The 121,896-nt window shown below is 40.7% G+C and overlaps 4 protein-coding genes across 5 annotated transcripts; 2 read left to right on the top strand and 2 right to left on the bottom strand.

Annotated features, from left to right (window-relative positions):
• The first annotated feature begins 20,306 nt into the window (after positions 1-20,306).
• Positions 20,307-25,441, top strand: LOC125899039 (protein ripply1-like). Its single transcript, XM_049593193.1, has 4 exons — positions 20,307-20,579; positions 22,031-22,109; positions 23,477-23,550; positions 24,444-25,441. Exons 1-4 carry the CDS (start codon positions 20,482-20,484, stop codon positions 24,643-24,645), a joined length of 453 nt encoding a protein of 150 aa, XP_049449150.1. The 5' UTR covers positions 20,307-20,481; the 3' UTR covers positions 24,646-25,441.
• Positions 25,442-43,962: 18,521 nt separating this feature from the next.
• On the bottom strand, positions 43,963-63,004 carry kif4 (kinesin family member 4). Of its 2 annotated transcripts, none has more exons than XM_049593133.1 (31): positions 62,947-63,004; positions 60,139-60,283; positions 59,896-60,010; positions 59,508-59,698; positions 59,273-59,362; positions 58,941-59,107; positions 58,356-58,450; positions 58,073-58,192; positions 57,569-57,744; positions 57,334-57,395; positions 57,082-57,214; positions 56,764-56,822; positions 55,405-55,510; positions 55,207-55,314; positions 54,847-55,029; positions 51,664-51,767; positions 51,430-51,574; positions 51,063-51,173; positions 50,834-50,917; positions 50,552-50,665; positions 49,407-49,562; positions 49,185-49,282; positions 48,885-49,014; positions 48,605-48,775; positions 48,378-48,497; positions 48,188-48,265; positions 47,972-48,073; positions 47,562-47,738; positions 47,332-47,457; positions 46,539-46,655; positions 43,963-46,161 (listed from the first exon to the last, which is right to left on the bottom strand). In XM_049593133.1, the coding sequence occupies exons 2-31, from the start codon at positions 60,259-60,261 to the stop codon at positions 45,955-45,957; spliced, it is 3,768 nt and encodes a 1,255-aa protein (XP_049449090.1). In that variant the 5' UTR covers positions 60,262-60,283; positions 62,947-63,004; the 3' UTR covers positions 43,963-45,954. The 2 variants fall into 2 exon arrangements, with proteins under 2 accessions (XP_049449090.1, XP_049449089.1); XM_049593132.1 differs by having other exon boundaries at positions 62,775-62,979.
• A 7,289-nt stretch (positions 63,005-70,293) lies between these two features.
• On the top strand, positions 70,294-88,981 carry ammecr1 (AMMECR nuclear protein 1). Its single transcript, XM_049593179.1, has 6 exons — positions 70,294-72,113; positions 78,248-78,358; positions 80,206-80,320; positions 82,164-82,254; positions 82,370-82,466; positions 83,916-88,981. The coding sequence occupies exons 1-6, from the start codon at positions 71,638-71,640 to the stop codon at positions 84,028-84,030; spliced, it is 1,005 nt and encodes a 334-aa protein (XP_049449136.1). The 5' UTR covers positions 70,294-71,637; the 3' UTR covers positions 84,031-88,981.
• A 6,573-nt stretch (positions 88,982-95,554) lies between these two features.
• On the bottom strand, positions 95,555-121,630 carry LOC125899032 (transmembrane protein 164). The gene is made up of 6 exons (XM_049593182.1): positions 120,773-121,630; positions 108,428-108,477; positions 103,248-103,314; positions 101,122-101,200; positions 100,142-100,242; positions 95,555-97,048 (listed from the first exon to the last, which is right to left on the bottom strand). The coding sequence occupies exons 1-6, from the start codon at positions 121,208-121,210 to the stop codon at positions 96,842-96,844; spliced, it is 942 nt and encodes a 313-aa protein (XP_049449139.1). The 5' UTR covers positions 121,211-121,630; the 3' UTR covers positions 95,555-96,841.
• Between the last annotated feature and the right edge of the window lie 266 nt (positions 121,631-121,896).

Below are 121,896 nucleotides of genomic sequence, written 5' to 3' on the forward strand. Positions count from 1 at the left end.
TTTCCATTTCACCCACACAGGCTTGAGTTTATATAGATTTTTCTACCATTTTCCCAGTGTTCCCTCTCCCACTGTATACATCAGGCCATGTAGACATTAGCTGATTTAATTTACAAAAGTATAAGTACACTCTAAATGCATTCCACATGTAAGTATTTCTTTACCCTGAGTCGTCCGTAGTATAATGTTTTGTCTGATGTACTTAACTTACTTAACAGGTGGCTGTTTTTACACCTAAACAGTGCACTAAAATATGTTCTAAAATTTTGAGGTGGTAATTAGATAATGCAGTAACACAGGCTGACCAAACGTCCTCTTTCGCCCGGACATGTCCACTTTTCATGTCCCATCTGGGCATCCGGGGTTGTTTTTTTATAAACTGATGATAATGTCCGGTTTTCCATGTGTTTGTGTGTGTGTGTGTTAGAGTGCGGCACGGGCCGCATATTTCTGTCCGAACCCGAACCGAGCCCGACATTATTTAATGACCAAAGCACTGAGTTTGTGTCACACAGTGGTTACAGTTATAGGCTATTTAACAGGCCGTGGGTGCTCAGCATAGAGGGAGACCTCCGTGTTTGAGACAGGAGCGGGAGGCGGAAGGTCCGACGCTTCCAGCGAGGGGAGAGGGAGACATAAAACAATATAAGATAAAGTAGGAAAAACCTGTCTCCCTCTTTTATTTTATTTTCAGCGTTTAATCAAGGTGGAGGCGGGTGGCTGGAGGTCCGAGACTTCCAGAGAGGGGAGCGGTAGAAACAAACAGCCAATGTGTGTCTACGTGTGTTATATTCAGGTGTTGTCACGTAAATAACAGTGCCCAAGTAATAAACAGGACAGACAATAGGATTTTATTTATTTTTACACTACATTTTCACTGAAAGCTGACCGAATCCAACCCGAGCCCGAATACAATTTATAGCTACATTTTTGACCAAACCCGGCCCGACCTGTTGGGTACCGTCGGGCTCGGATCGCCACACTCTAGTGTGTGTATGTGTCCCCTATTGGGGCCTATCTGAATTTTTTCCCAAAATAGTTTGTTAAAGATTGTCTGGTGATATTCTATAGGTTATTTGTTTTACAATAACACCAGCTGTATTCCTTAAAACTTTTCAAACATTTATCTCAGACTGTGCTGTGGACAGTAACAGAATCTTGATTCATATTTGAATTTCAAACAATTGACAGCTTTGTTTCACACAATTTATACAGTGATGACATGACTGACAGCTGTGTTAGAGAGTCCTCGGCTCCAACTGGTTGTTTTTGTTCAGGTGCGATGGATTTTTGCACCTCCTGATGAAGCACTAAAGGACAGATGGATGCTGCGTTTCCAGTGAAGATTGTGCTACCAAAACTGTGTATTTTAAGCCAAACATGATCCTTTCCAGCAAAGGTATTCCTGTAAAGGTTACAAGAATAACGATCTTAACAATAGATCTCAGAGTATAAGAGTGAGATTCTATGGATGTTATTGCTTACATATCCACTACATAATGTTTGTTAAGATTGTCTGGTACATATTCTATAACTTCAATTAATAACACCAGCTATTATTTGCTTAAATCACTGAAACAACATCCCAGACTGTGCTGTGGACATCTGAAATTTAGCAAATTTTAATTTCAAACAACTGTTGTTTCACAAAAGATGGGAAATACAATGACATTTTTATTTAGTGATGCAGTCCGGAATATTACATGTATGAATTTTAGGCTGGTAATATCCATAAATTCCTCCACCTCATTATGATCTAGCGAGAGACATATTACAGCACTCGAAGATTGTGCTGGCACCTGGCATTTTAAGCCAAACATGATTATTTCCTAAAACCAAGTAATTTGATTCTTTTGATCTAACCACATTAATAACTTAGCACTGTTAATAAAGAAACATAAAGCTTCAACATATCCACTACATAATGTACAAATGTTACTACCCTTAGCAACCAGAGTAAAAGTAGCTATTATTTGCTAAATCACTAAATGGTGTTTAATCTGGGACTAGGCCTTTACCTATAGTTTTACAGTATGTTGCTCAAAAAGATGGGAAATGTACAATGGTGGCATTTTTATTTAAAGCAGTATGTGTTTACCTGATGAATTTTAGGCTTCAGGTAATATAGCTAATTTAACTGTGTATACATTCATTTGATCTAATAGACTAACAAGCACTAGGATTATGGCACAAAGCATAAATGAAACACACGGTACTATAGTGTGTGGAGTATAGTCCTTGAGCTGAGATCTGAAACCCTTGAATAACACTGGAAGAAATGGACACAACCATTTGATATCATCCAAGAATCTTCTGCTAGATGATTTTTGGGAAACAGAGTAAAATGCAGAGCTACACGCTGGGAATATAAGAATGAGTGTTTAATTAGGACTATTATTTACTCTATAGTTTTACAGAAAAATGTGGTTTGCATAAAGAAATTGTACAATGGTGGATCCACATTCTTACATTGACCTGCTTGTGTTTGAGACTCCTGACCAGCGGTTTTCTTGGTAATAAGCTAATTTAACTGTGTATACACCATGTAATAGACTAACAACATAAAGCACAAAGCATAAATGAAACACACGGTACTATAGTGTGTGGTTTAGCTCACTGTCCATTTGAATTACACACCAACACTGGAAGAAACTGCAAGAGATCATTCAAATTGCATTTTACAGTGTGGGCTGTTGATCCACATTGCGCCAGGCTTCAAAGTGCAACAAAAGAAATGGGGTGAAAAATCATATACAAAGAAAGCTGTTCAGAAATTTCCCTGCACCGTCCCTTTTCTCATGCAAAGAAGCCTCCTCCTAACATGGATGATATCCTTGCAGAGACAGCACTCTCTGATACTGCACCCAGAAAGGCGTGTTAATCATTTTCATTTCAAACATAGATATTACCCATTCAGACTGATAAGCGATGCTACATCTTTTGGAGGAGTGACAGGTCAAGTTGTTCCATTTCAATCACTTAATTTTAGAGGATGTTTGTTAATGAAAAGCTTTTCTGCAGCTTTTTGTGTGTTTTCAATTTAGGGTGGCGTTTCTGACTTTGAAATCCAGTGATAAAGGTTATTTCTGACATCCAGTTGTACCAAAATGTCTTGCTCAACCACAAGAGCTGTTGGGTTGCTGAAGTTTTTCGCAAAGAGCTTTTATTTCAATGGTGTGGCAATCTAGTAAGCAATACAAAGGGATTTTTTTAAGTGGATAATTTTGAAAAACAGACTTGCAGGAAATAAAGAAATGAGCTCAATCTGTGGCATTCAGGGTTGACTGCCTTAAAGCTGGGGCAGGCAGTTTTATTTTGGTGTCACTGGGCAAAAATCCCATTATAACCTTTAAGAATATTGTAATTCAAGTGGACTGAAAGAACACTAGACTTCTGTAAGTCTCTCAGCTTGGCTCTGTTTTCAGGCTTCAGAAAATCTAGCCTGCGACAGGCGACTTTGGCCAATCACACATCATTTCAGAGGGAGGGTGTTCCTATTGCTACAAATGCGAATGCATGTCCCTTCAGATGGTGAAACAACCCGGTCTCACTCCAAAATCATTGAAATCCAGTGCTTAGTCGGTGACTTCCAGTGTCAGACACTGACAAAAAAAGCCTTCCTTTCATGTCAGCATTATATGCAGCTGGTCGCCATTATTTTTTAACGGTGCCCAGCGGCATTAGAGGCAAACACGGCGAGACAACAAATAAAGTTAAGGTGACAGGTCCAACTAGGGCAGGTGGGAGGGGTGGTGGATGGGTTCAACAACCACCTTGTTGCCTAAACCCAACCACGTGCATGTGCTTGCAAGACTTAACCATGTGCATTTGTTGTTGAAGGAAAGAAAACATCAATTTGTGGTGTAGTGCAAAGTAGTGCATTTATTGTGATAGGGACTATATGCCAACTGTACATTTCCTGTGAAAATAGGAGTGTATTTTGAAAACAGACAATGCATGTAACTGGCAGAACTTGACACGGCATCCCAGAATGACCACTCAGTGCACCCAAGGTACCTTGCATGTCGTATCTCGACGTGGGAAGTCCATGATCAAATGTCGATATGTGATGAGGTCAGAGTGAGAATTCAGTGGCGAGAATCCTACAGGGAAAGTTGCTGTTCCAGCATTGGCAACAACTGTCTACACAGCAAATCAACCCAAAAAAGGAAGACGAAGATGAAAAAGAGAGTCTAAAAAAGACTGAAAAACGTGTCAATTTTAGCGTTACAATGATAGAGAAAATATGTTGCTAATAGTTTAGCCTTCTGCTAACTGCAGCTAAAGGGTCACGGCTGCAGATTTAAGTCATGTTTATTTAGCTGACGTTAGCTAGAACCTCGGATCACGTTGTGTCCTCACTCTCCTCAGCTTCAGACCACCTCACCACGAGGAGAACAGACAGCAGCTCCAAAGATGGACCCTAGCAACCCAAACCCCTTGTCGGGGAACCTGACAGCCCCGACTCCCCACCGGTTCAGCAAACTTTCTGTTGCTGCCATTACACAGGTTAGCCATGGCGCTGGCGCTGGCCACCAGTCAGTTGTGACACTCGACGATGAGGAGTTGTCAGAGCAATTTGGGCTAGCTAATTCTTGTCTCACGTAAGGAATGATAAACATAGAGAGAGAAAAAGCAAGGCAAGGAGGGGCTTAGCAAAAAATGCTCTCCATGCAAAGTAAGATTAAATAAATCAGTGTTTGAGAGACACTGGATTACTGTATGAAAGAAGTGCATTTGCCCTTGCTCGTCTGGTGGAAGGGGCTTAGGACAGAGAGAGGAGAGCTGCAGGAGGAGGGCGTATTTTCATATTACCTACCCCAGCTTTAAAAATTCATTTAGCAGTCATTTCATGGATGTGGGATTTGGGAAAATGATCACTGATGCCTACTGGCTAATGATTAATGAAGGGATTAGTTTGGTTATGAATGTGATGAGTTACAAACAGAATTTTTAACTTTATTGTCACTCTGGAGTTCTTTCCTTCTTTAAATTCTCACAAACATACACTCTCTCAAAGTGTTCAGAGGTTTGTTCACTTTTGGTTTTGCACCCAAAGCATGAAAAAATGGCAGTCCAGCAGGTGGGCAAGCAGACGGACCGAGCTGAGAAGTGGTGTCTGATTGTTGTGGGTATAAAGGTAAGAAGAGTGAATATTGTCAGTCTGTTTCTCTACATAGATCTGAGGTAGTTGAGAGGGATTGTTTTCTGTGGTGTTAGTCAAATTCTGCTTGTTGTTCAGTTCACAATTAGAAATGTGTGTGTGTGGCTTTGTGCGCTGGAAAATGTTCTGTGTGTAGAAGTAAATCATCTCTCGGCAATTATGCATATAACATGATTAAAAATTGATCAAGAGTTCTGATGTGATTTTTTTGTTATTGTTGTGGGCTGCTTTTCAATTCTGTTGTATTATCTAGATGTTTGTATTTATCCATTATTCTTGCCCTACATAGCAGCTGTTGTCAGATGTCAAACCAAGCGGCAAACTCCGGGGCTGAAAAATGGAGCCAACACAGTGTCAAAAACTGCAGTTCCTCTAATGGCCACTTGAGGCTGGCTCCAAGAGGGTGTCAATCCCGTTATACCTTCATGTTTAAATGCTCAACTTTACCGCAGATATAAACATGTTTATAGTCTGGTACAAAAAAAAAGTTTTGGTCTCTGTAGCTAATTTCCCTGAACATGACAACTGTACGGGGGTTGAATTTTTGTATAACTCATCTGTTTACATTTTATTAAGGCTTAAAGTTATGCATAACACAGAGCCACTTTGAGTGACAGGCTGTCTGCAGACGGTGCCCTCCAGCTCTTAGTCATATCCACCCCATGCTCCTTGACAGCTCCAACCTTTCAACCAAATATGGTCACTTCTAGAGTCCACAAACCAATGGTGGGTGTCACGTTGGCTGCGTCCATTTTTTTTATACAGTCTATGCTTTCAAACATATCTAAAGTTTTTTTTAACTCTGTCTTACTCTGAAATTGTCAAAATCCAGTGCTTGGGCAGTGACTTCCAGTGTCAGACATTGATGAAAAAAATGTCCTTTCACATTGGCACGATATGCGGTCAGCACCTTTATAGTTTAACAGCACCCGGCTACGTCAGGGGGAGACAAGGCGGGACGAGAACGAAAGTTAGGGCGGTGAAAGTCCAAGTAGGGTGAGTGGGAGAGGTGGTGGATGCATCCAACAGACACCGACTTTCCTAAACCCAGCCACATGCTATTGTTGCCTAAACCCAACCATGTGTGTGTGTTGGCAAAACATAACCACATGCATTTGTTGTTGAAGGAAACAAGACATCAACTTGTGGTGTGGTACCCAGGTAGTGCGTTTATTTTGAAAAAAAGACAATGCATGTAACAAGCAGAACTTGACACACCATCCCAGAACGTCAACATCCAACGCACCCAGGGTACCTTACACATCGTATCTGGACGTGGAAACTCCATGACCAAACATCGATATGTGACGAGGTTGGAGTGAGAATGTGTCTGGTTTTTTTCTTTTTACCAATATAATAATAATATATAGAATCGGACAGAAGGGTCTACAATATGCTTTCGAATGATATATCCAAAATGTCAAACTCACTTAGCAGCAAAAACAGTTTAAAAACATAAAGATAGAAGCTAGCATTATTGCTAAAGCCTGCAGATCACAGTGTAAACGTGAACTACCACATCACCTGGCAATGGAGACAGAAAATTGTCAAATTAAAGGGAAACATTGCCAATTTTAAAACAGCTCTGTGTCATGGCAGTGAGCGCAGATGAACAGCATTTGGCTTCCCCTTTGGCTCCGCCAGTGGATGGACAGGGTGGCCAAACGCTATTTATGTGCACACACCGCTTTGACACACAGAGCTGGTATAAAATTGCCCCGTTTCCCTGCACTGTTCCTATAAAGTAGGGTAGGTCTCTGTCCACTGTTAGAATCATTAAAAAGCAAAAGTACCATGTGCATTTACATTCAGTATACCTTCAGAGGCTAGCTAGCTAACCCTACACATTTCAGGGTTTGATATTAATAGTGATTAATAGTGATACTTGACTAGCTTGAAATCATCAATAGCAGCCTGAAAATGAAGAAAATCTGAAATGATTGCATGAGAGCCAAATAGTTGTCGGACCCTGGAGTTATGTGCCTAAATCTATTTGTTGAGGAGAAAAATCATGGACCTACATCCAGCTGGATTCAGATCCCTTCTGGTCGTCTTGGTATAACAGTGCAGATGCCTGTATTGTCTTTGTTGACACATTACTTTTTGAAATTCCTAAAGTGTGTCATCCAGGCCTCATTCAGAAATGTGTGTGACATTTAAGTGCCATCCAGTTAGTTCATAATAACACTCACTGTTGTTTCTTCAAATGTCGGCAGCTACAAGGACCAGTGTAGCCACTGAAATGAAAATGAGTGAGCTTCACGGTGAAGAGGCTTTTCCTCCCAAGAATCCAATTACTCCCAATTAGACTGGAGTACCTGTAATTCCTCCCGGGTGGCGATGAGCCAGAGATGCCTCTGAGAGAGTTGTTAACTGTGATATACTCTCATTTAGTTGATTGGGGCACCACGGGGACTGGTGCAGACGAGGAGAGAAGACAGCAGTGGGAAGAATAAATAGAAGCTAGGTAAAGTAGAAAAAGGGGAGGGTGAGAGGCGAATGTGTGAGGAAGCGTGATAGCACTATAGATTTGTAGTTCAGCTCTGGAGGGCTGGCAGTTCTATCCCGACTGGTCTAATCTCATCCATATTAATGTGTTTAGTAGTTTTGCTATAAGCGGGGCAGGAAGGCAGCAGTGGCAGCAGTGAAGACACCGCTTACTGACATCTCATCTTTCTGGGGAAGCCAGCTGGGCTTTGTTTCTCATCTGCTTATACAGGTGTGGGTGTACATGGCCGTGAATGTGCACAAGTTGTCCTCATTCAATATTCAAGTGTTCCAGCTTGTAAAGAATGAGGAACAATGGGTTCAATTAAAAGTAAAGCTCCAAACCAGTTCATAAATTCAGCAATGTGGAAGAAGTTGGTTTTATGTCATTTTAAAAACCGGAGGATTAGCAATAATGTATGCAAACACAAATTGGCTATTTATACACATCTGTTCATGGAGTGCATTAAACACAGCCGAGACTGAAGGAGTACTGCAAAAAAAATTACTGCAGTTAGATTTTACTCAAGTCAAAGTAAGTTGAGGTTCGGAAAAAGTTACTTTTTTGAATTTTTTATGAGATTTTTTTTTCCCCCTGTTTTTTTAACACAAATCATAAATATTTAGTGCATGTTTCAAAAATGTCCCTCGAGAAATTCAGTGGTTAGACATCTTGGCACAGTCCTCTCACATTTCGGGATGTTTCTGTCTGGTTCATATCAGCAGTTCTGCAACAACTCAGACCTGGAGGGTTTAACTGTGTATCAGAGAAGTTGTCTGCACATCAACACTCTCACATTCCCAAAAAATGAAACACAAGTAAAAGGAATAAAATCTTTAAAGATCATCCAAGCGGACAGATGTGTGCAGATAACTCATAAAATAACTGTGTTCAAAGGACAATAACTAATATCCTTCCCCCGACAGCTGGCCCAAAATTTGTCTCATGGTGGGCAAATGATGATATTATATTTCCTAATTATTCAACATCGAAAAAACCTCCACTTAGTTGCAGCCCACATGGCATTTCTCACTTTAGGTGAACACTGAGTTTACTTCATTTTATCTCAGGTCTGTTTCAAGCACTGACCCTCACCATATGCAGGCTGAACATGACTCACGTCTAATATGTAAAGTAGCTTTTGACAGGTGTCAGTCAAATCTGGTTTTGATCATAAGCCATCCTCTTTAATGTATGGGCAGGACATTTCCGCCTGTCCATTCCCATTTCGGCTGCGGGGCTTCTCAACTTTGACGATGCTGAATATCAAAAATAGAGAAGTCATTCAAATATGTCACATCTATTCAGTTATAGGGAGCACTTATAGATATTTAAGACAAAGCTGAAAATACAACACATATTTAAATTGAAAAATAATTAATATAATGGATAAATATGCAATAAGGAATATTGCACAGGGCTCAAAAGGCTGTAAAACCTGACTGTGCAGCGTCTTTTCACTGAGTAATAGTGTACAATACAAACTTTTTTTATTACATTGTTTATCATGCATTAGTACAGGTAATGTTTCAATATGAAAATTAATGAAAAGCTAATGAAATATCTTGTCAGAGGACATTTTGCTCATACATTCAGTGTCATCATTTTCCACCTTTCCAGAAACGTTTATTAACAAGGTTTCCTCATTATATTGATTTAAAAATAATAATAATCTGGGAGCATTCATTCAATACATATTTGCTTTTGCAATTTAGCGGTATAAATGTCATTTCTTGGAGATAAATTTGTATACAAAAACGAACAAGTCTAGGAAGACAAATACAACCTTCACATCATATTTGAAAACACATTAATATGCGTACTAAAGGCCAGGGAATGAGCTACAGGTTGGAGTATCACCTAAATATGTTTTATTTATATCCTATTATAATACTGAGGCTGTCGCCTGCTTTATTCCCTAGATTCACTCCTTATGTGTCATGTCTGGTTTTATATCCTGTCTTTGTGTTTTCTCGCCTTACTCTTTGTCAGCCCCGCCCTGATTAGTTTTTCTCACCTGTTCTTACTCCCCCAATTAGTGCCTTTCCTTCATTTACACACACCTGCCCTGTGTTAGCCTCATTAGCTCCCTGCTTGTACTTCTGCCTCATCACTTTATTCCCCTCACCTGAGCTTCTCCTCCTTTCTTCTCCACCTGCATGTCATCCCCTCGTCAGATTAGTTCCTATGGTAACCTTGATTTGGTTGTGTGATGTTCTGTTGCTGTTTCCTGGAATAAGGAGTGATCTTTTTGAGCTCCTGTGTTTGGGTCCACCTTCTCTACGCCACATAATAACAACATTATATTGCACTTTATGATATCCAGTATATATTAAAAAAAAAAAATGAAAGTTACTCCATTGTATTGTTTTTGTTTTGTTGCTGTTGTTGTTGTTTTTTTTAAAAAAAATGAGCTCCAAAGTTAAAATATCATCGTAAAATCATCTCTGACCCTTCCTTCATAGGGCAACTAAAAAATGGCCCTGACTATGACTGTACAGTTTTTGAGGAATATAAATGGAAAGGCACTTTAATTAAGATTATAATATATTTATTATTCAAAGGATTCCTGTTCAGAGTGACCCTAACATGTACATGTCAAATTTAAAGTGGTTTTACTGAACTGTATTTGGGATATTTAAAGGGAAAATGACATCATAACGCATTCATAACCTCCTCATATTTATTTATCATAGCCCAAGCTGACAACATGACGACAGTAAGATGCGGTTTGTTGTAAGATTCTATGTTACGAAACTGTGCTTATAAAAATGAAATTCAAAAACCATTTCTACACAACGAACTAAATACTTCACTCTCTAATGTCTGGATTTTACAGATGTGCAGGAAATTAAAACACATTCCTTCCAGCTCTTGCATGAGTCCACGTCAGATGAGACTAAAGTGAAAAACACAGATGGATCTGTGAAGGAATAACAGGAAGGATACTCAACAACATTACTTTAGTTTAGACTTTATTATCCCCAAAGGGAAGATCCATTTCCTCAGCACTGTTCACATCAGGCAGCAGTACACACAGCCGAGACTGAACATGAGTGTGGTCAGGGTGACATCTAGTGGATTAAATATGTAACAGCAGCAGAGAACAAAGGAATCACACAAAGAGTCATTGAGATGTTGATTCATTGTGTGAGGCAAATAATATCATTAGTTATTTTGTGCTTCTTATTTCAAACCACAAGCAGAATGATGAGTCATTAAAATATGTATATAACTCTGGTCTTGGACTTTCTAACTCTTTCTAACTAAGAAAGATGAGTCTGCATACAGACAAAGGTTAAACAACCACGGCCAGTCACACAAAACACTTAAAGCATAATATCTCCTCACGCCGAGGGACTTACACAGTTGCACAGAATCCCTTCGAAGGTTTTCTTTCTTAAGGAAAGACTTATCTATTGCGCTGAAAGAGATCTTATAGCGGTACAAGTGTCCATGGAGATTGTTGCTTTGCTTTGATTCACACTTGTGGTGCCTGTTATCATCTCACAAAGTTGGTCTCTTGAGGAATACAATCATAGAAAGCACATACTACAAAGTAAATGTGTTCCTCTAATTCTGGAAAACAGAAAACGATTAAAGGAAGAAACTGCAACGAAAATTAATTCAGTCAAATCTATAGTGTAAAAACAACAGTGAGCACTCTCCTTGGTTTGGTTGTTAAGGTCTTTCGTGCAGTGGTCTAGGGATTCCTTAAGTATAAGACCAAGACAAGGAGAAAACCTTAAATACTTAAGTGAGCATTTTACGGAAACCTCAAGGAGAAGACTTAAGGGTGTTTGTGCAACTGATTTTATTATGAGGAAACCTTAACTAAGACTTTAAGGAAAATCTTAATTTATGGTGTTTTGTGTAACCGGCCCCTGGCCCTTAGGTGTGTCATAACAACCTGAAGCTGATATGCTCAAAACTGTGGGGATGACAATGGACTTCAGGAAAATCCCCAACGCTAGATAGATAGATAGATAGATAGATAGATTGATAGATAGATAGATAGATAGATAGATAGATATTGCTCTTGTTTTTAGCTGTATGTCTATTTCTGTCGAAATAAAGGCAACGGCAAAATGGAGTCAAATTGCTTGTAAGAACACTTGGCCAAAAGCTGATTCTGATTGTGTGGGAACAGAAAGTGTGTCGCTGTGAGCGCCAGTGTGTTTCTCCTCGGGGTGAGACTCCTGGCACTAACAAGGTGCTGGTAGGCAGCGAGGAGTGTGCTGGAGCCTGAAGTGTGCTAAGAAGGTGCGATGATGAGGGGGAGCAGTTCGCCAACACCTCCCCAAATGATGGCAGAGGTGTGAAGAACAGGCAGGAGTCGGAGTGCAACAGAGGGTCACTGTGAGGTCAGACCTTTAACAGAGGACACAAATATGTAGCTACATGTAAAGTTTTAGTCTTTACTAAAACGCCAAAACGACAAACCTGTATGTATTTCTGCCACCATCTGGTGAGAGTGGAGCATAGATGTATGACTATTCAACAAACTCTGCTGGATCAATATGTTGTATTCAAAGTCAACAGAAACAAAATGAAACTCTCAAATACCATCTTGGGTCATCTTTCCACCGTTCCAACAATAACCAAGTCTGGTTTGGTTGAAATAAACCCAGTATTTACCCCATTAGATGTTAAATTTGCTGGCTTTACACATGCTCAAATTGCTGTTTATTTAAATGGAGTCGGTATATTGACTCATTTTTTCTTGTTACGTCATGCATTACAACTTTTTTTTATTGAGATACAGAGTCTTTTTGCTTCTGTTAGTTGACGACTGCATGGATATGAACAGCGATCTAAGTGTAGTGTGTCACTCCAGTCCCACCGTTTAGTGCTGGGTGTGTATGTGTGTATGCTGAGATTGTGGAGTGTGAGTCCCAACACCTCCACACATGAGACCAGTGCTGTGAGAGTGTGTGTGCAGCACTGAATAACAAGTGACCCTCACCTAAAAGGTCATCTTAATGTGCTGTTTGCTGTGAATAATAAACTGACACACATTTCTCCAGTTTCACATGAGGTCACTAACAGGCTGCAGAAAACTATGAGGACCTGAAGGGTGCTCAGTGCTCTTTAAGGAACAGATCCAGATTGATAACAAAAGAACTCACAGGTTGCGTCAAGTTTTATTCGTATGATTTTATACAAAGACATGATCATTTCTACCATTTTTTCCCATTAAAGGGTTTTTTGAGGGGAGTTTTTCCTTGTCTGCTGTGAGGGTCCAAGGACAGAGGGAAGTCGTATGCTGTAAAGCCCTCTGAGGCAAACTGATTCGTAATATTGGGCTTTATAAATAAAATTGAATTGAATTGATGTGAATCAACAACAAGGTTAAAAACAGCCCTTTGTCAGGAAGAAGAGCAATAGTGAAAACAGGATGAATACAGGACAGTTAACTGTGTCATAGTAACTTCCATTTAGACATCAGAGCTCTTGTTGCCTGAAAGCATTACTGAAAGGATGTCACAATAAACTTTTCAGTTAACTCTCTGTTCAGGGTCATTGAGGACACTGAGATCGTTTCCTTTGTGTTGTTTCTGAGAATTTAGGGATTTTTTATGTGACAACACTGTGGTTAGTGTTGAAAATGACTTGATTAGGGTTCGGAAAACATCGTCTTTTGGCTTAAAATGCCCAGTTTGGTTGCTTCAAACATGGCTAGCCCAAGCGAAGTTCAAAAGTTCGAAAAATAGCAGTTCCTTGAATGGCCAGGTATAGCCACTTTGAGTGACAGGCTGTCTGGGGGGCGTTACCACAGACTATTGCCTGGTTTCCACCAAGCAGTCCACTTCAGTTCAGCTCATCACACATAACAACGGCTGTTGTTGCCTTTCCATTGCCAAAAGTTGTCACCTGGTAACAACAGAACCATCCCATTCCTTCCCATTTTTCATCACCCCTCTGTTGAGGTACCTATCAGACTGATCTAATACTAAAAGATGGAACTAGAAACAGCACCTCCAAATCTGAGGACATGGTACTCTGCCAGAAACCCATGGATTGCCCTCTCCAGGTCGGGGGAGAGTTACTGCCTCAAGTGAGGGAGTCCAAGTATCTCGGGGTCTTGTTCACGAGTGAGGGTAGAATGGAGCGTGAGATGGACTGGCGGTTTGGTATGGCTTCTGCAGTGATGCAGGCACTGCGCCAGTCTGTCATGGTGAAGAGAGAGCTGAGCTGGAAGGCAAAGCTTTCGATTTTCTGGTCCATCTACGTCCCAACCCTCACCTTTGGTCACGAGCTCTGGGTAGTGACCGAAAGAATGAGATCGCAGATACAACCGGCAGAAATGAGTTTCCTCCGTGAGGTTGCTGGACTCAGTCTTAGAGATTTTAGGGTAAGGAGCTAGGACATACGGAGGGAGCTCGGAGTAGAGCCGTTGCTCCTTCACATCGAAAGGGGTCAGCTGAGGTGGTTCGGGCATCTGATCAGGATGCCTCCTGGGCGCCTCCCATTAGAGGTGTTCAGGGCACTTCCCTCAACTCCAGAAGGACACAAAGCGCAAACCACAAACCCACTAGAGACTCTAAGCACTCCACACTGTTCTTTTTGCTCTGAAAATATGAGCACGGACAATCAGCGAGGTGCAGACATTCCTCTGTGTCATTGGTGAAAAGGAAACACAGCAATTACTGGTAACATCAGGTCAAGGCCCATAAGGGTACTGTATCTATATCATATCTTATGAGTCAGATCTACCCCTCGCTTCTTTCATCCAGATATGGTCACCTCTGGATCCAAAAAAAACCAAGATGGTGTCGTGCAAAATGCCAAACTCAGGGCTTTAAAACTGTTCACAAACCAGTGGGTGGCTTCCTGTAGCTACATCATTTATTTACATGGTCTGTGTCCCAACTTGTCTTTGAAAAACACCCACTTCTGTTGGCGTCAGTTTGTAGTGGTCTTCAGCTTGGCTGTTGTCTCACACCATCCACAATCCCTGCTTCCTCATGATGAGAAATTCAGCTCATATACCTGTAATATGACCTATGCCATACGAATGAAAAGTGCAAATGTAATGTTCAATGGTTTGCAGAAATGCCACCATTCTATTCAGGCAGCTGGGCTGGTTCTAGGCTAAAGAAAAATGAAATAAGACAAACAGATTTACTATGTCTCTACCAGAACAACTGTCACATTGGGATATTTTCAGATATATTTAATCGACTGAATGAATGAATGAATGAATCAAATAATGCGGAAAGCTTCTTTAGTCCCTCACTAGTCCTTAAATCCTGACTGTCTCAGTTTCATGTTACAGGTTCAACCACATGAAAAGAAACCATCAGCATGTTATGGGATCACAAAATCCTCTGATTTAGGCTTTGTTTGGACTCAAGTAAAGAACTCTGCTTCAGATAATCCAGAGCAACAACGACCAAATACAACTTCATTTGTCTAAAAGTCAATTGCCCTCGAAAAACATGATTTATGGTTGTTTCCAAATGTCCCTGAAGTCAGGCTCAAATACTGCATCAATGTTGTAATGAGAAGTGTCGTCTATGATTTTAACTCTGAGGATGAACTGAGATATCAAATTACCCTCGCTAAACACAGAGTATGTACACAAGACAAAAGAGCAGTTGGTCACTAATTAGCAGCATTCCTCGCTCCGGGGGAGAGCAGAGGGGAGGAGGCCCTGTCTGTGCTGTCAGCAAATGTGAAAACAGTGGGGGTATACACACACACACACACACACACACACACACACACATACACAGAGATGAGGAGGGGTAAACAAGTGTGCCATTCCTTGTTTTTCCAGGGCTTCACTATGGAGAGCATTTGGATGAATGGACAAAACTTTTGTGCAAAGAGCTGCTGCTGGTGTCCAATTTGGTGCAGAGTCAAAGAGCGGTCACGACCCTGGACAGGACAGAAGGGCGAGAAGATGGAGAGTACAGAAGCCCAACGATAGGTTTGGAGTGATTAGAAATCTGGAGATCTGAGGACTTCCAAAGCCTGTGGTCCCACTGAGTATTTTTAGCTATGAATAAAAATATCTGTGTTTTTAATGAAATTGTTTTTATATATTTATTAAGATCTGTTGTCTTTTTACAACAGTCAGCTACTCTTGCTGCACACTTGTAGTATGATGCACATATTTGTAGCCTATATTTTAACATTTCTTTCTTATATTTTTGTATTTTTCTTAAATTTTCTTAGATATTTGTATGTATATATTGTAGCATAATGTACTTTTTTTTCTTGCATACTTCTCATTTCTGTTTCCATGTTCTTATCATTTCTCTATGCATATATACAGTATAAGAGCAGCTGTAATGTCTCCCAGTTTCACCCTGGGATCAATAAAGTATTATAAATCTGAATTCTGAAAGTAAAGGGATGGATTATTCAAATTAGCTTTCATCACGTAGAATCACGTGTCAGAACTCCCCAATGTTTATGTGCTTTATAGATGCCTCTCAGGCTTTCAACTGCATTAATTGTGAGAAAGTATTCCATAAATTGCATCGTAGAGGGATCCCTTAATGGATAATGAGAATTCTTGTTTAATGTGTTTACTACTCAGTATAGGAACCAGTTCATGTTACTAACAGAGTTCTACAGGGGCAGAATTTGTCTTCTTTTCTTTTTAATGTATACATGGATGACTTGTCCCAACAGTTGAATGCATGTAACACAGCGTGTATGGCTGGCAATGTTTGAATAAATTATCTTATGTATGCAGATGATTCAGTAGTTTTCTGCCCATATAGTGCTGGCCTACAACAGCTGCTGAAGATTTTCTCTAACTGTGGTGCTGATTTTGAAAATCAAATGTAACACCAGTAAGAGCAACATCATGATTGCTGGAAGTAAAGAAGACAGAAAATTAGTATTTCCTGAATTCTTTTTTGTCTGGTGTTGCTCTGAAAGTGTAATAAGACTAAATATCTCAGCCATTATATTATATTATACACGTGTTCAGTTAAGTCTAGTTCACATAACACGATTTTCATGGAGACTATCGTAATCTTTTGAGTGTTCATACCTGGCGACGTGTGTTTCTGTCATCGGAAGTCTCGTCAACTGCGTTATGACCTGTGTGTGCACACCACAAGATTTCTCCACCGAGCCCTTGCCCGACAGAGCCCCAGATAACGTGGTGACATCACCAAACTCACCAATCACACAATGGCTGCCCGTGATCCTGTGGACGCCGCCATTGTTGCTGTTGCTTGCCGGCTTGTCAATGTTTCAAAAAAGGAAAACTTGTAATGTAATGTGACTTGTGATTACAAGTCTGAGGAAGAGCCTGCGTTGCTCGAAACGTCACTTGACTGAAAATTAAATGGATTGATGGGAGCTCGATCGGTGTGCGGTTCATTTTTTCCTTTTTTGATACATGTCAGAAGTTTATGATCCTGCACCCTTTCAATATTTACTCGGGATGTGCGTGTTATTATCTTTTTTCTGAGATCGGCTTGTCAATGTTGCCAGATCTTGGGAGAGAAACAAGCAACCAGGGCTATGGAAACAAGCCCAAAAGAAGCGACTGCAGTCCGAGTCATGTGTTTAAATAACTCATTAGACGGATATAGAGGAAGGCGACATTTGGAGAGCAAGCCCAAATAAGTAACTCCACTTTAGAAACAAGCCCAAAAAAACAAAACGTGCGACTACCAATATTTGTAAGCGACTTTATAAAAAAAAAAGTTGCAGCTAATAAGCGGACCTGGCAATCCTGCGGCGTGTCCTCCTCACATTTCTTCTGTTGTGGGACATATCCCACCTCTCATTGGCTAATGGTCTTTGTCAGTCATGTCACACTTCTCCAGTTTTCCAGCATGCCAGATATCCAGTCCCAGTCACAGACGAGGGGGCGACTTGCTCGTAGGCTTGTTCACACATGAGGACTCGTCGTGGCAGACTATCTGCTGACTCACCTCCGACCCAAGGTGGCTCTCAAGATCCTCTGCGATGTCAAAATCGCAGTGAAAATCACGTAGGCCAACGTGAACTAGGCTTTAATGTGAAGATACCTCTTTTAGAGCATTTTGTGTTTCGCTGCATCTGCCCACTTGTGGCGCTCCTACAGGAAGAGCAACATGCAAAGACTTAATGTGGCCTATAATGACAGCATGAGACTGCTTCTTGAACTTGCACAATGGTGCAGTGCCAGCCAAATGTTTGTAAATGTTGATGTGCCTACCTGCCCTGCCTTAATAAGAAATCTTACATATGCATTTATGTGCAGGCTCTCTGTCTCAGAGGCCAGACCTTGGCTCAGTCAGGTTTTCATCGAGACTGTGGGGACACTGGCTTTCCAGCCTGTTTGTGGGTGTGGTTTATTGAATTTTGTCTTTATTATATGAACTTGCATAATGTAGTGTTGGATATATATATGTACATATACACATATGTATTTATTGTGATGTGTTTTTGTACATAGACAATTGTCTGTTTTTATGTGGTATGCTATGGACCTTTCAAGAAAAACAAGAATTTAGAGGAATTTCAAAAAAACACAAATGTTGAATTAGTGCCAATCTGAGCCTAAAATGAGCCCCTATTTAAGTATTTAATTTCTGGTGGACCCAGTAGGCTATGTGTTGTTGGGTGTTGGGTTTTACATTGTCTTTGGTAAAGTCTATGTAAATTCCATATTAAATCTATATAGCATTAGTGTCTGCCTCCTCAGAATGAAATCTTGTGTTCACACAGGGATGTTAGTGCAGATACAGACCTCTTCATTAGCAGATGATTGGACTAAAGGAGCGTGTATGTTTTTGCGCCCTGTTATCTCTGTTATATCAGTCCTGCTTGGCCCATCATCATCATCATCAGGCCCATTTGTGCCTTTTGCGCCAGTTTGCTCCTCTCTGGCTCTCAGCGGGGCTCCTGCTGGCCCCTGACAGCTTTGTTTATCCCAAACGAAAGAGCCATTAGGGCACATTAGGGGCCGATGAGGTTCCTCACACCCGCTGTAATGGGCTGCACACGCCATCAGTGCTGCACTAAAGACTAAAGACTCTGAGAAATAAAACAGGCGCAAAAGGGTCAAATCGAGATCTATAAGACTGTTGAGAAGTTGAGTGTTATTGCAAAATAACTTTTGCATCAGTTGCTGATAAGATAAGGAGCGCGTGTTTTTTATTTTCTGTCAAAATCAATACCCTAAATCTCGCGCATCCTGAATTGGATCAGAGCCACGCTGATAAACTTTAATGGGAACACCGCGTGCGTAATATCTGCTGTATGTAGGTTATTTGGATGTTTGCTGCCCTGTAATGATCCGTCACCCCCGCTGCTCGCTGCTGCTCACACTGATGAGCAGTTTGGTGTGAAGCCTCCTCTGTGCGCGGCGCTGCGGGGCGGTGAGAAATCTCAAGCCGCCAGGTTGTCTGTAACAACAACGAGGAGAAAAGTTAGACACCATCTGTGAGAAAGGCAGCGGGGAGCAACAGTAAACTAATTAACAAGAGAAAATTAGATTGAGATTAGAACAACAACACCACCCATCCCTCAAGATCTACAGCACAAGCCCCATTATTATAGTGAGTGTCATACATCATGAATATTACAGGAAGTGCGAAGTTAGATTCACAATGCAGGCCTATAATGATCGCTATTATATTAATGTGACAGGGTCGTGGATGAACTCATACATAAATTTAAATGTACAAATATTACAGTGGATGTTAATAATATTCACATAGTTGTTCAATAAAATCCATACTTTATGTTTAATATTTTATGTCATATGTCCTATATTTATTCACTTAAATTATCTATGCAAACCGCTTTCATTTTTCTTTTTTATCCTCTGCTCATTATTATTATTATTATTATTATTATTAATTGTTGTTTCTTGGGGGGGTTTTTTGGTACTTTTTTGCATGCCTAGTTTTTTAAGTCTTTAAATTTTGAAATCTTGAATCTGACTATTTCCCCTTGACTGCTGTAACACTAGAATTTCTCAGTTGTGGGATCAGTAAAGGTGTATCTTATCTTATCTTATCTTAATCATTGCCTATGAACAGCCTTTTATGCACATTTTTGTGCTCTTTTCATATGTTTAGATTTTGCATAAAAATAGATTTTGTACCCCTAAATAGTTTTTGATTCTTAGTCACTGATTAATTTTTGTGGCAGACCTGTAACTTTTCTTTGTGGTATTAATATCAAAAAGACCTGGTTACACATAAAACAACAATATTTCTTTGAACATTTCTAATCCATAATTTATTAAGGTTTAGTTTTTGTGCATCCTCTCTGTAGGCTATATAAGGATTAGTATTAGTTCATTTATTTGTGTGTGTTTTTTTGCCTCTTTTATTTTTGGATCTGTGTCTTTGTCCTTTTACATTTACTTTCTCTTTTTTAAAATAATACTTTGCAAAAATGGAAATATTTTTTGGAACTGCTCCTGCACTGTAATTTGAGCATCTGTTAATAAAAACAAATCTTCAAACAAAGTATATTTCTTTGTTTCATCACACTCATATTCAGTGTTTCATTGTGTAATCACTGATGAAGATAGTCAACGATGAGTCCATTTGCAGTTGGGTAACATTTGTCGCTCAGCAGGGACTGTGCCCTCCCTCCTAGCTGCAGCACACACACACACACACACACACACACACACACACACACACACTCCTCCTCCTCCTCCTCCAGGCTCCAGTGCTTTATAAACCCCCTGACATCCTCTTGCTCTTTCTCAGTACCACTAGTCTTTCGCCTGCAGATACCGTCGCTCCATCCGCTGCAGTCCGGTCCTGCATATTAAGGGAACACACCTGCAGTCCTCCGACAATAGAGAAATCATTCGGTGTAATATCTACAGGAGAAGAAGCCGATAAAGATGAGTTCCGCGTGCCTGGTCCTCCAGCAGCCGTCCTTCAGCGCAGCACCGTGGTCGCGCCCGCTGCCAGTGAGCAGCAGCTCGGACACAAACGGCAGGTAGGCACCGCTCAGTGACTGCAATTCAATTTCAATGAACAGGGTACTAATGGAGGAGCTGTTAGCTAATGCTATACTCAACACACTGGCTGGGAATTAGCTGCTGTAGCTTAATGGTAGTTTCAATCACTGTAGCGTTACGTTTCACAGCAGCTGCTGTTAGTGACAGATGGCGTTATGTGACGCACATTAAAACACACCTTTATTTAATTTGCAGCATTTTGATAACACACAGCTGGGCTACATTTTGTGTCGAAGAAGTGTTTGCTGGTTGAAGCGAATAACACGGTAGCTAAGCTAACTGTAGGTAGCTAAACCAGAGTAGGAGTGGTTGCTAGGCGACAGGAGCAGAGATCCATAGTTAGCTTAAAAGGCTAACTAGATGAAGCTAAGGGACTGTTCGTTAACGTTAACTTGCTTATCAGAGAAGGCTGGTGGCTGGGGTGTGACTTACTATGTGTATTGTGTGATTTATTAGAATTATAAAATGTACCCTTTGATGTTTGTAAGTTAAAAATTGGAAAGGAAATCCTGGAGTAGAAAAAAAAATGAATTTCTGCTTTTGTCGTGCATGCTAGTTAGTTTGTGCCAAATTGTTTTGAGACATAGAATAAGTGATTTGACGAAATAATACTATTTTAAACTTAATTGTGTGGTTTTTATTTATTAATGTGCTTTGGTTGGAAGCGTTCATTGCACGTGATGTGCCCAAGGACCATCGGAAATTTGAAAATCCAACAATTATTTCTGTTTATACAGTTGCTAGCGATGATAAAGATGTAATTTTGGTGATTTTTTTTAAAGAAAACCTGCCTTCCAAACCTGTGCAGGGTTTTTGTAAAAAAAAAATAAAAAATAAAAAAAGAAAGTAAAATAAATTTTAAAAAATACTAATATTTAAATTTGTATGCCTCTCCCAAAGCCCGATAAGTCCCTCCACAGTGCTTTAAAAAATTATTTGACATGCCTTCACCCTTTACCCAAACCCGTCGTCCCACATAAATAACAAACAGTCCCTAAATAAACTGTTCTCCTAAACAGAAACTCTGTTTATTAAAATTGAAAGTCACAACCAGGTGTTTTAGCACAGGTAATGGTCACCAGAAGAAAACTGCTTTTCCTAATTTACTTGAACAAGGGGATTTTTGTTGTTGTTTTCACCAGTCTTGCTATCTTATGGATCTATCTGATAGTTTTATTTAAAAAATATTTCCAACTCTTTGATTAACCAGATGCACAGGTAATATCACAGATGTATGTAACTCTCTGTTATGTGTTCACTCCCATCTGTAAATGGTTATTATCCACAAGGTGCTACTAAACAAAACTTCTCCCAGCAGTGTCTGTCGAGCTGTTTTTACAGTAGCTTAGGATCAGTTTGACTTCAAATTATGACTCCTATTATAGTAGTTTTAGGATGTAATGAACCTTATGTTTCCCCCTCCTTGCAGCCAGACGACACTCTGGAGACCATGGTTATCCAGCGACAAAGATGGACCAGACCGATGCCCACGGAGCAAGCTGTCCTGTGTAAGTTAGTTTATTATCTTAGACTTTATATTTGCACTCTTCCTACTTTGTCTTGCAGCTGCTGTACAGCAGTTTCCCTCAGGATGAATAGAGTTTTATCTAATCTTATCTTAGGTATGTTGAGAGACAAAATCTTTGACGAGGCAAACAAAACAAAATGTCTCATGATGCGTGTCTGTTCGGGGCTTTCCTGTGCGTGTTAAGGCAATTGAGGACGTCAGTCATGTGGGGTTCATCAAGAGCAGGGGGCAGCAGAGGTTGAGGAGCATGTCGGCATCAAGTGGTTTTGCCTCTATAAGGTCACATTCAAACTGCCCTGTGTGGGAAGTAAAGCAGGCCTTTAATTCATTTGAATGGCACCAGAGCATTGATGCCGCAGGGTTGTTGCAACCCATGACTCCCTGGCTGCCTCTGAAACACGTCCTATCTCACATGGCAGTGTAAAGGCTGCACTTTGAAGTAAAAATGGTCATGAATAAATTAGAAGAGCAAGAAACCAAAACCTCTCGGCAGTTTACAAGGGTGACTAGAGGAGTAGCTGCTCATAATGTGTTTAGTTTTATTAGATTACGCTTAAATAAAGACACACGTTGTGACATGTGTGTAGATGGCTATCATCCTCCTTTCCAAGTCTGCTTTTGCTAACACGCACAGAATGACACCAGGGTGGGAATTTAACACCAGCCTGGTGCCAAATGATGGTTCGTTCTCAACATCAGCTGCATTGGCACGAGACCAAAAGGCGCATGTCGTCTTTTCTCCTCTGACATTTGGCTGGGTGAATTAGTTGTTATAATTATTATGAAATTATTTATGTTATCAGTGTGACCAGAATGTAGTGATAGAGTGGCACCCCTCCCCTAAAAGCTGCATTGCTTCCTGCTTGTTGAGGGAAAGATGCCAAAACGAACACCTCTGGGGAGAGTGCGGCTGAGGGGAAATTCCCACAGTCCCTCTGGAGAGCACACACCTCGTTACACAGCCGCTCCCTTCACACGCTGAGCGATGTGCCAGCTCATTGCTGCTTCAGCCTGTGATGTGTTAACGCTTTGCTGGCCATCTGATCGCCACTTGAGAGTTTAACAGTCCCATTTTAAAGGTTGTTTAAATGTCCACTAGAGGTCTTTCTACAGGTCGCAGTTTGGTTTTGCCTGACTTGCAGAGTCAGGGTCAAGGAGTATGACTGACTGTAGTTTATTCCTCTGTGTTCTTTTTAGTACCAAATCACTCAGTAACAGTGATAGATTTTTTTTGGCTACTTGGGTGTGTCAGAAACAAGTTTCAGCAGTTGCAGAGCAACATTATTGTTCATTTGGAGTGATGTTTGTGTCTAATGCACTTATCCTGTTTGTCTCTGACTCCCTCAGCCTTACTCCAGACCCACACTGCCAGGCTGCCTCTCATCAGATGGGAAACCTCAGGCCTTCCAGCACCCTGTCAGGTCAGTATCCTTTCTGTCTCTACATGCTTCTATTCTTAAATATGAACACTGGCTTCTGTCAGCATAGATTTATGGATTATAGTGGAGAGTGTAGTTTGACTCTACTGGAGTTCGAGCTAAGCAGCATCTATTTTCTACAATTTTTTTTTTTAGCGTTAAGTCAGAGGAATGCCTCACCCCCACCATTTGTCTATCAGTTATTCACCTCGCATTACACTGAATTCATAAAAATTCAACCAGCTTCGACAGAAGAATCCAAAAACTGAGAAATTCTTGATTTTTGGAAGTCACAGGGCTTCACATTTAACAACAGCAAAACCATATCAAAACATCCATTTACAAACTCACACTACTTGTAAGGTGTAATGCAAGTCTCATTAATCCACTCATATGCTCAGTACTTTCCAAACAGACAGCCATTCCTGACAGGGGAATGAACCAAAACTGAAACGTACCCATGCTCTCTTTAGAGCCACACTCTGTTGACAAAAACATTAATTTTGCCTCGCTGAACGCTGGAGCTGCTTGTATATGACTGCCTCGTTCGTTTGTGTTATTGTGTGACTTTAGTGATTCCAAACTAACCCTTTCAAACACTTAAATCACACATTAACACAAACAAACTGATGGAGGCAGCGGTAGACGAGCAGCTCCAGTGTTCTGTGAGGTAAAATTACTGTTTTCATCACTGGGGTCTGGGGTCACCTGTCGTATTTTTTCTTATTTTTATCATCTTATGTCGTGGTAAGAGTGATAAGACATAGAAGCTATAGATACAATTCAGCTGCGCCTTAAGATTTTGGCTTGCCCATTGAAGTTTGAAAACCACTGACCTCCATGTTTGTGGTTATTGGCACCTGATCATTACCGTGTTCTCTCTCTCTCTCCAACAGGCTGTTCTGGCCCAAATCCAAGTCATTTGACTATCTGTACAGGGACGGAGAGGCTCTGCTGAGGAACTTCCCCATTCAGGCAACCATCAGCTTCTATGAAGAGTCTGACAGTGAAGATGAGGATGACGAGGACTGGGAGGAGGACGGTGACTCTGAGGAGTGTCTAAAACAGCAGCAGTCTCATTTCACCTCATACAACTGAGTAAGAGGGAGCATCTCTGTCTTCCTGTGAAACGGCTGTAGAGACTGTAATCTGCATTTTGCCTGCATCGACCGTTTCTGCACACTTGATTGTTTTAAACTGCATTTTAAAAGGTGCACAGGACATTTTATAGATTAGAATAAACTCAGCAACGTGGTAGGTGACAAACAAAAGAAGTCACAAGAGAACTAATCTACTGCTTGTTTTAAAAATCAGCATGATTGTGTTTAAAGATTGTGTCTGCCTGCAAACCTCCCTAACGGGTGTCAACAGTATGGCCCTCATCCTGTGTTGCCTACCTAGAGGTGTTCATAATCCAGCAACACTAGGGCAACAGATTTTAACATATAAGGGGAGGTGAATGTTGCTCAAACTAATGCATACAGTTACTCAGAATTACGGCGTCCCATTTCCATTGTAATCTCTGTGTAGTTGAATGGTCTCACATCGCCTGTTGTCTGTGCTGCACACAGCTGTGCAGCACACAGCTGTGCAGCAGTATGCAGTATCTGCTACATAATGTTTTCTCAGTGTGTATGACGAGAGAGGAAAGCCACGCGTCACGTTCTCCCATATTGGGACACTATGTTATGTTTAAAGTCAATCTCAGGGTCTGAACCTTGCCAGTGTATATATAATGTAATCTACGCACATTTCTAACTTATGTTGTACATTGTACATAACTTGTACATAAACACATGTTTACATCGACTTATTTTTTTTTTATACATTTGTGCATCAGTCTCATTTTGTACTGTCCAATCACTGTCCAGACTGAGGTTGTATTAAAAAACTATTTGGGGAATAAAAATGTTTGTTCTCATCTGTTTTTTATCTTCATGTGGATTTATTGTGGCAAGAAGGTTTTCACCTTATCGCTCCTTACAGACTTTAGATGTGGATCTGCTGCTTCTGATTGGTTGGAGGGAGCAGAGGTCTGCAAAGAGGGTTTGAACAAAGAGAAAGAAGATCTAATTTAGTATTTTATATACTATTATGAGGAAAAAGATTTATTTTTGAATTGAAAGGAACAGAGCGATTGACACTTTCCTGTTTTCTTTCCTTTTTAAAACATTTTGTTATGTTAGAGGGCATTATTGCTTCAAAGCAGGGGAAACTGAATGACAATAAGAAAAGATGGAAAAGATTAAGGCCAAGTTAAAAAGAAGGATGATAATGATGTCATCATATAGTTGTTTTTGGTTGTTTGTGTGTCTGTGATTTTCTTTTCTTTCCTTCTTTTACTACCATATGTCTGTGTCAGTGGTTTATGATGCGTTACAGTGTGGTTGTGTTATTTGTATTTGTATTGTTTGAATAATTCAAAAAAAAGGAGAGAAGAGAGGGGGAAGAAGGAAAAAATGAGGGGAAGTGACAGAGAGTTAATTCAGGAGTGGGAAACAAAAGCAACGAGAGAGACAAATGGGACCAAAGGGCAGAGAAACTGAAGAAGACGTGAAGGAAAACTTGAAGTGCCATCTTTGAAAATTGAAACATTTTTGAAAGTTACTGTTAAACAAACCCTCCAAAAACAAAAACGTTCTAAAGTGTAGAAAGAGCCTGAAACATAAAAGCTTTTTTAAAATATTTTTTTATTTATTTAGGCACACTTGTCAGTATATTTTCCCCATAAATCTCAAGGTAAACTTTAACATCCCCGAGGGGCAATTTGAGATACAGACAGTAGCCATGAGTACAACAAAACAGACAGTACAACACATCACACACAGTTTCCAGTATCACACACTGTCAGGGGTAAATCATGGACATTAAGGGTCACTGCTGGTTAAGATAGGTGAGGACAGACGGGACAAAGGACGATCTGTAACGCTTTGTGCTGCATTTAGGGAGGCAAAACCTCAGCCCTGATAGAAGCATCTGAAACTCAACATGGAGGGGATGTTACCCGAGCTTTAGAGGTGACCCTCTCTTCATCCAGATACTGTAGGTTATGAAAAGTAACACAGCACAACTTCACTTTCACGATAGTCCTATCTACATCAAAACCTGACTGTGATGGATTAGGTGATTATTGAATCAATCTCCACTTCCACCTTTGCTTTTATGTCCTGGACAGACTATACAGATTGTGTGCCTGGATGTAATTGACTTTTCCTCTTTAAAAGCCAGAATCAATACTTTATACTGGTGATACTCAACGTTTGGGACCATGGGCCAAATCTGGCCTGTGATAGGGTGCCAGGTGGCCCGCTGGCCATTTTATAAAAATTTCAGTGAAGATAAATTGACTCACACTGGTTACTTTATTGTACTTAATTGTACATAAATAAGGTGCCAGGGTGCATAAGAAGCATCGAAATATAGAGCTTGTTTATATACATTTAAAAGAGAGCCTTTCAGAGGATCCCCGAGAGAAGTCCAAGCTAAGTCCGTATGTGCATTTTTAGTATGAATCCTACACATTGTTCTGTAAATGACACCCTGGTGTATTTCTGAAGACGCCCAGCACTGATTCACTGCAGCAGCATGTCCATCGAGCTGCAGGTGGCAGCAAAGGCAGCAGTTTCATCTTGTTTGTAGACCCACAAGTCCCCTGTCATTCCAGGTCATACTGTGTTTTCTTTTCCTGGTGCATATCCCAATAAATATTTGCATTTAATAAAAACACAGCAAACAAAAGTGACCCAGAGTGTACCTGCGGCCACAATATGATCCAGCACATGGCTGCAGGCTGGTTTTCTGCTGGACCACAGCTCCTCACATGTTTGTGGCCTCATTAGTTAGTCAACTAAGTAAGTAATTTGAACAAAAATTTAAATGCAACACTTTTGTTTTTGCTCCCATTTTTCACAGGTTTTAGTTAAAGAACTAAGACTTTCTATGTACAAATAATTTCTCTCAAGTTTTGGTCACAAATCTCTTAAAATCTATGAGCACTCGTCCTTTCCCATGATGGCCCATCCACCTGACAGGTGTGGCATATGAGGACGCTGATTAGACAGCATCATTACCACACAGGTGTGCCTTGGGATGGTCACAACTAGGCCACTCTAAAACTCTAAATTATCAGTAACACCTGTGCTTGTCCTGCTATGACAAGCCAAACTGTCTGCTGAGAGAAAGCTCCATAGTGGTCTGTGGAATATATTATCCTCAAATGTACTTAAAGTATTTAAAGCATAAGTATTAATAGTGCAGTGAAATGTTTCCTGTCAGTGTTTTATATCTGATGTTTTTAGATCAGTGCTGCAGTAATGTGTATGTTGCATTTTACTGCTGTAGATGTTTAACTGTTGAGGAGCTTAATGTACAGTATTGCATCATATTCTGTAACAAGTGGGGACCAGGGACCCCGGGGGGTCTGTGAAAAGTTTTCAGATTCATTCATTTAAATTATCATGATATATCAATTTTCGAAACCTTTTTTTTTTTTTTTTTTACTGTATATTATTTACAGTAACAACAATCGACATTTTATTTGGCCTGTTCATGCAGTAAGAGTGGAATACTTTCTCTGGATATGTGTTTGTACAATCTGAAATGCAGGAAGTATTCTTTGTTAAGATGGTGCAAATTAATACATGCATTATATCTTTATGATATGTTACTCCTGTGTTGTTCTTTCACATAACTAAGACTAAAGAGGTGTAAAAAAAATAATAATAATAATAATAATTCCAAGGGACGTAGATGAGAGGGCCCCTAGTGTTTTCTCAAAAGAATCCCCAGCAGAAATGATAATAAGGAGAAGAACCTCTGTTCTGTAAGATCATCATGTGTTTGTAACTTTTTTTGTAACTGGACAGGAAAGGTATGAAAACTAATCTGAAAGTATCTAAAGCTGTCAGACCAATGTAGTGCAGTAAAAATGACATAATTTGCTTCTGAGATAAAGTGGAGTACAATTTAAAGTTAAGTACAGTAAAGTACAATTACTGCAAATTTTTACTTGTGCAGTACAGAGTAAATGTACTTAGTTACATTCCACCGCTGCCTAATTCATATGACAGGTTGTTAATGGGGTCTGTGCACATGGACTGACTGGAATCACTGGTGGAGACACTTGGGCAGTGACCTCCGGCGTCAGACACCGACGAAAAAAGGCGTCTTTTCACATTGGCATGACACATGGCCATTCGCTGTTGTTATTATTTAACGAAACACGGCGGGACAACAGAGAAAGTTAAGGGGCCGAAAAGCCCAAGTACGGTGGGTGATGGATGGTCCAGCAACACCTGGGAGACCAGTGTTGACTCCCTGTTTGACAGTAAAGCCGAACGCTTCGTTCTGCGTGGTGATATGGTTGGCGGGTGTAGTTGGGTAGAATGTTAATAGCACTGCTCATAACAAGGTCTGTGGATTATCTTGAGTAACCAGGTCATGATTTCTGGAAAGAGACACTACTATTGAGTTTTTCCAATGTATTTTTGGGGCCTTTGAGCACCACAAAGCGAGTGCCATCTAGTTCTGTTATATTGGAGAGAAGGCAGACATCTCTACGGCTGATATCTCCAACACTCTGCAACTCACACCAAAACTATCTAGACTGATAAATAGCTCTACAGGTAAGAGGCAAAATATCTATTTTTGATTTTGGGATGAACTGTCCCTTTAACGTGCTGACATCTCAGTTGCTTTAAAAGAAATTTGTGATTTGGAGTTGTAGAGATAAAGGCAACTTGACTTTCTTTGGCACATTAATGTCACACAGTAAACAAATGAAAGACTCATCCACACGTAAAGCAACATATTCGGACTTTATTCACTGCAAAAGATGCTTCAAAAACAATTGTGATTCATTTAGACGCCACAGCTGGCTCGCTGACTTCCATGAAACTGAAACCTTGCTTATATCCAAACTCATTCAGAGGGACAAACACAGCAGTGGCCTACAGAACTGACAGGCAGATGTTACAATCACTGGCTGTCAATTCATAGGTCATCACCTTGTGTCCCATTGCTCTTCGGCTAAACTTCTAAATAAAAATGACTCAACACCTCATTGCACGGTGAGCTCTGCTGTGTTTGGCGGCTCTCTGCAGGTAACAGCACCTCCACTGGAACACACACAGCTTCCACATGGAGTTGCTGTTACATCCAGTGAGCACCAGAAGGCTCATCACCGACTGCAGCTTCTCCAGTTGTTCTCCAAGTCGGTCATGTCGCAGATGAACAAACCCATGATGAGATCACACTCCTTCAGGGCTGGTGTGGGAATACCTGAGATGAAAGCAAGAGAGGAAAAAGGAGAGAGCGTTGAGGTGAACTCAGAATTTGAACTCGAAGGCAGTTGCTTTAGTACACGAGGAGTCTCCACTTGACTTTGACCGGGTAATATCCTCCTCCCAGTTTTATTGCCCTCAAGTAGACGGCATCATTGCTCACGCTCGTCCAACAGCACGGCCAAAGGGCCAAGGCCTGTATAGATAACACAGATTTTATGGTTGCTGTCAACACGAGGCTGCTTTTCGATATGTGAATATATATGGGTGTGTCTGACCTATGTACCTGCAGGCCCTGCATTTCCTGCTTACTCTGACACTTGTCCTCATAATTACTAAAAGATTGGCTTCATACTTTGTCAATATTTTATTGGGTTATTTTTCAAATCCTGTGATACGTTTCGTTCCCTTTCAACCTGCCTTGTTGAGCTTGCAGAGTGGCAGACTTTGCCTCGCAGTAAAACTCCACACGAAAGCAGAACAATAAAGCAATTAAATGATGAGCAGCTCTGTTAGACCGGCTATACTCGTGCTTGGCTGCTTTTTATGTTGGTGAATAGATCAATCATCATCCATCGCTTTCTGCCTCGAGTTAATCTCGTTAATTAGAAAATCACTATAATTACACCTAGTGTATCTTATTCAATAACTGTGCCACAAAAATACACATTTTTTAAACACTAAAAAAGAGCAACAAGCAAAGTAGCACAGATTTTGTGTCACAATACATAATGTATCCTTACACGTAGAGCCATTTCAAAGTCCGTAAAATAAAAAAGACTATTTTTTTCTGTTTTTCCACCTGCTTTTATCAGGTATTCTTTTGATTAAATAAAATAATTGGAGTCGCCCCTGGAGGTTCGTTTAATCCTGTCAATTTCAAGCTTTTGCACTCACCTTTAGATGCCTGGGCCCGGTGGCTTCCACAGATCGAGGCCAAAGGTTTGAAGAGCAGCAGGGTGTCATGACACAAGTGAGCCGGGGCCTGAGCGGCAGAAAGGAGATACGGAGAAGAAGAAACAAGAGCAGACAAGCCTGAGACAGATAAAGACTCAGCGGGTGATACTGACACTGAGACAGCAGCTGAAAAGAGGCGCATTTCGGTGTCAGCGAAGACGGAGAGAGCAATGGCAGCGAGGCAGAGCAGCCAGTTTAAGAGATCAGGAGTTGGTGGAAGGTTAATTATTACACTTGCAGTCAATATTTAACAGGCCCAGCGCCCTGCCCCTCAGTCCAACATCCTGATTCCACACTGACTGACACGGAGGGTAGGGCCAGAGTCAAGCACATCTCTTTTGTCCCCTGCACAAAATATGTATTCAACGCCTCACATGGCAATATGTGCTTTTCTGAGTCTTACATGTGATGTGAAAACCTTGAACTCAGTGGGATCTACTATTCATAAGACTTTTTCATATTAATTGAGATTCATAATGTAAAAGAAACTCCCTTGAGCCACCTTAGCTTTAACCATAATGCTCAAGACAAAACAAGCAGAGGTTCTCCCTCCCCAGCATGACACGAGCGACAGCATGATGTGCTGCACGTGAGCCCAGTCTACATTTACTGTTGCATTTTTCACATACACACACACCTTTGCACAATTACTGGAATGAGCAGATATGAAAGTCAGGGCGATGAAGCAATAGCTCAGGAGGAAGCAAAAGACTGTGGACTGTTAGTCACGGAGCAAGAGTGAAAAACTGCACAATAAAAGGCTGATTGAATGGTATGTTAAAGACTGGGAGAGGAGGAGGAGGAGGAGGAGGGCGCAGAGTACATTTGTTAATGCTTACAAATTGTAAAGAATGTAAAATATAATAATTATGTTAAGTATAATGGATACAGGACATTTAGAGTTATGGCAAATGACCCTGAATGATATCAGATGTGTAATCCTTTAACTTTAGGGCACTGTAAAGTGACTCACAGCATGTGACACAAAGTGCTGGTAATAAACTGTTGTAGTAAGTATAATTAACACTTAACGTTTTAGGCCAGTTGCCAGGAAAAATGTTGCCATTGTTCATCTCTGCAAATTACAGATACATTACATTTGTATGTTATCATGTAGTGGATATATTTCAACACCACTGTGGTAACGTGGTTAGGTTTGGGCACAAAATACACTTGGTTGTGGTAAGGAAAAGAAGGCACAGGTGCAGCTGGAAAAGCCCTTGATGTCCAGCCCTGTCTAAAAGATAATAGATTTACAAACAACTAATGTTAATCAGCAGATACCGTACATTTAAGGTAGGGGTGTACGTACTTACCTGTTTGTACCTAATTGTCCAAATGAACCAGTTCTTATTTCTTCTCAGGGGTAAATGGGTAGCCAGTGTGCTTGGTATGCTCACAGCACCTGTCAGGACTTAGGACATATTATATTTAGCACCACTGTCAACTCATTATGGCGAAAAATACAACAACCAAGAACAGAGAAGATGAATTAATTGTTGGCAGGTTTGAGGAAACATAAACCTGGTTTTAGGTTTACCTGAGAGATCAGCATTGCAGCTGTGAATGCTAGCTACCTTATCGCTAATAAGATAGCATCAGCATCAAAGCCGTATTTTGAAGGTGAGCTTGCTGAAAAATGACCCGGTCTCACTCCGCGCAGTCGTCGAAATCCAGCGTTTGCGTCAGCTTACGTCACTTGCAGCATCAGAGACCAACGAAAAAGGCGTCTTTTAATGCCGGCATGATACGCGGCTAGTTGCCGTTGGAGTTTAATGGCGCCCAGCAGCGTCAGGGGGAAACGTGGCAGGACAGGGACGAAAGTTAAGGCAGTGAAAGTCCAAGTGGGGCACACAGGAGGGGTGGTGGATGGGTCAAACAAACACCGACTTTCACCCAAGAGAGCAGTGTTCATGTCCTGTGAGATTCTAAAGCCAAACCCTGATCTTTTTTCCTAAACCCAACCACATTTTTTGTTGAAGGAGAAAAAATGTTAATTTGTGGTGTCGTATCAACGTAAAATTTTCTGTGAAAACGAAAGAAGACAATGCATGTAACACGCTGAACTAGGTCGTATGTGGACGTTGAAAGTCCATGACCAAACGTCGATATGTGACGAGGTTGGAGTGAGAAATGTGTTGGTTCATCATTTGTTCTAAAAATTGATTGTTTATTAACTGTGGACGTTTTCAGCTTGTAAACTACATGTAATGTTACCTGTTTATACTAAAAGAGAGGGACAAATGTAAAGGCTTTTATTATTTACGGGTTACTAAGCAATGTTTTTACCGGTCTAGCCCACTTAAGATCAAATTGCGGTGTATGTGGCCCATGAGCTAAAATGAGTTTGACACCTCTGGTTTAAGGGAAAATGTAATGCAGAGCAAATTGGCATCAACATAAAGAAGAAATGTTGCTATTACATGTGGCAAGACATAAAACTGTTAATACTTAACAAACCAGCAAAATATTCACTGACAGTGTATTTCAGTCGTTTCCTGCCAAAACAGGAAGTCTTGCAATGCATTATCCACTCATAGAGACGACAGAATTGTTTTTTATTAGTCTACCCTTTTAACCAAAATCATAATCCTTCCCTGACCTTAACCAAAGTGCTTTTGTTGCCTAAGAGTCTGGACACAAGCCCTAATTTCTGATGCACAATCTGGCTGATATCGTGTTGTGCAAATCTGGCATAATGAAGCACTTCAGTAACGCACAGTCACTTCTAGGGAGACAGGGTTGGGTTTAAAAAACAACAGCTTTTCATGGCACTATCCCCAGAAGGAAACAGCAATGGTCACTAAAAAAAAACACCCACGTTTAGGAGCTAAAAAGCCACTGGAAAAACAGCAATGACTCACTAAAAAACAACCAGTGTAGGTCATGAACAGTGTTCTGTAGTGGTCTGCCAACCCAGTCTCATTTCCAATTCATCAATGGCATTTGGTCAGAGGCTCTCAGCATCAGACACCGACAAATAGAAGGACCTTTCAGTGGCAATACGAGATGCACCAAGCAGTGGCTTTTCTTGACGATCCAGGCAACTACTGCAGTATATAGAGCAACAAAGTCCTCACAAGGCCACGGGTAGAGAGCTGGTGATACATATAAACAAACTCATGGTTTGCAGAAACATACAATGCCAACATTTTCCTCTGGCGACTGGCCTGAAAGTTTTCACTGATTAAAAGGAAATACAATTAGATAATATATTCTACTCTGGATATCTGGGTCTGATTCATCTCTGCGTGGATGTTATTTTAATCTTAATATTCTAATCTTTCCTTTCTGATTTGTTAGAGGAGTGTCTATAAAATAAAAGAGATGTTATCTGGTGACCTCACAGGGCAAAAGTTACATTGACAAATTCATAACGAAACAGAATGTATATCAGCAGGAAATGCTGTATTCCTCACGTAGGCCAGGTATTTCCTTTTCTAAAGTTGTCACTATGCAACTGCTGCTTAAACTCCTTAAATGTATTTTTTAAAAAGTAAAATATGTGATATACATATAGACACTTTTCTTCTGAGCAGTAGCATTTCTTCCAAGCTCTGCCCCCTCTTTTATTCATATACTCGGGCTATCTTATCTCAGAAGTTCAAGGGATAGGTATGGCTGAGTGCAGAGTCCAGTGTCTCTGAGAGAGAGAATATGTGCACAGCATTAATCTGCCACACAGATAAAGTCCTTTGTTGCTCCTTTGAGTCCACGCTGCCTGAGGTCATAATAATTTCTGCCGCAATTTAGATCAGATAACAACATCAATCTGCTGAGCATGAAATTATCTCGTGCACAAGGTCACACGCAGGGCTCAAATCTCATCGCACCGAGTTTTCATTTCAGAAATGATTGACTCCATTAGAGCTGATGTTCTTTTAATGGACACACTATTCTATTTTCTGGGGCCCAGTCACCAGAAGAAAATGCTGGTGTTGTAGGTTTCTGCAAATCATGGATGTGCTACATTTGTGCTTCATATGTATCATATCAATGTTTCTGAAGTGTAGTATATGAGCTGACTTTGTCATTGGGAAGTGGGTGGTAGACTGCACATAGGCATGACACCTGCACAGCTACAGACCACTGTTCGAGACCAACAAACAACAAAACTGGTTGTTTTTTTTAGCAAGTCATTGCTGTGTTTCAAGCAGCTTAAACGCCAAAAATCAGTGTTTTCTAGTGACTCCAAATACGGCCGCTTTGTTTTGGTTTTTTGTGTATTTTCAATAAACCTCATTAAACTTTTGCTCTGCCTCATGTGAGTACTGTGGAACTCCAGAAAAGGAACAGAAAACTAAGAAACCTCACAGACTAAGTGGCCTTGGAAACTTTGGTATGTTGAAACGGCCACTACACTACCCATCGCTGTTTTTCCTGCGGGGATAGTGCCACAAAAAGTGATTGATTTGTACTGAGACATCACTGCTTTTCCAGCAGTTATTGTGCCTCCAAAACCCAACACATTCTTACTCCGACCTCTTCACATATTGACGTTTGGTCATCGGCTTTCTACGTCCACATATATGTAAGGTACCCTTGGCTGACCTTCTGGGACGCCGTGTCGAGATCTGCCTGTTACATGCATTGTCTTCTTTCTAAACCCACTTCAGTTTTCACAGGAAATTTAACATTTACATACATTCTCTTTCAAAATAAAAGCACTACATCAGTACAACATGGTTGGGTTTAGGCAACAAAAACATGTGGTTAGGTTTAGGAAAAAAGATCAGGGTTTGGCTGTAGGATCTTACGGGATGCACACATCGCTCTCTCTCCCTCCCTCTACAGTCGGACTTTTATGCCTTAACTTTTGTTCTTGTCCCGCTGCATTTCCCCCTGACGCCGCCGGGCACCATTAAACTATAACAGCAATCGGCTGCGTATCATGACGATGTTAAAGAACGCCTTTTTTTTTGTTGGTTTCTGATGCCTCAAGTCACTGCCCAAGTGCTGGATTTTGACAACTTCGTAGTGAGACTGGGCTCCAAAACCAGATATTTTAAGCCAAAACAAGATCTTTTCCTAACCATAACTAAGGGATTTTTGTGCCTAAACCTAACCACACATTAACAAAAATTAATTTTTTTTAACATATCTGCTACATAATAACAAGCAAATGTAACCTATCCATGGTTTGCAGAAATGTAGCAGAAGCTTAAAGAAAAGGGAAGTAAGAGACTGACACTCTAGATATTCGTCATTTTAATGGAGTATCCTACCACTGTTATGCTGATGACACCCAAATCTACCTGTCTTTTATGCCAGATAATGTTAGCTGTGTCAGAAAAGACAGAAGTAATCATCTTTGGCCCTGATCACCTAGCAAGGAAATTACAACCCTTAATTGGTCCTCTTACAACTCGTAAAATCTATAGCGAGAAATTTAGGCATTACTTTTGATTCTCAATTGAACTTTGAAGCACATGTTAATAATCTCATTAAATACTGCTAGCTCCACCAACAAAATGTTCTCAAAATCAAATCAGCTGTCTTTTCTTGACCTAAAAAAGCTCGACTACTGTAATGCATTGTTTACATGCCTCAGTAAAACTTCAGTAGCTCAGCTTCAGCTGGTGCAGAATGCCGCAGCTCGTATTTTAACTGGGACAAATCCTAGGTCACATATTATCCCAATTCTCACCTCCCTCCACTGGTTTCCAATTAACTTCATAATTGATCTTAAGATTCTTGAATAACTTTTAAAGATCAACATGGTTTCACGCCAGTTTTTATAGCTGTGTTTCTGACTACCTATGCTCCAGGTCGTGACCTGAGATCCTCAAACCTACCCTCACTAGTCGTCCCTAGATCAAGGCTGGTAACTTAAGATGACCTGGCTTTTGCCATCAAGGCCCCAAGGCTCTGGGATTCTCTGCCTAAGGAGATTAGGCTGGCTGTTGTTTTAGTACAAGCAAATTATGTTTATTTGTGTGTAAATGTGTACTGAGTTTTGATGAAAGGGTCCCTCCTACTTCCTGCTTGTACACATTTCTTAACTTTGCATACTTTGGTCTCACTGGACTTTGGTCCAGCCATGCTAAACTTCACTGAGGAGCTGAGATCAAAAGGAAAAGAATTAATGTGTGAGAGTTTTCAAAGATCTTATGACTGATGTCCAGGTTTCCAGCTTCTTCAAACACATTTCCGCTTTGTGCAGCCAGGCCTCAGATATCTGATGACTAATGTTCCTCACAGAAAGAACCAACAGTTTTTTTTCCCTGTTTGGTGGACTGCTATGAAGTCAAGATAAATCTAGTTATATCATAGTTGAGTAATCCACCCTTGTATTTTTATGTCCAGACATGTCAGCACCACTTGTATGTGAAAACAAAACTTTCAATAGGCTGCAGTATAAAAATGAGAGAACTGTATTTAAAGACCCAGAAAACAGCTTCCATGATATGGACAAGCTATTTCCTGTGAAGTTGGAGATCATTTAGTTCAGATTGTTGCACATGAGAGATTTCTCTCTTCTTGCTGGTTTGGAGTGGGCGGGGCTCCGTTGGGAAAAGGTGATGTCACCTGCTCCTGTGTACCAATCAGGATTTGAATCAAATCTGATGACTGTTGGGTTGTTTGAGCATTGTCAATCTGATCAAACCCCACCCTTACTTTTCTGTTGACGTAGCTTAGTGTTGTAGGTTGGTTTTTTTTAACCTTGATTGTTGCTTATTTAGTCCATTATCTAATGTTGTAGAAAAACAATTTTAAAATATCTTCATTAGGCCTGTAATGTGGACCTAAGATATTTGTGCCTGCCATATTTTGGATTCCCATCATTTCTGTCTATCAGTGTTCAGACTGCAGAGCTCATATTTCCTTTTCATGTAAGATGTAGATAACAGTGAAATAATAAAAACTTTATCTCTTCTCCTCTTGAAGATCCTGCCCTCACTGCTCAATTTGAAGTTTTTATTTCTCAGTCCCCCTGATGCATGAAAGCAATCATGAAGTGTGGCAAAGCTTGCGTCTTAATAACGCCTTTGGCTGAGGACGCCTCTACCCTGTCAGACTGGAGAGGATCATGTTCGATACAGAGAGGCTCTGATCTACCAGCTCATACACAGAGGAGGAAATAAACTCTGCTGCTGAAACATCCACTGAGAAATAACATTTTCATGGAGCCTTTAAAGATGTATTGTGACCTCTGTTGGTGACCAGAATGCATTGCAACGACACGTTTCAAATTCAACCACTTTTCCAGCAGTTTACAGCTGTAGTCTATTACATATTTATAGACAGTACATACACTCAGTGACCACTTTATGATGTATGCCTGTACAATCTAGTACAATGATTTATTTCCTCTTCTAAAAAGCAAACTATTCAAGTTGCTGGGGATCAGAGGACTGCACAGCAAGGGAGCCATCAGTGGCATCACTGATGCTGCTGAGAGGGCATCAAGATGGCTGTGGATGAAAAGGGGTGATCCGTGGACCACACTAGCTACCTAGACACAGACTGGGGTCTAATCAACCCTGGCTGGGTCGCTTGGACGAGGGTGTATGACGCTGAAAGACCCGAAACACCCGATGACCCAGGTTGCATCACTGACGATGTGTCTAGGCTGCACCTTAAGGTGTGTGTAAAATCATACAGGTAGAAAGTTATTATGAAAGTAATGCAATGACAGTTTCAAGCTGTTTCAAGCACTTTATTCCAGTGTTTTTAAGGCTTTCCAGCACCGCACAAACCCTGCATATAAGAAAGACACTGCAGATGATTTGATTCATTTCATAACACATAAAAAGAACACTGATAAAACAATGGAATAATAATAGAATATACAACAAAGGCCAAAAGGCTTATCACGAGTCTCTCACAGTTGATTAACTGATATAATTAACTGAATAAAAGTAATATGAAACTGTATAAATGTAATAAAATCAACAAAATGACTCCAAGAAAATAAATGAGACAAAACCTTAAATGCTAGTTCTTGGATTATCCAGGAGGTGGTGCCAGTGAGCTCCTTTTAGCACCTTGAGACTGTGTCATACCAATGTTTTACCTTCACAGATCATATGAAAGGATTTTTTTTTTAAGTATAAAGACTCTTCCTGCTGCGTAAGGTAAAGAATTTTGAGGTGAGCCAGTATACTTCAAACTTAGTATACCAACCCCTAACTGAAAATATACTCACTTTTATTATTGCATCCTGGTTTGAGCACCTAATTTATACTACTACATTGAATTGACATAGCTACTGCATAGACTCTGCACCTCCCCAGAAATGTAACTACAAGTCCAGGCGACATAGACCTCCTGTCTATTTTTGTAAGCTGAAACCATTTCCCTCAGTGGAAAAGAAGCCTCCACAAAAATAGCATTTTAAGTCTTGTTTGTGATTTATCCTGGCTTCATATGAGCAGAGGAAATCTCCGCTTGTCGCTAGGCTAATTTATATAGTGTAAAATGCCATAGGCTTGTGCTAATAACGTTAGCATGTTGTATTTGTTTGGAAGAACGTGTTTACTCTAAGACAGTTGTTTTGTCAGTGAAGTTTTATTGGAGCCAAATTGTGTGCCGTTACCTTTGTTAAATGTTGCTGTTGTCCCTGGTTTTATGAGAAGAGAAAAAGATCGCCAGTCGCTTGGGTAATTTATACAATGTGTAAGTTAATGCCGTAGGCTTGTGCTAATAACGTTAGCACGTTATTTGTTTGGGAAACTTGTTCAGTATAAGACAGTTGTTTTGTCAGTGAACCTTGTGAGTTGTAATTCAGCCAAGCTGTGTGCTGTTACCTTTATTAAATGTTGCCATGGTTTTATATGAGAAAACCTTGGCTAGTTGCTAGGCTAATTTATACAGTGTAAAATGCCACAGGCTTGTGCTAATAATGTTAGCATGTTGTATTCGAAGGGGAAAATGTGTCCAGATAAAGACAAGTGTTTGTCTGTGAATCTTGTGAGTTACTGTGAAGCCAATTTGCATACTTGTGTTTGAAATTGTCTCTATTAAGCCATGTTTAATGTGTGTTTTCCATATCTATGTGTGTTTTCAATCAATTAAACTTTAACATTACAGCATTTCACATGGACTCCACCGCCGACCAGTGTTTTGGAGGTGTAACTGCAGAGTGATACAGACAATACCATAGGCTTGTGCTAATAACGTTAGCATGTTATATTTGTTTGGAAAACGTGTTTAGTATAAGACAGTTGTTTGGTCAGTGAACCTTGTGAGTTGTAATGGAGCCAAATTATGTACCGTTACCTTTGTTAAATGTTGCTGTTGACCCTGGCTTCATATGAGAAGAGGAAAAGATGGCTAGCTGCTAGGCTAATTTATACAGTGTAAAATGCCATAGGCTTGTGCTAATAACATTAGCATGTTGTATTTGTGAAGAAAATGTGTCCAGATAAAGACAAGTGCTTGTCTGTCAATCTTGTGAATTATTGTAAAGCCAAGCTGTGTAGTTGTGTTTGAAACTGTCTCTATTAAGCCATGTTTAATGTGTGTTTTATGTGTGTTTTGAATCAACTAAACTTTACAGCACTTCTCAGAAACCTCCGTCGACTAGTGTTTTGGAGGTGTAACTGCAGAGTGACACAGACACGCCACTGCTCAAGTATAAATGCTCACAACAGCCCTGACGTGCGTAGGCTATGTGCGTAGGGGCTGCCGCACAACTATAAATCCTGCTTAAGTCTATAAAGCAAAACATAGCTTTCCAAAATAGTTAAATTGGGTAGTAGGCCTACCATTAAAGGCTGTGAACAAACAAGTCTTTACACCATGACAAAGCAGTCCATCGCTTAAAGGTCCAGTGTGAGGGATTTAGGGGGATATTCTGGCAGAAATGAAATATAAGATAATATATAGGCTACATGCCACAACACACTCTTCCTTCAATGTGTCCTTTCTGTGTCTTTTTAATATCAAATTTTGCACATGGAAACCAAAGAGAAATCTCTGCCTTTTGATTGCAAAAATAAACAAAGTATTTTCCATTTCTGTTTTTATTCTGATGAACACTGTTCCACATTATGGGTCCTTTACAGAAGATGGACTGAGGCTGGTTTTACCAAGAGGAGTGTGACTAGACTGTCTGCTGAGAGGGAAGATATGAGAGCATAAATCCATCACAACAAATACACTCATATGTTGCTGTTTACTTTCAAGTCTGACATTTGATGGATCTTGCGCTCCCTCTCCTCCTAAATCTGACGGTGTTTTAAATGTTGAGCTCCACTGTACATGTGAGGGTCCCTGCTTTTACCACTCGTCCTCCTTTTCCTCTAACTATTTTATTAAATCCCAAACAGAGCCTTTGCCTCCTCAGCTCTCCTGGCTGAATGAGTACTTCTCATCAAATGGAAGCGACCTCTCATTCCCCTTTTATCCCACTGTCAGACATCTGATGAATATTTTTTTGTATTCATGGAGGGAGCCTCAAGGCCTGATGAAATCTCTCCCCTCTTACACTCAATGTGCCTGTTTTCTCTACTGGTCCACTTTCATGCAGGCTCATCCTGTGGATTTATTTCCTTGCTTGAATCTGTAATATGTTATTCAGCTGCCTCTATGTTTCTTTTTAGTGAGAGTGTTTCACTGTTTCTGTCCACAGAGTCTGAATATGCTCTGCTTTCTATCAGAAACATCAATAAACAAATTGTCCAATCAAACTATTCTGCTGTGTTCACAACAGTCACAGGGTCATGGGCTACAAAACCCGAAGGGAATTACAGTCCAGTGTCAGTGGGATTTGTAGTTGTTTGCAGACCCTACACATGCAGCATACACCGTTACCCACATTTTTCCTTGTGCCTGGTGTGTCTGTGTCACTCTGCAGTTACACCTCCAAAACACTAGTCGGCGGCGGAGGTTTCTGTGAAGTGCTGTAAAATTTAGTTGATTCAGAACACACATTAAACATGGCTTAATAACAACAATTTCAAATGCAGGTACACAAATCAGCTTCACTATAACTCGCAGCATTCACAGACACAAATCCCCAAAATACAACATGCTAACGTTATTAGCACAAGCCCATGGCATTTTACATTGTATAAATTAGCTTAGCAACTAGCGATCTTTTCCTCTTCTCATATAAAATTAGAGACAACAGCAACATTTAACAAAAGTAATGGCACACAATTTGGCTTCATTACAACTCACAAGATTCACTGACCAAACAACTGTCTTATACTAAACACGTTTTCCAAACAAATACAACATGCTAACGTTATTAACAAAAGCCTATGGCATTTTATATTGTACGAATTAGCTTAGCAGCTAGCGGACTTTTCCTCTACTCAGATGAAGCCAGGGACAACAGCAACATTTAACAAAGGTAACATTAACATTACACAATTTGGCTCCATTACAACTCACAAGAGTTCACCAACAAAACAACTGTCTTATACTGAACACGTTTTCCGACAAATACAACATGCTAACGTTATTAGCACAAGCCTACGGCATTTTACATTACTAGACTAGACTTCAAAATTATGCCATGGACTTATGGGGACACATGACCAACTCCAATCTCTCCAGTCAGTATATGAGTAGCCTCACATCGCATGGTTTCTATTCACTCTGAATTTTGTCAGGATTCTGGTTCCGGTCTAGAGAGCGGATGCGGAATGCACCAAATTCACCAAAGTAAAAGTGTTCACCAAAGTAAAACTTTAAATTCTGGCGCATCATCGATTTGGGGTGATGAGGGGTGTAAGAAAATCGATTAACTTAATGGCTTGGGGCTTTTCTTGTAAATTATATTCTTTAAATTAAAGTTTCACCGCATTTTTATTAGCTTGGTGCTTTTATTTTGACGGAAAGGCGCATCCATAAACGGCCACTAACGGCCCCAGACTAGTATATAAGGGAGTCAGACAAGCAAAAAAAAATTGAGTGACCCCGGCCTCATTTTCTTTTTCTCGAATATGACCTGTTACCGTCGGAAGGTGCTACAGAGCCAGCAGATGTACGAGTAACCATTATAAACTGTCCTTTATCCTCACCTCCATCTTACTACTTCATAAACAAATAGATGCATCTGATGTCAGCTCAGGTGAAAATGTTTAGAGAGTTCTAGAGAAGAACTGGCAGTGATTTGAAATCCCATCGGGTGGAAAGCTTTTATTCCACATAGAGTACAGGCTGCGTAGCGAGAGCTGAAAACCAGAAATGTCAACAACCACTGGGATTCATGAAATACTGTATCAGCCCCCCACAGGTGTATTATGATCCACTTGTGCTGAGGCAGTAACAATCAGACTGCTGCCATAACTACTTATTGTTCAAATAATTGTGTATTCAGTGTTCTACAGAGGATATTAAAGCTTTAATAATATTTAAAGGAACACTTCACCCCTCAAATGATCATGTGTATATCAATTACTCGCCCTGTGTTATGTTGAATTTGTGAAGGAAACTTAGTTTAGGCACGCCTCAGGTGATGGAAGAATCCAAAAACAGAGAAAACTCTACAGGGGGTCCACATTTATCAACAGCAGAACAATTGTTCACACACTTTCACACAAAAAGTACTACAGTGACTCATGTGGAGGTTATTTTGCCACATCCACTTGCTTTGTGCCGCACACAATGTTTTGTGCCGCAACAGAAGCCATCCCATCAGTCTCTTGTTGTCAGCTGCGGCTACTTTCACAGTGTGTGATGATTTCTTCTTTGCTGCTCTGCTATTATCACTGCAGTCCTTCCCAAACAGCTCATAGATGCTGCTATTATTTGCATTGGGAGCTTCATCACGATCAATAAACAACTGGAAAATATTATTGACAAGATGGCCAGTGTTATTATGGCACAATAAAAATGATATAATTAGTAACTACCTGGCAATCAAAGTGACAGGAAATGTGAAAACCTGCTGTACTGATATATCGGCTGATATTAGATTGTCGAAGGTGTTTCTATATCTGCTTCACATGAAAATTGCAGGACAGAAATGGCCAAGATTTGTATTGATAGTTAAGTATTGTGTATTGTAGTTTTTTTTGTAGTTTTGTAGTTTTTTTGTAGTTTTTGTAGTTTTTTTGTAGTTTTGTAGTTTTTTTGTAGTTTTTGTAGTTTTTTATTTTTCAGCTGTAAATTGTCCCAGTCATCACATATCTTGGTTAATCATCAATCTTTTAAGGCCAGGCTCTACAGTGAAGTGCACATAACAAATGTCCAAAGTCCCAAAATAATTTTATTTACAAAAACAGAACAGAAGCAAGTCATTAAACACTTGAGAACATCAATTCTTTTTTCTCAACTTTTCCATATGTTACTGTATTATGTTACTCAATTTTCATGACTTCATTTCAGTCCTTCAGTCAGTTGAAGTTGTTGGCAGTCTGTTGAGCAGCGTTTTGGTTGTCTTGATGCTTCCTCCCTTCAGCATGGCTGACCACAGCAGCTTTCCCCATGTTGCCAACTTGCTGCCGTTTGAAAGCAATATATTTTTAACACACGCTTCCCAGGTACTTGCTGAGAAGCTAACTCTTAGCACTTGTTTGCTAACTTCACTTGCTCAGCTCACACAGAAAGTGTTCTAGAAGCTGGAGACGTCTTTTTATAATTGTTTTTAATGAGAATGAAGCTTTCTGCTAGCAGTTTTTACGTTGTGACACGCCTGGTGTTTTTGCCGGAGCACTGTGAACTCCTCGACTTGAAAAAACTTCAACTCAGAGCTGAAAAGCACCACGTCTTTTTTTTCTTTTTGGTCATTTTTTCCCCATTGTCCAATCAGATGATTTGAGAGACAGGCCTTCTGTGCTGATCACAAGTATACAGATGGTGACCAATGGAGGAGAATCTGGTGATAGTGGTTGCTGGATACCCAGAGCTATACGGCCCGATGATAGACAGCAGGTTGTCAAACTGCCCCCGAGTCATCCTAAAATATGCCTGGAAATACCCATCATGGAGAAGAAGCTCCTGGACCAACTGGTGGTACTCCCAATGATCCATCCTCTTTTTTAGGGTCTCATGTACCCACACAGATCTCTGTTTCCCTGTGCCTAACTATTTGCTGACAGCCTTTCACCCTCAACCTACTGTGCTGTGATCGGGGCCTGAGACATTCCTGCTGCCAACTAGCTGTGTACGCTAATGTATATCTATTTGGCACAATGTTAGACTTGTTTTGGGATTTTTATGAACATATTTTAAATAATAGCTAAGACAATATTTATTCAAAATTCAAAAACATATTCAAAAACAGGAATTTTATGAATGTGGGAACCCTGTGGATCCATTAAATGTTTGGCATTTTTGCTTAACAGAAAGACAGTTTCCAGAATCATTTGTACTCATTTGATCTTAAACCATTATGAACAGACACAGCTTAGTTGCATAATAATTACACTATTTTATTCACCCAATTCTAAAAACATCATGTCAGGAAATCGTGTTGACATCTGTGCCCTTAGCTCTCCAGAAAGCATTTGAAACAAACTGTGAGGTTCAAAACGTGACAGGTAAACGCCATAACAAGAAAGTGAATAAAGACATAGTGCACTAAATTTGAGATCAAGATCTACATAAATTCAAAGTCAAGACAACGCCTCAGGCTTCACAGTCCGTGTAGATATAGATGGAAACAAAAATAAATTGGTAAATATAAGCAGCAGTTATTTTGTTCTGAGCTTTTGGGGGATTTGAGGGGGTGCTACACAGGTAAAAGTAAAACCTTAACTGAAGTACAAAATTAGATGTAGAGTTTCAGTTTCAGATTTCATTTTTTCAACGTAAAAAAAGTCACTAAAAATTAAGTGTCGCTAAGAAACAATGTAAAACATCATAACAGACTAATGAATGAAATAAATTATTTTCCATCACTTATGATGCTGAGACAGTAAACACAGGTGCACAGTCAGACAAAAAGGAATAATGCTTTGTTTTTAAAAACACGATTTCACTGTAAGACTTTATTCAGCTCTAGGAAGTGTCATCTATCATGTTGAACTAAAATCTTATGTACAGGCTTTTCCATCATCTCATTGTTAATTCCAGTAAAAGATCCGATGCTATTCACGGTCCTTTCCTTACCCTTTATAGAAAACAAAATCAACAGCTACTTTCATGTAACAGTACACAACAGATTAGTCACATATAAAAAAAGACTGAAAACACGTTGACAAAACATTTAATCAAACACACATGGACGTCTAAAGTAAAAAGCCCTACCCTGCTCCCTGCTCTGTGCTGATTACGATTCCTCTCTGATCGGAGTGCATCCCGAGAAAAAACTGTTCTGAAAACTCGTCAGGATTCTTTTCTTCTTCTTGAGGAAGCTGACTGTTGTTGTGTCCTCGTCATCGTCGTCACCGTCCTCCTCTTGCTCTGGCAGGATGGGCTTCCTGACCAACTTCAGGTCTGGAGTGGGATGTCCCATGTCGCCAATTTCTTTAAGCACCTGAAATAGAGCGTATCAGTACATCGGTGTTGTATTTGTGGGGAAAATTTGTCCGGATAAAGACAAGTGCTTTGTGTGAATGCTGTGAGTTATAGTGAAGCTGATTTGTGTACTTGTGTTTTAAAAAGTCTCTATTGAGCCATGTTTAATGTGTGTTTAATGTGTGTTTGGGTGTGTTCTCAATCAACTAAACTTCACAGCACCTCACAGGAACCCCACCGCCGACTAGTGTAACTGCAGAGTGACACAGACACCACCACACAAGTATAAATGCTCACAACGGCGTAGGTCATGTGCGTAGGCTGCGACGTCAGCTCTGCATAGAGCTGAGGTACAGGTATAAATCTCGCTTGAGTCCTCAGAAGGGGCAGGCTCACCTTCTTAGTGGGAGTGCAAGATGGCGGCTTGAAGAATGTGGTGTTGTCAGGGCTGACAGACGCGGGATCTTGGAGAGACACAGAGTCTCTGGAAACACTTTCTGTCTGGCTTACATCCTGAAAAGAGTAAAAGTCAAAAAACTGAGAACAATACTTCATATTCATGAAAGAATCCAAAATATTTATCAAAGCAAATTGAGGTTTTCTTGATTGAAACGTCAAATCCAACTGTACAGAAGAAACACATCTATGTCTGTGGTCATGAATGCCATATTATGTAATAAACTGTTAAACTAGTACCTATTTATTAATATTCTAAAACTGATGATGTTATAAATATTATTAGTATTATTAAATATTAGTTTAATGGACACTGTTTCTCAATCATTACATTTTTGGGGCAAACAGATCTTGCCCGGGACTCCTTCGGGAGTCACAGTCGGTGCATCCCTACTATTACATTAATTACCAATATGTTTTGCCTTCTATGATATTATATTGGCTGGTGTAGCGTGTGTGTTGTTTTAATGGGAACTCATTAATAGAAACACGTTGTTCTGATGATCTTTTACTGTACGGAGCAGTTACATTATGCCAAATGTAAATTAACATTTCACATGGAGTGTTTAAAACACATCCTGACAATCAAAGTTGCAAATGTTTCCGCACACATTGATAATCAAAAGTCTCATTACTGAAAAATAAAAACAGAAAACTAATACAAAAATTTTGTTGCATGAACCATTAGCAAGATTTGAGGTACTTTTTCAGCAATTACTGAAAGCTAACTTACCTCAGAAGGCCCCCGGTTATCCATATTTCTGCACTTCTCATGATCACACTGGCAGTTCTCCCCGCATGTCATCTTTCCTTTGCGACACCTGCACTGCTTGTTGCTGCAGCGACCTTTACACGCACACTGAAGCGAGAGAAACTTCTCAGTACCGTGATCACAGTCTGAGCATCGTAGTTTCACACACAAATGATCAGTTTGAAGATGACCCCTGTCCTGATCAGTCTTACCCCAGTCGCTTTTGGTTTCTTTGAGGCTCTGCGTCCCTTCTCAGGTTTGTCAGGACGCCACTCATCCTCCTCCACCTCGTCCGCTTCCTCATCCTCACTGGGCGACATCAGCTCTTCAATGTTGATGGCCATACTGTGCTGGCTACGTTTAGCTGTGGTGAAGCGCTTCCCTTTAGGCTATCGTTGGTAGACACGCAGACAAAGAGAAATCAACACTCTTGGCTTCCATCAACAGTGAGCCATTTGAGATAATAACCCCATATATATATATATATATATATATATATATATATATATATATATATATATATATATATATATATATATATATGAACAAAAAATAAACACCAGGAGATGAAAGGACATCTAAACTCAACAAACACGAAGGTAGAATATCTGGAATAACTCACCTTTGGAGGAACATACTCAAACGAGTCGTCTGAGCTCCTTTCATTGTTGGTCACAGGCACAAGGACTTTCTTTCCACTTGCCAGGTGAAGCAGTGAGAGTTTCTGTGGAGGGAAAAAAAAAATAGAGAGATTTGAGACAATTCACCTTAACATGAAAATATTAAAGAATAAAATCAGATGGAGGCCAGTAATGTTGGACTAAATTATAAAGGTTACCTGCTTGTATTGCTCATTCTGCTCCACCAGTTTCTGGTTCTGCTCACTTAATTCACGCAGCTTTTCAAGCTCTTCTTCCTAAAATGATGTTACAAATAGCTACATGATTAAATTGTTGCTTCTCATAAAAAACAAGGAGAAATGCAGAGTGAAAGGTTGATGAAACTCTCTTCAGCTTATGGAAACCAACCTGAAGTTTGAGGCGCTGGAGAAGCTCCTTCTCCCTTGAACTCTCCTCATTGTTCTCCTTTGTTTCATCGGCCTCTTCACATATGGGTTTACTCTGTAGCTGGTTGAGGAGGTACAGGACCTGTGCGGGAAAAAATAAATAAAAAATAAATAGAACATAAAGTTTCATAAATTTGCATGTCTCTGAAAGGGAATGCAAATTGGTATATGACTACAGGCTATGAGCACCTTCTCTTGATGCCTCTGCTCCAGCTCCACCTGCTGCTGCTGGTGCTCCATGTCCATGGCTGACATCACGTTTCTCTCTTCAGCCAGCATCCGCCTTAAATCTTGTGAATTCCCCGTCTCCTGTTTGAGTTCACTCTCCAGCTTGGCGCTGGCTGTTTTAGCAGACACCAGCTAAAGACAAGGGAATAAAGTGATATTTTTGTAACGGCAACAAATGAATGTACCATTACTAATTTACCACACAGATGTGAATATAAAAAAGTTGCTAGCAGTTGCTCACCTCAGACATGAGGACCCTGAGGGCACATTTGGCCTCGACGATGCTTGTGATGCCATCAATGCGCTGTTTCAAACGGCCCTCGCCATCTGCGACGAGAACTTTCTGCTGAAGGTCGGCTATCTGGGCGTTTCTGTTGGGATACAAATCACTCTGCGAATCTTAATAATTCCTGCATTGAGGTACAAAATCAGTTCAGTCTGTCCTGTAGATATCTTTTGTTAAACTGATACTGTTTGAAAGAGTCACAAAATCTTAACCGCAAACATTAATGCAGTGACTGGGCTGCTTTGTGAGACTCACCTGAGGCCCATTTCTGTCTCTAGGTTCTCCACCTGTTTGGTCAGAGGTGTTTCCAGCGCCCCCTGGGTCTCCAGCTCAGAGATGATCAGTGTGCGACGCTGCATGGAAGGACACCACAAAGCACTGACTCTTTGTACTTCGCAGATTCAATGCATGTCTCACTTATTCTCAGTTTGTTGCGTATTTTTGTGCATGCTCAACAGTAGAGAAATCCCATCTCACCCTGATTTTGGCAGCAGGTCGGTCCCCTGCCTCCATCTGCTGTTTGAGGTGGTTGATCTCCTGAGCCAGGACCTTTCTGTCCTCCAGCAAGTCATTGAGGTGGCGCCGGGCCTCCTCTGTGCTGACCATCACCTCCACTTCATTGAGAAGCCATGTCTGATCACACAAATACAGTCACAGAGTTAAGGCAGCAACACTCTCATTGGTCTGACGTGGATTCTTTAAGGTCTATTTATACTTCAGTGTATTTGTAACTGTTGGTTAAAGCAGGATAGTGTTTCATCAGAAATAATTAGAGATGGAATTTCAGGGCCGACAATCTTTCAAACACAAAAATGTCAGGAGGGCAAATACGTATTTTCTGACTGAACTTTTTTTCTAGTGAAACATCACATCATAGAGATCCTTCACCATCACTAGAGTAAATACATCAATGTATTTCAAACAGTTTTGTAACAGTTTAGGCATAGTTTATCTATTTTTAATATTTATAATAATGTCAAACTTATTGACAAGCATATATAGGCTGCATATAGGCTGCATATAGACTAAAAAACATTAGAATAACTTTAATTAATGCTTACATAAAGCCGTTATAGTCCATCCAATGTTTGGAAAGTCTGTTTTATTAAATTGGCTCACAGCCATGTGGCATCATTCATCCTCTCCTTTGCTGCTGAGGTCAAAAGACTCAGACTCAAAGTCTACAAGAATTCAACTAATCTGATACATTGCCAATCAAGCTGAACCATTAAAATTAGTACAGGTGGCGTTTGTTTTCAGCCTGTTCACAACAATTTCCTATTAGAATAATGAGCTCTGTATGGTTATGTGAAACCAGCTAGTTTTGTTGTAGCAACAAGCACTGACAGAGAGGACAGGATGGAAAGGCAGAGGGGTATAAGTCCACATTCAGGACCAGGTTTTAGGCATGTTCTGCATTATCAGACGAAATTATTGACTGAAATTCCATTATATAAACAGTAACTGCATTTCTGTACACCTCAGCTAATAATATAACTGCTGCTGATACATTGTGCATCCCTAGTGATAACAAGATATGCTTTTTTGCACTTTGTCCAGTCTAGCAAACCAAATACAAGTCTTTGAGACGACAAAGTCGCACTAGAAGCAAGTTTTACTACCTTAACTCTTGCAGCAGCTCCTTCCATTCCTCTGTTATGGAAATCTTTGCGTTTCTCTGCTACCTCACTTCTCTTCTGCAGGGCGTCTTTTAACCGCTTGTTTGCAGCTGCAGCCTGTCGGGGAAAGATTGTAATAAGCTGCCTTAGATAATTTCCATTTACAGGGGCTATTGAGAAACAAGGGAAGTGACTGGTACAAATTAGTGACACATTTAAAATATAATATACAATATTTACATCCTACTTTATAGATTACACAGACAGCAAACGAAGAGGCCTCACCTCCTCAGTTTTACGGCGCAGAACGTTGGCCTGCTTCTGGAAATCCCTCTCAAGTTTAAGCAGCTCATACTGGCGCTTACGATCCTGAAAAACAGGTAAAAATAAAGTGGGAGGTTCATGAAGCCAAAGGACATAAATTAATAAATGCAAGGAGGAAAGAATTTAGCAGCAAGATTTTATGAATGAAATGTTGGTGAAAGAAAATGTCCTGCAGTGTCTCTCCACAAACCTTCTCCTTCAGCTGCAGCACCTCTCTGTCCTTCTTGCTCTTCCAGTGTCTGAATTTCTCAGAGTCCTCCCTCATCTGCCTCATCAACTGTGTACGCTGGGACTTCATAGCCTGTGAGACCACAGCGTTATTAAGTTTTGAATTGGCATCTGTGGTTTACACGTAACAAATGGTATTAAATATCAGCAATACTTGATGCCAACTCAGTGAATGTGGTGATGCCATGGGATAAACAGGAAAAGTTGGTCTTTACAAACAATTTTATCTCCCCACAGAAGGGCCAAATACATCAGACACATTGTCACTGCAATTTGTTCCATATATAACTTTGACAGAATAGATTAAAGTAAAGAAATTCACTGGTTACCTGTATTTCTTGCATGAGCTTGCCAACTTTTTGAACAGAGGACTCTTTGATTTTCAGCAGTTTGGACTGATCGAGAAGCTTCTTCTTCATGTCCACAAGCTGGCCCTCGAGCTCCTGCAGTCTCTTCCTCCGCTGCTCACTGAGCCTACAAGAAGGTGGCGTCAGATGTCAGGCGAAGCAGGAAGGAAAAAAATCAAGGCTTGCGAGGTTACTTTTAATATCTAGTGTTCGTACTTCGCCTGGTTAGTGTCTTTCTTTGCAGACTGAAGTGCCAAAACAAGGTCCTCTTTCTCCTTCTGCAGAGAATCCACTGCGGTCTGTAGAGACTGTACATTTTTCTGCAGGACACAATGCAAAGAAGTTTAAAACATGGCCATCATTTCTCAACATTTGCAACGTGTGGTTCAGAATTAATATAAGCACACAAAAATGCTATACTTTAACCTGCCCTTTCTCTCATGAGAACCTGGTACCATAGGTGTTTCGATGAGAGTCATACTTGACCACTCACATTAACTTGCGGATGGTTCAGCATCATGCAGTGAAATCTAAAGCCCAGATCAGACCAAAGATTCGCAATGAGATGAGTTCTGCAATGTTCTAAAAACCTGCAAGTTCACACCAATGCAACTAGATAAGATGACGTCATTATCATCTCTATGCAACAACCCTCTGTACCTCTGTTCTGATTTCCAGCTTTTCAGACTTATTTTGTGGCTGACTATAATTTGTAGCTTCTTAAAATATGAATGAGGATAGTTATAGTGAGATACTGGCTAAAGTGACGCACCGTCCGACACTGGCACACCATGAGGACAGAAACAGAGGGCTCAGCGGGGACGTAGCATCTGTCACCGAAAGCAAACACGCCAACTGTGGTCATTTTGACTTGACCAGCAGACTTCACTACAAGCCGATTGGCTGTAAAAGCAGGTGACTTGCTTTACGTTCTAAAACCAGCTGCCAGCGATTTGACCAGTTGAGTTGTAGGTGACACCATCAGCCACCGTGAGTCGCGCTCATACCGGCCTGTTCACACTGCTGCAACTTTTCTCTGCAATGTTCTAATACAGTTTTGTCTTGTAAAATGCATTTTCCAGGTTCTAATTTTTTGTCCCTGTGTTAATTGTTCATTCATCTCTTGTGATATACTAAGTATGTGTCTCAAAAAATATTTTCCAGAACAAAATTCCTCTCTTTCCTCTTCCTGTTAAACAGAAAAATATTTAGATGGAAATGTGCTCTGGGGTGACTACCTAACCCTGCTCATAAAATAAAACACCACTTGCAGAGCATTATTATAGTAAGAGTTGTGTGTTTGGACTAACAACACATGTAGGGGAAGCATGAGTGGAGCTCAACAGTCCTGCACTTTGAGTTATAGATCCCCAATGCAGCTAAACCCTGCACAAGCCAAGCCAAACATGTTCCTAATTCTGTTTCATTTAAGCTTGGGCAGTACCTATTTTTTCTTACCTTCATACCCCTGACCTCTGGTAGCGCATGCTGTACACTACATACAATGAGTTTAATAGCAAGAGAAGCACCTGTATATACAGTACAGGCCAAAAGTTTGGACACACCTTCTCATTCAATGCGTTTTCTTTATTTTCATGACTATTTACATTGTAGATTCTCACTGAAGGCATCAAAACTATGAATGAACACATGTGGAGTTATGTACTTAACAAAAAAAGGTGAAATAACTGAAAACATGTTTTATATTCTAGTTTCTTCAAAATAGCCACCCTTTGCTCTGATAACTGAAAACATGTTTTATATTCTAGTTTCTTCAAAATAGCCACCCTTTGCTCTGATTACTGCTTTGCACACTCTTGGCATTCTCTCCATGAGCTTCAAGAGGTAGTCACCTGAAATGGTTTCCACTTCACAGGTGTGCCTTATCAGGGTTAATTAGTGGAATTTCTTGCTTTATCAATGGGGTTGGGACCATCAGTTGTGTTGTGCAGAAGTCAGGTTAATACACAGCCGACAGCCCTATTGGACAACTGTTAAAATTGCCCCAAGTGGAGTCGCAAAAACCATCAAGCGCTACAACGAAACTGGCACACATGAGGACCGACCCAGGAAAGGAAGACCAAGAGTCACCTCTGCTTCTGAGGATAAGTTCATCCGAGTCACCAGCCTCAGAAATCGCAAGTTAACAGCAGCTCAGATCAGAGACCAGATGAATGCCACACAGAGTTCTAGCAGCAGACCCATCTCTAGAACAACTGTTAAGAGGAGACTGCGCGAATCAGGCCTTCATGGTCAAATAGCTGCTAGGAAACCACTGCTAAGGAGAGGCAACAAGCAGAAGAGATTTGTTTGGGCCAAGAAACACAAGGAATGGACATTAGACCAGTGGAAATCTGTGCTTTGGTCTGATGAGTCCAAATTTGAGATCTTTGGTTCCAACCGCCGTGTCTTTGTGAGACGCAGAAAAGGTGAACGCATGGATTCCACATGCCTGGTTCCCACTGTGAAGCATGGAGGAGGAGGTGTGATGGTTTTGCTGGTGACACTGTTGGGGATTTATTCAAAATTGAAGGCACACTGAACCAGCATGGCTACCACAGCATCCTGCAGCGACATGCCATCCCATCCGGTTTGCGTTTAGTTGGACGATCATTTATTTTTCAACAGGACAATGACCCCAAACACACCTCCAGGCTGTGTAAGGGCTATTTGACCAAGAAGGAGAGTGATGGAGTGCTGCGGCAGATGACCTGGCCTCCACAGTCACCGGACCTGAACCCAATGGAGATGGTTTAGGGTGAGCTGGACCGCAGAGTGAAGGCAAAGGGGCCAACAAGTGCTAAACACCTCTGGGAACTCCTTCAAGACTGTTGGAAAACCATTTCAGGTGACTACCTCTTGAAGCTCATGGACAGAATGCCAAGAGTGTGCAAAGCAGTAATCAGAGCAAAGGGTGGCTATTTTGAAGAAACTAGAATATAAAACATGTTTTCAGTTATTTCACTTTTTTTGTTAAGTACATAACTCCACATGTGTTCATTCATAGTTTTGATGCCTTCAGTGAGAATCTACAATGTAAATAGTCATGAAAATAAAGAAAACGCATTGAATGAGAAGGTGTGTCCAAACTTTTGGCCTGTACTGTATGACGGTATTGAAAATCATAGCATCGGGATTTCTAAATACCCTGGTATACCGAAATACTCCCCTTTTCAGGCACACTCGTGCATCAAAGTCAACATTTGTCTTTCTGTCATTAAAGACACTGCATAGTGTATATCCTCATCCCCTGCTCATCTGTCTTACGCAGTGTCAGTGAAAGTGACTGGCACAGGTCAGGAAGAGGACAGTGTTATAAGAGTATCGAATTAAACAACAGAAATTTAGGTGGTTTTGAAATTACTATGAGAGTCAAACATGGATGCAAAATCCTCTTACCTGGTGCTCTGACTGCATCGGCTCCAGCTGGGTGTCGTTCTGGCACATTTTCTTCACAAAAGCTTCCTTCAAGCTCAACACTTTGTTCAGCTCGATCAGTTCCTTGGAGAGCTGGGCCTGCCGCAGTGCATGACGGGTTGTAAAGGCCTCCGGGGAGTCCTTCCCAACAATGCCGGTGACATCCTGTTAAGTGTGTTACAGATAGAAAACATCTTATTCGCATTTGGTTCGCAAAGCAGCAAAAAAATAAGGGCTGAGGTGAAGGAATGTATCTTTGTGTATGCAATTAAAGAAATATGAGACTGTATTAGAGTAGATTTAATTAAAAACATCACTGAGAGAAGAAACATTTTAACATACTGTAGGAGATTCATCTGCCCCATTTTTACTGCCATTCCCAGAGACATCAGCTCCATCCTCTCCTGCAGCCATGGCATCAATGGAGGCAGCGATGCCTGCACTCTCATTCTTTGAAAACCAACAAACAGTAAGCAATGAAACTCAGTATTGTGAACATGCTGTCATTTAGTGGATTATAATGTATGATGACTTGTGTACCTTGAGCTCCAAGATGATGTCTTGCAGGTTCTTCATCACCTCGACATTCTCCTTCAGCTCCTGGTCCTCCAGAGTCTCCAACAACTTCTCAAGATCCACTGTACATCTGATATAAAGGTAAATAAAGAGCATGGTTTCATAATGTGGCAGTGGTAAAGAAGAAACAGCTGAAAACTGACTTCTGCAATTAAAAACCCAGCAAAGCTTTCATAGAGGATCAATTTTACTTTTCCATGTTTGTATCTTATATATAGTGTCATAATAAAGGATGTTAATTTAAAGTGTGAACATGTATGTAGAAGTAATCCCTGTGAGCAAAAACCTCAGGCTTCAGACCATTCTGAACACTGTTTCCGAAGTGTTTTCTACTCTGGCTACAGTATGATGTCATAGTTGGGCTGCCTCCAAATAGTCGACCAAACGTGCCGAGAGGTCATTAGTTAGCAAGATTTCATTGGTCACTTCGTCACAGAAAAAACAAACAAACAAACTAACAAAGCTGTGCCTTGTCAAAATAAATTAAAACCTATATGGCTGGACCGTGTGGGAATTTCATTTGAAAGGACAGACACAGGAAGTGGCCACGCTCAGCAGTCAGACAGGAGTCAGGTTAATTTCCAGGGCTGGTACCTGCGGTTATTCCACAGGCTAGTTAATAACATGTTGGGCAGGAAATCCAAAGTGTGGGATCATTTTGAGAAGGTGAAGGACGAACCCAAGGTGATATGTAAACTCATCTTCATTGGTCGACTACAAACATGACGTATCATCTGAAACATGGAAGTAGCTACATGCCCATTAGCCCACAGCGTCATTAACAGGCTGCTTGCTCAGTGTGTGACGTGCACTTGTAGATAAAATATAAAATATAGGTTACTTAAGTTGATTGCCAATGTTGTAAATTGTTGCCAATGTTGTAAATTGTGTCCCTGATTTCAGATCAGATTCCTGATGGAAAATGTCCACTCATGTTACGAAGCTTTTAATGGGGATTTCACAATAGCAAATGTTGCTATTCTTGATTACATTCCCCCCCTGCTGCACTGACAGAGACGCCAAGATCTGGAAGACCTGGAAGTGGTGACAGGTCAGAGCAGACTGGACTTTTTCCAGGAGGGGGTTTAAAGAGACCGGCACTAAAACGGAGCATTTCAGACACAATGTGAAGACAGGTGTTACAGCACAGACAGCTTGAGGAAAATAAAGTGTTTTTTGACCATTAAAATATGTTCAAGTAGAAACTTCAAAAACAAGTATGAACCTGAAAATGAGCACGTAGGATCCTATCCAACAAGAATAGCTCAACTATTGTGTTAGACCCGCCCTGAAGCTCCTGGCTTCTTGCCCCTGTAAACTTACGCGGCATGGTCCCGCAGTTGTTCCATTCTGCTTTGTAGTTTCTCATTTGCATGTTCGGTCTATGAAGTAAAGTAAACACAATGTGAGATGCAAAACAGTGACATGTCTGAGAGACGATATCTAAAATAAACAGACTGCAAACTAATATAAAGTGTTGCTTTTTTCTTAACCAGTTTATATTTTATTTCTGTATCTGTTTTGTTTGTCTTGGCTTTTTTTCTATCCATGGAAAAAACTAACACATCATCACTCACAGTATCAGCTTTCAATCATAACTTTAGAGGAAACATTTGCAAATGTTGTCACAGCCTGGCTCACCATGATGATCTTCTCAAACATGAGGGCAGTCTGTCCAGCTGCCTCGCTCAGCTCCCTGCTCAGCTTATTGTTCTCATCCTGCAGAGCGCGATTCCGTTCCAACAGCTTCGTCACATTCTCCGCTGACTCTGGCCTGTAACGGAGAGACTGAGTAACCGTTATGGTCTTTTGTTACGGGTAATACGTACCCCAGGTGCATTTAACCTACATCCTGTTGGGACGTCAGCTTATTGGGTGAACTTTATGTCTTACCCAGAGAGCACCGGAGCGACTCCTCCACGGGCATGAAGGAGCATCACCTGCAGCTCCTGAACCTAAACGAGTGTATAAATCAAGACATTTAAATGGTAATAGGTGAGGTGTGTACCGTATACTTTCTGTACTATCAATCTTAAAAAGATTTCTCCCTTGTAACGACTTCAATGAACATGCAGCATAATCCAATGGCTGTTTGAGATCTGGCTGCTTCCCCCAAAAATGTCTGTACCTGTTGCTTCAAACGGCTCATTTCTGCAGCTCTGGGGTCAACGTTGACTATTGGTTTGTTTTTAATCTTGCGAGCTCTGTCAGCATATCGCAGTGTGTTGATGGTCTCCTCCAGATTCGAGTCTGCAGGACTGACGCACGCAATCATCAAAGTGTGGCTGTTGCCTCCCAAAGAATCTGACGAAACAAGCAGAAAAGAAATGACTAAAGTGCCTAGTAAAATCATTTACTATGTTGCCTTGTTGCCTGATGTCATTAGGCTGCCATTTTTGCATTAAACAAATAAAAAGGTAAAGCCATATGCAGATCCTACATTACTAGTTGCCAGCAAACACATCATCAATTGAGCAGAATGAAAAACTTGCCATTAGACAATAGAAGTGAGAGAAGCAGCCTCGTGTGTGCTTAAACACAATTTGCTCATGTTTGAAGATCCTCAAAGTGAGGATTGTCTTTTACACTAATGACCACCGAGTCACTTTTGAACATCCAAATCAAAGCTTACCTTGTAGCAGGCGGGTGAGCTTGGAGTCTCTGTAAGGAACAAAGCTGTTTTTCTTGCTTTCATCCCCCAAGGCACTGATCACATTACCCAGAGACAAAAGGCCACGATTGATGCTGATGCCTGAAGATGAAAATGAACAGTATCAAAACAGAAAAGCCGTAGTTAAGGACACAAAGAGACAACACAGACATAATATACTACGCTATTTGTCACTGGGAAAATCAGAAATTAAGGCCGACAACTTTTAATTGAGTAAAAATGATGAAAAGCACACTTAGTTTACCTTCCTTTAAACGATCTCCCTCCGCTTTGGTTTTCTTTTGCCTCTCTGAACCAGCCAGATCCACGAGGTGCAATTTTGAAACAATGGAATCAGTTCTGCAACCAAAGATTAGACAAAATACAACTAAGATAGTGCTGAATGTCAAATGTTGCTTTGTGAGCCATAGCAATACAAAGCAGTTTTAAATAAAGGCCATAGGCCTGTGCTAAAAACATTAGCATGTTGTATCTGTGGGAAAAATCTGTCCAACAAAAGACATGCTTTGTTTGTGAGTCCTGCGAGTTACTGTACTGTGAAGTCAGTTTGTGTACTTGGGCTTGAAACTGTCTCTATATTAAGCCATGTTTAATGTGTGCTTAATGTGTGTTTTGTATCAACAAAACTTTACAGCACTTCACAGAAACCCCGCCGCTGACTAGTGTTCTGGAAGTGTAACTGCAGAGTGACACAGACACACCACCACACAAGTATAAATGCTCACAACTGCGTAGGCTCTGCATAGAGCTGATGCACAAGAATAAATCCCACTTAAAGGGTACTAAAATTAGCCAAAGTGATTGTGCGACAAAAGACCACCAAACTGACTTGTCTGTCCCTCTGCGCTGCTCCAGTGTGATGGTGAAGATGGCATGTGAGCGCGAGGAAGCAGCGTTCATCGCCGTGGAGCCCACAGTGCGAGCAGAATTTCCAACCTCCAGACAGCCCACCATCTCTTGAGCGGAGAACACTTGCTTCTCAGTTAAACCCACAATCTAGGAAACAGGATATTTCCGATCACAACCAAAGCAGACACACTATATTATATTTTAACATGTGATTTACAAGGTACAGAACAAGTTTACTTTCTAGCTGGTTCTAAGCTTCAAAGAAATGTGACAATATGTGCGTTCGTTCTTGTAAAAATGTCAATTACTCACCTTAATGCCCTCTTTAGGATCCTCCCTAACGCTGAGGGAAGGTTTATCTTTCGATGCACACAGCAAGTCCAATATGTCTTCATTATAGATCTACAATCAAAAAGGAAAAGCTCAAGTGAATTATTTTAAAAGGCCAGCTGCAGCTGTCAGCTGCACCAACATGTGCTGAATGCCGAGGAACGCAATTCATTTCTAAATGACATAAGAACACAGTATAAACAACATTTCCACCAACCTCCAGGTACGATACTGCCAGGCAAAACTCACAGTCTGTCCTCTTCTCCCTTTCCTCAAAGATCCTTCTGATGACTCGTGGAATAACTCCGACTGAAGGATCATTCTCTTGAGCTGATGTGTATGTTCCTCCCATGGAGAAGGTCTTTCCTGATCCCGTCTGTCCGTATGCAAGAACTGTGGCATGGTAGCCTACAGAAAGCACAATTCAGTGAGGATACAAAATGATTTAAAAGAGAATAAAATTATATTTTTCATTTGTGTGCAGCCAAATGCCAATTGAAACTGATGTTGCACAACCTGCACAGTTACCTCCCAGGAGGAGTAAAAACAAAACAAAAAAATTCTACCGAACTCAAGAAAAGCATTATGTTAAAAGTTATAGCTACCTTTGAAAAGCCCACACAGTAACGGGGACACAGTGGTTTTGAAGACCTCCTCTTGTTCAGTATTGGGATCAAATACATAATCATAGGTGAACGCCTTCTCTGTGCCAACAATCACCTGAAAACAAACAACAATTTTTACACATGCAGCACAGTGTAGCTGTTCAGGCTTTAAAGAGGTGGTGAAAACATTACTCTGAAACAGATGGAAACAGTTTTTTCTCAAACTGTGTGTTGAGCACAGACCTGTGGTTCCCCAGGCACAAAAGTGAGACAGCACTGACATCCCTCGTTGATTTCTTTCGGCACCAGCGGGCGACATCGCAAGGCAACCCGCACTGGGATCACCTTATCATCCTCGTTTGTCATGATGCAAGACTCCAATATTTACCTGGTGATAAAAGAAACATAAAGAGGAGATGAAGCCGAGCAATATCAGTGCAGTCGTATGACAAAAGAAAAAATGCAATGACAATTTCTGATTGGACAGAAAACATTGATAAAACTTCACTTTCTCTAAGTGACACCACTCAAATAACACAGTGTTAGCTGCAATGACAGATACTGAGATACATTAACTTTTGTTCAGTTAATTATGAAACATGTGAACAGACATGTATTGCTTGAATTTAGGAGACGGACTTAGAGATGAACTGCAGAAAATATCTAAATGACAGTAGCTGCTGCTGATTCTTTATTGTATGATACCAACAAAAGACATTAAAACCTGATAAAGGTCAAGGTTACCATTTTTACTAGGGCTGCAACTAACGATTATTTTCATTGTCGACTAATCTGTCGATTATTTCTTCGATTAGTCGACTAATCATTTTATCAAAAAATTTGTTAACATGTTGAAAAATGTCGGTCTGTCTCTCCCAAACCCCAAAATGACGTCATCTAATGTCTTGTTTCATACTCAGGCCAAAGGGTTTTAGTTCATCGTCATGGGAGAGTGTGTAAAGCTGCCAATATTTGAATGTAAGAAGCTGCAATAAGAGTTTTTTGGGGGACTTTTATAGTACTTTTCTATGAAAAATGACTCAGACTGATTAGTCAACTACTAAAATAGTCACCAATTATTTTAATAGTCGATTAGTCATTGACTGGTTGACTAATCATTGTAGCCCTAATTTTTACTGTATTAAAAATGTAATAAACAGCGACATCACTGAATTATACTGAATGTGGTGAACTTGGTACATTATGGTTGAATGGTTAAGTGTCATATGCATTAGCGTGGCATGTATGCACATTACTCGGACATCAGTGAAGTGTAATAATATTTCATCAACAGACAAAATGCACTCAGACAACACATCAGCAACCAAAAACAACACCAGGGGAGGGGATCAATATAGCACAGTACCATAAAATTTTGCCTGAAAATATTGTTTCATATACGCATGCCAAGCAGGGTTGGAAATTAACGTTTTTGTCTACCTGCCACTGTGGCTGGTGGATTCCAAAAGCTATCAGCCTCTCAATAGATTACCATTGGTTTTTCAGCTGGTGAGTGAAGGAAATCTAGCAGCTAATTGCATATTTTACCTGCATTTGGCTAGTGGCTGGTGCTGATTTCCTACCCTGACGCCAAGGATTGATTTTTTCATTAAATAACTTAAATAACCCAATAGAATAATAACATCAATTACTGTTTCAGTCTACTTGATATATTTTGCCGCAATAGAAAATGACTAAAGTTGGTTGAACATTATCTTATGAGCTAAGTCAGATGCTGACAAAGTTTTCCTTTGGGGAGAGTTGGAAATAAAGGCAATAAATCACAACATGTTATCGAAATACAATATATATCACGATACATTTAAAATATTAATAATATTGTATTGTGACACCCCTAGTGTGTCAGTGGTTGTATATGGTGAAAACTGGACACCCAAATACTTCTTACACTGAAAGCAATGTGAGCTGACCAATTACCACAGTGGCCAGGATTATAGCCAACCACATAGACAACTGTATTTACATTTAATAACATCAGATACTTTATAATTGGTTTACAATATCTGTATTCATACCATATCCCTGGGACACTTCACTGTATTTTAAATGCACTGTATATGAATCTACTATAATGGAGTCCCCAACCTTTTGCATAACATCTTGTACCAAGCAGCTCCAATACAAATTACTGCAGCTGATATTTATGTTCTACATGAAATCTTACATTGCTGTGTGATGAAGTGTGAATGCACACTGATATTTTGCATCACTTCATTGATGCAGAAAAATAAACAAGAGACAGAACTGTTGAAAGCTGGCTACATTAAGTGCAATAATGGACATTATGTTGAGATGACTAATTTTGCATCTTGCACATTAATGAACTTCAAAAGGGATGTTTCTCTGGGTGCACGCCAAGAGACGTTACATCCAGATCATCTGATTAATTCTGGTGGTAAGTTATAGCTTCCAGTGGTGAAACAGAAAATGTCCCCGCGACCATGGCTGTTGTCATGGTGTCCAATGAATTGCTCCATTATTCACCGGCTATTTGGAGCCTGGTTGTCTGAAGATGACATCATAATCCCAAAGGTCATCCCTTCCTTCAGACAGATCAGAACTGAGATGTTTGAGAAGCAATATGAAAATCCGGTGTTAGGCTGGAAGAGATACACCCTCTAACTGCGACACATAACGTAAAGCCAGTCAGCTAACGTCATATCGTTAAACGTTACTTGTCGTTTCAGACGCACTGCAAAACGAGTTAAAGTGCATTTGTATTGAGTTTAAAATAAGCACTGTGAGCAAACACGTCGTCTCCAACCCAGCGGAAGGCTGATAAAGTTGCTGTCAGTTTACCGTTAACTACCATAAGTTAGCTTGCTGCAATTGTTAGCAAGACGTTGACATTAACGTACCTTTTCACGTTTACTCCACTGCTAACGGTAAATTATCACGAAAACGGCATTCAGCGGTTCCGGCTGATGGCGTTCCGCACTGATATCAAACACTCCTAATAAACCGTCTACTTCTAAATGTTACTCGTTGACGCTAACTTGATCAACTTCGGTTCTTTGCCCGTGTACTTACACTGCTATCTTTGAGATGAATGTTGATGCTGCCCGCCACTTTCAAACACCAAGCCCCGCCCCCTTCTTCTTCTTCTACTTGTGGTTTTTCGGCAGAGTCAACTCAACTCGGTAGCGCCACTGCCCCCTACAGGAAAAAAAAGGTAAAACACAGTATTTGTACAATACATCATGAAACAAACACACTCAGTCTTGCATTCACCATCATTTTCACTCACTTACACACATATGACACACAAGTAGATCCCAGTTTAGTTGTTATTTATAATTCCTCCCTCTTTGCCTTTATAAACCTGTCTTCTTCACAGTGAACTCCACAGTATGTGGTACACTGAGACACTCACACTACTCTTCCTCGCTACTGTATCTCTACTGGACTGTTAGACTGCTGGATTATAAACCTAAAATATATACACTGATGCTGATATATGTTAATATGTATTACTGTTATATAGTATGCTATATTTATAATAAAACAAAGGGTGATTGTGCCTGTGAAGTAGAGCCTCCAACTCTCTTCCATGGTCTGCAGTCTCCTTTGAAACTTTTAAAAACCCCTGAGGGCCCATCTTTTCAAAATGGCCTTCGTCCCACCCTCAAGTGTTTGGTGTTTGTTTCTAGGTGTGTCTTCTTTTCTTTACAGTACTTCCACCTTATACTACATCTCCTGTCCCATACATCATCATTTATATTTCAATACATTATGTCAGCATGCTAACTTCTAATATGTTCAGATTGTTTTGCATCATATTCTGTCTTAAAATGTTATTATATCTTCATACAGACAAACACAAAGTGCCATTAGTTATTCATATCATTAATCTAGTGTCCACTGTTCACATTATACCTGGGTGGATTTTTGAGCGGTACATAAAATAAATAAATAATAGCATTCATAACAATAACAAGAATAACAAAAAATATGAGCTGTGTATATGTTAATTATTAAATTAGTAAATTGTTTGAGTTATAGAGAAGCGGTAGGATGATATACGTGTGTTCTTCCCACTCCTTTTCAAACATGTAAATATTTAACAACGTTTATCTATGTTGTTTATGAGAGTCTGCTTTATACTGTCCATTTTATTTGTCATTCTGGTTTTGTGTCATACTAAATCTCTCATGTATTTTTTATTTTTATTCTACTCTATTCTGGTTTTAGGTTATTTTTTACATACCTTGTATTATTTATTATTATACTTTCTCTATTTTACTGTTGCTGTCTGTGCTAATTTCCCCTGGGGATCAATAGAGCTTTATCTTATCGATCTTATTGTAACAGTTATGGATTTTCTTGCATATAAAGTTTTTTGGCACATTCACAAAACTGGATATATTTCAAGGAGTGGGTGGTTTACAGATCCAGCAAGACTCGGAGGTTCAAAAACTCTGTTAAGAAACAAATCATTGAGTCTTTAATGAGTTAGCATTCAATTACTTGTGTGTAAGAGCTGAGCAATAATGCAGTCATCATTTTTTCATGAAGCGAACGATGTATTCTAATCAAATGTACAACCAGACCCGAGCTTGCAGTGTAAACCCATCTCACTGACTGGTGACTTGAAAGCTGCACTTACCGAAAATTGCTACAAATTTATCTGAAGGCAATAACTGTTGTTACCTGACAGTTAATTTCATCCCCTTGTTACTGATAATGAGGGCAGTTAGAAAAATACCCCTCAATTCCCAGATGACGGAGATCACAAAACAAGTAAACCCAGGGTGTGAGGCAGAGTGAAGAGAGCAAAGCATCAAACCACACTTCCCAGGGAACGGCATGGGCCTCTGTAATTGTGTAAGATAGACACGCCATGCTAAGAAATAAAAAGCCTGGGAGAGATTTCTTTCAAGAGAAGTGCAAATAGAGGAGGAAGCCATGGCAGACGGGAGGCTGAGTGGGTGACACGACATCCCTCTTGATGAGACGAGTTTTCAGCCCTACAATGGAAAATGGGGAGTGACTCTGTGTTCTGGCTGGTGGGGAAAGGTCATTACACTGGGAGCCAGAGGGGAAAACAGCTGAGTCCAGATAAAGTGATGACAAGGTTTCTGCAGGGAGGAGAGAGCGATATAGTGCCAGAAGTCAAAGCGTGGACTTGTATTGCAATTGTGTGCGTCTGATAAGCTGCCTTAACATTTCCAAAAATCACGGCAAAAGATGATTTTCGCAATTGTGTGTCACCAAAATTAGAGGACATATTAAATGTACAGGAGAAACGCTCACTCACATGTGCAACCCATGACCTTTGTCAACCTTGTGACCACTGGGAGCTGTAACAACATTGATAGAGCTTATTCCCTCCAACACAGATATCTGGCTCAGCCTCCACCCTCCACCCTCCTGTGACAGATGCTGGTGACCCCGAAGAATGAAGTCACATTTTCACAGTAGGAATGAATAACAAGGGAGTGACATGTCCTGCATCATGTTGCAAAAATGTCTTTTATGGCAGTCACTGGCTTGTACATGCATCATATTGATTATTTGAGGTAATACACAAGGTAGGAGGGGCTCAGAGTGCTTTGACATTCCAGTGGGCGGAGGAATTTGGTGCCAAAACATGACATTATCCAACTGCAAATGATTGTTTTGATGTCTGGGAATCCCAGCAGGAGACTGGAGAAGTAATCACTGAGTCACTGATACTGACCAAACCCCTGCTGATATACTAAAGCCATTATATGCCACAGGGGAGTAAAGGTATCATTTAAATTTCCTTTAGTCCCATTCAAACTCATTACTATTCAACTATATAGTTATTTGTGTTTCTGACTTTTTGAAGCACCTGTGTTTCACTTGAACTTTCTGTTTATGGCTCACTCCCCGTCTTCAGTCAGCTACTGTACACACAGACTCAGGGGCGAGTGAGTCCTGCTGCTACGGGAAATTCCACCACAAGGCCTAATAACAACATGCCAGATTGCCTCTCCTTCCAAGAATAGAACAGACAGTGAATGAATGGAACAAACCGGTCTATTCTCTCCATATATATATTCACTAAATGATGATAGTGCATGTGGGGATTTTATTATTTTTTTTTCTTAAATGGGGAGATTAAAATGCCAACAATAATGCGCTCAGCTCAGCCTATTTGGCTTATAAAGCCACCTTGACCTTGAGCAGCAGTGCCCACTAATACTGTGGCTGGAATGGGAGGAAATTCAGCCCGCTTCCCTCTTTTCCTGTTGTAGTTTCAGAAGATAATCTGCACGGGGTGGATTGCATTGCAATCATCCGTGGCTAAAATCCAGTGGGTGCATGAATGGGGTTTTGAAGAGGATACACTCCGCTCAGCTGCACTAAGCCATGTGTACATACCGGCTTCATGCTCTGCTAAGCTAAACGGTCTACGATGGGGTTTCCCATTAACTGCAGAAAATTTAATATATGATAAGAATAATTGCAATCTAACTAAAGTAGCTAAAATAATAATTAATTTTGCTGAGAATGAGTTAATTTGAGAAAATTAGAGTATTTTGCAGGAGAATTTTATCACTGAAATATTAGCAAGGGGTCACCCATTGCTCTAATTCCTCATAAGAGCTAATTAATCCATAGACTTCATGACTTTACAGTGCTGATAATGACAATAAAGCTATGATACTGTATTGCATTATATCACTACATGACTGAGGACATTTTTCTACATTATTCTGTTTACTCATCAGGTAAGTTTTGGTCTTTTCTATTTTCATAAAAATGAATAAATCTTTTTTTTTTTTAAGAATACATTTATTACATTTTTTTACATACAGCACAGAACAAAGCAGCTTGGAAATGACATGACAAAAATTAAATTAAATTAAATTGAATTAATTACATTAAATCAACTAAATTAAATTAAATTAAATAAATAGTGGGCATTACATCCATCCCCAACCTTCATTACCTCCTACAACCACAAAAGCAGCAACAAACAAATAAATAGGCTAAATAGACAAATTGCAAGGTTACAAGAAGACTGATTTACCGGCAACATACAGATACTGGTTGAGGCGAATTAGGAAACCCCTGTAATATGAAGATGACAGTGTATGCCCAATGTACTTTCAGTAAGGGTCCCAGATTTTATAAAAAGCTTCTGCTGAGAAATGAAGCATACAAGAGATATATTCATTGGGAATACAATGCATTAAAAGATTGTGCCATGACTTCCTTGTTGGAGCAGCATCCTTGGTCCAGAAGAGCAGAATACTTTTCCTGGAAGCAAAAGTCAAAAGATTGAAGAGTCTCTTATGTTTAATATTTGTAACATGAGCATCCAGGTGACCCAGTGAGAGGCACATAGGGTCTAGCTGTAGCTTCACACATAGCCAAAAACATTGACTGTAGCTTCCAGACTTACAGCAGAGAGACAAAATATTAGCATCCATTTTGTTTTTGACAGCAGGTGTTATATATGTGCAACGTACAATTCTGAATTGAGTAGACTTGGTTTGATTGCAAATAGATATTTCCATGGCATGGCTCCACACTTCCTGCAATAGCGATGCCCAAGTCTCTTTGAACAATTGCCTCATTTACAATCAAATTAAATGAAAAATAAAAATAAAAATTAAAAAACGGGGGAACTCAATCACGCAGGACAATGACAGCTGCACCTGAACCCTTAATATGTACTTTAGTCGGCTCAAGAGGGCCTATTACCAGACAAATGCTCACTCAATAACCACAAGAGCCAACAGTAATTAGCTATTCATTTTAAAACAGGCCTGAAGCCTTATGCTGAGTCAGTCATGAGGCACTTTATGGGAGGGGTGTCTGCGGGGTTACTGTTTACTGCTCTGGCCTGGATGATAAAGTCAAATATGTCCGGACATGACAGCAAATGGGGGGTAAAGACAAAGCAAATGGACACTGAATGCACATTACCCTTAAGATCAGGTTAATATAAGCGCAAGTACTATTTGGGCGCGGCAATATTGCAGACGTTTACATCAGTTTAATTGGCACTGTTCCTGTTATGAGAATCAGCACCGCACACAGAGCAAATAGCACTGAGGATATTACAGACTGCTCTCAAGTTTATCATACTGATGCTGTTCTCTGTGCTGTCAGTGAGGCTTTAAATGCTGAGCGACAGGGAGCACCTTCCTCTGAGACCGTTTTATTGTATGGACACTATAAACTGTCTTGGCCTAATCATTTTTTCCCCAAAGTATGTAGCTTTGCCCAAGTTCTACAATCAAATTTGGCCCATAAGCTTTGAAGAAGGATGAGTTATGATTAAATACATCTCTGCTGACAAAACGTCCCAGAAATTCAATTGGAGAACAAGTATGGAAAAACAACAAAGTCATTTGTGCCTTGAATCCGTATTTCAGGAGAAACTGTTTCAGCCGTCAGCCTTATGTTGCTTAAAATTCAGTTAATCCCAAGAGGTATTTAGCTAATTCAACATGAGTGTTTTGAATGCATGAGAGAGGAGGAAAATGCACCCTCAAATGCATTTTATAATCTCAGTGTCGAGATGTTTCATCCATCCTCGTGAGTCAGGACACGGTCATCATCAGCTGATTCTACCATGTGTATTAATCACTGACATTTAAACAATGGTCACTGCTCTCTTTCCTGATACATTTATGGAGGCGGGGGGGCTGAAAAGGGATGGAGTTGGCATGGGTGGATTACTGAACAGGCTTATTGGGCACAGGCCCAGGGGTACAAGTGTCAGGCGTCTGGCCTTCATCTGCGAAATGTCACTCAAATTACTGTAAAGGTGGATTTATACTTGTGCGTCAGCTGTATGTAGAACCTACACATGTAGTCTACACCATTGTGAGCATTTATATTTGTGCGGTGGTGGGTCTGTGTCACTCCGCAGCTACACCTCCAAAACACTGGTCAAGTTTAGTTGATTCAACACACACATTAAACATGGCTTAATAGCAACATTTTCAGTTACAAGTACACAAACCAGCTTCACTATAACTCGCAAGATTCACAGACAAAGCACTTGTCTTTTGCTGGACACGTTTTCCCCACATATACAACATGCTAATGTTTTTAGCACAAGCCTATGGCATTTTAAGTTGTATAAATTAGCCTAGCAGCTAGCAGAGATTTCCTCTACTCATATAAAGCCAGGGATAACAGCAACATGTAACGAAGGTAACATCATAAAATTCGGCTCCATTACAACTCACAAGATTCACAGACAAAGCACTTGTCTTTTGCTGGACACGTTTTCCCCACATGTACAACATGCTAATGTTTTTAGCACAAGCCTATGGCATTTTAAGTTGTATAAATTAGCCTAGCAGCTAGCAGAGATTTCCTCTACTCATATAAAGCCAGGGATAACAGCAACATGTAACGAAGGTAACATCATAAAATTCGGCTCCATTACAACTCACAAGATTCACAGACAAAGCACTTGTCTTTTGCTGGACACGTTTTCCCCACATGTACAACATGCTAATGTTTTTAGCACAAGCCTATGGCATTTTAAGTTGTATAAATTAGCCTAGCAGCTAGCAGAGATTTCCTCTACTCATATAAAGCCAGGGATAACAGCAACATTTAACAAAAGTAACATCATAAAATTTGGCTCCATTAGAACTCACAAGGTTCACTGACAAAACAACTGTCTGATACTGAACATTTTTTCCAAATAAATATAACATGCTAACATTATTAGCACAAGCCTATGGCATTTTACATTGTAAAAATTAGCATAATTACATTATCCTGTAAAGCCAGGATAAATCACACACAAAAAATGCTTGTGGAGGCTGTATTGTCTTCACAATTTATTGTTTCTTATCTGCAAAATAAAAGTAAATCAAAGCTTTGTTTCCACTAAGGGAAATGATTTCAGCTTACAAAAACAGACATTTGGTCTGCGTCGACGTGACGTGTAGTTACATTTCTGGGGAGGTGCATGTCAGGCTACGACGTCAATTCAAGGCAGAAGTATAATCCTGCTTGACGAAGCAGGAAGAGACTCAAAAAGACGCCACAAAGACATGAAAAGGAACTTATGAGAGACACAAAATAACCACAAAATGACCTCAAAGAGACACAAAAGATGCATAATGAGTACAAAGAGATGCAAAACAATGACAATAAAGAGGCAAAACCATAAAGTCTGTGAGTCTTGCTCCAAATAAAGAAGAGGAGGTGGGGCCTTTTGCATATCTGCACCCAGGGGCCCATTGTTTTATAATCCGCCCATGGGAGTTGAAGAGATTACAGTACTTATTTTCATTTACTGTTTCAAGGAGCCAGATAAGATGTGGTCATGAGGCCCAGAATGTCTACCAGCAGCCCTGAGCACCAGCACATGATATGTAAGACTCCATATTAGCTATTTGGAATGAAACCAACACTGCAAGTTACTTTAACAGAAAGCATTAACCTTTATCTTAACCCACAGAGACACACACAGAGGATAAATCACCTCAGTGAAGCACAAAGACTCTGGCAAATCAATTCCCTTAAAAGCAAACAGTCTAAAGGAGAGGCCCAGTGCAGAGAGACCACTCTAGCTCTATCCCTTTTATAGCTTAGGGATACTGATACTTTTCCATGCACGCACACATGCGTCGGGAGCGCGCATGCTTCCACGGCACCGTACATTTCTTCTGAATTGCAAATTTGATACCCCCAGAAGCTACGCAGAATGTGTAGCAACTGGGCGCAACGCAGTTGCTGAATCCGCTTCCGGCGTGCCGACGACACCGATGCTTGTGCCCACAGACACACAGGGCTTTTACCCGAACAGCACTGAATGGTAGCAGCTGAGAGACGGGTGCGGAGCGAGCTTTGCCAAACCCGGAGGATTTCTCACGGCTCACGGACTAGAATGCTCTTCTATATGTATCCCCATAAACGGATGACAACCTCCAAACAAACCTGTACTGAAAACTTTGAGCTCTACATCTGACGCGGGGCTGTTATTGAGATTTTTTTCTGGTAACCAGGTCCAAGAGCAGACATCATGCAGGTGCAAACTGTGGGCTAACGTTACTGAAATGACTTGCTCGGCGCTGACGCGTTTCATTGTGCCATGCCAACCCCGCATTGTCAGATGCCATTTTACTCTGCGTTATCCCAGCGTCTGGAATTCCAACATACTGGGCCTGTTGTGTAATTAGAAGTTCGTGAGGCAGTGGCAAACAAGCTGGTGCAATGAGAAGCTACGCTGTCCAAGACATTGTGCGCAATTTGTGCTGAAGCTTATGGGTCCTGCTGCGTACTCAAGCTCCCGGCTTCCACTTGGAGAGGTGTGCTGCTGGGCTACAGCGCACTGGCTGTCGGCTTCACATCTGGACCGCCTGGCTACTGTCATCTGCGGCCTGTTCGGACCGTGCACTCCCTGAACTTGTATGTTTAAGAGGAACTGACTGAGATCGCCTTGGATGGTGTCGTGTTAGGGAAAAGGGGTGAATATTAGGCTGGGACTTGACGTTATCGGTGATCCACTGGAACACCGTGGTCCAAAGCTGGACTGGCTGACTACTCAAGGAAAAAACGCTTATCCAGCTATGGATTTTGCGTAGCGAAGTCACGCATTTTTAAAGGCAACGCTAGGGTGACATTGCAGTCTTCTCGCCACATCGGTTATTTCGTCGTCCGACAAAAAAATAAAAAAGAGTGAAAGTGGAGTATTGTCCGTCATACGTATCAACGCAGTGGGATTTCTACGTCTGGTCGGCGTTCCCCCCCACCCTTCCCGCGGTGACGGTTATGGGTCGGAAGCGGTGTGTCGGTGCAGATTGTTCCAAGATGGCGGCCGGGTGCTGCGGGGTGAAGAAGCAGAAACTGTCGGGATCGCCCGGGTCGGGGGGTCCCGGCGGGGTGGGGGCGGGAAGCGGGGTGGCAGGAACCGGACATTGTGGCTCGGAGTTGGGGATTGGCTCCTCCGCGACCGTTGCAGCAGCGGCGAACGTGAGCAGAGCCAACGGCCTGGGGGGACCCGGGGGTAACGTTAGCGGCAGCAGTAGTAGTAGTGGCAGCAGCGGCACAAACGCTCTGTCCCCAGCCCCGGCCGGTTACACTTCATCCGGCCTCTCCCCGAATCTCAGCTCGGGACCTGGTTCGGGAAGTGGCGGCAGGAAAATGGTCGTCTCAGCGGAGATGTGCTGCTTCTGTTTTGACGTGCTTTATTGCCATCTGTACGGATACCAACCTCCGAGAACACCCAGGTTTACAAATGATCCCTAGTGAGTATTTTTTTTTTGCCTTTTGTTGTTTTGCTGCATGTCAAAGCTCAGTGGTATATCCTCTCAACATATCACTTTTGCGGCACACTTGATGGGGTTGCCTCTGGATTCAGCTTCACTGTTAAGGGCACAAACTGTCACATCGAAACAACATTTTACTTATAATTAATTTAACGTGAAAACCTCGCGATCACAGCTTAATTTGGCCAAGTTGGGATTGTGGGGCCTAGTGGAACAGACTGTCGGCACTGGCCCGCTGCTGTACTAACCCAACACTAATGTTTCAATGAATGATTGAATATGATGTTATTACGCTGTGTCACATGTCACTGAGTGATGTGCTCTGATGTACATTTAAATTTCCCGTCGCTACTCGGCGAAAAAGACATTTTACGATACTGTTTATTCAACTCGGCTAACGTTAAGCCTGTTTGCTAGTAACTAACATTAGCTAGCCTCTAACACTTAACGCTAAGCTAAGAGAAACAGGGTGGAACGAGAAATTAAACATCGCTTGTTTATTCAGTTTAACACCAGCAGTTTCACTAGTAACGCTAGAGCACTCAAACCGCTAAAATATAAAACATCAAAAGTTAACGTTAGTGTGCTTAATCTTTTATGTTGCCCTCAATGAACCCGGGGTTGCCACATACTAGGCTTAGCTTTGTTAGCTGCAAGCTACATTAGCTTAGCAACGAAAACCAAATCAGCTTGTGGTAATTTATTTAATGGTAAATGTTTTAAAAGTCTGTGATACTATGGCTTAATAACATGTCACATCACTGGCTCGTTTTTAAAGCAGGTTTTTATAGTAGTGTACTGTCGAATTAAGAGAAACTAACGTCAACCGAGTTTAGCACCAACCAACAAAGAAAATGTGGTTCTTGCTTGGTACTAAGAAGCTCTGAGCATCCTTTATGGCCAAAGTTAACGTACAAACAGTATTGTCAGTGTTACATTAATGCAGCAAACAGACAAATATGGTGTGAATTCATTCGAAGTATTCACTGAACATAATTCTGTAGGTGTCATGTCCAAATTGACTATAAGATAATCTATAAGATAATTAAATGTATGGGGGTTGTTTTTGCCTGGAATCGCCCTCCTACGCCCTCCACTGAAACATTTTGACCCCACCTTAGATGAGCATTGTATTGTAACAGCATGTGACTTATAGGGCGTTTTACTTAAATTCTGAGGTTGTAAAGGAATTGTGTGCAATTGCAAGTACAGTTTAGTATTCCAGTGTATTGACCTGAATTAAGCAAAGAGACTTTGGAGTTACTTATTGACACGAACCACTTTAAAAGTATCCAAAAAAGTCAATGGAATTGCCTCATGTTGTTTTTAGGTGTGTCTTTCTGTTGTCATGTGACAAATTAAAGTTTAAAATCGAAGTGTAACACTCTTCCACACTAACAAACAATGCTGCATACATTTCCAGTGCACATAATGGGTTGTCAGTGTCGTGTATTTGTGTAAACAGTTTCAACACTCCCAGTTTGCATACTGTGTTGTTCCTTATCTGTATACTCAGCACATTCACATCCATTTTTTCCTGCACTTATAGCTGAGACTGTATTGAATGATGAGTCTGTTGAAATGCTGCTTTCGGCATGTTGACCTTTGAAGGAAAATCCAACATGTTGGAGCCTTTAATCAAACAAGTGTATGCTCACAACTTATCACACTAACATCTCTATCCAGAGTCTATCTCAAAATCACCTCAGCAAATTCCAGGCAAGAGGCTTCACACATTCAAATATGAGAACCATTCACAACTGACAGTGGTGTGGCAAACACTGAACAATGAATTGACATGTCACAGACAGAATGGCTAGAGCTCAATGTACTGCACCTTTGCTGTTAGCTGGACTAACCACATACATGTGAGATAATTGTGAAATGCAGATTCAGCACTCTTATTTGTTTTTCAGACATTCCTGATTCCATACATGGCTGCCTCTAAAAATTAATGCACAAGTCCACAGTAAAAAGTGCGAGCCACCACATTATATTTCCCCAGTCCCTTTTAAGGACGCATTCACACTGGTACTATTTGGTCCACTTTAAACGAATCCTGGTCCACTTCCATGGATATTTCAGTTCGTTTGTAGTGGTGTGAACGCTCATTCGAACTCTGGTACGGACCAAACAAGCGACCCTGATCCGCTTTAAAACTGGGGGTCTTGGTTCACTTGCAAGTGAACCCTGGTGCAGTTGGCTTGCAGTGGGAAATGCAAACATACTATCCAGAGAACCAAAGAGAGGAAGTGACATAGAGCGCAGTGCATTTTGGGTAAAAAAACAAAACAAACAAAGCCAATGGTGTGAACTGGGAGAAGCAGTTTTGAATTTGTTTAGCGAGAGGATGGCGGCACGCAGATTTAATCGGTCTGTGGATCTAAGGTTTAAAAAAAAACTGTGACACCAATATATTAAGGTATGTGACTGTAGGGTATGGATTTCTGTTGTCGGTCCTGGCCAACTAATGAGCAGTCGTCTTCTTCCTCATGCTTTTTTCTTCCTTGTCAGTGGTCATTTCGGGCAATACCGCCCCCAAATGAGCAGCTGTTGTAACTGCGTAATGCTGTCCAGGGGCTTTGGTCTGCTTTAAAAAGTGCAGTGTGAAAGTGAACCGAACCAAATTAAAGTGTGAAATTTTTCCGCGTTCCCCGCCCAATCGAACCGAGTCGCCCGGACTATCCTGGTATGAATGTGCCCTAAGAGTAATCTCCCAGTGTTGGTGTGTCCATTTGGAAATCCCTTTTGAGACTCAGCCCCAGTGTCCACACTAAGCATTAAACCTTGATAAACATTAACTGATGTCACCTGTGCAATCAGGATAAGTGCGCCATTGCCTAAGGGTGTCAGGATTTAGAATGCCTAAGTAGGAATTGATATAGTTTGATAAACCGAGTGTTTGCTGCTGGCTCTCTGAATAACACAATAATAGCTATATCTTAGGTAGTGTCTTGTGATCATAACAACATTGTGGTAGTAAAAACATAAGCATAATCAACTGTAAAATGTGTGTAATTTCCTTTGGCAGGGACATGGGAAAGGCATTCACAAAGGGCTTAGAGAGTTAGAAGGTTTTATGCATTGGAAGCTCTTAAAATAATCTTTTTTTTAATTTAAGCAGTCAGTGTAGATCTAAGTATGCAATATTTAAATGTACCACCCTACCATAGAAAAATCAATCTCATTTAAATGGACCCTAAGTCTGTCAGTCTTGAAGGTTTAAACATTGGGATGGCGGCGAACCCTCACCACATGAAACCAAGGTCTAAAGCCAACCAGCCAGTCATGACCAGGAATGTAGTAGACTAATGCCCACCCAATATGAAAACTCCCACAGGTCCGAGAAACTCATAATTATGGTCTGTGGTGTCCTCGACATGTCCTTAACTTGGGGGCACTGTCAGATTGAATTATTGGAATGCTCAGAACAACTACAACATTTGACAATGACACAGTGCTCTGCACAGCTAACCAGTGAGCAATTCAGGGCCCCAGATTCTGATGATTTGTCACATTTTGTGATCTTTTTTTAGGACACAGTGGTGCTCAAATTAAGAAACGGGACCCATGCTTGTTGCAAATATGCCCTTTATTTTAGGTCATAATGGTAAACATTGCAATTGTGAATCCCCTTGAGACGGTGGGTGTTCTTGCCGTCTAGACTGGCTGTCTGGCTTACATGTCGTTTCGTAAAAACAGCAAGCCTTCACCTCCAAATAGAGGGACACACGTGGAGAGCTGTGACTCAATATATGCGCATAGGTAGCTGCTTCAAGGACCGCAAACGCAGTATACATTTTAAAATACTTTGCTTCATTTTGACTGCAAGAAAACCAATGAACCATGCTACTTGGGGAGCGCTACTGCAGGTAAGTTAACATCTCTTGGTAGGTCATTTAGCTAGCTTACTGTAGTTGACTTGAATGGTTGTATAACTTCATAAGGCAACTGTAGTTAATTGTTGGGCTAATATTAATTAATCTGTGTAATGTTATGTGTGCTGACATTGATACGTATACCGTAAGCTACTTAAAATTTGTAGCTAAAGCTAACACAACTGAAATTTAAGATTACAGTGCAAAGGTAATAACTAGCCAGCAAACACACTATATGGTTAATACATGTCTTGCATTGTGTTACATTAACCTTTGCCCCTGTTGATCCCCTCTTTGAGGACAACACCAGACGACACCGCCCTTTCCTCACTGGCAGAGGTGAGGGGAAATGGTCCGGGAAAGATGTAATGAAGCCACAGGACAGTTAGCATGCAGAGGTTTTCTGAGGAACTGCTGGGTGAAACTTCAGTAAGACACAAGACTCAAAAGCAATGACCATTAGACATCACATTGGTTTTAATAAGACTATTTGCGCCTGTGTGCTGTAGCTGTAATGTTTTTGTTCCTTTTGTAGTTCACATTTTTGTTTTTAATCACTGGTATTTATTGAATCAGAACTTGAGATTTTGATGTTGTAAACCAGTTGTTTTTTATATAAAGAAGCTAAAAATAAAATTCTAAGTTGTGCTCATAGAGAAAATGCCTCATGTATGTTTCTTTTTTAAAAAATTGGACTTTTTACAGCGTAGGATGTTATGGATTAAACACAAAACATTGTGTATGAGCCAGCGGCGAAGTTGACTTGGTTCAGGTATTGAAAATTTCTTCACAGAGGAAACAATCTGAGCTATTTTCCCCATTCATCTCCTTTCTCTTTACACAGTTTAATTTTCATTAGTGTCATGAGGTGCTGTAAAAGAAGACAAGCCTTGTTGCTGTAGAAGAATCATTGTCTATTACCAAAGAATGAATCAGTGACACGAGTAATATCGCTAAAGTATCGAAGTGTCATTTTTGAATTTAATTGCTGCTCTTAAAATTGGACCGGTGCTCACATTAAGAAAAATAGTCCACAGCCCTGCAATGGTATGTGACTTGGCATCTGAGAACAAGACCTTCAATGGGCAAGTGACAATAAATCAGTGAGTCAGACTAACTTTACACAATGAGGATTAAAATAAGATGTGCCATTTACTGTTGAGCAACCTGGGCAGAAGCTGTCAGTGTCATAGTGAATCTGAATCATCTTGACAGTGCTCAAAACAACACAATACACAATCAGTGTAGAAGAAAACAGACAAGGAAAGTGAAGTGAGCGAGTAGTGAAACTTGATTGAAGCAGGAGCAGATACAAGCCAGCGTAGACTGCTAGAATGGTTCAAATTTAAGTGTATTTGTTCCCGTTAGACAGATGACTGGAACGGTGTCTGGTGTAGAAAGGGTGTCTGTACTTATTTACATAATACTGCATCGCAATCCCTGTTATGCACAGTTTTGGTTCTGATCCACTGTGATGCCTGCCAATAATGTCATAACGTTGAGTATTGTTCTCCAAAGTGCTTAATTCCATGAACTTACGTTAGGCAAACCCAAATGAGATGCCTTTTATGGGACAGTTTACGCCAGAATCAAAAAATACATGTTTTTCCTCTTACCTGTAGTGCTGTTTATCAGTGTAGATTTGCCAAGGAAACAATAGCTGTAGAGATGTCTGCCTTCTCACCAATGTAGTGGGACTAGATGGCTCTCGGCTTGTGGTGCTCAAAGCACCAAAAAAATCCATTTGAAAAACTCAACAGCAATGTCTCTTTCCAGAAATCATGACATGGTTACTCAAGATAATCCATAGATCTTGTTGTGTAGGAACTGTTTTCCTTCAGCCAAACTACACCCTCCAACCATATCACCGCGCAGAAGGAAGTGTGTATTTACATCATGGACAAGAGGCTTGTCCATGATGTAAATATCAATGGCATCCTTAGCTAGCTCAGCGGTGCTAGGTGAGCTTCCTTCTGCACGAAGAAATTCATGTGATGTGTGTGTGTGGCCCAGTGCTATGAACCAAAGTCTGCATTCTTGGATGAAAGCTTATGCATCATGGTGTTGAAGACTATTGTGCCAGTTTTACCAAATGTAAATACAGCTATGGCAAACTACATCGGAGTTCACTTCTGTGTGCTGTTAACCAACTTTTACACAATACAGCAATGTATATCCAGTGTGAAAGGTATTAAAGTGTCACTGCTCTTACATGGTGCTCTCGTTGTTTTTCAGCCCGCTGTTTGTCACATGGAAAATAGGCAGAGACAAGCGGTTGAGGGGTTGTATAGGTACATTTTCTGCCATGAATCTGCACTCAGGACTCAGGGAGTACACCCTTACCAGGTAAGCAACACTACAAAGTTATTTCCTTTGTTTCAGAGCTGTAGACCAAATGGTGCATGACTGTGGAGTGTGGAGAAACAGTGATGCTGTGCAGTCCCTCCAGAAAATCGCGATCTTGCAATCGCAATAACTAACGCAAATTCAACGAAAGTCTGCAATATTTGCGGGGGCTTGCAATTTTTGAAAAGTCCCGCAATTTCCCAGCGTTTTTTTTTAAAAAATCACACAAAAATGCTGCAATTTTTGACAAATTGGCCACAAATGAAAGGGTTTTGGGCCGCAAGATCCTGGAGGGACTGGCTGTGGTAAATTAAGCATATGGAGCGTGTGTCTCCTTTGATCCCAGGTCCTGTGGCTTCAAAAATTATTCAAAACAGTCATTAATGTTCTGAAGTAGGTTTTTCCATGAATGTTTTCCATTGACGTTTATTTATATAGACAATTGAATACTGTTTACTGTATATGTGTGAGTATTTGTCATTAACAGTCAGACAAACTGCAGTTACAGTGTGCCAGCAACACAGTTTGTCTTGACATTGACTTGGATGCAGAAAGATGCTGACACCATGTGTTTTGTCGTGATGACCTGGCGCTGATGAGATCAAAAGGACAAGCAGTGACACAAATGAAATGTATTGATAATTACAACTGTAATGTATGTTGTATTATAAAGATGTTTAATTGAAAAAATGTAAAGCTGTGAGAATAGAGAGTTCTTATGTAGTTGTATTGGGAACACACTGATTAAGTTTACATACACAAAATATTGCAGTAATTTCCCGTATCCCCCAAAATCCAGTCTACCCACTAAGTTGTTTACATGGGTAATGAAAATGAACATTCCACTAATATTCCTGCTTACACGCAGGCGTGCATACTCCACTTAACATGCCCTAACATGTCCCTTATCATGTCAAAATATGGAGTGGAATGGCTGGGCCGCTTGTGCTGTTTTGCCTCTATGAATCAAAAAGTTTTCCTCCAGTAGCTGACTCGCTTGACCATGCAAACACAGCCTCCATCTTTCATTCCTTCAACCAGCCCCTTGAAAAGGTCAACAATGCGACATTTGTGTGTATCCAAAAGCCTGATGCTATCCAAATTTTTCATAATGTTTAAAAGTAGGTGGGTTTCTCCCTCTACCCAGAAATGCAGCCTGTCTTTTGGGCATGCATCTCAACCCCAGCCTTGTGAACTGTCAACTACATGGTTTGTACTGTGGTAAAAACCCCCAATTGAGACATATATTCCGAATGTGCTGTATACATGTTCAAAGAATGTTTCTAAAACCAGATTAACACCATCATATCCTACGTCTTAAAAGAGGAAAAATGTCTAACTCGGATTATCCAAACGAAAATGCTGTTTATATGAGTGTATCAACGTCAGAATAATGTCATAGCCAGTGACACTGGTTAACCCCAAATTGATGTATCATCCAAATGGTTTATGTTACTGATATTTTAATGTCATCTTACAAATGGCACAGAGCATAAGAGTGAGTCTTCCGGTGTAAAAACAGCCATCTGTAAATACCTGGTGTGTGTGTTTTTGACCTGAGGGCAGACACAGCTGACGTGTCAAATGTATGTAAACACTCGCAGCTCTGTGATGGTACTGTGTACAGATACACACAATACAAACAGCACTGAGCTGCTGTGAACGGCCATGATCAGAGTCCATGCTGCGACCTCACTGGCCAATAAGCAATGGTTATTGGAGTGCATCGCATTTTCATATTCTTCACACAGTCATCACATAATTGGCACTCCTCATACTTGACTGTGATTACTCATTTCTGAATTACCTCTTGTAATTGTATTTTGCGTGTGCTTTTCTGCCCGCAGTGCCCTTAAAGACAGCCGCTTCCCCCCTATGACAAGGGATGAGCTGCCTCGCCTCTTCTGCTCAGTATCTCTTCTCACCAACTTTGAAGACGTCGGTGATTACCTTGACTGGGAGGTAAGAGACATGATTTGGTAAAAACATTTGCATTAAGAAGTGTGGTGCTTAAATGCTCACTCTTTCTGCCATTAGTAGCTACTTTACGTATGACGTCATATATCAGTGTGCTGTCAAGATGTGGGCAGGCAACTGGAGGTAAAGACTACCAACACTGCACAAATGGTTTAGACTAGCGTTGGGCATCAATTTTCAATTATCGATGATTGATTGTTAAGGATTTTGATCGATCACAAGTAATTTTGCTCGATAGTCGCAGTGTTTCCCCTACAATGCTACAGGCCCGGTGAGCCGCCGTGCCTACGAGACCCCCCGCCAGACCTATGCCAGGCAAAAAATCATAAACAGACGGAGGCTCTCATTGCTCTCCAAAGCTTCGGCGGCTTCCCTTGAGGCCTCTGAAAACACTGCACCATTGACAGACGGAGGTTTCGCTGAAAACCGAAGCCTGTAACCCATGACTGGCAAGGGTTGTAAACACCCAGGGGTGAACTGCGCGTGCCCGCCATTCTTCCTCTTTGGCCTGGGGGGTTAAAGCTCAAAACTGGGGCAGTTGTGCTCTCTTGCGGCGATAGTCTGCACTGCACTCTTTTGTTTTCTCTCTTTTCCAATACTCGCTTATCAATTAATCGATAATGTTTTTGATGATCGAATAAAGAATTTTGATCGTTTGCCCATCCCTAGTTTAGACAGGGACAGCTGTTCCAGTTGACCAAGTTGAGGGGAAAAGGCTACTTCTAAGTTCCAAAAATAGTAGAACCCAAGGCAGCAGATGTGGATCATAATCCTCTGTCTTCAGTCTGGAGGAGCGGAGTCAACTAATGTTGCGTTTAAAGTGCTTCGAGTTGGATGCAGTTACAGTGTGCTGGGACAACTTCTCCGTGTTTTTAGCCACAACACAGATTTTAAACTGTGTTTCACCAGACGCCTGGGAATGGTTGACATATTAAGTAGAAAATTGTAGCCAAAGCTAGCCAATGTTACCTAGTAATGTTAGCCTGACAGCAGTGCATCAATGAACAGAGTTGAAAGAGGCTACTGTAACACACTTTTAACTGGCCTCCCAAAAAACACCACTCACCAAACTCATTCAAAACTCTGCAGCTCAGCTTTTAACCAGAACCAAGAGGAGAGAGCACATCAGGCCAGTCTTAGCCGTTCTTGCTGGCTTCCTATTACATTTATGATTGATTTTAAGCTGCTCCTCCTTGTATACAAAGCCCTACATGGGCTGGGACCGAGCTGCATCGCTAACTCCCTTGTTAACTGTTTGTTAGTTAACACTGCGATCATCTGCTGCTGGTTTATTGGAGGTTCTCAGCAACAGCCTGAAGAAGATCAGGGATGCGGCCTTTGTTAATTACGCCCCAAAGCAATGGAACACACTACCTATAGATATCAGGATATCTGACCAAAAGCAAGACGGCAGTCGCTTCAGTTGTGGACCCATCCGCACAAAAAATAGTTAAAGTCCACAAGACTCTTGTGCACTTTTATCAGCCCGCCGTCTACCATTAGTAAAGTTAGAAGGCCTGGAAGATGAGGTAAGTTATAAAGACAATTGTGTCCACACTGGGCAAATTGATCAAATTGTAGGGAAAAAAAACACTTTTCTTGGTTTTGTATGGATCACATGACGATGCCTGCTGCCTGCAGGTTCATCCAGCCCTTTAATGTCATCATTTCCCTCTATATCTTGTTCACACAATATATGGAGGTTGTTTTGTTTTATGCTATGACCTGTTTGAACAAATGCAAAAACGCTGCACTTGGTTTCAAAATTAGAGCCATTTATTGGATTAAAAACACATTGTTGCCTTGTCGTGTATGTCTTGAATTTCAGGTGGGTGTTCACGGTATTAGGATAGAGTTTTTCAATGAAAAAGGATCAAAGCGCACCGCCACCTACCTACCAGAGGTTGCAAAGGAGCAAGGTAAGCTCTATCTGTGCCCAGAAATTAATATATGTTCAGAAAGACACTGTATGTTGCTCCAGATGTGGATTTTTTTTAGGAATGTGTAAAGAGATTTAACTCTTCTTTTATCAAGGTTGGGACCACATTCAAACCATAGATTCCTTACTACGAAAGGGAGGTTACAAAGCTCCCATCACAAATGACTTCAGGAAGACCATTAAGTTAACCAGGTGAGATGACTCTTATTGTTTTACCTACAGTCGTGCTGATAGATTAATATGTCATTGTTGTGATCTTTGTTTGCCACTTGCATTCATTTAGATCCATGTACCCAAACATCAGACAAAATCCTAATATTTAACCTGATTAATGTTTGTAAGAGTTTTGCCAATGAACACGAAGCCGACACAAATTTTAAAAGGGCAAGTGTATGTATGTATTCTGCTGCCTGCCACTTAAGTTGATCAAAGGGGGGGGGGGGGTATTTCCATCACACAGCACAGCAGGTAAAAGAAATTGGTGCTGTAAGAGCCTGTTATCTGCAGATCTTCATCTTAACATCTCACTGTAGCTGTTTCTGCTTCTACTCTTCATCCCTGCAGTACTAGTAGACTTGTTTCCTACAAATACTTCCCAATAAAAGTCCTGTTATTCTGTTATTCCCAAGCTTTTATTGTGAAGCAGCAAAATAAGGAAATGATATCTGAAAGTACACAGGGTTTCCACGGTCAAGGACAACATGAAAAGGTCATGGAATTTCACAATCACATTTTCCAGGCCTGGGAAAGTCATGGAATTAGTAAAAAAAAAACCACTGAAGTCATGGAATTCTGTTGTGTGTAATGAAATGTTACAGTAATCTTACATGGATAACCTTCTACGTGATCTAACATAACTGCAAATCTATTTTCTGTAGCTGTAGACATAACATAGCTCTATTTTGCGCTTGTGTGTGACAGAGTTTTGTTTACCGGCACGTTTGTTTCCTAATTCTTTTTAAGAATTATGCTTTAATAGACTTTGAATCTGGCATGTCCTTGACACAGAGCTTCAGTTGGTTGATACATAAGTACTGAGAGCTGATCACACCGAGACTTGTGAAAAGGTTTTTCTCTCTGGTCTTCTGGAGTTGAGTCTCAAGACACATGCTTGTTTGAGGGGAAAACTGGGACGTCAGTGGTTGGTGGCTGTCGGCGAGACATCACCACTGCCTGCATGGAGGCAGTCGGGCATGCTTTTAGCCCGAACCCAAAGTTGGTCCATCTCAGGCGTGGCACACAACTCAGCCCGTTCAAACGACTATGGAAACTGTAATCGGCATGGCATGCTTTGACCCAGGCGTTGCCCAAAAGTGCTAATCGGAAAAGCCTACGAATAAACTATTGGTGGTTAAGTTGCATTGTGGGAGCCATGTTTTAACAAGGAAGAAGAATCTGTGGAATTAAAAAGATATCTCTGGTTGTACTGCATCGATTTTGATACCTCAAAAGAGACAATTTGCAATGCTAAATCTGTGGAGTCCTTTCGAAAAATTTACTGTTCTGGCCAAGACTTCCTAAATCCAGTATTGACCCATCTGTGTTAAACAGGGTCAAAGTGTAGGTCCTGCGTTTTGGTTCAGACTGTGGTGACCATCATGGTGAGCTAGCCTTTACCAACACATCTTGTCTCATCCCCAGGTACCGTAGCGAAAAGATGACAATGGGTTATGCAGAGTACATCGCCCACCGCCAGCACCATCACTACCAGAATGGCATTGGGCACCCTCTACCACCCTACAACCATTATTCCTGACAGCGAGCCGCATGACCAATCATTGGACCTCTCCGCGGACCTTTTCCCAGGAGAGCCTGCCCCCTCCTGGTCTAGCTATTTCTACTACTGTACCATTTTATGATGATAGTTTCCGTTGCCATGCTGGCCGTCTCCCAGACGTTGACATGGCAACGGGTGGCAACGAAGCATCATTTGATTATGGCAAGAAATCCACATTTCTTTATTTTTCTTTGCCTGTGGTTAAGTTTTTGCAGCATTATGTATACCTATATCTATAACCCCCCTATCCATTAATATTTTTGAAAACTAAACAAATATTAGATTTTATTAATCTTATGTCTTTTCAGCAAACCTAATCAGGTGTTTGATTCTGTGGATGGAAGGAAGTCTCTTTTGGTGGATTAGTCTCGCGCTTATATTGTTTAGGCTTTGCTACGATTTTACATTTACTAAGAAAACTCTTATTTTTTTCCTTCTTTTCTTTATCTTACTATTCAGACATGTATACCATGTAGCAAGGCAACTGCAGTTCTCAAAGGCTGTGTCGTCTCTATTCTGATTCCTCTCAAAAAAAAAAAAAAAAAAAAGATTGACTGTCGAGGTTGCTTGTAAACTCTTGTAGTGTTGTAGTTGGGACTATATATTGGGATCTGTATACTCCAAAGTATAGATAGTAGGATTGTGATGCCCTTTGCTGGTAGTGTTTATTGTTTGAGCTCACAATCGTGTGTGTATTTCTGTGTGTGGATATAGATATTGGTCTGCCACAAGATGAAAACCAGTAGAGTAAATTTAGAAATTGGATTTTACCTAAAAAGTTCCCCCACAGAGTTTGTTTGGAAACCTTCCCCTTGAGTATTTGTAGAGTTTTTGTGGTGGAACCTGTAAACGTTGAACTGCGTTTGTTTGGCTCGAGCTTTTAGCCACATTCCCTCTTTTTTTGTTGTTTTTGAACTTTAAGGTAATTGTGGAGGAAGCCATTTTTGTCTGAGGATAATCACGTTTGTGCAGGGGATTTGTTAACTATGTGAAATTTGATACAAGTGGGTCTGATATCCCCCGCATTGGAGAAGGGGAGCAGAAGACATAAAAAAAACAAAAAAACAAAAAACCGAATGTGCATGAACAATGCTTTCATTTAAATTTACTGTGTCTGTTGGTTTCTGAGTTTACTGGCAGGGAGTCACTTGAATGGGACATGCTATAACTACTTAAAGCCATATTCTCTTTTTATTCCACACCTTGTAAGAGTGGTCTGTTGTTTGGCTTGAAGTGTTTGCGTTCGGTCAACTCTAGTGTATTCAGTCTTCAACCTCTGAATGCAAACTTAACACCAGCCAGCCTCAGGCAAGGCTGCACCACTGATACCGGTCTAACCGGGCGGTTTCAGTCATTTGTCGGTCGTCTTGTATATTGCCCTCGTCGTTGTGGAAACATTGTCTTGCCTCTTCAGATTATAGCTAACCATTGTCACTTGTTCACAAAGTATGATGTATCAAAGTTGTCATTTTGAATGAAGACACGCCACTTGACGCACAAAGGATCTAATTAACATGTTTGTGTCGTTTAGAAGTGCATGTCGTCGTGCTCTTCAGATTCTGAAGCAGTTAATTTAGTTGTTGAAACCGCACTACCACCGTTACCCTCTCACACTCTGCTGTTCAGTGAGATCCCGTTGATCTTGTGTGTCCACGGCACAGGAAATGTTTAGATTCGTGGCCTGTTTTGTCAGCTGTTTGGCAGTAGGTTAGAGCAAACACAGTTGAGTTAGTTAGAGCAGAATCTCTGCATGGAGCCGGGCGGCTTGCAGTAAAGGTCTACAAATAAAAAAGCCAGGGCTTTGTAAGGACTTAAGAAGCCATCTCCCATCCAAATATTACTTGTTGTGAGTCACATCCACACACACGTTAGGCTAGTTGGATTTACTTTTCCAGAATGTTTGAGGATCGTCACCCGATCCGCTTGCTTTGGGTTTCGGCTTTAGTTTTTTGCGAACTGGAATTTTTGAGAGGTTCCTGTTACTTGACCACCATCTTTCTTCGTAACAGCCTTTACTAACTGACAGGTTATTTTTTCTTTATGCAAAATGTCAAGGGCTTTTGGCACTCCATCCACAGTAACCCGAAATGACCCAGATTTAAGTTGTGTTGCCTTAAATGAATGATTTAATAAACGATGGGCCGGTAGATGATGCTCCGACTGCTCCTTTGTCCCGTGGTTCGCTCGTTCCCAGTTCCATCTCCGCACCACAGTGTCGATGTTGTTTTCCTCACTTGAATGCTTTCTTAGACATACGGGGGCTCCTGTATTCCTGCAGTCTCCTGTTTGCTCTCGTCTTACCCAGCTGCTGGTCCTCAGTCCTTTCTTTCTTTTTTTTTTTTTTTTTTTTTTGGAAACCCCCCCGTAAACACATTCTCTTAAAATAATGTCGCGCACTGTGGTGGTGTTACCCTAAATGTCTGAACCACGGGAAGACCGTTTCATGCCTCGCAAAATGTATGCTTTCATGAATACACTACATCAAAAGTTTGACAGAGGAACAGTCAGACGTTCATTTCCTGGTCCATTTAATACAGCACAACCTGAATTCTTCTGCTGCAAAACCAAATTGACCATGCTATTTTACATATATGTCTTTGTATACACATGCAATGTATTTAGTTGCATGTATGTATGAGTATGAGACCTATGGTTTTATCCATGATATGCTTGATCTATGGCTTAGACACTCTTATTAACCATTAAGAGATTTAAAAGACAAATATGGTGCTATCGGACCTCATATTGGGGTGGTCACAGCTCGTGACTGGTCATGCGGACTCATTGATCATATCATACTTAAAGATGCTGCATGTAAGATTTTCTCTGTAGTATGTTGCTGTGAAATGAGTCATGACGGCACATTTTTAATACTGAAGGATGTGACTGTCACTGATACAAACAGTAGCCCCGAGAAGAAATCTGCGCTTTCGTTAACCAACGTGGGATTTTTGGGATCAATTCCCTATGGGAAAACCAGACTGATATACATATAATGAAGAAGGAAAATGCCCTGCAGCAAACACGTCACAGGGGCTATGGAATGTACTGTTAATGGTCGTTATTACAGTTTAACAGTGATGTATTAAGAGAAAATCCTACATGCGTTACCTTTACTATCCTTGATATATGCAGATCTGTTCAACAGGTGTTTTTTTTTTCCTACCAGTGCAAGTCAACACCCCTGCAGGTTTGAAAGGACAAGAAGTCACACGTAGCCTCCCCCCCTCTTCCCTCGATTACTCCCTACACTGTGGCCCAACCTCATGGCCTAGTTTGTTAAGGTGTGATGTGTGTCGTTCGGTAGATAGTGGCAGTAGTAGTGACCGTTGCCTCTCCCAGAAGACTGGATGCTGCTCTTTTTTTTCTGAGCACATCCTCCGTTTATCCTTTAGCTGCTGAATCTTTTGACCTCTGAAAATGCAAGGTTTGAAAGGTCCTGTTGCCGAGGCTTACGCGGCCTGCCTCGTACTACGTTGAAGGTAAGCATCTCTAACGGGACGCAGAGCTAATGTTTTACGTAGAAACACGCAGAAAATAGTCCTGCTTCTGTACTGATAAACTGTTTAAAGCATTGATACCTCATGGGATATTATGGAACGACATTTGTAGTTCGTTGTAGCAGATTGTGTTTTGGTTCCATACCAGGGTTAGAGTTCAGCCTCAGCATTCCTTCTGTGGTCATTCTCATGTTTCGTGGAATGCTCAAGCTCGTGTTACCTTCGTATGTTTGACTGAACCAAAGATGCCAGCGGCCATGCCCAAATGCTGCTCTTAAGGCCTGGCTTCCTGTCCTTCCAAAAGACACCCCTGCAAATTGACAAAATGTTCTTTATGTCTTTTAATTTTATTTTATTTTTTGTGCGATTTCTCAACTGTCTTGACTTATTGAGCAACACAATTTTTCAATGAATTTTCATTGAGTCTATCTCTGAAGCCGTACACGGCGTCAGGGATGGTTAAAAATGGTTGCAAATTGTTGTTACTTGTTTTGTTTATTATTATTATTATTATTATTATTATTATTAGTGGTAGTATAATTATTATTACTATTATTATTATTATTATTATTATTATTATTATTGCTATAATTTACAAAAATGAAAATCCCATGGTGTGCCTCCTAGCTTTATGGGTTTATAAATGTTTTTTTCCCTAAAGACCAGCAGTTATACTTTGTATAAAAGATGGATTTTTCCTTATTTTTTATGCCATTATAAATGAAAAAAAGCCTGTTTTCGTTACTCTGGACCCAGTAGCTGCACTGGTATACAATCGCACTGATAGATGAATAAAAAAAAAAAGAATAAATGAATCAATAATAATAATGATAATGACAAATGAAATAAGAACTACAATAAACTTGTGTTTGAAGCTTTTATTAAAAAAACTTTAAAAAAGAACATAAAAAAAAAGGAAATGACTGTTTTTGTACATCAAAATAAATTCTTTTCAAAAGAATATTTTGGATCTAGTTTCAAAATTATTTTAGTGGTTTTCTATGTTCTGAATTTTTGAGACACTGACTTCGAAGACGTGTCACTGTACAAAATGACTTTTTCTGTTGCAGTGGCCTGATGGGCTGGGAGGGTTACCTGGTGTAACTCCTCATACCAATTACTCTTTCTTTTCCTTTCAGTTTTTTTTTTTTGGAATTTTTTTTCTGCTTTAGTAACTTGAAAAATGTTGATGGAATAATATGAACTGGGAACTTCAAAAAAAAGTCCATCCCCCCTGTAGAGCTAGACCCTTCCTCCTTTCCTATTGAATTGCTGTTAGTGTGACAAGACTTGAAATGGGCATTTAATATGATAGTATGACTCCAAAAGAAAAAAAACAAAAATAAACACATTTTAAAAAATAAAAAACTGAAGAAAAAAAGAAATGAGCAACAACAAAAAAAAAATTGCAAAACAAAAAGTGTGGGGAGGGTTGAAAGAATATATATAGATGGGTTATCTGAGTATGTAAGCAATGGCTGTGAAGATAATGTAGTTTTAAACATTGTTATTACCTTTTAAAATCATTTATTCAATAAAAAAATACAAAATCAACTGAAAAGAGAACATGTGTCATTCTATTTTCTTTCCACACACACACACAGTTAGTTTTGGATTGGTGGAGAAGTTGACCACGACTCGCTTTATATTCAGCTACAGTATCAGATGTGAAGCAGATAATTCATAGACAAATATCTCAAACATGTGCATGTCTACCAGTGATTGAGAAAAATTGTGAACTGGCCCTTTAAATTTTGTAAAGTTGACGCGCTGTCTGATAGTGACTCGTCTAACGTGGGGCACATGCTGTAGCTGTGGGCTAAATGAGGATTTCCCAGCTCCGATAACTGATAACGATACCTTTGAGTGTCCAAACTATAAAACATCCTTTCACAAATCTACGGCTTGAAGTCAACAAGGGAGCTTTTTGTTATGGAGAAAAATATGGGCTCTTCATGTGACAGCAGCGATAGATTATTATCATGACAGCTGGGAGACTTCAGCTGCTGATGAAGTTCATGTGATGTGATCGAAAGCTCCAGAAGAGCCACTACATTGAGCTTGGGGCGAGATTGTTTAGTCTGATAGGTGGATTTTGTCATAGCTGACCAGTTTGGTTCAGTGGGAACTATCTGTCAAAGTGATGTCACACAGCGCTACATCACAGCCACAGGTGCAACACTTCATGATTTGACACCTTGTAATGTAAGGGCAAAATACAACACAATGCTAAGAACAATTACACATATATCAAAATCTGAGTTAATCTAATGCTGCGGAGGGGGAATGGTCAGTTCTTTGGTGCCAAAGGGGCTGGGGAATGTCTGTTTTTTTACTCGCCAAGGGGGTGGAGAGCAGGCCAAGGTCCACTTTTGCCTCACGTTGGTTGTTTCTGTAGTTGTCCTTCGTTGTTAGACTTAACTTGATGGTTGACTTCAGGCTGCTGCCATACGCCAGACTGGCATCACTCCTCAGCCTTTCTGGAGGTGCATCTTGGAGAGCAAGCACTCACATAGTTAACTTTACATGTAACACAATGGTAAAAGCCCTTTCACTTAAACGTGCACACACCTGCAGATTAACAGCACACAAAGAACAAGAGAGAGGGCAGTGTTTGCAGCCTGCAGCATAAATACCCCAGGGGAGTGAAGCGCCTGAATCACACTTGTCCGTAACTGTCCCACAGACATGGATAACACTCAGTGCAGTGGATGTAAGTATCATTTTATAACACTCAAAATACAGTAGCCTTGCAACGAATCAGTCAAGCTATCAATCATTTGCAAAATACTCGGCAGCCATTAGATGGACTGCTGTGAAATTTACTAGGATACAGGCTTTTATCCCCCCTAAGAATTAATTGTAATAACTTCAACTTCAAATCTTAAATTTGTCCAGTACTTTTTTTAATTTATGATCAAATATCTGCAAATCTCATGACATTCCCCATCAGCCTCAGCTGTTAAACATGACCTGCTAAACAAAAGGCATGTTAACATGGTCACTGTCATGTTTGCTTTGTCTTTTTTAACGTTAGAAAACAAAAAAACATAACATACTGAAAGAAATTATTTAAAAAAACACGACTGACATAAAATAAGCTGAATGATATATTGAAGGCAGACAGTATTGTGACAACCCTTCCGCTCCACCAGGTGCGCCTGTTTCCCTGGCTGTGCTCTGTGTAACAGGATGCAGGTGGAGGCAGAGGGTTGTCAGTTACCTCACGAGCCACACCTGGACCCACTGTGCTTCATGGTATAAAAGCTCAGCACCTTCCAACAGAATTGTCCTTCTTACCTCACGGTGTAGCTGCTGTTCTTTTGCTTTCTGTGCAGATATTTCCACACACCCACACCTTGATCTTTGAGCACCTACCCTAAAGGATAAATTGGTACACAGTGACCTGGCTCCCTTAACCAAGCCTAGCTGGTTCCTCAGACCCACAGGCAACCATCCATGTGGGAACTGCAACTTTTGTCGTCAACAAATATCCCATGGCTAAACATTACAGACAGGCTGGTCATGGCAGCCACAAAACACTAAAAGTCATGACCATTGAAGAGGTCCCTACTTCTCGGAGGGGGTTGATCGTCTCAAGCGCCTTCTACAATGGGGAACGTTTTTGGATTTTCCAACTGAAGGCCATGACATATCCAGGCCTCAACAAGGAAATTGATTATTCTCCTTTTTTATGATTGTATATTTGTTTGGCGGGGATCTAAACGGTGTATACATGCCTTAGATTTAGCTTAGCTTATAAGGGTATTTATTTCCTGGTATTGTCAGGGATAATGTGTTTATATGTGTACTTTGATGTTGTTTTCTTTGTGTTTTTTGTTTTCACCTGTGTCCTCATGACTGATTCGTCACCCTGATGAAGGCTGTGTGCCGCAACGCGTAGGTGCATTTTATCTTTTACAATGTATTAGCCACTTCAAATAAAGGCTTTTTAATCTTTGGACCTCAAGAGTGCCTTGGTCACCTCCTTTTTTTTGCCATAATTTATCACCCCGGCACCAAAGAGCACCTTGAAGGTTTTTTACTTATCCACCAAAAGAAGCACTCCTTTTTTCTGTTTTTCTTTATTGTTATGTTGAAGCTCTTAACTCTTTGTAAACTCGTCTCATCAACCATCATTGTTGCAGCCTAAGAGCCAGGGTGTAACAGTGTACAGTCACAAATCAGAGATGGGAAAAGATGTCAAAATCAAGTAGGTTTTCACTTACAAGCAACTGGCTTTGGTTTTTGGAGCAAAGATAAAAACATTAAGAGGACATAAAGTACTGGGAAAAGTTGAAATAAATACATGCCAGATTTAAAATGTACTACAGCATAAAAAATGTGAAAAATATAGCTGTTTAAGAATATAAAAAACTCTACAGTTTTGTGCAAAAGTTGTACGTGCAATGTGCTGAGATAATAGTTCAACATGTGCATGCATCAGTGTCTCAGTGTTGAGAGAAACGGTCGCACTCTGGCAATGATGTCAAGATGATAAAATCCAGTTTTGGCGACACCTCTAATTTGTGTTTCAAAACTAAGATCTGAATCAAAGATAACTCCGAGGTTTTCCACCTGTTGACGGGATTTTAGTGCCATTCCTTGGAGTTTGGTGTTGAGTTTCTCTCTCTGAGCTTCAGGACCGATAACTAAGACCTCAGTTTTGTCCCGGTTGAGTTGAAGAAAGTTGTCTGCCATCCAGGATACCACATACATTTGTGCTGGTAACAAACCCAACAACTATGGTCGCACTGAGCTGCACATATAGGCCATGTGAGGAGCTGTGACTGTAATGAGTAGAAGGATCCCCACATGCCTGGCCTGTCGCTATGCTAGCTCCTCCACCGAACGCCCTCAGTGCCAAGTCAGGAGAAGTCTGGGCAGGTGTATCTGAAAATACTTTGCTGTTGCCACATGATATTCAAGGCTAAGTGCTCAGAGATAGTTGAGCGGTTCAGTCTGCTGTCTGTATGAAACCACACATGAACCCAGTGCTGGCCTGAAATCAAATTCAACCAGCACTTTACTTTCTCTCCAGAGCCTGCCTCTGGGCCTCCATCTGTCTGGATACTAGATACAGATGAGGAAATGGACTTAAAGGGACAGTTCACCCCCAAAATTAAAAATACATATTTTACCTCTTACCTGCAGTGCTGTTTATCAGTGTAGATTGTTTTGGTGTGAGTTGTCGAGTGTTGGAGATATCGGCCGTAGAGGTGTCTGCCTTCTCTCCAATATAATGGAACTAGATGGCACTCGGCTTTCACTTTAAAACTGCTGTTGTAAAAGAAATAACTCCATCAAGTCAATTGTCAATTTCCATTAGATTCCCTTTATTTCACCAGGTTTTTATATTCTCTTGCTTTCTGGTAACAAAATGTGTCAGCCTTATCAAATCCATTCCCTGTGTTGACCGAAAAACTGGCTGTTAGTCACACCAAAGCTGAGAGAACTACTGCTGCTCCACTGCCTTTCATTTACTCTCAAATAACAATTAAACCTTGTCAAGTTCATTTCATACCTATGACTACCCTGTGTTGTATGCTTCCACATCAGCAACAAGCACTTGAAGAAAAGAGCAGCATATTTTAACATACCTCTCCTCTTAATCCTTGTTCACCTTGAGGCCTCTCTGCAGCCGCTGTGATGGTTTAAGATGGACTTCCCCTCTCGACTGCCTGTAAGGACAAGGTGCTGTAGGCCTGTGAAAACTTTCCGCAGCTCACTTCAGTCGATACAATGCACTTAAAGCCTTTTACCCTGTCTGGTACATTACAAAAGCTCGAATGTCTGAGTCATGCAGTAGCAACTTGTGCTTCACTACGCGGTGTGCTGGGACGACCTTTTATTCGAGGAATAGTTTGGGGACATCTGGGGAAATACGTTTATTTGCTTTCTTGCTGTGAGTTGGATGAGGAGATTAATGCCACCCTTATTCATTCAGTCATTCATTTCCTGAAATTGCTTATCCTGTATGGGGTCCAGGAGCCTATCCCAGCTGACGTTGGGCGAGAGGCAGGGTACACCCTGGACAGGTCACCAGACAGTCACAGGGCTGACACATAGAGACAGACAACCATTCACACTCACATTCACACCTACGGACAATTTAGAGTCACCAATTGGACTGTGGGAGGAAGCCAGAGAACCCAGAGAGAACCCACGCTGACACGGGGGGAACATGCAGGCTCCACACAGAGCCCCTCCCTCTGAGTTTGAGCCAGGAACCCTCTTGCTGTGAGACAACAATGATAATCACTGCACCACTGTGCTGCCCTACCACCTTAAGTACTATTCAGACTGGATTAGTTTTACACAGGGATATGGACTAATGTCAGTTTACCACAGGATGTCTGTAATATAAATGTCCGATTCGCACAGGACAAGAAATCTCCGTAATTCTAGCAGAGATGGGAGTGGTAACTCGGTTTGCTCCCTGGCGTCAGCTCCCTGTCGGCATGTGCGTGCTACGTTGCTTCCTGGATTGTGTGTACACAACGATTAGCAATATGGATTTATATTAGGCCTGTCTAACACAGCCAGCTCTGAAAAGTGCTTTCTTCTCTACATTTTTGATTGGTCTCCCACATAGGCCTATGCGATCATTAGAGGAATGTCCACTATCACGACTGCCGACAACACTGAACGCTTCTTCAAGCGCCTCCATCATTGAAAAAACACGGAAAACTAGTTGTAAACACGGAAAAATGGTTGTAAACAGGACGTGACGAAATATTTGCATAAGTTTTTACAGAGGATTGCGTTCGTGCAGGATCAATATTACCGTTTAACAGAAGCTAAAAGTCACCGTAATGTTTACTGACATTATTCGTAATGATTACAGACATGGCGCGTTCAGACAGGACTAAAATCCCTGGTAATAATTACTTTACCCCACGACTCCATGTTAAACTAATCCCGTCCGAATAGGGCTTTATATATTTGTTAAATATAAAGTTGCCAGCTGGTTAGCGTAGCATGAAGACTAGTAACCGGTAACCTGGCTCTGTTCAATGGTTTAAAAAAAAAAAAAAAAAAAAAAAAAAATCTACCAGCACTTCTAAAGCTCACTATTCGACAGCGGTGGGACCAAGTCTTAGTCCAAATTGAATTTCGAGTCCAAATGCACTCGTTGGTAAATGTACTGCCATTTTCATGGCAAATTAGCTCACCAATTATATTAATATTTGCCTCATTATATCTTTTTTTGTGCAATATCAAATGTCAAACAAAGTTAGAAATTGTTGTAACCCCGTCTGTTTATTTTTTGACCCACACAAAAATCAGACGAGCTACTAGTACCAATGGGACACGCCACAAAAAGGAGGGCGACAGACGCTCACTGACAGCCCCACATTGACCAACAGCCAGCCATCGGCTCAGTGTGTCAGGTCCCTTAAAGTCCAAGTCGAGCTGCAAGTCTTTTTTGATTTTGATGAGTCTAAAATTTGCGAATCCAAGGAGTCGACACCTCTGGGTGGGAATCACCCAGGAATCACCAAGATACAATAATATAACGATACTTACGTGACAATGTAATATTAATGCGATTTGAAACGTGCTACAATATGCTGAGTATTTTGATAAAATATATTGCAGTTAATTACCTATTTTTAACTGTAAATTCCGTCACTGAAGGAAAACATCGTCAACATCTGTATTTTCTAATAAGATAAAGTTTTCACTCTGTTAAATCATCGTGTTTGCAGCAAAATGTATTTAGTGGACTGAAAAAGCAATTTATTTTATAATTCTAGTAGGCTACCTCAAGTTTAATTTGTATTTGTAATAATCATAATTCAAATAATAGAAAACAATACTTGGCACTGTGATGATACAATAAAAACAAAATATCGCAATACTACGATGTATTGATATTTCCCGCACCCCTACTAATTAATATATCTTGTTTAAATTGTTCAAGAAAGATAAAAATTTTAAAAATATATCCTGAGCATGGTTAGATAAGACAAAAATAAATAAATATACACAATGAGAACTTTGAATTGAAATCACTTTTATTGTCAATACAGCACATACACTCGAACTGATAGAAATACAAAAGTCTTATCCCTTCTTTACAGTGAAGTACAGTATATGCTACAGTAAATACACACGCCCCTAACACTTGAAATGACGTATACCATGACTCGAATATTCCAATTGCCAGTGATGGTTAATACTTCCTTCCGAAATGGGTCATCAATAAACGACCCAAAGTGACTTCATGCAGATCATCTGATGATTTTTTTTTTTTATTTGTTTTTAACTAAACTGAGCCTGTGACTCATCGTCACGCAGTCGTGGTGGAGTGGAGAATAACTTGAGCAATAAATTCTCTTCAAGTGTCATGATGCATGATTCCAGCCCAGATACATATTTTGCCAAGATCTTCTCCATCTTGGCAAAAAATCACATTCATTCCAACCACAGGCTGACGTTTATTCCCCGCTGAATATGGTCCAATATCACAACAAAATAACAAGACAGAAACGTAACCTTCTCAGTTGGCAGAGGTAATAACAACACCCCAGTGTAGATCCACAAATCCTCATTCATCACTTTGAATCTCAGCATTTCATACGTCCTCGTGTCCCCTGATTATCACAACTGGAATGATCTGAACGGGCTGGAGACGGAAACGCAAAAGAGGCCACTAACAACTCTTTCATACCCTGTACATGTGTGTGGTGAGGTGGGAACAGAGAGACGCCATAAATAACTTTTCAGTCATGACAACACTGAAAGTTGATCATACATGACAAACAAAAAAATCCTCCGACAACAAACGAGCAAGAACTTTTACAACAGCTCACATTCACGATCTGTTTCAAAACGCACTTGAGACAAATAAAATGGCAGCTTTACCCACGGACATACGATCTAGCAGAACTACCACGCACAGAACTCAGAGTGTAACAAGATCAGTAGTGACTCCTGTTTGCTGTCCTCAAAACTTTACATTTACAAAAAGGCAGCTGGAGAAATCCTCCACAAACTCACATACATGTCTCTGGAAACTGTTTCAGAAAAAAAAAAATCTGTCGACTAACTACCAGCCTTAAAATGCCTATTATGTTTGTGCATGCAAGTATGCAAGCCAACTACAACACTAAAATAATGACACATTGATTCACTGGCCCTGAAATGCTCACAGATGGTAAGTCTTAAAAGATGCATTAAAACGATTTAAAAAAAAAAAGACAAGAAAAGAAGAAGATGATCTCCATAATGAGAGCAGGCATTTTAGAATGAAAGGCTAGGTCTGTGCGCATCCTCGCGGACATTCAGTCGACTTTCTTGCTGCGCAGTCGGAGCGTATCCAGCAGGTATCTGCACACAGAGCCCGTGTGCTGGGAGAGGAGAGTGAGAACTTTCCCGTGAACGAGGGTGAGCAGGGTCTGGTGGCCCGTCGCCCACACCCGGTACCAAGGCCCGTAGAAGGGGTCGGACACGGCCGGGCACAGCATGTTGTTCAGGTTGACCTCGGTCGCCTGGAGGGGAGCAGAGACAGACAGGCTGAATAAGCACAAGTCCTGATGGGATGCTATTAGCAATCAGAAAAATGCCCAGTTGGATAATGAGATTTTGGCAAATGGCGTGGTTGACTGCACGGTTTTAATTTTAGAATCATTCATTTCTGCTCAAACTATCACTAAATTGACTGAGGGATGAGTTCATGGCCTGTGAATCCTCCACAACTCCTTCTTCAACTGCTGAATGATTCATTTCATCATTGATGTTTGCATTTGTGAGCATCTTCTTTAGATTTTCTGTGTTCTTGTTTTTAATAGTTTAACCCTTTGAAACCTAAAAAAAACTGTCTTGATTTCTTTCAAAAACATGGAAAGCAATAATGTGAAATCAAAGAAGAAATGACCCCCCCCAAAAAATTGGAAGAAATTTGTAAAAAGAGAAAATTAAAGACAAGAAAATTAGTAAAAAAAAAAAAAAAAGAAAGAAAGAAAGTTAAAAACAAAGAAATAACACAGAAAAAGAGCTTAAACATAATTTTATTTTTTTTCTAATAATAATTATAAATATACCTTTTCCCGAGCTTTTTTTTCCTCCCTATTTTTCAAAATAATTTTCTGAATATATTATTTTTTTTTTGTTTGTTTTTTTGCAATTTGTTGGACATTTCTTACCAAGTTGCTCATTGCCTTTTTTTGCCATGTTTTTGAGAGAAATAGCCCCAATGTGCTCAGGGTTCAAAGGTTTAAATACTTGCAGGAGGTGTCTGAAATACAGAGATGGGACTTTATATCTGAAAAAGATACGTATGGTAGTCAATGGCAACTGAAATAATTTTTTTCCTGTTTGAATTAGGCCATAAATTACACAAATGTTTGTCAGTTTAAAAGATAATTTTGCAAGTCAAGAAAGTCACAGTTTGTCATAAAGCTGAGTATAGATACTAAGTATAGAGTGAATCTCAATGTTTGTTAGCAATAATTTGCTGGTAGCAAATCCATGCATCCATCAGTTTAAGTGTCCACTATATTAAGAATATTTTCAACGCTTTACCTTGTCACCGAGACACTAAAGTTGTTATCTCAAAGCCACCAAACTCCATTGATAAAAACAGTAATTTTACTTTGCACAACACAGGAGTTGGTCTACCGCTGCCTCCATCAGTTAGCATGTGAAATAAAGTGAAGAAAATATTCCAAATATAGCGTACACTTGAACTAACATTGATTTTATTAGGAGGCTAAAAGACATGTTGCTGATTTCACATATCTCCTCATCAATAGCCAGTTATCTAGCGGAAATGATTGCTGTTGTTAGCACGATGTCATGGCAATTGAGTGTAAGACTGTGAAAATACGTAGTTAGAAAGACTACAAAAGTCGCGTAAGTGACATCAGAACTTGCCCCTCACGCTGCAGCTACAATGATTTGTTGCTTCTAAGCTGATAAAAGCTCGGAAGTCATTGGATAAAATCACACATCAGGTGACATAATGATGCCTTCGTTTGTGGAACACAGATAAATTATGCAGCTACAGTAGCTAGCTGGTGTAATGATGTCCATCATGTGAGACCAGAGATGTGGTTCGTGAGCAGTTTCACATAAAACTAAATAGTACTGAGACGAACCCTCAGCAAACTTTCTTGACAACACTTTGTGAAATTAATGGCACATTTCAAATGTGATCAAAAGTGATGTGTCTCCCACCTTTGACTACTGAACATATATTTTTTAAAATAAGGTCCCATGTGAGAGAGTGGAAGGAGAGGAACTTCACCTCTATATCTGCAGGAGGTAGTAAAACCTTCCAACATTATGCAAACCAATGCAGTAGCACTGCAGTACATACTGATTTTGTGAAGCTTTCCTGATTTAGACAATTTGCTCTTTGCTGTCATGATAGTTTACATTTGTCCGCCGACCACCATCTATAATTTTGCAATCAGTCAGACCTTTTTTCCTCCTCTATTAACCTCAGAGACTCGCGCTTAAACTAAAGCTGATTTATACTCCTAATTGGTATTCTACTCAATATGACTCACTCGTGCTGCTGCCTCCAATTTCAATGTACAGCAGGCGGACAAAATAATTGCACGTGTCACAGAGCAGGATATTAATTTTGATGTAACCAGCTGCACAAATGAGACAAAATCATGAGAATATGGAAGCAAAACAAAAGGAAAAATGACTTAGCAGTGGTCACATGTAGACCCTCGGCAACAGTCACTGGTACGGCACGTTACAGGGTTCACATTTAATACCCAGAAGTTAAATGAACATCTATGGTACGATCATTAGGACATTACAGAAATAAAATCAGGAATGGAAGCATTTTAGTAAAAGACAAACATATAAACATGATGTAAAATTGTGCTGTACATGCATGTGTCTCCTTCCTTAAAACAGACAGTCTTACTGTCCCTTTAAAACCTGAGTATTAAAGTCCACTGTGCTTTATCACAGGTAATAAATTCCTCACTCCTCATTGTGTTTTATATGAAAAGTTGGGATGCTGCTTCTTAACAAAATAAAAGGAAGTCCATGACATCTATCTGTATCATTACCTCTGATAATTATCTCTGCTCTCATATAAATACTACCCACAATGTCATGTGAGGTCACAGGATATTTTAACAAGACTCGTGTGTCTGTTCATGCCTCAACTGTATACCGCTGTGTTTATTTTCGTACAACGGTCTCAGTGAGGCTGCCTGTTTAAAGAAAGGATTAAAAAAATATGCAAGACTGCGACGTGAATGTATTTTGTGAATGTACATGTATTTAAATGTCTGTAAACTTGTATATATGCATAACCAATATGTACTTATTGTCTTCACTGTGTTGCTTGTTCTTAAAGTTTCTTTTTGAGTGTTGTGGGGAGGGTGTGTAATAAGCACAAGTTGTAATAATAAGGCCATATCATTTACTGAAGCATGATTCCACTGCATTGTATTTCACTGTATTCCTGTTGAACAGATTTCTGTGTTGGAAAAAATGACTTATCATTCTTCCTGTAAATGAAACCAGTGTCACAAGTGATGGTGTAATCACTACATCCGCATGCTTTTCATGGTGAAGTATCACGTAATGCCCAGCAGAGGGCTCCATCTTACCAGGCCAAGGACCTGCAAGAAGAGGAAGTGGTAGAGGAACAGGATGCCGGTGGAGAGCAGCGCCCACCACATGTCCCCCAGAGGCTCGGGCTTGTACGCTCCTGCGAAAATGACACACATAAAAGAGTTGTTTGTGGTTTAAGAGAGCGTGCAAGTGTGCCAACCCTGGCCACCTTCAATTCCTTGTGTTAATGCATTTGTTACATGTTGGTGGAGCAGATGCAACTGCAACTACAGCACAGCCAGTAACAGGATGTGGTGTCAAACTGGTTTTTCCTGTTTCCTCACTGCTGGCATTCGCTAGCCAACAGACAACATTTAATGTTCAGCGATTATGTCAGTTCGACGAGGACAATGTGTACTTCCTTTTGTGAGGCTTCAGTGTTACATTACTGATGAACAATGAGGCCCTGCATGCAGAGGTTTGACTACTGTGCTATAACCTACATAAATCTGACACTGAACAGACTTCAGTGTGCTTCAAACCTTGGATGTAATCAGTTATTGGAGTCAGTTATTGGAGTCTTACCTGTCCTTAAATGTTCCATCTTTTAAAACTCTCTTTACACCTCTCATCGTTCAAGGAAAATCAGTTAGGCAACTGGGGGGTTTTCCACTAATTTCCTGCTTCAAATTTACATTTTCTGCTGGAAATACTGCAGGTCCATTTCCAAACCTGCGGGATTCGTCTCCCAGTTTATCCATACACGCCTTCATGTTGCCACAATTAAGAGCACGACGTGTTTGTTTAGAATAAACAGACGACTGTGCACCTGACGTAAGCAGCGACGGCCACCACAGTTGAACAGACAAAGACAAAGCAAGTACCTACAGCGACTTGAACAGCATCAAAGGGAATCCATCCAAGGATAAGAGATGTCATTATAGCCTTGCACGGCTGGCGTGTGAAAGGCCTTTTTATCGTGGGTTTCAATGTGATTGTAAAGAACACGGTGTAACTACTGAAGATCAACACTTACCTCCTTTCCTGAAAAGGTAAAGAGGCACCAGGTACAGCATGGAGTGCTGGATGTAGTAGATCTCCTTCTCAAACGGTAGCTGAGGAGGAGAAAAAACATTTTAATACAGAAATTTCATTAACTCAGATGTCTGTACCCTGAGATAGAGAGGAAGTATCAGAATGATGTTTGTCGACAATGGTAAAATTGTGGACATAAAATCAGTCAGACTTCCTGCACTGTCTGCACAGCGCTCTGATGTTCTGACCTCAGACTAGCTTTAATAACCACAGCTGGCTGCAGTCTGAACTGTGCTCTGTTTGTACGAGCTGCTAGAGCTGCCTGAAAGCACGACGACAACAGAAGACAAATTAAAGAGGCGAAGCAAGGGAAGGTTCTTTTGACTCATTTTTTTTATCCATTACTCCACAGCTAGTGAGATAGAGCCATTTGGGGCCATGACAACATAGAGCTGAAGCTGACCTCAGATCAGCCCCTCAGCAGTGTCTTTGAAGTTTGAGAAGAAGATGATCGCAACATACAAAATACAGAGAACGAAATGAGATGGGAATTTTAAGTAAATTATGATAGAGTAATTGTGAAAAAATTAAAAATTGAACCTAAGAAAAGGGTCTGAAATGAACACCCAAGCGAAAACGCAGGTAGGGGTTTGGATCCCTGGAGGGAGCTTGGAGTAGAGCCGCTGCCCCTTCCTGTCGAAAGGGGTCAGTTGAGGTGGTTTTGGCATCTGATTCGGATGCCATCTAGGAACGACCCATTAGAAGGGTTCCTGGCACATCCAACTGGTAGGAGGCCCCGGGGCAGACCCAGAACACGCTGGAGGGATTACATATCTCGTCCAGCCTGAGAATAACTCCAGGGTCTCCCAGGAGGAGCTGGAAAGTGCCGCTGGGGAGAGAGACGTCTGGAAGACTTTGCTCAGCCCCCGCAGCCCGGGTTCGGATATTCGAATAAGTGGTTGAAAATGGATGGATGGATGGATTGATCGATGGGTTTGGGTTTGCCACCTTTCTGTGCTGCACAGACTCTAGAGATTAGCTATGATACTTAGATTGAATGTAATGTAGCTTGCACAGCACATTTATTTTGTGCATTTTCTCAAAAGTACTTTAAAACATCAAGGTTATCTTGGTGACTTTCTTGCTTGATTAGTGGCTTTTCAGACCCTCTTAGGGACTTCATTTCCAAAAAGCAACCAGCAGCAAATTCAGCAACTTACTCAGACCATCAGGGAAGAAAGCAAGAAATAGTGCAGTCTCTATTTCTTAGTTGTAGAGAGTATCCTTGGTTATATTGTTGCTCTTGCTTTCTGGATTAGAAGCACGAGAAAGCTCTCACTGCATTTAAATGTTCTGTTGAGGATTTTTCTATTGACTCTCTTATTAAGTGAAGCTGTAAAATTATGTCACTATTATGTGAATGAACACGACATCATCTAGCTGGGCAATATGAAGATATTGTATCGTTATCGAGATATAAGATTGTCTTCGATTTTTGATATTGTATCAAGATTTGGCATAAATGGTGTTTTTTCTTCTTGTTTTGAAGGCTGCCTTACAGTAAAGCAGGTAGTGGTTTGGTGGGAACTGTTCTGTCATTGGAGCATTTTGATCATGTCAGAAGTGGATAGAGTTCAAACAGTCAAAACTTGATTTCATTTAAGCAAATAGAATTTAAAGTTAATGCATTATCTACTGAATCTGATCCTCTTCTGCAGCTGATGGTCAGAGCCTTTTATGCAGGCGGTCTCACCGGATCTAAAATGATTTCCTCAAATTTCCTTCAATAAAACAGCAGATTTCCATCATCAATCAAAGTCGTGCTTTCCGGTCCGACATTTCGTCTTCTGCATAGTGGAATTTATTCTTCAGATTCAGGCTCCAGTAGAGGAACTACTCTTGTTTAAACATTCATATAAATGTCATATTTTTGAGAGGAAGATAAAATGTGACAAAGTAGTCCTCCTACACCTATCAAAGCTCAGGGATAAAACCTGCTCTCCTGTTGTAGATACAGATATGGAGTACGAACACGACACCTATCGGTATTAACCTCAGAGGCAGAACAAGACCTTGCGAGATGAGAGCAGAATGAGAACAAGGCTTTGACAAGTACTGGTTACTTACCAGTCTAGTGTTGACTACGGGGAACATTAAAGCCAGTAATGCACCGTTTAGCATGTGGACCTGCAGCCTGAGAACACATAGGGAAACAAAAGTAAGCCAGTGACAATCAAAAGCTCTGATGAACCTCACGTCCTCTATCACACCTGCCCGAGACTCCCAGGAACATATTAACAATAATTTCCACACTGCATGCACCATTACATTATTGACATATTAGAAGCACAGAGGGACAGGTGGAGGGCAGGGTAGATTATGTTCTGTGTTGCTGAAAGCCAATCAGAGTCCTCCCTGATGCTGTTAGCAGCAGCTGTCTCTCATTCTCTGGCAGGGTCAGTTCCTTGCGGGAGTGTTGATTGTGAGAAGTGAGGTCACTGATGGTTCAGGTGATTAGGACCTCTCTGTCTATGAAGTGCATATTGTAGAGACTTGACTTGATTTCTATGATGCATTAAAGGAGCAGTGTGTAGGATTCCGTGGCATCTAGTGGTGAGGATTACACATTGCAACAAGCTGAAAGTGTGAACTCCCAGTTAGGATTTCTTCAGTGTTCATTGTTCAGGAGGTTTTCACCATGAGCCGAATTACCCAGAGAAGTCTCCTCCAAAACAAACAGACCAGGTGATTTGAAACACTACAAACACTGAATAAAGCAGTTTCACCTAAAAAAAAATAGGTGTTTTTCCGATGCTGCTCATTGTGGAGGGATGCTAACTATGGCGGCCGACGTGAAAACACAAATGGTTCTATCTAGAGCCAGTGATGGATGTCTGTTTAGGGTTATTGTAGAAACTAGGGCTGCCCTCTAATGGTCGACCAAATGTTAGGCGATCGGAGAGGTCATTAGTCTGCAAGATTTCATTGGTCATTTAGTGGCAGAAAAAAAAGTGAAGCTCTATTAGGAGCTGTGCCTTGTCAAAATAAATCAAAACCTATATGACTGGACCATGTGGGAATTTAATTTGAAAGGACAGACACAGGAAGAGGCCACACTCAGCAGTCAGACAGGAGTCAGGTTACAAAGCAGTCTCAGCCGACAGATATCTTTCCCTTCTTCTGTAAATATTCAGTCTGATAAACACGGAAAAGTTGATCACGTTAGTGCAGGGCTACGCAGAGCTTTACATCTGTCCCACAGATGATAGGCCTACACTCTTATAAACAGCTCCTGGAAGAAGATCAGCTCTGCACTCAGGATTTCAGGTAAATAGGCTGTACTATTCTTGTTAGGATTGCTTAGCAACCTCAGACGCAACCTGTCATCGCGATTTTGAAAGATGGCACAAAAAAGACACAAGACTAGCACCCAACGCCCGACCTCAGGTTTTCCAGGTGGTCAAAGATGCAGCATTTGTACAACATTTAATTTCCAGGGCTGGTACCTGCAGTTATTCCACAGGCTAGTTAATAACATGTCGGGCAGGAAATCCAAAGTGTGGGATCGTTCTGAGAAGGTGAAGGACGAACCCAAGGTGATATGTAAACTCATCTTCATTGATCGACTACAAACATGACGTATCATCTGAAACATGGAAGTAGCTACATGCCCATTAGCCCACAGCGTCATTAACAGGCGGCTTGCTCAGTGTGTGACGTGCACTTGTAGATAAAATATAGGCCTATATTAATGAAGGTTCATTAGTACGGTTTTGTATTTCTCTGTAATGTAGCACAGTGTTAACAATGTTACTGATACTATTCTTTCTCACACCTTCAACTCAAACCATTGTGTTGCCCCGCCCACAATACATAATTTAATAATTAAATAATATCGTAAACATGTGGGCGACTAGTCGACTAATGGCCCTAAATGACGACTATTGGTGGACTAGGAAAATTCTCAGTCGGGGGCAGCCCTAGTTTTTCTGATACTGCTTGTTAGAGGAAGTTGAGTGGCCGACGTGAAAACACAAAGGGCTCTATCTAGAGCTAGTTTTTGGTTTGTCCATTCAGTGTTACTGTAAAAATATGCCGGTGCAACATGGCAAACCCATGGAAGAGGACCCACTCCCTATATAGATATAAACAGCTCATTCTAAGGTAACAAAAACACAATAATTCTTATTTTCAGGTGATCATACACTAAAGAAAACATACTTATTATATTATATTCCATTTCTACCAGTATAACCCCCTAAATCCTACACACTGGACCTTTCAGTTCCTCAAGTTCCTCTCGTGATTCTGACAAATCAGCAACTCTATTCATTTATAATTAGTATACACATTATATTCTAGTCTTTAGTTAGCGCACATTTTTCATCCGCTTCCGTCTCGCTCACCAGTCAGCACGTACACATCCTGTCTGTCCCTGCAGACAGGAGGGAGTGTGATGCTTGTTCAGTTAACTTTCTGCACATTTCTCTTAACCAACAATTATTGTAGGAGCCGCGTTATAGAAAAGCCCAGGAGCTTATGTGTCAAAGTGTGTGCCTATGTCTATCTCATGTGACTGCTCTTTTTGTCAAATGAGCCAAAGTAACTGTTGTGACAGCCAAGGTCACTGGGAAAACAGCAGTGCTGTAGGAATGTCAGTTCAAGTGAGCCCAGCTGTCACTCTGGGGGCCTCCAGACCTTTTTGAAAAAACAGTCTGCCTCATTCAAATTCAAATTCACCACATTTTATTGATCATTAGCAACCTTTACTCAGCGTTTCTCCACTTTTATATTTGTAAATTGACAAATTCAGAAAAACTTTGGTATGTGTAAGTGATAATATTAATTTTAAGTTTTGAGAGTTAAAGCCAGCTCCTAGCCAGACATACTTCTAAACTTGACTGTATGTATCTTAGACTGCATGTTGTCTCCAACGTTACTCAGCTGTGACAAGGTAACGGTTTAGGTTTGCTTCTCACGCAATGCTTCGTCTGCCTGGTGAATAAAAGGAGCTGAAACCAAGCACAAGGGAGGTGACTTGTGTCTTAAGTAAAGGTGGTCTCCTGTTCTTGAATACAGATTCTGGAACTTTTGTGTTTGTTCCACACAAGCTGTTGATTTCCATGATACGGTCACGCTGGATGTAAGAGCTGGAGCTGCATTTATGCATGAAGAGGAGGCAGAGGGTGCAGTCAGGGATACACGGTCAGTCACATTTACAGACAATTTCACTGAGCTCTGATCACAAAAAATAACGTGAAAAGTTCAGAAAGTGTATACCGATCCAAACATAGTGATTTTATGCCTTTGCTTGGCTGCTGCTCAGCTGCAGAACATTTAGAGATTCCAAGTCTTGCCTACTTGTTCCATATGACGTGCACAGTTTCAGCAAAAATCTACAGTTAAAATGGTGATTGTAATTCACTCAATTCAAATAAACACAAGAAGTTTGTGCTCTAGAGAAAGGATCAGCACTCAGTGAATAACCACCTAAGCCCTATGATAGGCTATTATGGCAAGGCTCAACTATACAGACCAGTGAGCAGTGATAACTAACATGTCTTTGGGGTCATCAGGTGGGAACCTCCTTTCACCAGCGTTTCGTCCAATTGGTCCTACGACACCTCCAGGAGGCTAGAGAGTGATCTCTGGTGTCCTAGAGACACTACCCTAATGCCAGGTCTCACTGCTCCCCGCACCAACCCAATAACCTCCTTTACCTTACTTACACATGGCTTTCTCAGCCCAAACAGCACTGCCACCTTCAACCAAACCCAGGTTCTGACCATGCGAGCTCCAGGTAGAGACAGTGCCGATACTACCTTTCCTAGCACATTCAATTTTATCTAATTTTATCTATTTCACACGCTACATAGCATAACTCCAATATAATCATACTGACAACATACGTCTTTCACAACAGTTTCAATGTCTACATCTGTCACAAACATGAAAAAAATCCAAAGTGTGGGATCATTTTGAGAAGGTGAAGGACGAACCCAAAGTGATATGTAAACTCATCTTCATTGGTCGACTACAAACATGACGTATCATCTGAAACATGTCAGTAGCTACATGCCCATTAGCCCACAGCGTCATTAACAGGCGGCTCGCTCAGTGTGTGACGTGCACTTGTAGATAAAATATAGGCCTATATTAATGAAGGTTCATTAGTAGGCTTTTGTATTTCTCTGTAATGTAGCACAGTGTTAACAATGTTACTGATACTATTCTTTCTCATACCTTCAACTCAAACCATTGTGTTGCCCCGCCCTAAATATATAATTTACCAATTGAATTAATGTCGTAAACATGCAGGTGACTAGTTGACTAATGGCCCTAAATGACGACTACTGGTGGTCTTACTCGGGGCAGCCCTAACACAAGGATTTTTAGTGTGAAATACTTGCAGGACCATGCTGTTGACAATGCAATGGCTTGCACAGTGCTATAAATTAGTGGAGTGTGGTGCCGACATTAGGTATTGATGGTGTTTATGCTTCAAATACTGTGCAGTCTACTTTTCTTATCCAGCTGCAGATAAAATGCCATGTTTATATAGACAACAACTGTGAACATCCTGAACCAGGACAGAAATCAATACAAGCATTTCACATGGGAAATACCAACAAAATGTCCCCTATGCTGATACAGTATTACGTAAATCTGTTGACAATGAGAGAGAACATCTTGGCCTGATGGCTAAATATTATTTTCCTGAAGTGACTTCCTTGCCAAAGCAGAGAAACTTGTTGGAAAGTGTTTCATGAAGCTTCTTAAACCCATAATTTTATTTTTAGTTGTGGTCATTTCAGGTGAGACACAGCCACAGTACCTTGACAAAAACCGCCAGCATTCACTGCAGCTGCTCACTATGTGACTCCCACGGGCTAAGGCAACAGAAAGTGACCCTGCTTGTATTTATTTCTGAATAAATCCAACTGTGTGTTCACTTCCCACTGGCAAAAACACACATCTCCTGAATAATTAACAGCCCGGACCAGAGCAGCTGTTGAGGAGAGAAGGCTGTAAATTCGTTACAATAACAAGTGATGTGACAATTGCTTTTATATGGAAATAAAATCCAGGTTTAATTCGGGTCCGTCCGCCTCATCACTTTATATTACATTCATTACATTTGTATTCATGACCTCCTATGGTAGGCTGACAATGGAGGATGGGTGACTAAGCGATGCAGAAACTGTGGTTACACTCAGCACTGCAAATGTACATTGCCGAAATACATGGTTAAATTACTCTGAACACAACATTAAAGACAGGCATGAGCCACAGGTAAATACACTCACCTAAATACAACCATTGCTGTTTTTCCAGGCGGGCAGGCCAGCAGGAAGATCTGTTGAGGAAAGCACAGCGAAAGATGAGGAATCACATTATCACATTAAACCCAGCCATTATGAAACAGCTTGAATGCTTCGAGAGCTTCTAGCGTTCGGTGCTGTAAGTGAAGGAAAATGAACAAATTGCTTTAACAAGTTTTTTATTAATATAATAAGAGCAGGAGCCTTGAACAGAGCCCCCCACAGGCAACTGCAAAGTGCTTCTTGCTTCACATAAGAAAACAAAACGCAGCGTTCAAATGGGACCTGGGAGGATGGTCAAACAATTACAGTAGATTTGAAAGCATCAAAATGGCTGCCAGATGTTGGCATGAATGTATTTTATTGCCTGATTTCAACGGGGCTGTCGATGCTTGTGGGGCAGGGAGAAGGGAAATAATCAATTTCTGTTTGAGAACAGCTCGGCCGTGGACCTATATAAACCCTGGACTGATTTGCTTTGGTCAGGCTTTATGATAATAACCCTGTTACAAATTCAAACCTTGAGCTTCCAGGTTCCAAGTCCACATTATATCAGCAGCAGAATGACAAATAATTTACCAGAAACACCCAATATATTCACAGCTCCAAGTGAAGGCTGCTCATTTTTTATTTAACATAAGAATAAGCCAGTTTAGTTTCAAATTCCTTCCTTTGAATTCATATCCTAATGCCAGCGTTATAACCGAATACAGGTTACAACGTGGATTGCCATCCAACTTCTACATGTCATCCATGCTCAGTGACTGTGCTCTTGGGGCCTGGAGGATCCTGCAAACATGGATTGCTTTGAAACACCGCCTGACACAAGAAAGAGTTGGTCCACCTGGAAATCAAAGGCTGGAAAACAGAACTACAAGAAAGCAATTTACTTGAGATCGGTTGTACAACTACCCGCTGGCCAGGGCATATGTCTCGGTGATTGATCTGCAGCACACCCATCAACTCATATTAACCTGGCACAGTAAACACAACTGAAGTTTGTCTAGTCGCCAGCTGTAACAAATAAAGGCTTTAGCACACAGGGCAGGATTAATTAAAGGAATATAATCCTGAACTTTAAAATGCATGTAGAAACTTTTCCTGGATACATCTTGAATCGTTTCCAGACATGTTTTTCATTAACAAGTGGCACAATTATTATTATTACTATTATTTATATACCATTATATTTCTGTCGAATTGGTTTGAGCATCAAAATGCTGTTTTCCCAGACCCATTTTTTTGCCATGTGACCCAATCTTGTCTACGGCAGGATGCCACCTGCAGTTAAATGGTAAAAGACGAATCCTTTGTCTCATGTCAGAAACATCAAACCAATTACACACAGCTATCTTACATGGAACCCCAAAATGTTTAATATTAAATAAACAGGACAGACATTATGAAATAATTACCTGTTTAAAATATATAAATGAACCAACTATTTATAAAAGAATTAAACTACTGCAAACTTGTTTTCCCAAAGCATTATTTTGTTTTACTCATGGTGTCAAAACCTGGCCTTTCAGGCTGAGACAAAGTGGAAATTATATAAATATCAGAACATCAAGAGGCATGTGATGTATATGTACATCAGTGACGTAGTAATGTGGGGGTTCAGAATGGTGTTTGTTGTAATTAACAAACAAAAGGGAACAGGAGGAACAAACACAACTGCATGACCAGAGCGGTGCCTGCAGGGAGAGAAATGGAGTAAGAACTTTAGAAGCTGGGAACACCAGGAGTTACCAAGAGGCACTGATGACCGACCTGTCAATCAAATAGTGAGGGGAATTGGAAGAACACTGCTGAACAGGCATCAGCAGGGGGCACCGGTCGAGCTTTACTGGATATCTTTTTTATTTCAGCATAAACATACCCTTATTATAAAGTCTGTTTTTTGTTTCATAATGGCTTTTTTATCTGGTGACAATTTTCTTTCACGTCAAGTTTAATTTCCCACTGTTACTTTGTATTCCCTTTGTATTCCCATGTCACTTTTCATGACACCGCTCCCATCTTGCAACCAATCACACGCCCCCAGTACCAAATTTAGCCAGTTTGCACCATAGACTGTAAAAATAATGGACATAGCAACTTTGACATCACCCATTGGTTTGTGGACTCCTGTTTTGAAGCCTGAAGTCTGGCATTTCAGCCTAGCCTGGTTCCAGACCATAGACCCCGCCCACTCAACTGAGTAGGCTTGCATCTCTGGTCTGGCATACTTTAATGAATTTGCGATTTATCTTGTCCAAATGATGGACGGACCAATGAATGCCGGGGGTCTAACGATTAGCCAATCAGCGCCACGCTGGTGGGTAACTGGTGAGGATAGCAACAATGGCGACCGCTACAGATCCTACAGACCACATTAACGATGCTATCGAGGTATTTCGCCACTACTCGCGTTAATGGAGGACCAAATTAAGGAAGCTGCTAAACTGGATTTAACAGCAATGCAGCTGGGCGTGCACGACGATGGAGACATTTTAAACGGGTAATGCTCGCTTGTTTTCGGCACCCCCGAGGCATGGATACTAATGACGTCAGATTCTGGGTGAGTCGTTGATCTGTACTGATTGGTTAGGGAAAAATCAAATTCTCTCCCCCTTGTAAATCGCCTCCAATGGAAGCCATGTCAGACTGAAGGTTCTGGGAGCTTCAGTCTGACACTCAGGCTAATTTCAGCCGTCACCATCTTGGATTTTTGGAGCCGGAAGGGACCATGTTTGGGCGAGAGGCTGCCACTGTGGAGGAGCGAGGGGTGGATCTGACTGAGGAATCAATAAGGACTTACAGTATGTGTTGGTATTACATGGGTGTCTTATTCCTTTAGGAAGGGCAGGCATTTCCTGCTGTGTTTTTACTATGTGTTGAGGCTGCTACTTTTTTTTTTTTTTTTTTTTTACAAATTTTACCTTTAATTTAATCAGCTACAAAAACGGTTTAACAGGCACAGGAAGTTCAAAATTGGACTTTGTAGCTGAATATGTGCAATGGTGGTCTTGCCATCAGCTCTCTTAGAAATCAACATCAACAAATGTTAACTGCTCCAGTGTTGTTTCTTTACTTGAATTTGATCATTTTTATTTTCTGGTGCAGTGTTTCGTCCAACAAGTCAAAGAGGCAATATCACTCTCACCTGGTCGTCACTTCTGATGTGTGGTCAACAGTCATTAAGCATTAACCCATTTAACCAGAAACTTTCAGTATAGTACCTTAAGAACCAAAGTAACCCCTGGACCCTAGATCGGTTTAGCATTTCCACCGCAGACAGTGCTCTTAAATGTAGACAGGGTTGTTACTTCTCAATGCTCCGTCCAGCTTTCACTGTATTTCGTCTTCACTGGTGATGCAGAAGGAAATCTGTACAACGTTTATCATCCACAGCATGGGGTTGCGCGTCGTCCACTCATTCATTGAGCACATTTCAAGTCAACGTTCTACCTTAAAAGTTGCCAGCAGTCGGCTCAATTAATTTCTTTTTTCCTTAGTCTACAGCTCTCGCTAGAGGCAGTAAAACATCCTTTCATTTTAGAGTTATTGTTTACAAATGAATGTATGCACAGTGGTTACATGGGCTTCAAAACCAGCCACAACCCAGCGGATCAGCGTGCTAGGTACCCCAACAGAGGGGTGACGAAAAATGGGGACGGTAAGGAACAGTTCTACAGGGTCTGCTGGGGCCAAAATCCAAGATCAGTCTTGGAACATGGAATGTCCGAACCATGTAAGAGACCACCAAGACAGCACAGATCCTTAGTGAGATGAAAAGATCCCACCTGGACATCTTGGGGATAAGTCAAAGTCACTGGACTGGCTACGGACGCCAAGTGCTGCATAATGGATCGGTCATCCTCCATTCAGGTCATTCAGGTCAGGGAACAGTTCTATAGGTCACATCCACAACTTTTCACAGTGGAAACAGATGTATGTGTACTGAACTGAACCGAACTGGACTGCTTGGTGGAAACTAGGCTTAGCTGTTGACAGGAAGTGACTTCCTGACTTTTGACTTCAACAATATTGGATGATTACAGATGAAACATGAATACTTGTCTAATTATTTTAAAAAATAACTTGCTCCAAACCCAAGTACTAACCTCTATAGTTTATGTAAAGTCATCAAAACTAACTGGATCGTTACTTGTTGACTTAAGACATCATCGAACAAAAAAAAAAAAAAAAAATTGACTGAAACAAGTACACAACTCAACCTGAGTCACCACTTCAAGGGCCAACCAAATTCTTCATCACTGTACACAAGCGTCCGCAGCTCCAATAAACAATTCCGCCCAGATTATATCCACACGCATGATCACATTTATGAGAGTCAAACCAGCCTTGACGCTGTTGTTGCAGCATTAAAGACACAATTACCTCTAACGGTCGTTTCTCCCCATTACTTTTACAGCTGAAATATGAATTTACCTGGAGGTACAGGAGGCTGAGGCATAATGCCAGATGGCGACGGTCTCCAAACCAAAAAAATCTCACAGAACTTTACAATTCCAGCTGCCAGAATTAAATTAATTATCAAAAGACAGTCAATAAAACCCTCAAACTGAAATATCTTTATATACACGTGTATCATGCACATACATCTCCATTTTAATTGAACAAAAGAGCAATTTCAAAGTAAAAGCACGGCTGTGACTTAATAATGGCGTTTCAAGCTGTGGAGGAAAAGCACTGAAACAATAAAGATGAATGGCCTCCTTATAGACTGACAGACCTCATTACTGATAAGTCATACTTCCTGTCGTCATGAAGTAATCCAGTGTAGTGCTTTCAGTGTGATCTGAATGACTGAGTCAACAATCTGTTCTGCGAGGTGTTATTGCTGCCGCTGATAAATGTGGCTATATTTAAAAGATAATGCTGAGACTGTAGTCTGTTATAGAGACACTGAATGTTTGTTGCACACAGCTTGTTAACAGCATGGTTCTTCCAATTTATAGGCAAGCTCTCAACCTATAGAGCAAAGACAAAGCACAGAGTCTTTATGTCCGTTGCTGCAGTGTGCTAACAAGCAGTATTTTAAACTCCTATTAAACACACTGCTGCAGGAATACCAGAGGGTTCTTTTGAAGAGGGATATGAGTTATTGTTTACTGCAGCCTGTAGCCGTATTTATCATTAGCCTACCTAGTATCTATCATTGTTTTATATGGTCAGTCACACTGGGCCCCTCGCAAGATCTACAAGGGAAGAAAGTTCACTTGATAAGGGAGCTCTGTGTCTGGCGAGAGCTCACCACACCATCATGCGGGAAGTGGTGAGTCATGTGATCGGCCCACAAGTCATTCAAGGAAAAGCAATTTTTGGCACTTGCTCATTGGCTTCACTTTTCAGCTCAGAGGTTGCCGCTTGATTTCGACAAAATATGTTGTGCCCCCAATAAAATCTGCAAAATTCACCTATTGGGCCGCTTCAGAAATCAAATCAAGTCCAAAACATCCTGGCATTGTATATTATAACCTATCAATCTTAACTATGGAGCTCCGGTCACATCTGTTGGACTCAAATGAAAATACATGTCAGTAAACTGATCAGTCAGTAATCAGCCAGACATCTGTTAGTGTGGCAGTGTGACTGCTCTTGTTCCATGTGGGGGGAAAACATAACAGACATCAGCGCTGTCAGATGTGAGGCATCAACTCGTCAGTCATCAGACGCTGAACTCTTCACCCCCGGTGGGGTGCTCTCTCTCGCACCTTGTGCTGAGTGACGCTTCCTCGCCTGGTGTTTTTGACATTTGTGTGATCTCAAGTGGCAACTGACACAGCCACTCTGTGAGCATGACACAGCATAATTTTCCAACACTGATTCGTTTATTACAACTAGATTGAGCAAGGAGTTTGTGAAACTTCTTCCCATTCAATATTTAAACTTAACAATCTATACAATGGGCATCGGTATTCTGATTCTAGCAAACAGGCTGCTGTGAAATGAAAACACTACAGGGCAAGAAAGGAACCACAGCACAGCAACACAGTCAAGTGGTTTTATTCTCAACACACAAGTTAAGTGGATGCCTGTGTGCTGATTACTCAAGGACTGTGGTAACCTCGACTACGGCAACACACAACTCTGCACATCTCGCCAAGCAAAATGGGAACTTTACAAATGTCTTTCAGCCTGTAAAATGTACTCATAATTCTTATTTCAAGGTGCACTGTTTTTATGCATAGTCACAGGTAGGGCTGGGTCATATGGCTTAAAAATAATATTGCGATGCTTTCAGGCTATATCGTGATACATTATGTAAATCCTGATAATTTAAATGTCCACTTAACTACTGTAGACTACTGAAATACAAACTTAATAAATGAACTTCAGTTACAATTAAGTTTAATAAAGTAGCTGGTGTCATAATGAATTGAAACAAAGTACAAAGCAGAACCAATGGTGCTTTTATTTTGAAGCACCAGGGTCACCTCAGGCTGGAAGTCGTGATGTTTTTGTTGTGATCTTAAAGCTTCAGTTCAAGCAGTAAGCAGAAATGTAAACTGTTGCTGCTGGGCTTTTAAACATGAGGATTCATTCACTGAGAGCTGGAAAAAAACACACTAACAGCTCTGCAGTTCATATATCAAACATCTGCAAGTCACACTGGTGCTCCATGGTCAAAAAATGTGACTATGTAGTATTGTGGGTACAAAAACATACTGTGTCTGCTCACACTATCATAAAACTCATTACAGGGTTCAACGCTAAAGTTTTTTTTCACTTGCCCGGTTGGGCAAGTTGGTCAGAGATCTACTTGCCCGAAATCAGTTTTTAATTTGTTGTTTGTAAATTGTTTAATTTAAGCGGCTATCAAATAACAAAGACTGCAGTTATCTTTATGTTATGTAATCTTTATTCACACTGTATTTATCAATTAAAACAACATGTCATGTATTGTAGCTTAATTCTTACACAAATATGACAGTGTCAGGGCTTAAAGTGAAAAGTTTGTCAATCGTTCTCCGTCTATAATTTTGCGCCCTACTTGAGCCATGCCCACCTCTATTTATTTTTCACTCCTCTCTCCAGTTCTGCTGTATTAACACCGGGTTTAATATATTTTGCTTCCATCTCTCTGCCCTGCTCTACTGTACTTCAATGCTACTTAGCTCTCTCTCTACTCTACCAGTAGACTACCACATCCACCTGTTGCACAAAAGCAGCGGAGACAACAGCTGGGAGCAGAACCGCTTGTCCAGTGTGTTCAGTGCAGCGGCCCAGGCCAACGCCCACTCACAAAGAGGACAGCTGCGGTGGTGTTTTTTTTTCTCTCCACAATCGAATATCAATTTTCACATTCGAAGGTCCATTTTTTTTTCAAATTCGAATTTAGAATATTCGTTGACAGCCCTATATATCACCCACCACTAGTCGCTGGGTTAACAAGCTAACTTATTTATTTATTTATTTATGAATGACGTTGACTTTTGAATTCTAAATCAACATTTCAATCCACTTTTTTTGCATGTTTATTCATTCTGTTTAAATCTGGTATTTCTGCAGTTGCAGACAAACATTAGGCCACACTAATATTATTATTATTATACAATTTGTAGAATTAGACTGTAGTCGGGGCGCCTCACCAAGGGCAACCCACTCACTCTGACATCTCTCCACTTTGTGCACGTATAGGTCCTGTTTGTGCATGTGTGTATCTTTCGGACCTGTGTGTAATTGACAAGCAAGAGTGAAAACATTGAATTTCTCCTTAGGGGGATTAATAAAGGAAATAAACTTAAACTTAAAACTTAAACTTAAACTTAGTTGTGGCTGCATAGGATTGTTTCCGACTTACGCGATTCAAACATTTCCAGTAACTCCAGAATGTTTAAAAGCTGAAAAGTCACAATTTATTTAAAAAAAAAAAAAAAAAAAAAAGTAATCATTTCCTGGTTTCACAATTTGTTTTTATCCAGCAAAATATTCCACTTAAATCCATATTTGTTGGCTTTTAGCCTTTAAAAAACAAAATTTTCCATACAGAAAAAAAAAAAAAAACCGAACTCGTTTAATCCAAAGAATTATTTTTTTCAAATTGAGGACATTGTTTGAGGGGTTTTTTTTGTTTTAGGTGAATGATATCGGTACAGCCCTACTTAAAAGAGACAGGAAAACAGGCCACTTCAGGATCCTTATGAGGTGTCTTCATCTTAGATCTCCAACAGGTCTGAAAGGGATTAAAAATACACCACACCCATATTCTGTAAATCCACTCGGATGATGATCTGATGGGTGGAGTCATTTTTTTTTAAACGAGTAAGCACACTTTTACAGTCAGACACCCTGTGAACAATCTCCACAACTAAGCTGTCAAATATTCAACACATTTTAATTCCTTCCAGCCCTCTTACTGAGAAATCATCTGCAGGACGAGTGCATTGGCAGTGAGTCACGAAACCCACAAAAATTACCTTCAATAAAGCAAGAATGCACGACATACTTCATGTTCCACCTATTTTCTGATCGTCAATCTCCAGGCAGCCTCTGGCCCTATTCCCTGCAACAAATAAACTCCTGGAGGCGTTCCCTGCGGAGCCATCCTGTTGATGGAAACAACTCTTTCTCGCCGTTTCAAAAGTAAAAAAAATGTTACAAGAAAATGGCAACTTCCTCCTGCTTTCAATGCACCTCTTCCTATTTTTTAAACTGTATTGTTTATTCAAATCTCCTCTTCTAATCACACGCAACTGTCAACAAGCATGAAGAATACCTACAGTGGATCATAATAACCTTGCTCCCCATACACGAGGGACATTTCACCCCCATCAGTCAATTCTTCATCACGGCGAGTTATTCATCAATGTCCACACGCTATCGCACTGCTGCTACGTCAGCTAAAATACTCAGGATACATCGTTATTACTTGCTCTCCATAATTCATGTGTGTGACAAATACATTAACAGTTGACAGTGACCTGTTGCCATGACCCGTGGTGTGCAATCACGTACCATGAAGGTCGGCCAGCCGGGAGGCAAGGGAAGCATGCAGGTACTGTACAGTATGTTCTCGTGGCGGTAGAGAGAACAGAGAGACTATGACTCAAACTTTACAAAAACACAACATCACCCACTTTAATGTCCATTTCACATTGACTAAACCCACCTGTGCAGTTAAATTCAGCTGCTCCACAATAGCTTCACAGCTGTTCCTAATACCCCCCTTTTTCAGTCATAAAACAATCCTTCGGGTCAAATCAGATCACACCCAGCTCCTGTTGCATACCTCAAGCCCTGAACTTGATACAACAGGTCTTATTTCAAGGCAGCACTTGCTGTCTCGACTATATCCCCTGCTCACTGTGATTATTCTTCATTTACACCAAACGTAAAAGGCGTACAAAGCATACAGGCCTCAGATAGATAGATAATCACAATCAGTATGTCTGCTACTAACTTTTTTTGCATCAGAGTTTCAAGTTCCGTGGGGCTCAGATGAAAAGCGTGCTGATATTTATCTGAGGAAGCAAAAAGAACGAAGCCTACTGACTGTAAAATACCAACCACAGTGTTTCACCACACTGCAGATAGATGGGTGAGGTCAGGCCAACACGTAGCTGATGAAAACAGATAGTGCCAAAGTCAAAGTCAACAAATCTTCAACCTGAATTATCTCTGTCACTCGGTCTACTCCCAACTGTACAGTTCATATAAAACAAGAATATAGTGGTACTTTATAATGTGGTCATTCACTTTTATTATTTTTGCTCTTTGGGTTTTCCTCTTTGTTTCTGTTGTGTACACAGAACATATCTGGGCCCCTGGGCTCAGACATGCAAAGGACCCCACCACCTTTCGGCACAGGAGCAAGACACAGACTTTGTGGTGGTTTTGCCTCCTTTTTTTGTTGGTGTTTTGTGTCTTTCTTTACCTATTATGCACCATTTTGTGGTTAACAGTACTGTAAAGCTTACACACACAGCACATGCTGTAATAATTTGACAGTAATAAACTGTTGCTGTAGATTACAGTAGGTACACTGGGTCTCTTTGAGGTAATTCTGTGACGATATTGGTCGTCAGTGTCTTTCTGAGGTTGTTTTGCCCGTTTCTGTATTCATTTTATGTCTCTTTGCAGTTCCTTTGCAACTCTTTGTGGTCTTTTGTGCCTCTGTGGTAATTTAAAGTCTCTTCCTGGTTGTAACTTTGAGCGACAGTTTGCAAATGAAGGCCAGGAAGGCCAGGAAGGCCCCTCACGCTTTGGGCTGTGCTCGGTACACCTGTTCAGTAATCCATCCATGCCATGGTTGTATACATTACTGAAGGACGGCATGCGTCAAGATATCAGACATTTGCATTTAATGCTTTTTGAGACCTTGGGAAAATAACTTAACCAAATAACCAAATTTAAGAGTCTTTTTTTTATTCAAGCATTTCCGATCTTTGCCGAGCGACAGTTTTCTGTGAAAGGAATCAAAGGCCTGTCCCAAATAGAGGCCTGTCCCAGAAATGGGTCCACTGATTTAAGTGATTTAAGCAATTAATAGCCCAGGCTATTAATTTAAGTTTTACGGTACATGTGGTCTCATGCAGAGGTAGGTTCTATGTCGGAACCAACAGGTAAGTGGAAGTATTAGCCAAAGTAAAAGGACAGTACTCAGTTCAGTGCTGGGTTTAAAGATTTGTTACATCAGAAATGTGAATTTCCTCACAGAAGAACCTGACTCGTTTTGGCAAAAATTAAATTACATAAATTGTTAGTGGCAATAAAAACTTCACCAAGTCAAATTTAAGACTTTAATCAATCAGGTCCTTCAAATGTCTTAAAATATCTTCAGTTTCATTTTATAAATATTAGCCCTTAAAAGTCATTTAATAGTCTTAAATTTGAATTTGTTGGCTCAACATTTTATCTGATTTCGTTTATTCATATTTAAATTTCTTTTAGTGAAAAATGAGTAAAGCCCTTCTGCATGAAAGTCCACATTTCTGATGTTACAAATCCAAACCCAACTCACTTTAATTCCGAGATAAAACTTATGTTTGCGTGGATTTATACAACACCAGTAAGACGCCAATAACGTTGCCATGAACAATTCAAAGTACGTGTTATTTTACTGTTCAGTGGCCACACAAAATACTTTGCCTTCTATCCCAGGCCTCACAAACAAATTCTGCCAGGAACAAGGTTCCCCTGTTCACAGTCATCCAACCAAAAGATACCAACATAGAGATCATTTTACTGTAAAATACATCCCTCATGTCTCTGTATACAGGACAGCAAAACACAAAATGGGCCTCATTCTTTACCTCTCCCATGTTACACAACAAAGTCTGCCTTCCTCTGGAGTGGCATTAAAACTCCCAGACTCTAAGATGAATGTTAATGTTCCTGAGCGCTTAACTGTGCACGTAGGGATCTTTGTCATTTGTTTAAATTGCACTTCACATAAAGTTCTACACTGTAGCTCGTCTTTATGAGATGGTAAGTTCGTAATTTTGGTTTATTCCATATGTCAACGGAACATTTTTCTATAAATGTGAGCAACGTTTTACTCCTAGTCTCCTGAATATCACAAAGTAGTGTGAGCCGAAGCATTTGAAATTTATGTCTCATGTCTGGAGGTTCCCATCCCTTTTATATACACTCAAAGGCCACTTTACTGGGTTCAACTATCAGCCAATCATGTGGCAGCAACTCAGTGCATTTAGGCATGTAGACACGGTCAAGACGACCTGCTGAAGTTCAAATCGAGCGTAAAAATGAGGAAGAAAGGTGATTTAAGTGACTTTGAACGTGGCATGGTTGTTGGTGCCAGACGGGCTGGTCTTTTCACACTCAACCATCTCTAGGGTTTACAGAGGATGGGAGATTCATATCATGGATGTGCGGCAACTGTGTGATGCTATCATGTCAATACGGACCAAAATCTCTGAGCAATGTTTCCAGCACCTTGTTGAATCTATGCCATCAAGAATTAAGGCAGTTCTGAAGGCAAAAGGGATCCCACCTGGTACTATATAGGTGTACCTTATAAAGTGGCCAGTGAGTGTATGTATATAGAACTGTATATATGGTATTTACCTTTATACTTACCTGCAAAGCTTGAATAGGAAAATAATGTCTAAAAAATCAGTCTTAACTTTGATTATAAGTGCAGACTTCCCGTTTAAAGACTTTTAAGGTTTATATTCTTAAAACTAACACACTGGGAAGATGCATGCTTTATAAAATGAGGTATCTTTTAACTCCATGTGTGATGATATAGATGTTTGACATAACAGAGACATAAAAATGAAGGAGCTTCCAGGTGAGCAGCTTTTTCTGGGTGTGCACACACAGATACACGTAGTCCTAACAAACACAGCTCGTCCTTACCTGAACCATGGTCATGACATGGCAGGGGTTCAGCAGATAGATCACAGTCTTGGTGGCGAATTTGAACCCCACCTCCACTCCAAAAGTCATGCAAAGCGCCACCAGCAACAGGTTCTTGCCCAGACTATCCTCTTTTACCCGTGTGCAGTCCTTTGCAACCACTCTGAGCTCCTTGGAGAGGTTGATCTTCTTCAGCGCCAAGCCGATCTCCAGCAGGGAGATGAGGACGATGACCAGACTCTCGCTGACACGCTGCTGGGGCGCGATGAACGCGGCGCACTCGGGGCCCCCGTTGCCCTCAAACTTGGGGTCCACCCCGCCGTAGATCCAGTCCAACAGGCTGTATATGTTATATCTGGACATATTCCTCTTCTCGTGTTGGAAAAGATACGAACAAGATGGAATAAAAGACGTCACACCGACTTCTTGGCGAAACATGAACTGCGAGATTTCCCTTTCGTCGTTGGTCTCGTGGTTGAGAGGTAGACATGTATCCACCGCCTTGGTGTGTCGTAAGCCGGGTGAATCTCCGAACTACCTCATCCACACACAGATGAGGAACTTCAGCTAGCAGCGGGAGGCAGCTGGACTCAACACTACCCGCAGCCGCTGCTGCTGCCGGGAACTGGGCAGTGCCAACGGCTGTCTGTCTTCTTCCTTTACGTCCCCTCACACCGTTAGAAACTCAGCGAGCTAATATGGACAGTCACGCCGGGATGTGAGACAGGAAACCATGCTGGCTAGGTGCTCTTAGTCCTGTCAAGCTAGTCCATAGAGCCAGTAGTGAAGACACCGGATAGCTAGCTAGGTTAGCTAACAGTACCAGTGCTACCTTGCTCACTAGACCGCTGTGTTCTTTTCACCCCGGGGTTTAGACTCTCAGGCTGAGCTCAAATCTGATTGGTTTACGGCGTCGGTGCTGCATTCAGGGGCCCTGGTTAAATGGGAAATTATCGAAATATCACTATTTACGAGGCCAGTTTTCCTCTTTGCTGATTTTTTTTGCTCTCTACTATTTTATTAAATTAAAAGTGATGATGTTAGCTGAATAATTACATTTGGTTTGTGATTTTTGTTGCACGTTCCTTGGACAATAATTTGCACATTTCTGCATATAAATACCA

Source organism: Epinephelus fuscoguttatus, linkage group LG12, assembly GCF_011397635.1.
Source record: "Epinephelus fuscoguttatus linkage group LG12, E.fuscoguttatus.final_Chr_v1".
In the NCBI taxonomy this organism is placed as follows: domain Eukaryota; kingdom Metazoa; phylum Chordata; class Actinopteri; order Perciformes; family Serranidae; genus Epinephelus; species Epinephelus fuscoguttatus.

Coding starts and splice junctions, on each gene's coding strand:
- LOC125899039 (XM_049593193.1), top strand. CDS start 20,482: ATGAGTTCCGCGTGCCTGGTCCTCCAGCAGCCGTCCTTCAGCGCAGCA. Junction 20,580..22,030: donor AGCTCGGACACAAACGGCAG/GTAGGCACCGCT, acceptor CCCTCCTTGCAG/CCAGACGACACTCTGGAGAC. Junction 23,551..24,443: donor GCCTTCCAGCACCCTGTCAG/GTCAGTATCCTT, acceptor TCTCTCCAACAG/GCTGTTCTGGCCCAAATCCA.
- kif4 (XM_049593133.1), bottom strand. CDS start 60,261: ATGACAAACGAGGATGATAAGGTGATCCCAGTGCGGGTTGCCTTGCGA. Junction 59,699..59,895: donor ACTGTGTGGGCTTTTCAAAG/GTAGCTATAACT, acceptor TGCTTTCTGTAG/GCTACCATGCCACAGTTCTT. Junction 48,266..48,377: donor TCCAGCGCCTCAAACTTCAG/GTTGGTTTCCAT, acceptor ACATCATTTTAG/GAAGAAGAGCTTGAAAAGCT.
- ammecr1 (XM_049593179.1), top strand. CDS start 71,638: ATGGGTCGGAAGCGGTGTGTCGGTGCAGATTGTTCCAAGATGGCGGCC. Junction 78,359..80,205: donor AGGGAGTACACCCTTACCAG/GTAAGCAACACT, acceptor TTCTGCCCGCAG/TGCCCTTAAAGACAGCCGCT. Junction 82,467..83,915: donor AAGACCATTAAGTTAACCAG/GTGAGATGACTC, acceptor TCTCATCCCCAG/GTACCGTAGCGAAAAGATGA.
- LOC125899032 (XM_049593182.1), bottom strand. CDS start 121,210: ATGTTTCGCCAAGAAGTCGGTGTGACGTCTTTTATTCCATCTTGTTCG. Junction 103,315..108,427: donor ACAGCAATGGTTGTATTTAG/GTGAGTGTATTT, acceptor ATGTGTTCTCAG/GCTGCAGGTCCACATGCTAA. Junction 101,201..103,247: donor CCGTAGTCAACACTAGACTG/GTAAGTAACCAG, acceptor TCTCCTCCTCAG/CTACCGTTTGAGAAGGAGAT.